The 121,896-nt window shown below is 44.5% G+C and overlaps 1 protein-coding gene across 1 annotated transcript; it reads right to left on the reverse strand.

Annotated features, from left to right (window-relative positions):
• Nucleotides 1–16,655: 16,655 nt before the first annotated feature.
• TGFBRAP1 (transforming growth factor beta receptor associated protein 1) lies at nt 16,656–121,185 on the reverse strand. The gene is given in 12 exon segments (XM_030201455.1): nt 16,656–18,005; nt 18,711–19,144; nt 33,513–33,672; nt 34,256–34,402; nt 50,085–50,228; nt 67,216–67,273; nt 74,419–74,760; nt 83,892–83,974; nt 89,326–89,480; nt 92,184–92,378; nt 120,120–120,848; nt 121,099–121,185. Coding segments are annotated over 11 exon segments (2,598 nt in total). The 5' UTR covers nt 120,811–120,848; nt 121,099–121,185; the 3' UTR covers nt 16,656–17,816.
• Between the last annotated feature and the right edge of the window lie 711 nt (nt 121,186–121,896).

Raw genomic sequence — 121,896 nt, forward strand, 5'->3', positions numbered from 1 at the left:
GAGTAAAACACAAAACCATCTTGCTTGTTTTTTCAACTTGAGCAGCAAGATGGTCACAGTTGGTGTCTCATCTTAACTGCTTTACAGCTGTTTCTAAATACTCCACATTTACACTGACTTTGTTATTTGCCATCTAAGTTGCAGATGATCAAAAACCCTACGCTATTCTGAACAGTGCTCTAAAATTAGCGCCGGAAAAGCGTGGGGCAATAACGCCCCTATGATCAAAGTTAACAGCATGCAAATTCATTCGTGCTATTATCATAGGGGTACGTCTGCAGGAGGATTGTTACTGGCCATGCGCTCAAGGCATAATCCTCCCACAGAAGTTGTTTGACAGGTCTGGGCTGTCAATAAAAAAGCCTGAACCTGTCAAACTTTCCAAAGGGTGGGAGGTCCAGTGGACCTCCAGACCCTCCTCCAGTCCAGCCAGACCCAACCCAATCCAAACCCCCCTTCAATGGAAGATGACCTCACCCCCCACCCCTGACCTTCAGCACTCCCCGGGTAGTCTATTGCCCCCTGAACCCCCCCCCCCCACATATTTTCAAATGATAGAAGAGGGAATAGCACTCCCTTCTCCTTCCAGCAACACCTCCAAAATGACACCCTGCCCAATGCATCCTGGGATACGCTGAGCGGGGCTTCGCTAACATATAAGGGAGAAACTGTTAGACTTCCAGCCCTTCTGTCAGCAGGGTGGGGGGTCAGGTCAGGGTAAAGGGGGCCCTAGACCACCAGATCCTCTGTCCAGGGGGGAGCTGGAGATCCACCGGACCTTCAGCACCCTTGTGTTGGTGTCTGGGGACCTGGAGGGGCACTAGACCACCAGGGCAGGCCTTGGCCATTGGGGGCATGGGGGGGGGGTCTGGGGTCCATTGGACCCCCAGGACTGACGGTGGCAGCCCAGGCTGCCTTGCATGGATGGGGTGAGGAAGAGCTCCTTAACCCTAATGCCAGCTTCAAGCTGGTGCTATTCCACCTGTATGATCAAAGCACAGTGTCTGCAGTATTCCAAGGTACACTCATGCCAGCCCCCTCCAATCATCTCATGCTGGTAAATGCAGGTGCTAGTCCAGCGCTAGTGACCTCTAGCACCTGCATGTAGCTTTGATCAGGAGGCCATCAGGTTTTTAGGAACATTGTGTGTTTTACACTACATCCAACAATTTGGGGATCAAGTTCTTTACGTTTAATGGTCTCCTGATGCAGGCAGCACAGGCCAGTGTTGAGATCTTCAGAAGCTGCTTTTTTGAAATTCTTGCCCCATTTCTAGTAAAGGATTGTTTGTTTTACCTGGTTTCCTTTCTTTTTTAGTCATCCCTACTGGAATTTGTTTTGCTTTACTGAGCCGTTGGGCATTTGTTTTTCTGCTTTCAATATTCAGCACAATTGAGCCAGGCGAGGCCATGAGTTCCAAAGTTACAGTTTCAGCAGGGTTCTAAGATAAACTTGACCTACCTTAGTAGAGCTTCTGTTTCTTATAAGCTTTTGGTAAAAACATATGTTGTAGGGCTGCTTGTCTCTTCCCAGGGCTTCCCTTCAGGTACTGCAACCCACTTGGAGCAATCTTGGATAACTCCTTACCCAGGGGCCTCCTTGACGGACCATGCTTTCTCTGTTCTGCTTTTGCTGAATCATCTGTTTCCTCTTCTGCAATATGTTCCTTAAAATTGGTTCTGTGACTGTGAGGGCGTGCCATTCAGGGGGAGCAGTAACTTCCTGTAGACTCCCTCTGAAGAAGAATGGAGAACTAGACAAGATGGTATTTTGAAGAACCTGTTCTTTTTCTGGTTCGCCTCTTTTTTCCTACTTGGCTATGACCAGTCTCCATTCTGGTTTCTTCCTTTGCTCCACCAAGCTCTCAACCACCAATTTGTTGAGCTGTAGGTTTGTTTTATTTTTCTCCAAGCACAAACAGGATGCCTAATCATGTATGTGGACAACATTGTCTGATGGCAGCATTGCCTAAGTCACATGTGTGGTCATCCTGTTGTCCTTGGAGAAAATCATTACAGTATGCAGCTTTGTTTTGTTTTAACAGCTCACATACATTTTCATGCTTGTCAGCGTGACTTCTTTTTTTTAAGGGGTGGGGGAAGGGTAGGAATGTAGTGTAACAGGATTTAAAATGTGACAGAATAAGATTGTCCTTTGAATACAATATATTCAGTTTGAAATTTGAGTTTTCAACTTTATTTTCATTAAAATTATTACTATCCCACTTGGAGGGGTATTTTCGAAAGAAACGTCCTCCTTGCAAAACGTCCAAATCCAGGGGCATGGAAAACCATATTTTCAAAAAAAGATGGACGTCCATCTTTCGTTTGGAAAACACCGGCAGACACGTCCAAATCCTTACATTTGGATGTCCCTAGACATGGACATTTCTGACTTTCGGTGATTTTTGAAACCAAAGACGTCCATGTCAAAAATGTCCAAATGCAAGCCATTTGGAGGTGGGAGGAGCCAGCATTTGTAGTGCACTGGTCCCCCTCACATACCAGGACACCAACCGGGCACCCTAGGGGGCACTGCAGTGGACTTCATAAAATGCTCCCAGGAATATAACTCCCTTACCTTGTGTGTTGAGCCCCCCAAACCCCACTACCCACAACGGTACACCACTACCATAGCCCTTATGGGTGAAGGGGGGCACCTATGTATCGGTACAGTGGGTTTGTGGTGGGCTTTGGAGAGCTTGCTGTTTTCTCCACAAATGTAACAGGTAAGGGGGGGGGGGGGTATGGGCCTGGTCCGCCTGTCTGAAGTGCACTGCAGTACCCACTAAAACTGCTCCTGGGACCTGCATTCACTGTCATGGACCTGAGTATGATATCTGAAGCTGGCATAGAGGCTGGCATGACATATTTTTAAAGACGTTTTTTGAGAATGCTCGCTTCGGCAGCACATATACTAAAATTGGAAAGATGTTTTTTGAGGGTGGGAGGGGGTTAGTCACCACTGGGGGAGTAACAGGAGATCATCCCTGATTCCCTCTGGGGGTCATCTGGTCATTTTGGGCACCTTTTTGAGCCTTATTCGTAATAAAAACACATCCGGGTGAAAATGTCCAAGTGTTTGTCAGGGACGTCCTTGTTTTTTTCGATTATGGGTCAAAGACGTCCAAGTGTTAGGCACGCCCATGTACCGCCTTCGCTACACCTCCGACATGCCCCCTTGAAATTTGGATGTCCTTGCGACGGACTGCAGTTGGAGACATCCAAAATCAGGTTTCGGTTATACCGATTTGGATGTCTCTGGGAGACCAAAATACCACAGCTAGACTCATATTTGGGAAACCAAAATATGAAAGTGCAAAACCCCTAAGAAAGAAATTACACTGGCTCCCACTTAAAGAACACATCGCATTCAAGATCTGCACGACTGTTCATAAAATCATTTACAGAGAAGCCCTGACATACATGATGGACCTCGTAGATCTACCACCCAGAAATGCTAAGAGAGCTTCCCGCACCTTTCTAAACCTACACTTCCCCAGCTGTAAAGGGCTAAAATACAAACTATCACATGCGACCAGCTTCTCTTATATGAGTACGCAGATATGGAATTCACTTCCAACTCACCTGAGATCGATCAACGAATTAACTAACTTCCGCAAATCCCTGAAGACTTACCTCTTTAACAAAGCTTATCACGAGAACCCTTAACTAACTACAACACAACACCTACCCAACTTACTCAGAATGTATCCTCCTACAATCACTTGACCAAACCCTCTGCCTTCACTGACTTCTTTGTAACACCAATTGTATTATTTAACCTGGAATGGCGATGCCATAACAGGTCTTTGTAAGCCACATTGAGCCTGCAAATAGGTGGGAAAATGTGGGATACAAGTGCAATAAATAAATAAATAAGGAGGTCCATCTTCCGTTTTATGTCGAAAGATGAACGTCATTCTCTTTCGAAAATGAGCCCATTGGTGTAATGCTCTGTATTAATGTGAAATTCTGTGACATCAAATCAAAATTAAGGCCTGATGTACTAAAGCTTGAAGTGACTTTGGAAAGGTATATTTTGTGTGGAAAATAGCACAAAATGCCTGAAAAAACTCACAGAAATGCCAGCATTTTATGTTTAATATTAACCATCTTTTGTCCAAAATCAAAGCAGTAAACAACAAAAATGTATAAAGGCAAAAACAATAGAACTGACAAAAAGCCAAAATAATACACAAATCACCAAACATTTTGTATTATTTTCACACAAGGTGCTCTTTTGGAGTCACCTTTGATGCACAATGTGCTCCATGCAAACATGTATTTTAATGTATTTATTTATTTGTTGCATTTGTACCCCACATTTTCTCACCTATTTGCAGGCTCAATGTGGCTTACATAGTACCGTCAAAGGCATTTGCCCAGTCGATTGATAACAAGTACAAGGTTGAAGAGTGATCGTATGAGGTATATGTGGAGGGTCGGGAGGGGTGAAGATTGCGTGTTGTCCAGTACGGTCAAAGTCATGCAAAACAGCTCATCAGAAATTGTGAAAATTAGCATGCAAAAAAAGCCTTCAGGCCCAGTTTTTGCAAGAATTAGTTCCCAAACCTGATCCTGGAGGCACCCCACCCAGTCAGGTTTTCCAGTAGATGTCCAAGTTGCACTTTGCAGCATTCACTTACTTTGTAGTCTGCATAAATTCAACAGTTATTCCAGTCCAAGAAGTCAGCATAGTTTGTATGTGAAGATTAGCCAGAAGCATAGGCATATTGCTTACACCCTCCAAAATAATGGTGCAAGGTAGATGTAGACTTTCTGTATACATTTTGATGCTTTAAAACATAGTAACATAGTAAATGACAGCAGAACGGTCCATCCAGTCTGCCCAACAAGATAAACTCATTTTACATGGTATGTAATACTTTATATGTATACCCGAGTTAGGGCACAGACCATAAAAGTTTGCCCAGCACTGTTCCTGTACTAAAAGTTCTGAAGCTAACATCAAAGCCCCTTAAAATTTACACTCCAGCCCATCCATATCTATTCAGTCATGATCAGGGCACAGACCGTAGAAGTCCGCTCTGCACCAGTTTTACTCTCCAAATACCAGCGTCGCCACCCAATCTCTGCTAAGACTCCATAGATCCCATTCCTTCTAAACAGGATTCCTTTGTGTTTATCCCACGCACGTTTGAATTCCATTACGGTTTTCATCTCCACCACCTCCTGCGGGAGGGCATTCCACATATCTACCACTCTTTCCGTGAAAAAATGCTTCCTGACATTTTTTCTTGAGTCTGCACCCCTTCAACCTCGATTCATGTCCTCTAGTTCTACTGCCTTCCCATCTCCGGAAAAGGTTAGTTTGCGGATTAATACTTTTCAAATATTTGAACGTCTGTATCATGTCACCCGTTTCTCCTTTCCTTTAAGGTATACATGTTCAGGTCGGCAAGTCTCTCGTACAGTTTGCAACGCAAATCCCATACCATTGTTGTAGCTTTTCTTTGCACCGCTTCCAGTCTTTTTACATCTTTAGCAAGATACAGCCTCCAAAACTGAACACAGTACTCCAAGTGGGGCCTCACTAACGACTTGTAGAGGGGCATCAACACCTCCTTTCTTCTGCTGGTTATACCCCTCTCTATGCAGCCTAGCATCCTTCTGGCCACATCTGTTTTTCTTCCTTTCAATCAAGTTTCACCTTCAGGAAAGTCTCTTTATTGCAACTAAAATATATACATGATGGTAAAACAGCATATGTTTTTAGCTGGTAAAAACTCCACTTCGGATATCTGCAGAAATCCCTGTTTGAACAATGAAGCTCTGACCAACCCTTTGAAAGTGTACTGCACTGTGGGGTCCTTTTACAAAGGCGTGGTAAAAAGTGGCCTGTGGTAGTGTGGGCAGATCTTTTAGGCGAGTGCTGGGTCATTTTCTTTTACCAAGGCCGGAGGTGCTGCCAGTTACTGTCGAGAATGCTCCCCATGGGATTTGGCGTGTGTCAAACTCATTGTTATCATTGGGTGCATGTGCTACCCTGGCAGTAGTGTCGATTGGGCACACACTACCCGCATGATAGACCTGCCATGCTTTTGTAAAAAAAAGGCACTGTGTGCCAAAGCTAATTTTTATGGTACAGTCAAAACTATGGCTTATCTCCATTTGAGTGCACCAGGATTATCCTCTAATGTGCCCACAGGCAGACATCTTTCTTGTAGGCCATTGTTCAAAGTCATTCACTCTTTCCCTCTATCAATCAGCCCATATCCATAAGAAATGGAGCTTGCTGCTGGCCTGCAAGAATGCCTTCTTTCTGCCTTCCTTGAGGATCTTATTTATATTGAGTCTTACAAATATATGTCCAGTTTATTTCAGATCAGTACACTTTTGATCCTCCTCCTACTACTACTTATCATTTCTATAGCGCTACTAGACATACACAGCGCTGTACACTTGAACATGAAGAGACAGTCCCTGCTCGACAGAGCTTTCAATCTAATTAGGACAGACAAACAGGACAAACAAGAGATAAGGGAATATTAAAGTGAGGATGACAAAATAAGGGTTCGGAACAAGTGAATAAGGGTTAGGAGTTAAAAGCAGCATCAAAAAGGTGGGCTTTTAGCTTAGATTTGAAGAAGACCAGAGATGGAGCTTGGTACCGGCTCAGAAATTTCTATTCCAGGCATATGGTGCAGCAAGATAAAAGGAACGGAGTCTGGAATTAGCAGTGGAGGAGAAGGGTGCAGATAAGAGAGATTTACCCAGTGAATGGAGTTCCCACAAGAGTTGAGGGCATATGACTGTAGAAATGAAAAACAGGAGCTGAAAGCAGGATGGTTCAGGAATGCAGACACAGGATGTGTTGGAAGCTTACAAGTCAGTTAAGTAAGAAGCCGGGGGAGTTTGTGTTCTCAAAATCACCTTCACCACAAGTATCCAAAATTCCCCAACAATCCAGCACACCACTTTTCCTATGTGTATTCCGGTACCGTCTACAGACACTGGTATGAAACATCACTTTTACTAACAGATCATTTTTACCCAGATAATCATTTTGACTCTGTTGAAGTGCCTGCGTAGTACCATTAGAAGAATAATTTTCTGTTCCAATACAAAAGGTGCAGTGGATAATGGAATTTATTAAAAATGCACTACTTGAATTGCAAAGCAATTCTAGATAGACAATGCAACCAGTTCATTACCGGAGAGCCCCTTTTAAAGCTCCGTCCTAGCAACATGATTTGGGGTTTTCTCTCTCCTTTTACCATCTTTACTCCTTCACCTTAAGCAGCGTGGCCCAAGAACATCAGAAACCATCTCTGCAATAGTCTTTAAGCAACACCATTTGTGGCTGTCAGAAGTTATTTATTTTGTAGGCTGCTTTCAGAAATCAAACACCATAGCACTATACAATACTAGTAAAAATAATTTAAAAATTAAAAACACCACACGACACAAGTACATAAGGAAGAAAACTGCATACAACAATCGGTACCAGAAAACAAAAACAGATAACAGGGTACAATAATATTGTAGATGGATTGGAGGAGTGGCCGATTCAAATCCCACTACTGCTCCTTGTGATCCTGGGAAAGTCACTTAACCCTCCATTACTTCAGATACAAAATTAGATTGTGAGCCCTCCAGGGACAAATACCCAGGGTCCTGTTTACTAAGCCGCGTTATAGACATGTTAGCGACTTTAATGCACCTTAACCATGTACGCGCCTACACTATCCCAATGGGCGCCTACATGGTTAGCATGCGTGCAAATTGTAGGTGAATTAAAAACGCTAATGCGTCTTAGTAAACAGGGCCCCCCAGTGTACCTAAATGTAACTCACCTTGAGCTACTACTGAGAATGGTGTGAGCAAAATCCAAATAAATAAATAGGAAGGAAAAGAAAGAGTGCCACTGCAAAGAGGTCAATTACTATCAATAATTGTGGGAGGCCAAGAAAGTCAAGACACTATCCAATCAGAGCACAAAGAATAAATGATAAGGGCCTGTAGTAGCAGGTACATAGAAAATGTATCAGTGTTCCTATTTTTGATATTTTTGGGGTAAAATATTATATGTTTTGGGGAGTTCTTTGATGAGCATGTGAAATGGATTGGGCATACCCAGACTTGGGACCTGTACTGTTGTTAAGCTCAGCTTTTCCTCTCTCTCTTTTTTTTACATTATATTTTATTAAAGTCACAAAAGAAAACAATGAAATATGCACAGCGTACAATACAGGAAAAGTAACCAATTTGGGGGGGGGGGGGGAGGAGAACACATTCCCCCCACCCCTGCACCCACCCAAGCCAAAAGCTACTACCATACTCATAGCAGTAGAGGAGTAGCCTAGTGGTTAGAGCCCCAGAATTGACATCCAGAGGTGGCCGGTTCAAATCCCACTGCTGCTCTTTGTGATCTTGGGCAAGTCACTTAACCCTCCATTGCCTCAGCTACAAACTTAGCTTATGAACCCTCCAGGGACAGAGCAATGCCCAGTATAACTGAATGTAACTCACCTTGAGCTACTACTGAAAAAGGTATGAGCAAAATCTAAATACATAAAAAAATAAAATATCTGCACAAATACCATGTCAACCTTGTTATTCCTTTACAATGACCCAAGAGGACTAGACAACATATAAAAAATCCCACCCCCTCAGAAAATATGCTCTAAGTCACAAATTCAATAAAGAAAATGTGGTAAGGATTCTCAGGTGTGTTGAAATTGGCGCCAGGCTCTAGGAGAGCTAAACTTGGCATCCAACCGTCCAGTTTCAACAGATAAAATAGTTAATTCCTCCAGAAAGTCATTGAAGGTGGCTTTTGCAATGAAACAGAAGACATCTCTGGGCCACAAAAATGCTTTAGGTAACAACAGATTAGGCCCCTTGCACAATCCCAGAGAAACAAAGTTTCTCTGGTAAGTGAACACTATTGTGCTTTGGGAACTTAAAGATTAGGGTTTAAAGGAGGAATTGTAGGTTAGTGATAGACAGAATAAAAATATATAAAAAAGTAAATTTTATCAACTAATCTCCATAGTCTTTTCCACTTAGTTTTAAAAACTTGTACCACAGCATTAACAGATAGAATCTAACAGGCACTGCAGGATCTAGTTTAGTCTTCCCACCCCTAGGACAACTCTTCATTTATAGTCAGTTATTGTAATTAGGGTATCAAGCAAGGAATGCTCTTACAGAGTTTAAAATACATTTCATTACCATCTGAAGGAAACAGTAAATAAATCACACAATATACTATCTATATAATAATTTGTACCTCTGCTTCTCTGGATGACTGGCTGTCTGGATTCATAACAGCATGCTGACGTCAGCTCGCCTGCAGCGTTCCCTTCTCTCTGTGTCCCACCATCGCGTAATGACATCAGAGGAGAGCGTGACACTGAGAGGGAAGGCTGGAGGCAACGCAAGCCTAGCCTGCCTGCCGCCGCTGCGACCTCAGGTAAGATGGACGGCCTAAAGGCAGGGCGGCAGGAAGGACAGAGTCACTGGCTATGGAGGGGAGAATTGCTGGACATGGATTGGATGGGAGGGCAGGGCAGAAGCGAATCGCTGGATATCGATGAGATGGGAGGCGAGGGGAGAATCATGGGACACGGATGGGAGGGCAGAGGAGAATCGCTGGACATGGAGGGGAGGCCAAAATCACGGGACACGGAGGAGAGGGCAAGGCAGAGGAGAATCACTGGACATAGATGGGAGGGGAGGGGAGAATCGCTGGACATGGAGGGGAGGGCAGGGGAGAGAGGAGAAGCAGAGGGACACTCCAATGTACTCTACATCACAAGCAATGTGAGGGCAGGGCAGAGACGAATCACACTGTACATCACAAGCGATGGGAGGGCAGGGCTCAGGCGAATGGATATGGATGGGATGGGAGGCGAGGGGAGAATCGCAGGACACAGATGGGAGGGGAGGGGAGGGCAGAGGAGAATTGTGGGACACGGAGGGGAGGCCAGAATCGTGGGACACAGAGGGAAGGACAGGGAAGAGGAGAATCACTGGACATAGATGGCATGGGAGGGGATGCAATGGGAGGGAAGAATCGCTGGACATGGAGGGGAGGGCAGGGGAGAGAGGAAAAGCAGAGGGACACTCCAACGTACTGTACATCACAACCAATGGGAGGGCAGGGCAGAGGCGAATCGCTGGATATGGATGGGATGGGAGGTGGGAGAATCGCGGGACACGGATGGGATGGGAGGGCAGGGCAGAGGAGAATCGGTAGATACAGATGGGATGGGAGGCGAGGGGAGAATCGCAGTTCACTTAAAAAAATAATCGCCATTACATAATAGCTTTGCTAGTGCCTGTTTCATTTTTTTGCGAAATGGGCTTTTTTTGCTTGTATAAACTAAAAGACATTTTTATATTAGGCTAATATCCTTAATACTTTAGCAAGTTTTAAATTATTGAAAAACTCAAAAATACTAAGATGGAGTCAGCAGTCCAGCAGCGAGAGGGGTGCTATTCAGTCTTTTGCACTGAGTGTCACATGTATGATTATCTCCCAGTTGGTGAGATGTCATATGTATGTGCCCGATGCAAAGAGCTCCTAGCTCTCAGAGAACGTGTCCGTTCTCTTGAGGCTACAGAAGCAGACTTAGCAGAGCTGAGGGAGACAGAGAGGTACATAAAGGAGACCTACAGGGATGTTGTAGAGAAGTCCTACTTCCAGTCTGGTAGCCCCTTTGCTACCTTGGAGGTCTCCTAGAAGGAGAGCATCACCCTGGTGAAGTAGGAAGTACTCCTGTAGCCAGGACCTGCCCACCAGGGGATTACTTTCCTCTCGCACTAAGGATATGTCTCCAAGTGCTACCCAGGAGGAGTTAGGACAGCTGTTGTAGTTGGTGATTCGATCATTAGGCATATAGATAGCTGGGTGGCTGGTGGACATGAGGATCGCCTGGTGACTTGCCTGCCTGGTGCGAAGATGGCGGACCTCACACATCACCTAGATAGGATTTTAGATAGTGTTGGGGAGGAGCCGGCTGTCTTGGTACATGTGGGTACCAATGACATAGGAAAATGTGGGAGAGAGGTTCTGGAAGCTAAATTTAGGCTCTTAGGTAGAAAGCTCAAATCCAGAACCTCTAGGGTAGCATTTTCTGAAGTGCTACCCATTCCACGCGCAGGGCCCAAGAGACAGGCAGAGCTCCGGAGTATTCATGAATGGATGAGACGATGGTGCAGGGAGGAGGGTTTCAGATTTGTTAGGAAATGGGCAACAATCTGGGGAAGGGAGAGCCTATTCCAAAAGGATGGGCTCCACCTTAACCAGGGTGGGACCAGGCTGCTGGCATCGGCATTTAAAAAGGAGATAGAGCAGCTTTTAAATTAGAAACTGGGGGAAGGCCGACAGTCGCTCAAAAGCGTATTGTTCAGGATAAGGTATCTTTCAAAGATATCACCAAAAGAGGGAAGATAGGGTATCCCGATAGTGAGGTTGCAAAAGAGACCGTAGTAGATCAGGTGTCAAATAAAAATCAAAAGACTGCAAATTAATACTGTCAAGTACTGAGTATGATGTAAATAGGAACAACAAACAAAGTTTGAAATGTCTATATGCGAATGCCAGAAGCCTAAGAAATAAGATGGGAGATTTAGAATATATTGCACTAAATGAAAAATTAGATATAATAGGAATCTTTGAGACCTGGTGGAAGGAGGATAACCAGTGGGACACTGTTATAACAGGGTACAAATTATATCGTAGTGATAGGGTGGATCGAATTGGTGGAGGGGTAGCATTGTATGTTAAGGAGAGCCTTGAATCAAATAGAGTGAAAATTCTGCAGGAAGCAAAACACATCTTGGAATCCCTATGGATTGAAATTCCATGTGTAAAGGGGAAAAGGATAGTGATAGGAGTGTACTACTGGCCAGGATGAACAGACAGATGTAGAAATGTTATCAGAAATTAGGGAAGCTAGCAAACTGGGCAACACAATAATAATGGGTGATTTCAATTACCCCAATATTGACTGGGTAAATGTAACATCAGGGCATGCTAGGGAGGTAAAATTCCTTGACAAAATCAAGGATTGCTTTATGGAGCAGCTGGTACAGGAACCAACGAGAGAGAAAAATTCTAGACCTAGTCCTTAGTGGATCGCATGATCTGGTGTGGGAGGTAATGGTGATGGGGCCGCTTGATAACAGTTATCATAATATGATCAGATTTGATATAAGCTTTGGAGTAAGTATATACAGGAAATCCAATACATTAGCGTTTAACTTTCAAAAAGGAGACTATGATAAAATGAGAACGGTGAAAAAAAAAACAAAACTTAGAGAAGCGGATTTGAGGGTCAAAAATTTACAACTTCCTGGATGCTGTTCAAAAACACCACCCTGGAAGCCCAGGCCAAATATATTCCACATATTAAAAAAGGAGGACGGAAGACCAAACGACAGCCGGCATTGGTTAAAAAGTGAGGTGAAGGAAGCCATTAGAGCTAAAAGAAAATCCTTCAGAAAATGGAAGAAGGAACTGACTGAAAATAATAAGATTGATGAACTCTAATAGAAACCTTAATTGAAAATCTTAAAAAATACATAGGAAAAATGTGCTTGCTAGTAATATGTGAAAAACAAAATCATATAAATATTTATGTGTTCTGCTCAGTTTTTTGGTGTATTGCAGCAAACTGATGAACTAGTAGTTCAAATATTTGCATGGACCCCCCGTTTACATCATTGCACATCCTACCTCCATCCTAATCAAAGCTCAAGATTGATAAACAATTCTCAAAAAAATGATATTTCTAAATATAATAGGTATTTTATAATAACTACTTAGCTTAAGTGGAGTTTGTGCAAGTCCAAAAAGATCTTCTTTCAGCAAGTTCTTAGTTACTGCAATACTTTTTTTTAATATCAATCCATGCAAAACATTAAAACAGAGGATCACTTGTCCAAAGTTTTAGCTCCCTACATGGGCCATGTTTCGCCGACTGACGGCGTCTTCAGGGGAACTGACTCTTCAGCAAAACCAGGGAGGAACATCACCGGTTTTGAACTAGACAGGAGACTGCTGGAGACTCCACTAACTGACCCACCCAACCTGTCTGAAATTTAGCATGTTCTGCAGATGTCAGATGTGTTTCTTGCAAAAAAGCCACATCAGCTTTAAGGCGCTTTAGAGTTTGCAATACCTTTGATCTTTTAATTGGTGAGGAACCTCCCCACACACACACATTCCACGAAATTAGCTTCTGATCCCAGGATCCCACATTGTGTAACCCCTTAAACAAAGCTTTTACTTTATTATTCCAAAGCTGGGGGGCACAGACAGAAAATCTTATTTTTGGGGTGTGGCATAAAGTCACACAGATCTCAATTTCAGATAACTAAACTATAAATTCAGGATGTGCATTCAGTTCATTAAAAATGTTAGAATATGCAAAGTTAATAAATTATTGTGTGCTGACTCCAGCTGTCATTTCACTGTCTGGTGTACACGACACAGGATCTACAGGAAGGGATGTGTCAAACAATCTGACTGGCTGATCACTCATTAATGCTTTGCACTTGATTACTCTTACAAGAGCACATAAAAAAAAAAATCAAGGGACTGCTTTATAATTACAGGTCAAGTGAAAACACCTTGCTAAAATACCAGTGATAAGGTGGAAAGGAGTTTTTTGTAAACTCACAATGGTGCAAGATCCAGTAATAACAGATTATATACAAGATATGCAACTTTTAAAAAAGCACACAGATTAAGATCACAAACTGAGTTTTAATAAAATCAACATGTTTATATTTGTACATTCCACATACCGCATTACTGGATATGTGCACCAACAATAAAACCAGATCAGAAGTCCAACAGCAGAGTTAAGTATAAAGTTGACCACAAGAAGCAGCAGCAGAATGCAAGGGCTACATAGATTGTAGAACTGGCCCCGTCATCACCCCAAAATGTCACCCTTTCCCTTTTTTCATTGTAGCAGCACACTTATTAGAAAGGTATAACCTCATCCTCTCATTCTGGTCAGAAAAGTTCAACGGCAACAAATGAGTGAAATTTTTTTTTTAAATACATTTGATGTTTTAATCATTTATGGATAGAGCAAAAATTTATGGATAGAGCAAAGTGACCCGACTGTCAAAGAGTGATTCAGTTATTGCCCAAGGGTCATACTGTAGATGAACATAAATCGAAAGACAGCAGACCAGAGCAGTTTCTCTCCCTCACAACAGCGACTACATGGAAATTTGTTTCCTTACTAATAGAAAAGGTTTGCGCTGTGCCATCCCTCATTTTTCAACAGTGGTGCGCCTAGAGAACAGCAAGTCCTCTCTACAGTGTGACCTATCCACTTTCCTAAAAGTCTTCACAGTAAAAGCAGATTAGCCGGACAAAATGGCTGGTTTAAAATCGCCCCTTCCAACCTGATCTCACTTTGGTTCTGAAAAGAAATGTATTTGTATTTATTAACATGCTTCACAAGTGCTTAAATGCCAAGCAGAGAAAGCAGACAAGAAACTTTTAAATGACTGAGCAAGGGTATTATTTCACAATACTGATACTCAATGAAATTTAACAGATGAAAGCTAAGGATTTTTACCTAGAGCTCAAAACAATACCATACTTCTGAAGTTATAATTTACGGCTCAACAAGCCATATAAGGGATAAAATTTTAAATGCATGTATATGCTTCAAAGGGAATGTTAATATTTTCATATGGAGGCTGCAGCTAGACAATGTGCTCTTTGTTGGAGATGGTTAATGTACAAAATACAATGTTTAGCAATTATTTATGATTCCCATAGACAGGCTCTGAATCCACCATATATCCTTCATGCAGAAACAAGATGTTCTTTAAAAGAACAGTTTAAAGTAAAATACACTACAATTATCCCTCAATTCAAAACCCTTCCACAATAATTCATTCTGAAGGGATCTCCCCCGTCATGGTTTTGTACGATTACATACAGCTACTGCCACATCTACTATAGTTCCAAAGGTTATGCTGTCATTTCTTAATACAGACTATTTATTTTTAGTACTTTAGGAAAGTGAAATATATTGAAATAGTAAAACCAAATGCAGAGCTGTTCTAGCACCCTTTTTTTTTTTTTTACTTAGCAGAACAGTAGAACTGCTTCAGGAACATTTGTCTGGTGTGATATTTTGAAGTTGCCTGTAAATGTGTTCTGGAAAACAAAAAAAACAAAGGTAATAAGCATGGAATCGACATTCAAAAAACAGTTAATATTAAGCTGCTGAATGATGAAGTTAACAGGTCGACTCTTGTCAGGATATTCAACTGCAGCAAACCAGCTAAAGAAGCAACTGAGTATCGGGTTACATCTAACCAAACACAAGGATGGCAATTTTATAACACACTGAAAATGGAGCTCCTTTTACTAAGGTACGCTAATGGATTTAGCACGCGCTAAATGCTAAGAAGCCCATAAGAATAAAATTGACTTCTTAGCATTTAGCGTGCACTAAATCCATTAGCGAAACCTTAGTATAAAGAGCCCTTGCTTACTTTATTTTTTTTTTGTCTATTAGATTGTAAGCTCTTTGAGCAGGGACTGTCTTTCTTCTATGTTTGTGCAGCACTGCGTACGCCTTGTAGCGCTATAGAAATGCTAAATAGTAGTAGTAGTAGTAGCCCTATATGCCTTTACACAAATACCCCAGGGAAAGTAGGTGCATTCATTTACACCTGTTACAAGGCAGATGTACATATACATGCACAAGTTCATGCTCTGCCCACGGTTCCGTCTCCGCAAATGTATGTTTCACATGTGGGTGCCTACTTTTTATGTATGTATACCCCTAGGCAATTTTTCAAAGCCCATTTGACCAAGATGTTTTATACGCTCAAATTCCTTGTAAAAATGACCCCTTGGCTTGTGTAGATAGATTTAAGGCAGCCATTTGTTTGCCCACACTTAATACGGCTAATTTAATTCGATGGCTCTGAATGTTGTTAAATTTGAAAATTCTACACCAGGCCCCTTCCCCGGCCTCCTCTTTTGTCTGGCTATATTTCATTAGATTTTAGCCTAACGGCCTGGCAGGAGAGAGGAATTTTTATGTGGTTAGATTTATGCCATTAAAAGCCAATTTTATCTGCACAAAGCTTTTGAATATCAATCCCAAAGGCTAGCCAAAGTCAGTCCTGATTTCTGACAATGTGTGTTCAGTCCCCAATGTTAACACATTTTTGGATGGTCATTAAACTTAAATGTAACCTACATTTGAACAAAACTGAAGTGCTTAGTATTATCTGGTTTATTCCAGAAATTTACGAAGAATCATTTTTGCTTCAATCTATGACAGTAAAAAACAAACAAACAAAAACGTGTACATTCAACATTTAAAGCCAGGTCCTCTTCCCTTTAAATAACATATGTGCAATCTGAGGACATTTTGAAAGCCTAAATATTTGTGAGAGCTAGTGTTGGTGTTCAAAGAATGAGAACTTAAATTGGCATGAATTGTCCCCTCAGTTTAAGCAGTAAAATCAAGGGTATACCAATAAACTGACAACACAGTGGAGGAGTGGCCTAGTGGTTAGGGTGGTGGTGGACTTTGGTCCTGGGGAACTGAGGAACTGAGTTCGATTTCCACTTCAGGCACAGGCAGCTCCTTGTGACTCTGGGCAAGTCACTTAACCCTCCATTGCCCCATGTAAGCCGAATTGAGCCTGCCATGAGACGTGCGGGGTACAAATGTAACAAAAAACAAAAACAAACACTCAGAATATTCTACCTCTTGGTGATGTCAGGAACACCCAGCATCACTGCCTGCAGCTTGAAAACAGTGCACTAGGAATGGCATCCTAATGCTTCTTGCACAGTGCACACAGCGATTTATAAGCAAATAACACGTTTCATCATGTTCTCTATCATCTGCTTAAACTAAGCTTTAAGTTACCAAACTGGCAGTAATACTAATGCGCAGAGGCAGAAACAGATTTTTTTTTAGCATTAGCTATATTAACTTCTTCTGCATAGCATGAGTTTTGTCTTTGACGTTAAGGTTAAAATGAATTTGTGCCATGAATGGAAACTGTTGTGAAGGACTGCTTTAAACACTAAGGTGAGCTTCACAAATACAGAGCTATTTAGCTAAATGAAAGGCATCAGATTTAAAATTCCAAGGAGGAAGATATAAGATCATTAATTTGAAAAAGATCTAATCACTTTATATCAAGATGTACAGAGAGAGGGAGGGAGAGGAGGGGGTTTAAGAGCTGAGGTCTAACAGAAACCATTTCCAAGACCATAAAAGCCAATTCATGATTCGTTCTTTGTACACAAAGTTAAGCTTCAAGTGGGGATGGCTCAAACTCCCGGCTCACTTTAATTGAACTGCATTGTGCTAGTCTGAACATGAAGCATGGCAAAGATCAGAGAAAGCAAACAATGTACACTGAGAAACAGTATCTGCTGAAACATTTGTTGTAGTAGGTCACATTATAATATGCAAAAATCCTCAGTGCAAATGTAGGTTTCTTTCAGAAAAGTAAAAACAAAACGACAATTATTAGGTCCCTTCCAGTCCCATATTTAACACAGTCTGAAGAAAAGGGATGAACTCTCTTTCAGAAGAGAAATGACTTCTCTGTAGCAGAGGAAGTGTAATCTTCACATGTTTTCATTTATCGACATTCACACTGCTGTATGTCTCCCTATAGATATCAATTAAGTGCCTTGTTTTCACATTTAGAGTTCTGCCCCATAAATCACAGATGCAGTCTTCCAGTGATGTTAAAAGGACTTCTTTTCCTCAATAAGCATTCCACTTTCCCAGAAATAACCATCAACAGGCAGTGGCAGATTCCTTTTCAAGTCCTTCTACTGGGACTGGATAGGTGATAGGTTGAGCTAGTGTTTGTATGTCGGCTTGCGGCACAGTGAGTGTGCACGAGGCTGCCGTTTGGGTACCTGACAAACGCAGGCTCGTGGAAAGGGTCCCGGCACACCTGGCAGAGCTTCTTGTCCGACAGCACAATTGGACTTTCCGTGGCTTTTAGCTGCCAAGAAGAAAATAAACAGTCAACAAAAGCAGTGGCCAGTCAGACTAGAACAGAAACACATATCGACTGTAGAGAATTTTTGGATACATAAAGCAGAAAGTAAACTAAGGTGCACACTTTCACCACAATTAACCTAATGTTAGCTTTAAACTGAGAAACAAATGCACACTGACATCTGCAAACGAGGATCGCAAAGTGGCCCTTAATAAATATAATAGGAACATGTTCCATTCCCTTGGCCCCATACAAATAAATTCCACTCACAACCGCTTTGCTATCCCTATCTATTGGCTTCCAGAAGTAACGACCTTGGGCCCAACTGCTCATTTCAAGTTCATGGGGAAATTCTGCACAGATTCTGTGCTGTGCAATTGCAGAATTCCTCCAGAAGTAAGAAACAGATTTTTTTTTTTAATTGCTGCCCTTGTATATTAAGTGCTAAGCTACTACTACTAATCATTTCTATAGCACTACCAGACATACACAGTGCTATACAAATTATATGCAGGTACTTTTTTCTGTCCCTACAGGCTCACAATCTAAGTTTCTGTACCTGGGGAAATGGAGGGTTAAGTGACTTGCCCAGGGTCACAAGGAGCTGCAGTGGGAATCAAACCCATGTTGCCAGGATCAAAGCCCACTGCACTAACCATTAGGCTACTCATCCACTCTCCACTCCAGCTATGAGCGCAATGCACTCACCTTTTCATACTGATAGATGATGTTTTCAGTTTTTGCTAGCCCCAGCATGAGCTGGCTCATTCTCTTCCTATGAACACTCTCCCTCATGGCTCCAACCAGGAACTGGGAAAGCAGCTGTGCAGACCATGTATCGGGAACCTGCCGCAACACTTGAGTGGCATCAAACTCTGCAGCATGATGATTTAAGAGATCCACAGCAGCTGTCAGCAGCGACTCGTCGGGCCTGTCTGAGTGCAGGTATACGGAGAGCAGCTGGTGGAAGAGCCGCTGCTTGTAGCTGGGGTCCTTGCTCTCAGAGTTCCATAGGCAGTAGTTTTCCGCAGCAGGAAAGTCCTTCAGCTGCCAGACCAAGATGTTAAGAGCTTTTTCGTGATCTTCTAATTTTCCATACAATATGGCTTGTTCCAGAAGAAGATCTGAATCTTTGATTTTATCTACAATGCACAAACAAAAAAAACAGAATCACATGAAGATTTGCCTCATGCAAGGTTACTTGGGGTGATTGTCCTACAACTTTATTTTCTTTAAGCAGGTCGTCATTTTAGAAGGCATGCAAAACTGGAGCGTACCAAGACTACAGAATAGAAAACAGAGGGAATAACGTCACTGGGCCCCAAGAAAAACACTACAGTGACATTAAAACCCACAATCATTGAGGCTATTTAATCATTGAGGTTAGTTAAATGTTAATGTTCACACTTGCTCATGGAATACATTTACCCTATTATACTGTACACACATTTGTTTATATGTAAGGATATGTTTTAATGTTCCATGGTACAATGTCTGGTTTGTCTTCCACCTTGAACTTGAAGGTTAAGCGGATTATAAATGTCGACATTAAATTAGATTGAATTTCAGTGAAGACAATATGCGACTGTCTCTCCAATAAAATGTATAATTATGGTACAGCCAGAGACCCCACCGGAATGGTGGCGGGCCCAGTCATAGAGCTCAGGCTGTTACAGACCTTGGCCGAGTCAGAAATCTGATGGCTGGCATCACTGGGAGCTTACTGGAAAAGTATGGCCTAGTTTGTAGCCTGGATTGAGGCCTAAAAGTTAGGTCAATAGATATGGAAACAAAATGGAGGATTTCAGCACAAAATGGAAGCCCGTATCTGTTACAAAGTGGAATTTTCTCTAATGTAAGTTAGAAAAACAAGTTGAGAAATGAGTGAGTCATGCCAGGTGCAGCTGGATGCAGGGTCTTGCTTAAGATTTGTGGTCAAGCGAGCTAGAGACAAAACCATGTTAGCAAGATAGAAGCTACTCATTAGCATGAGCCAATCAGTGACAACCATGACATTAGCATAGATCCAATCAGGTATATCTACTGTCATATTATCCATATCCTGAGGGCACCTATAAAAATCAGGGTATTTCCTGGTTTAAGCTAGAGAGAGAAGGGTTGGCACTCTCTCTCTCCAAGGGAAACCAATGTGTCCAGCAGAATTGACACATTACCTGATTGCTTTCCCTTGTAAAACCTCTAATTGGTAAGAGAAATTATAAAAGATTAGGAACTAATTAACACCTGTTTGCAGCTTATTATATTCCTATAATTAATTGATTGTACGTGCCTGTTGTCCATCACTGATTTGACTTATACCTTGGCAAATAAACTCCTCATTCCAAATGATGATTTGTGGGCTTCACTTAATGTTAAAAGGCTGTAAGTATAAATGCTTTTGCTGTATCAGGCTGTCTTTCACTGCATTGTATAACTTGTAACCTAAATCCAGTTTGTCATAAGGCTGGTATCTATTCCTTGCCAGTGCTGAGAGGCGGACTAATGCGGGTCCCTTAGACCTAACGTCTCTCTCAGGGGCAATTCCTTTTAGAACTTCACAACTCCTTGATTACCCCAGTACTAGTGTTATTTAGAGATGGAGTCAGATTAAGGTCACTCCAGCCTTCTTGGGGGGCTCTGGACCCCTCAATTCACAACAAACCCTAAATAGGTAACCAAAGTTTCAGATCCAAAATGTTGAGAATGGCTGATTTCTCATGTCTTGGGTCCAATAAGCAGTCTGAAAAAGTTACGTTTGAACTTCTGTTAACTGGAGACTTTAGTCCCCTTTTCCCAGAGATAGTCATATATTTAAATGGTTAGAAAAACTTCAAAGATTGATTCTGTCTTGTACAAAACACACATAACACTTATACAATACAAGACAGAATCAATAGAGGAGAACCCCCACCCCACCCTGACTCAGTAATAGCAACCATGTTAAAGTATTTCTGAAAGGTTTGAAAATCCCTGATGCAGCTTCTTGCAAATCGCCTTTAGTATCAGAGAAATGAAGCTGATATAACTGGTCTTGCATGGAACACTTGGATGAGTATTTAGGATACATTTACTATAAATGAAGACCAACCACTTTCAAAATGCACAGATGGCACTTAAAAAAACAATCAAAAAACAAAACAAAACCTTAATTTAGGTTGGTGATTGACAGCGTAGCTATTCGGACAGAAGTATAACATCAAATAAAGTCAGAGGCTATTTTTCCTCTTGTTTAAAAAAGTCACTATTTGAATGCTTAGATCCACAGCACAACCTGTTTGGAGGGGACATGCAATGGGTGTGTTTGAGAGGCCAGCAAAGTAGGTGTATATTTTCAATTTTACAGACAGCAACACAAGCGTACTTTACCATGCAGCTATTGCCTCTTACATTCAACACTAGTAGCCTAGTGGTTAGTGCAGTGGACTTTGATCCTAGGGAACTGAGTTTGATTCCCACTGCAGCTCCTTGTGAATCTGAGCAAGTCATTTAACCCTCCATTGCCCCTGGTACAAAATAAGTACCTGAATATATGTAAACCACTTTGAATGTAGTTGCAAAAACCGGTGGTATATCAAGTCCCATTTCCCCTTGCCAAAGTCTTCAATGACCTGGCCAGATCCAAGGGCCTTTACTCAATCCTCATCTTTTTTGGCACTGTTAATCACCACCTGCTCCTTGGTGCACTATCCTCACTTGGATGTTGTTCTGTCTTGGTTTTCTTCTCATCTCTGGTGTATGCTCTGGTGTATTCCTCTCCCCTGCTATCTCACTGTCAGGAGTACCCAGGGCTCTGTCTTCAGACCACTCCCTTTCTCTATATAACTTATCCCTTTGGTGCTCTGATTTCCTCCCATTGTTTTCAGTATCATCTTTATGCTGATGACTCTCGGATCTACTTCTCCACACCAGAAATTTCGGCAGGAATCTAGGCCCAAGTCTCAGCCTACTTATGTGACATTGCTGCCTGAAATGTCTCAACGCCATCTGAAACTAAACATGGCTGACTGGATTTCTTATTTTCCCCTCTAAATCCACCTCTGCTCTTCCCTATTCTTTTTCTGTTGATAGCACTCTTATCTTACCCGTCTCCTCTGCTCAGTCTCTCTTTATCTGCACGTATCCAACAGACTGCTAAAGTTTGTCATTCCTCTCTCTATAACATCATCAAAATTAATCCTATCCTTTCTGGGCACACTACCAAAAACCTCATCCATACTCTCATTTCATGCTTAGATTACTGCAACTTGCTTCTCACAGGTCTCCCAATAAACCATCTCTCCCCCCTTCAATCTGTTCAAAATTCTGCTGCACGACTTATCTTCTGCCATTGTCGCTCATATAACCTTCTCTTCAAGTCACTTCATTGGCTTCCCTATCCATTTCATATACAGTTCAAACTCCACTTGCTAACTTACAAGTACGTTTATTCTTCAGCTCCTCGGTATCTCTCGTCCCTTATCTCTTCCTAGACCCCTATCCGGGAATTCTATTCATCTGGTAAGTCACTCATCTGTATCCTTCTCCTTCACGGTCAATTCCAGACTCTGTTCCTTTTATCTTGCTGTACCTTATGCCTGGAATAGACTTCCTGAGTTGGTACGTCAAACTTCATCTCTGGCACTATTCAAATCTAGTCTAAAACCCCGTTCAGAAGCTATTTAAATTATTGGGTTGTGGCTAGATGCCGCGGCCATCTATTCTTCCTACGAGGAGTATGTGTGTGATGCAGTTGCAAGTACTTCTGGATCCTATACTTTAGTTTTTTGTAGGGGGGAATTAGAAAATATGAAGTTTTTATAGTTCTTAATAGATAAATTATCATTTGAATATGTTTGTTGTTTAGAGAACCACTTCCCTGAGGAAGCTTTTCGATACTGGCCAAGTCGGCGGAGGTTCTCGCTGGTTGAAAGTTCGCTGCCAACTTAAGGTGTGGGATGGATTAAGTTATAAATGAGACTGAATACTAGTAATGCAATGTACTGTAGCTGAAAAAAAACAAAAACCCAGTGGATCAATGAGGATTTGCACCGCTACCACTGTTTCTAAAAGAACGTAATGTTCTTATGGGTGTGTTGCAGTAGTCTGAAGATCCCTCGGTATACATACAGTATTTTCAAAACAAATTGAATGATAAATTGGGTTGGATCCAGATTGTTATAAGGACGAAGACTTGCAATGCTAAATTATATTCTCGATATACCGCTTTTCTACAGTTTTTGCAACCACATCCAAAGCGATTTATCTGGGGCGACGGAAGGTTTAAGTGACTTTACCCATTGTCACAAGGAGCTGCAGCGGGAATCGATCCCAGTTTCCCCATGACCAAAGTCCGCAGCATTAACCGCTAGGCTACTCCTCCACTCCATTCCTGAAGATTGATTATCCCTTTAAACAAATGTTTGTTTGGGACATTATACTATTTGACAGAATAAGAAGTGGCACTATGCAACTGGTAGAGCCTGGCAGTATATAAAATGTTAATAAAAGTATTTGTGAGAGATGAAGGATTTTCTCACTCCATTGAACAAGTGAAGATTAGAAAAGATAAGACTGTGATTTGTTAGAACATAAGAATAGCCATACTGGGTCACACCAATGGTCCATCTAGCCCGGTATCCTGTTTCCAGCAGTGGCCAAGCCAGGTCACAAGTACCTGGCAGAAACCCAAATCGTAGCAACATTCCATGCTACAAATCCCAGGACAAGCAGTTACTTCCCCGTATCCGGCTCAATAGCGGAATATAGACTTTTCCTCCAGGAACTTGTCCCAAACCTTTTTTTAACCCAGATACGCTGGACTGCTGTGTACCACATCCTCCGGCAAAGAGTTCCAGAGCTTAACTATTCATTGAGTGAAAAAAATATTTCCTCATATTTGTTTTAAAAGTATTTCCGTGTAACTTCCTTGCGTGTCCCTTAGTTTTTGTACTTTTGGAACGAGTAAAAAATCAATTACTACTACTTGTTCTGCACCACTCAGGATTTATACCCTCCATCATATTCGTCTTTCCAGATGGCATGCATCCAAAGGTACTGAAAGAATTCAAACATGAAATTGCTGATTTGCTGTTAGCAATCTGTAACCTGTCGTTAAAGTTATCCATAGTACCAAGGGGTGGTCAATGCGATGCCGATTTTTAAAAAGGATTCAGGTGATGGGGGTGGGGGGGGGGGGGGGGGGGGGGGTAAAAACATTCAAAGTTCAATGATAACATGAGATATATGCGCTTCACTAGACACGGTACAGGTTTAAATTTTATGGGTATCTCCCTGGGGAATGTGCTGAATTTGAACTGTTTTTTTCATTAAAAGTGAGGGGGGGAAACAACATTCAGACAAGGGGATGGGGATAAAAATGATAAAAGTTGGATGATGGTTTAAAATACTTAGCCTTACTGGATACAGTTTATGTTTGACTTGTGTGTACTCAATGGTGAAGATGCCAAATTTGCACGGTTTTCAATAAAAATGTTGAAATATAAAAGCAGAGGGGAAGGAGGGAGGGTTAGGGGGGGGGAACGGGAGAAATTGTTAAAAAGTTTGATGATGGACTTTTTTCATTGTATTTCTATTTTGAAAGTTTGATGGTGGCATTTATGTTTATACCAGATATTGGATGTAGTTATTTTTGTCTTCATCAATAAAAATGTTGAAATATAAAAAGGATTCCAGGGGTGATCCTGGAAATTACAGACTGGTAAGCCTCACGTCTGTGCCAGGCAAAGTAGTGGAAACTATTATAAAGAATAAAATTATAGACCACATTGACAAACATGGTTTAATGGGACAGAGTCAGCATGGATTCAGTCAAAACTTGCCTCACCAATTTACTTCATTTCTTTAAAGGTGTGAATAAACATGGATAAAGGTGAGCTGGTTGATGTAGTGTATCTAGATTTTCAGAAAGCTTTTGATAAAGTTCCTCATGAGAGACTTCTGAGAAAATTAAAGATTCATGGGATAAGAGTCAATGTTCTGTTGTGGACTAGGAACTGGTTACTGGACAGAAAACAGAGGGCAGAGATAAATGGCCATTTTCCTCAATGGATGAAGGTGAATTGTGTAGTGCTACAGTGATCTGTACTGGGACTGGTGCTGTTCTGCCCCCATTTGCATGGAGGCAGGTTGTTTGTTGTTTATGTGACTACGTTGAGAACTGTCTGAATCAGATTACAGTGCCCGTAGCTTTAAAATGGATAAGACTACAAATTCCTGTAATCCTTTAATTCCCTATAATAGACTCTTAAAAAGCATGTCCAAGATCCCTGTGTCTTGTGTGACTCTTTCTATTGGCTTGCCTGATTCTCTGAGCATTTATGAAAGACCTTTGAAATACAAAGTATACTTTAAAAAAATGTTGGTTTACCGTGTTCAGCTGGACATAAAGAGGGTAATTTTATAACATGGCGTCTACATTAATTGGGTAGGAAATTGCAACCGCACTGATGGCATGACATCATGCCTTTGAGAGCAGGCTATAAGTTAATGGATAAATCATGGCTCCACCCACACTTTGCCCAAACTCCTCCCTGAGTTTGGGCAAAGTGTGTGTCTACTCGCACTGCACATACTTACAGTTGTGACCAAATTTACAAGGAGTGTTTTAACATTATAAATTGCCCTCCAAAAGTAAAAGAACAGCTAAAAGGGCAAATATACAAACATTTTACCTAGTCTAAATTCATTTTTTCACAGACTACATCAAGTATTAAAATATAACGCATGCTCTGTGTCATTACAAATGATGTGACTCCGGCTTGTACGGTCTATGTTCCGTATATGGCAATCCAGTTTAGGATTGGCTGGAGTGGGCTTCGACAGCAACTTCAGTGGCTGGAACCTAAGGACAGTGCTGGACAGACCTTTAAGGTCTGTGCTCATAAATGGAAAAGACAGATAGGCTGGAGTGGGCTTCGACAGTAACTCCAGTAACTGGAAGGTAAGGACAGGGCCAGGCAGACTTATATGGTCTATGTCCCAGAAACACAAAAGAAAGACCATAATCAAGTTTACATCACATTCAGTGTTGATTTCATCATGAACTGATAATGAATGTGACAGTTGGACAGACCGGATGGACCGTTCGGGTCTTTATCTACCATCACTTACTAGGTTACTATGTCTTGATAACACTACCCAACATGTATTTCAAGCCATACCTAGATCGGCCACCAACATTTCTAAAATTACCAGGTAGTTTTGCCTGCAGTACTTTCATACTGAGGGAGAAACGAGAGACTCTATGATAAGAAATGTTGCCTTCATTTAAGTTTGGGAACCCAAGAGGAGTATGTTTTTGGCCAAGAAATTGACCAACAGATGGGTAATTGCAGTATTATCTGTTATTAAATCATCCGAAGGACCCCACAAATCCAGGATAAAAACGAGGACCAGACTCCGTGCACACCAATCAAGCCAAACGGGTGCCCTGTGATGATAACCATAGTAGAAACTTATGTCTCCCAAACACCATAGTATTATAGTGCGCTGGTGAATCAGTCCATTCAGGGCCGTGCCTAGGGTCTGTGGCCCCCCTGCAGACTATCAGTTGGCGCCCCCCCCCCGTGAAAATGATCACGCCCCCCCCCCCCCCGGTGAAAATGATCGCTCACCACTTGCCACACTGACAGGAATTGTCAGCAATATTCTTAGAAACAAATTGCTATACATTGCAAAATAAGATAGCAGATGTAAATTCTCAAAGTGGACATATTCCAAACGCTAAAATGAAAATAAAATGATTTTTTTCTACCTTTGTTGTCTGGTGACTTTCTTTTTCCGATCATGCTGGCCCAGTATCTGAGTCTGCTGCTATCTGTCCTCTTAACTCCATTTCCAGGGCTTCCTTTCCATTTATTTCTTTACTTTCCTCCTTTCTTCTTCATTTCTTGCTCTATATCCATTTCCAGCAATTTCTTCTCTCTCCTGGGTCCTGCCCTCCCATCCATGTCCATTCTTGTCCCTCTCTGCCCTTCCCTCCTCCATCCATAGCCAGCAATCCCTCTCTCCCCCCTCCATTTCCAGCAAATTGCTCTCCCTGGGCCCCCATGTCCATCCTTGTCCCTCTCTGCCCTTCCCTGCTGCATCCATAGCTAGCAATCCTCCTCTCTCCCCTCCCCTTCCAGCAATTTGTCCTCTCCCTGGGCCCTGCTGCTGCCCTCCCATCCATGCCTCTCTGCCTCCCATCCATGCCTGTCTCTCTGCCCATCCATGCCTGCCATAGGCGGTCGGTGGCCCAACTGTTTGGGGAGGCTAAAGGGGGGGGGGTTAGGGGTGGAGCTTACCTCCATAAGTGTTTGACAACACACAGAAAAAAAATAAGTAAAAATAAAAGTCACAGTTAATACCTTTTATTAAATTTAGATATTAGATATGTATCATATGTCAAAGAATAAAGTGGTTGCTCAAAGCATATACTAAACACAATCGCTCAACTGCAAAACACTATGCACAACTTTGTGCAAAAACACACTCAGAACCTTACTGTACCATAAATATTACACTGGGAAGACCCTAATACACCAATATACCACCATACGGAACATGCAGACAGTCAACAATATGAAACAAGGGATCATAATATCATGATACGTGTAGAGCCAAAAAACACCCTTTTAGGGTGGCTAGTGTTCACAATGAGCTCCTTTTATTAACGACCATATGTAGATCCTTCAAGAGGTAGTGTGTCATGATTTACGCTGTACACCCTTTCTGGTGTTTTGGTGCCACTCAGTAAGGCCAACACACAATCTCTCCACTGCAAAACACTATATACAAACTTGTGCAAAACACACTCATAGCCTTACCAAACCATAACAGCACTAATTCCAAGGACAGGACGAGCTACAACCTTTATGTGTGGAAAGGCAGCACTATAATTACACCGGGCTCTAAAACACCAGTACACAACCTAGTGAAACCAAAAAAAACAAAAAGGGCTGCAAATACTTCACGCTAGCAGAATACTGCATCTTGATCACACATGAAAAACACATGGCTTAACAGATATGAAGGCAAAATACAAGAAGTCAGACTCAGCATGCAGCAATACTAGAAACATTGAAACTTACATGCAAAATATCACAGATGTACATTTCCAAAAGCTGACATATTCCAATTAATAAATTTTGAATAAAAAATGTTTTCTACCTTTGCTGTCAGAGCATTTAGTTTTTCTATTAGCTTTGGTCCCAGTGTCTTCTTTCCATTTGATATTTTTTCTCTCACCATGTCCACCATCTTTCTGTGTCCTTATGCGTCCTGTCTACCACCCTATCCTTTCTCCAGTTTCAACATCTGCCCTCAAAGTGTTCCAATCCAGCCTTTAAATTCAGCAATTTCCCCTCCATCCATATAAAGCATTTCTCCTCACTCCCCTCCCCTCCATCCATGTGCATCTACAACCTTTGTCTTCTTCCCCTCCATCCATGTCCAGCATTTCTCCTCTCTCCCTTCCACTCCATCCGTGTGCATCTCCTTCCTTTATCTTTCCTTCCCCCCATCCTTGTCCAACATTTCTCCTCTCTTCCCTGCCCTCCCCTCCATCCATGTCCAGCATTTCTCTCTTCCCTCCCCTCCATCCATGTGCATCTCCTTCCTGACGTCCCTCCCCTCCATCCATCCATGTCCAACAACTCTCCATTCTCCCCTTCCCTCTCCTCCATCCATCCACCCATATCCTGCAAATTTCCTCTCTCCCCTGTCCCCATCCATGTCCAGAATTCTCCTCTCTCCCTTGCCCTCCCCTCCATCCATCCATCCATGTCCAGGAACTCTCCGTTCTCCCCTGCCCTCTCCTCCATCCATCTCCAGAAAATTTCCTCGCTCCCCTGTCCCCATTCATCCATCCATAGTAACATAGTAGATGACGGCAGAAAAAGACCTGCATGGTCCATCTAGTCTGCCCAAGATATGAGTTTATCTTGAATTTGTACCTGTCTTTTTCAGGGCACAGACCGTATAAGTCTGCCCAGCAGTATTTCCCGCCTCCCAACCACCAGTCCCGTCTCCCATCACCGGCTCTGGTACAGACCGTATAAGTCTGCCCTCCCCTATCCTAGCCTCCCAACCACCAACCCCTCTTCCCCCCACCTGCTCCGCCACCCAATTTCAGCTAAGCTTCTGAGGATCCATTCCTGGCACAGGATTCCTTTATGCATATCCCACGCATGTTTGAATTCCGTTACCGTTTTCATCTCCACCACCTCCCCGGGAGGGCATTCCAAGCATCCACCACCCTCTCCGTGAAAAAATACTTCCTGACATCTTTTTTGAGTCTGCCCCCCTTCAATCTCATTTCATGTCCTCTTGTTCTACCGCCTTCCCATCTCCCATCATCATGTCCAGAATTCTCCTCTCTCCTTGCCCCCCTCCATCCATCCATCCATGTCCAGGAACTCTCCGTTCTCCCCTGCCCTCTCCTCCATCTATCTCCAGATAATTTCCTCTCTCCCCTGTCCCCTCGATCTATGCCCAGCAATTCTCCTCTCTCCCCTCCCCTCCATCCATGTCAGCAATTCTCTCCCTGCTCTGCCCCTCCCCTCCTGTCCAGTGATTTCTTCTCTCTCCCTGCCCTGCATCCATACATGGCCAACAATTCTCTCCCCTGCCCTCCCCCCTACATGTGGCAGGCTGCAGCGTTTTTGCGAGGCAGCTCTGGCTCTCCTCCTTCCTTCCTTGGTTCCCGCTCTGGCTCCCCGATCAGCAGCCCCCCCCCCCGCGTGTTTTAACCTTTACTCTCCGACGTGGCAGCGATGTCAATCAATGAAGAACGTACAACAGACTCGCTTCCAGCTTCTCTCTTCACACAGTGTCCGCCCTCGCGGGAACAGGAAATGCATCATCGCTGACGCTGAAGGCGGGACACTGTGTGAAGAGAGAAGCTGGAAACGAGTCTGTTGTGCGTTCTTCATTGATTGACATCGCTGCCACGTCGGAGAGTAAAGGTTAAAACACGCGGGGGGGGGGCTGCTGATCGGGGAGCCAGAGCGGGAACCAAGGAAGGAAGGAGGGAGAGCCCGAGCTGCCTCGCAAAAGCGCTACGCTTGTGAGGGCAGCAGGGAAGTCGAAGTCCACGATTGGGCTGGGGCGCCGGGGCGAGGGTAAGCACCGCGGCGGCGCCCTCCAGAGGTGGGCGCCCCCTGCGGCGCTTACCTCGCTTACCGCATCGGCACGGGCCCTGAGTCCATTTAATGTATACTGCAACACTGCTCCCAGTTCTCGGAGCACTTGATCCAATTGTGTGTGTAGAGAAAGGATCTAGAGATTCAAATGCTTAAACTTATGGGAATTTCCCCTCAGAGCAAAGTCTTTCATGCTTCCCAGAACAGCCCCAGGGAGGAGAACAATTGTTAAACTGAGGTAACTGCAGACCGGTGGGAACATGCAAATTTTCTAAGGAAATCTCCACGGGATTTTCCCTTTCAAAATTCAGGGAAGCATGGGTAACTTTGCAAAGTAATCATGCAGATTTCATAATGAAATATCTTCAAATACTTTGTTGACCCCATCTCTTTTCATTGTGGCTAGTGCACATACTGTCCCATAACATGTACACACAAAAAACACTTTGTGAAAATCGTCTACAAGAGCAAACCGGGTTTTATTCATGTAAAATGTCTTAAAATATCCATGTTGTCTCTTTGCTGTGCTTTTCAGTGGCATAGCCAGACAGCCAATTTTGGATGGGCTTGAGCCCAAAGTGGGTGGGGTACATTTCCTCTGCCCCACCCTACCCCCACTGCAAAATATAAATGCATTAGCTAATGAGGATCCCCAAACTCTGTCAGCTGAAGACTTTCTCTGAAGGTGGCCAGAACTCCCTTTTACCAAGCTTGGCAGGCAGCAGCAATGTCCCTAAGCACTGATGCCAGCACCCCATGCATGCTTAGCTGTCGGTAACTCAAGGATGCTGTTGCCGACTGCAGAGCTTGGTAGTTCTGGCCTTCTTTGGAGGAGGCCCTCTGGGGAGGCTTGGGATCCCTACCAGTTATTCAGCAAGGGTCAGAACTAGTGTTAGACATGCTAGGGCCCAGGTCAGAAAAGGAGGGGCCCCCCTCCCTGATCCCCTCTCCTCCATGCCTTCCCTCCAATTTCCCCACCTGCCATTACTATCACATTGACAGACCCTCACCAAATACAGAACAAGGGATCACAAATAAGAAATAAAAATATATAGACAAAATTTGAACTGGGAACCCCAATATATTCCATTTAAAACATTCAAAATAAAATGTTTTTTTATACCTTTGTGGTCTGGACATTGTATTGGTTCCAATTTTTCTTTTCTCCTTTCCTGTCATCTGCTGATTCCCTTTCAAGCAGCTGCTGTCCATTTGTCTTTTTTTATCCTCACTACACCTGCCTCTGACATATTGATCATTCTTTATTAGCTTTTCTCTTTTTTTTTTTCTTTCTGCCTCTGTCAATTCAAATTTCACCCTCTCTCACCCTTCTCCTCCTTTTTACTTTACAGCTACATATCAAACTTCCATCTTTTTCTCTCACCCACTAGCTTTTCCATTCCCCATCTCACTCCTTACCCAGCACTCCATTCCCTTTCATTACCATATTTCTATCCTCTGTAATCACTATCCTTTCATTCATTTCTTTGCCATCCTCTTCCTCCCTCTCCTGGCCTCTCCCACATGGCTCCATCATTCCCAGCATCTACCTCCCTCTACCCTTCTAGCCCACCATCTGAGCTCTTTTTCCCCTCCCCACTTTTGTAGTCTTATATCTCCCTGTCCCTTCTCTCTTCCCCTCTCCTCCATAGTCCAACATTTCTCCCTCTCTTCCCCTGTCTGGCATCTCTCCATCACTCTCCTCTGCTCCTGGATCAACATCTCCTTCTTTCTCCCCTCTCCATCTCCTGTGTATCTCTCCCTCACTCTCATCCATCCCCAGGTCCAACATCCCTCTCTCCCATTGTCCACCATTTCTCTCTCCCTCTGTACCACGGGTCCACACTTCTCTTCCCCCTCCCCCCATGCAGCATTCTCTCCCTTCCTCTGCCAACAATGCTGTCTCACTTCCATTTTCCACCATGCCTCTCTCCCCTCCCTTGGGCCTCGTTCAATATCTCACTCCCCCCCCCCCCCCCACACAGCATCTCTCTCCCCTCCTTACCACCACCTCTATGTCCAACATTTCACCATCTCTCCCTCCTCACCACCACCCCTATGTCCAACATTTCCCCTTCTCTCCCTCTTCACTACCACCCCTATGTCCAACATTTCCCATCTCTCCCTCCTCACCACCACCCTTATGGCCAACATTTCCCATCTCTCCCTCCTCACCACCACCCCTATGGCCAATATTTCCCCATCTCCCCGTCCTCACCACCACCTCTATGGCCAACATTTCACCATCTCTCCCTCCTCACCACCACCTCATGTCCAACATTTCACCATCTCTCCCTCCTCACCACCACATGTCCAACATTTAGCATCTCTTCCTCCCCACTACCCCTATATCCAACATTTTTCTCTCTCCATGAAGCATGTCCCCCTCCACCCTGCAAGATTCTTCCCTTTCTTGCCCATCGCCACTCCTTTACTGCGTCTCTTTCCCTTCTTCCCCCCTCCACCCTGTCCAACAATTCTCAATTTCTCTCTCACTCCTCTCCCACTTCGTTCCCCCTCCTCATGCAGCATCTTACTTCTACTACTACTTATCATTTCTATAGCACTACCAGATGTACGCAGCTCTGTACAGTCCCTGCTCGATACAGCTTACAATCTAATTAGGACAAACATGACAAATAAGAGATAAGGGAATTACTAAGGAGACCTTCCCTCCCAACTCTCCCTCTCACTTCAATGAGGCAGCATCCTCTCCTTCTCTCTCAGCGGTAGTGATTCTCACATGCTGCATACCGCTAAACTGGAAGCCTCTCCTCGGCCGTGGCCCACCCCCCATGTCACAACTTCCTGTTTCTGCTGGGGACAGGTCCCAAGATGCAGCAGAGAAGAGGCTACTGGGTTAGCGGTAGACATTGTGTAGGAATCGCTGCTGATACCGCTAACGCTGAGAGAAGGCGGCAGATGCAGGATTGTGAGAGCTCAGCCTGCTCCCTCCGCTGCCGGTGCTGTTAAGGGTGCTCCACTGCTGGGTGGGCCTGAGCCCACTCAGGCCCAGCCCCAGCCGCTCATATTTTTATTTATGGTTCTGCAGGCATTTTCTTATTAAAAAAAAAAAAAAAAAAAAAGAAAATAGGTTTTTACAGAACCTGCCTAGGTAGTAGTGTTAGCAGAGATCCTCAGTAGTGTTAATGCCTCCTGAAGAAAAACAGAAAAGTAGCACTTTCTCTCCTGTACACTAACAAAAACAAAAACAAATGTGCACTAACAAAAAAAATGTTTCATCCAGGCACATATATTCAGAATAAAAAGTACTACAGTTCCTGGCCACCACTTATTATCTTCTATTTAAAGCTGAATTCTGGCATTTAATAAGTGTGATCTAAAATGCAGCACAATCTTTTGTTAGGTCTTGTAAAGGACACCTTACCTAACAGGAGGTGAACACGATAAAGGTCAGACTGTTGAAGCAGATGTTGGAACTTCTTCTGTAATTCAGCCAGTTCCATGCAGTCCCCCTTGACCACAACTTTTAGCCGAAGGACCTCTTCCAGGTACAACACAGCTAAATGTGTATGATATTTTTCTTTCTACAGTCAAGAAAAACAAGAACCAAACTGCATTTAGTTGCAAAATGAAAAGAAAAAATGATGAAAAAATTCGCAAAGTGTGCTTGCTTTAAAAACACTTTCCAAGACTGTGATGAAATGGGGCACATTGGGCAATTTTCTCCAGAGGTGATAAGCAAAAACTCCTCTTGCCATCAGCATCTTTAATTCTAAGAGGCAGGTCTTGATAATTCTCAAGTGTCACAGATCTTCCAGTCAGTACAGCCAATATGAACATCTAAAAAAATACTTTTGCTTTATTTAAAGCTGATTGCAATAGGAAGAGAATCTGGTATTGTGAAGTGATGATTTCTAGCTACTTGGCAGCCTAAGTGTTAGTCAGACACTCAAGATCCAAGCAGGATCCTTTAGTGCTCATTTTGGAAGAGTATTCTCTTGCCATTGTTTGCCCAAATCTGCAAATGGTGAAAAAAAAAAAATCTATGCTTCATTTACCAAGATTTATTACAAATACAATCCAAATTATTATTCCTAGCTCTCTCTTATTTGCTTTCTCACTCTTCCATGATTATACTGTACTATTCCATTACTCTGAAAGATTTACCTGGAGCCCATGATCAAGGACTATATATTCCAGATATTGAAACAACGCTTTGGGGTATCTGTGAAGACATCTGATGACATCATCGGGGTGAAAGTTGTTTTTCTGCTGCTCTTCCAAAGGCCTTTTAATAAAAATATGAACCCCAACCTAAGACAAAAAGCACTATATTTTAGAACCAATCTTCCCCAATGCCACAAGCAGTAACTTCTTTTAGCCAATATGTATATAATTTACTTTAAGCAGGGGCTATATACATTTTCTTACAGCTATGCCTGAATGAATGGTTAACTAAATACTGGTTTCAGGGGGTGAGATACCCACGTTTGCAAACATGCACAGTTTAATATCTGGGGTTCTCTTGATAAAAAATAAACACACTGATAGTTATTGGAGAAAAAGCCTTGAGAAGCTCCTAGACTTTAAAAGTTGTCTTCAAGGAGTAGGACTTCCTCATCAGTAGCAAAAACCTCCGTCTAGCTATTATCTTAATAGAGAACTTAGCTTTGTGAAAGCTTAGCTTAATAATAGACTTAGCTTCAGTGATTCGGTCTCTGTGTTCTTCCTTGTGTCTCAGCCGTGATCAACGGTAGCCAACATTTCGAATCTCTCCTTCAGGATCACGGACCAAGGGGGTTTCCGTTCAGATCGCCTCCCTTCGGGCCCTCCCTCACTGTGCCCCGCCCTCGATCTGCCGCTTTCACATGGAGGTGAGGCGTTGCCAATTTGAATTCAGAGGGCCCGGTCACGGACGGAGGGGGGCTATCGACGGAGCCGAGGGCGGGCAGGTGAGACCGGGGACTGCAGCGCCGGCGGCCTGGGAGCAGGACAGCGACCCCGGTGTCGGGCCCCCCTTGGAGGCCCAGGCCCGGGGAATTTTGTCCCCCCCTGCCCCCCCCCTCTCGGCGGCCCTGCTGGAAAGTCATGAGCTTTAAAAATAAAATTATCCAGGGGCTCAATTTTCAGAAAATGCTGAGCTCTTGACTTAATGCTCCTAAGTTAGGCCCACAGGGAACACAATTATTTTCAGCCAAACTTAGGAGCATAAGTTTTCAGCTGAAAATTCATCTTAATTTAGGAGCTTAAGAGTCATGCTCATAAATTTAAGCCAGCCATTCACTTGCCTGGATTTATGAGCCTAGTGCTTTTATGCTAACATGTCTTTTCCCACCAAAAATTTGCCCTTGTTACCATCAAAATTTAAAAATGAAATTTTGAGTAAAGATGTAAAGGAAGGAACTGTGCGCAGGAAGACCCCTGCCTCCAAAAAGTGGAAAAAGGGATCCCAACAAGAGAGTGTGAAGCTCTGAAACCCTATGTGCGATGCAACAGCCACCAAGAACTTTGTCTTTAGCATAAGATTTTTCAAGATTTCTGCCAAGATCAGCGAACTAAAGGTTCCACTCGGCATATGAAAGGGATGCAAACAGCCCACTCCCCGCAAGAACTGAAGAATATCTGGGTGAGCCGCAAGAGTCGGTTGGGCCGCTGGACGAAAATGGTGTTAAAGGGGCGATCAAGGAGGACAAAGCCGTAGCGGAGAAATTAAATGAATTCTTTGCTTCGGTCTTCACCGAGGAGGATTTGGGGGGGACACCGGTGCCGGAAAGAATATTTGAAGCGGGGGAGTCGGAGAAACTAAACAAATTCTCTGTAACCTTGGAGGATGTAATGGGTCAGTTCAGCAAGCTGAAGAGTAGTAAATCACCGGGACCTGATGGTATTCATCCCAGAGTATTAATAGAACTAAAAAATGAACTTGCGGAGCTACTGTTAGAAATATGCAATCTGTCCCTAAAATCGAGTGTAGTACCGGAAGACTGGAGGGTAGCCAATGTTACTCCGATTTTTAAGAAGGGTTCCAGAGGAGATCTGGGAAATTATAGACCGGTGAGTCTGACGTCGGTGCCGGGCAAGATGGTGGAGGCTATTATTAAGAATAAAATTGCAGAGCATATACAAAAACATGGACTGATGAGACAAAGTCAGCACGGATTTAGTGAAGGGAAGTCTTGCCTCACCAATCTAATGCATTTTTTGAGGGGGTAAGCAAACATGTGGACAATGGGGAGCCGGTTGATATTGTATATCTGGATTTTCAGAAGGCGTTTGACAAAGTGCCGCACGAAAGACTCCTGAAGAAATTGCAGAGTCATGGAATCGGAGGTAGGGTATTATTATGGATTAAGAACTGGTTGAAAGATAGGAAGCAGAGAGTAGGATTGCGTGGCCAGTATTCTCAGTGGAGGAGGGTAGTTAGTGGGGTCCCGCAGGGGTCTGTGCTGGGTCCGTTGCTTTTTAATGTATTTATAAATGACCTAGAGATGGGAATAACTAGTGAGGTAATTAAATTCGCCGATGACACAAAATTATTCAGGGTCGTCAAGTCGCAGGAGGAATGTGAACGATTACAGGAGGACCTTGCGAGACTGGGAGAATGGGCGTGCAAGTGGCAGATGAAGTTCAATGTTGACAAGTGCAAAGTGATGCATGTGGGTAACAGGAACCCGAATTATAGCTACGTCTTGCAAGGTTCCGCGTTAGGAGTTACGGATCAAGAAAGGGATCTGGGTGTCGTCGTCGATGATACGCTGAAACCTTCTGCTCAGTGTGCTGCTGCGGCTAGGAAAGCGAATAGAATGTTGGGTGTTATTAGGAAGGGTATGGAGTCCAGGTGTGCGGATGTTATAATGCCGTTGTATCGCTCCATGGTGCGACCGCACCTGGAGTATTGTGTTCAGTACTGGTCTCCGTATCTCAAAAAAGATATAGTAGAATTGGAAAAGGTACAGCGAAGGGCGACGAAAATGATAGTGGGGATGGGACGACTTTCCTATGAAGAGAGGCTGAGAAGGCTAGGGCTTTTCAGCTTGGAGAAGAGACGGCTGAGGGGAGATATGATAGAAGTGTATAAAATAATGAGTGGAATGGATCGGGTGGATGTGAAGCGACTGTTCACGCTATCCAAAATACTAGGACTAGAGGGCATGAGTTGAAGCTACAGTGTGGTAAATTTAAAACGAATCGGAGAAAATTTTTCTTCACCCAACGTGTAATTAGACTCTGGAATTCATTGCCGGAGAACGTGGTACGGGCGGTTAGCTTGACGGAGTTTAAAAAGGGGTTAGATAGATTCCTAAAGGACAAGTCCATAGACCGCTATTAAATGGACTTGGAAAAATTCCGCATTTTTAGGTATAACTTGTCTGGAATGTTTTTACGTTTGGGGAGCGTGCCAGGTGCCCTTGACCTGGATTGGCCACTGTCGGTGACAGGATGCTGGGCTAGATGGACCTTTGGTCTTTCCCAGTATGGCACTACTTATGTACTTATGTACTTATGTACTTCTGTAGTCTGCCCCTAAAACAGGCCAAAGTCGCAAACTGAACTTTTTAGAGAACTCAATGCCAATCCTTTCTGAAAGCCTGCCTGGAGAAACACTAGGATGTGCGCAATCTGAGCAGAGAAGGGAGAAGTACTGCGCTCAGAACATCAGCCCTTGAACATCCTCCACATCTTCACATATGCCATGGATGTAGAGCTTTTTCTGAGCCTGAGGCAAGGTCAATGACTAAATCAGAATAACCTTTTCATCTCAACCGAGCCCTTGATCATTGAAAGTCTAAGTCCAAAGGGCACAGAGCCTCCATGAGCACCGGACCTTGCTTCAGTAGGCTGTGTACCTGCGGATGACAGAGAGAATCACCATCCAGCAGTCGAATCAGGTCCATTTACCTTGGCCTCTGTGGCCAATCAGGGGCTAAGAGAATTATTCAACCCTGGCGTAATGCGATCCTTTTCAACATGCGGCGCACCATAGACTAAGGAAGGAGGACAGACATACAGCAAATGTGTCTCTGGCCAGGCTGCAGTAAGGCACAGATCCCCATCAAGCCCGGTTCTTTTGAACGGCTGAATAACTTGGGCACTTTGGAATTCCATTTCATTGCCATCAAGTCCAGAAAGTGGAGAACCCCAACAGTTCACTATCTGCTGAAAACCCTGGCAGGATAGTTCCCATTCTCCTGGGTTCAAGGAGTGCCTACTGAGAAAGTCCACTTCCAAATTCAAGAACTCAGCAATGTGAGCTGCCAACAAAGAAGATTCTTTTCTCCATCCAACTCGTGAGGGAGACCTCCTCCATCACTATTGGATGGCTGCAGGTTCCGCCTTGCTTGTTGATATAAGCCACCACCATCGCACTGTCAGAGAAACTCAGACCGGGGCCCCCACCAGAAGGGAGTGCACAAGGCATTCCACACAACCTTGAGCTCCAAGCGATTTATCAAGCACAGACTACTGTTCTGTCAAAGTGCCCTATATGCCAGATGGAACTTGTAATGAGCTCCCCAACCTGACTTGCTGGGTCCATTGTCACACCATCCCCAGTGTTTTATCGAAAAAGGAGATCCAATGGTTAAATTCTTGGGTGACAACTACCACTGCATATCCCATCTGGTAACCAGCATCCAAGGAAAATGAAGGTCGTATGTCTGTGACAGCAAAGACCAGCGGCTGAGAAGAGACTCTTGTAAAGGCTGCATTCAAGCCCTTACCCATGGCACCACTTCCATCGCTGCTGTCATCACTGACCCCAGAACTTGGCCTGCCATGACTGAGAAGACAAATCCTGTTGAATCATCTTCGACCCCCGAGTTCCATGAGAAAGATCCTCTCCCTTGCTGTGTCGAATAGAATGCCCAGATTCTCCAGCGTCTGTGAGGAGTCAGTGTGCTCTTCTCGAAATTCAGCAACCAACCCAACAACTGAAAATGGACAACTGTCTGTTGCCGCCACACTGGCCAAATAAGATGAGCCAGTCATCAAGATGCAGGTAAACTCCGATTCCCTGCCGCCAAAGGAAGGCAGTCCTCACAACCTTGGCTAAACATTCTTGGTGCCATGGTGAGACTGTAGGGGTGTTTCCCTGGATCTCACCCTTGGTACGCCTGAGGCCTAAATACAACATGAACCATCTTTTCTGAAGCAGTAGGGATTCTGCAGCCTGAAGCCTGGCTACATTATGAACCATCTTTTTGGATACAAAATGGATTCTGCAGTTCTTCCTGGCAGTATTGTGCTGGTGGCATCTTTCAAAGACTTGCTTTGGCCCTTCTGGGAAGCTGTGTAGGAGAGAACTTCACAAAGACAGTGTCTCCAGTATCTTGTGAGAAACTTGTGTAGGAGACTTTTGCATTACAAGATATGAACAAGGTAGTGCTAGTTACCACGTTAGCGAGTCTACTAATGAAGCCCAAGGCCTCATATGTTGATGTATGTAACACTAGGTAGATGGACAGACTGCTCGTGATTAGTCCCATTATGGTCATCTGGGACCTGGAAGACAGGTCCATCCTGGGACGAGAGAGGGAGAGAGAAAGAAAAACAAAGAAGAAGAGAAGAATTCATGGTGTATGCATTTCTCTAGGAGAAGGGAGACTGAATTTCTTAAATACCTGTGAACTGTATCTCTGTGCTAAGGGCAGCCCAAGGCCAAACTCAGAAGCTGATGCAGGTTTCCTACAGACTGAGTAACCAATGGCTTTGTAGAACAAGGACCTCAAACTAAAACCTGACACAGAGGGTGGTCGCAGAGGGGAATTCTGCTAGAGCCTGAAGAGGAACAGTTCATCACCAACTGGACTCGGAAGCTATGGACCGCCAGGGTGAGAGAAGGGATTTTTCTCTTATGGTTCAGGGTTTAGCCAGCTTTGGTCTTTGCCTGTGAAGGACAGGTTTTGCAGGCTCGGTGAACTAGCCTAATTTAGTTGCTAAGTTGGTATTTTCTTCTCAGGATATATTATAGTTATGTAATCACATGATATATACATATGTGTAAATCAGTATTTTGTGTACAGTATATTACTTGAAATATTGCTAGTGGTTATGGTGGTGGACTCTAGTCCTGGGGAACTGAGTTTGATTCCACTTCAGGCACAGGCAGCTCCTTGTGACTCTGGGCAAGTCACTTAACCCTCCATTGCCCCATGTAAGCTGCATTGAGCCTGCCATGAGTGGGAAAGCGCGGGGTACAAATGAAAATAAAATAAAATAAATATATATTTCTACTCTGGCATTATTCCTTCTTGGGGACAGGCTAGCTAGAACCTAAGGCCAAAATTATAGGTACTCTCATACCGTTAGCCAAATGTGTCCAAAGTTAATTGCTATATGAGTGATTACCTGTCTCTAGTAGTGCCTACAAGAATGAAGGGCAAAGCCCCTGAACTGGAAATGACGGCACAGCATTGCAAAATGTAGAAACTTCTGCTGAGGTGGCCATATGTGTATATGCAAATACGCCTCCTTGAAATCAAGGGCGGTGAGAAATTCCCCCGCTTGAATAGAGGCTATGACTGCTCTTAGTGTTTCCACATGAAAGAGGCAGCGGTTTAGACCTTTGAGATCTAAGACTGGACGAAAGGTGCCTTCCTTCTTTGGGACAATGAAGTAGACGTAATATCTGCCTTGTCCCCGTTCAGCTGGAGAACTGGAACAAAGGCCTGGAGTGCCAGCAAGCAATCTAAGGTGGCCTGAACCTCGAGCACCTTGATTCTCTTTCGACAAGGAGATTGCAAGAAGAGAGGAGTGACGGGGCAGAAGAACTCCAACTTGTAACCTTCTGTAAGAATATCCAGAACCATTGGCCCTGACATGATGTTGAAACAGAAGGCTCCTCAATGGGAAGCACTGCCAGTGCCTCTGAAATAAAGAGTACTGAGATCCTCTTTATAAAACCACCTCAGTACTTCAGGTCATCAACCTTCCTCAGGGGGGAGCTCTCACTCTTCTAATGGCTCCTTCAACTTAGAGTGTGCACCCACCTGGGACAGAGAAATATCCAGTGTACCTGAATGTAACTCACCTTGAGCTACTACTGAAAAAGGTGTGAGCAAAAGCAATAAATAAATAAATGATGACTCTTCTGAATAGACCGAGGCCACATCAGATAAGGAGGGAGAGGGAGAAGCAGAGATAGACTCATCTGCCCACTCCTAGAGATCTGGATGAGATCTCCTACGAGCACAGGAGCAAGAAACGAAGCAGCTTGCAACAACTACAACTCTCCCTGCATCAGTCAATAGGCCTGGTGTAAGAGCAACATGAACTCCTGATGCAGCTGAATGATCTGTCTGGCCCTAAGGTTGTAAAATGGTGGATATGCTCCACACATGATTAGACAGAAGCTGCTCCTCATTGCCAGTCAGCCCAACAGTTTACTCTGTTTCTCCTTATAAGAAATGGTAAAATTATGTATCATACCTGATAATTTTCTTTCCATTAATCATAGCTGATCAATCCATAGACTGGTGGGTTGTGTCCATCTACCAGCAGGCTGAGATAGAGAGCAAAGCTTTTGCCTCCCTATATGTGGTCATGTGCTGCCGGAAACTCCTCAGTATGTCGATATCAAAGCTCCATCCGCAGGACTCAGCACTTAGAGAATTACACCCACAAAGGGACACTCTGCCAGCTCACCACCGCCGAAACGGGGAGGGGAATTAACCCAGCTCATCCCCACACAAGTGGGGGAGGGGATCCGTCCAGCTCATCCCGCGGAGCGGGGGAGGGACACCACCCCGCAATGCAGGGGGATCTGGCTTATCCTGCAACCGCAACCGCGGGAGGAGCTGACTGACCCTAACACCGCCTAAGCGGGAGGGGTACAAAGCTGCCCTACAGCCGCACGAAGCGGGAGGGAGCGCCGGCAGATTTATGTCTCAATCCAGCCCGTAAAACGGAGGGGAGAGGAATGCAGCAGCTCACTGTAACACAAACTCGTCTCAACTCTTGAAGAATCCAATTGAAAAAACTTGAACACGAAGTCCTCCTGAACAGGAACTGAAGACTAAACTTGAACCTGAAATGCAACCAGAATATAAACAGTACAGATATCTGGGAGGGGCTATGGATTGATCAGCTATGATTAATGGAAAGAAAATTATCAGGTATGATACATAATTTTACCTTCCATATCATCATGCTGCTCAATCCATAGACTGGTGGGATGTACTGAAGCAGTACTCACCCAGGGCGGGACATTGAAATCCCTGACCGCAACACTGAAGCTCCAAACCGGGCCTCCGCTCCGAGCAGCCACAGTCAAGCGGAAATGCTTGGAGAAGGTATGGGCCGATGCCCAAGTTGCCGCCTTGCATATCTCTTCCAAGGAGACGGACCCGGCCTCTGCCATCGTGGCCGCCTGAGCTCTAGTGGAGTGAGCCTTCAGCTGAATAGGCGGCACCTTCCCCGCGGTCACATAAGCCGCTGCAATGGCTTCCTTGACCCATCTTGCCACTGTAGGCTTAGCAGCCTGCAGACCCTTACGAGGACCTGCAAACAGGACAAACAGATGATCCGATTTCCAGAAATCATTGGTCACTTCCAAGTATCTGATGATGACTCGTCTCACATCCAGATATTTGAGAGCACTATTTGAGAGCACAGTATTCCTCTGGGTAGTCCTCCTACGAAAGGAAGGGAGACCGAGCTGCTGATTCATATGGAAGCGAGAAACAATCTTGGGCAGGAAGGAGGCACTGTGCGAATAGTCACTCCTGCCTCAGTGAACTGCAGAAAAGGCTCTCGACATGAGAGTGCCTGGAGCTCGGAAACTCTTCTGGCTGAAGTGATAGCCACCAAAAAGACTGCTTTCAACGTCAGGTCTTTCAGAGATGCCCTCGACAAGGGTTCAAAAGGCGGGCTTCTGCAAGGCTCTTAGCACCAGGTTGAGATTCCACGCAGGCACCACTGAGTGCAGAGAAGGGCGCAGGTGATTAACTCCCTTGAGAAAACGTACCACATCTGACTGCGAAGCCAGGGAAGCACCCTTCAGGCGGCCCCTGAAGCAAGCCAAAGCCGCCACCTGGACTTTAAGGGAAATGAGCGACAGGCCCTTCTCCAGACCTTCTTGCAGGAACGCCAGCACTGAAGAAATGGAGCAGTGAAGGGAGAAAGTGAGCCTGCTTCACACCACGCTGCAAAGGTACGCCAAACCCTGGCGTAAGCAGTAGAAGTAGAGCGCTTCCTCGCTCTCAGCATAGTGGCGATGACCTTGTCTGAGAAGCCCTTCTTCCTCAGACGCTGCTGCTCAATAGCCAGGCCCGTAAGACCAAAGGGGGAGGGATCCTCCATCACCACGGGACCCTGATGCAACAGGCCCTGCTCCACTGGCAGCCGCAGAGGGTCGTCCACTGATAGCCTTATCAAGTCCGCATACCAGGGACGTCTGGGCCAGTCCGGACCCCACCAGGATTATTCGGCCCGGATGCTTTGCCACCCGGTCTAGTACCCTGCCCAACATGGGCCAGGGCGGGAACACATAGAGAAGCTCCTGTGTCGGCCACTGTTGGAGAAGAGCATCTACTCCCAGAGATCGAGGGTCCCGTCCTCTGCTGAAAAAGCGCGGCACTGGCAACTGGCCGATGACCGCCATCAGATCTAGGCTCGGCTGGCCCCAGCGCTTCGTGATGTCCAAGAACGCCTGAGCGATAACTGCCACTCTCCAGGATCCAAGGTATGGCGACTGAGAAAGTCCGCCTTGACATTCATGACTCCGGCAATGTGGGCCGCTGACAGCTGTTCCAGGTTCGCTTCCGCCCACTGGCATAGATTCATGGCTCATTGGCTAGAGGGGCGCTCTTGGTACCTCCCTGGCGGTTGACATAGGCCACAGCCGTGGCATTGTCCGACAGGACCCGTACTGGCTTCAACGCCAGTACCGGGAGGAACTCCAAAAGCGCCAACCGAATGGCTCTGAGTTCCAGGAGGTTGATAGACCACTTTGCCTCTGCAGGAGACCAGAGCCCCTGCGCTGCCCTTCCCAAGCAGTGGACTCCCCAGCCCGTCAAAGAGGCGTCCGTCGTGACGACAATCCACTCCGGGGTCACAAGAGGCATCCCTGCAGACAACTTGTCTGTCTTCAGCCACCAGCTCAGCGCCTTGCGCACTGCTGGGTCCAAGGGAAGGCGCACAGCATAATCCTCCGACACCGGAGTCCAGCGCTGCAGCAGAGAGTGTTGTAGTGGTCTCATATGAGCCCTGGCCCAGGGCACTACTTCCATCGTGGCGTCATAGAGCCCAACAGCTGCACATAGTCCCAAGCCCGAAGAGGAGAGGCTACTAGGAACTGGTCCACCTGAGCCTGAAGTTGACAATCCGATTGTCCGGCAGGAACACTTTGCCCACTTGGTGTCGAATCGAACTCCCAGATACTCCAGGGACTGAGTCGGGCGCAGCTGGCTTTTCTCCCAGTTGATGATCCACCCCAGGGAGCTCAAAAGAGCAATCACCCGGTCCACAGCTTTGCCGCACTCTGCATAAGAGGGGGCTCGGATCAACCAGTCGTCCAGATAAGGATGGACTGTACTCCTTCCTTCGCAGGAAGGCCGCGATGACCACCATTACTTTGGAGAAGGTCCGCGGAGCAGTAGCCAACCCGAACGGGAGGGCTCTGAACTGGAAGTGTCGGCCCAGGACTGCAAACGCAGAAAGCGTTGATGAGGAGGCCAGATGGGAATATGCAAGTACGCTTCCTTGATGTCCAAGGATGCCAGGAACTCCCCTGCCTTCACTGCCGCTATAACAGAACTTTCAAGGCCCGATTGACCCCTTTGAGGTCGAGGATAGGCCGTACAGAACCTCCTTTCTTTGGTACCACAAAGTAAATGGAGTAACGTCCCTTGCCAAGCTGATTTTCTGGCACCGGAACGACCGCACCCAGGCGGATCAGATTGTCCAAGGTCTGCTGCACTGCCACAGCTTTGACCGGAGACTTGCAGGAAGAGAGTACAAACCCGTCTCTTAAGGGTCGGCAGAACTCTAGCTTGTAGCCGTCTCTGATGACTTCCAGCACCCAAGCGTCTGAAGTACCCTGGTCCACTCGCCCAGAAACGAGGACAGGCGTCCTCCAATCTGCACTGGGCCATGGACCAGGACCCCGTCATTGGGTACGAGACCCCTGGGGGAGGACCGGAGGGCGCACCTCCGGGACGGCGGTCTCTGCGAAAGGAATGCTGCTTGGGGGAGAAGTTCCTCTTGGAAGGAGAGGGGGCAGAGGAGCCCGACTTGCCCGGGCTGGTACCGACGGGCTTCCTGAAACCGTCCTCTGGAGATACCGGGGCGAGCACTGGCCCGAGCCCTGACCTCTGGTAACCTCTTGCCCTTAGACGTGCCGAGATCGGTCACAATTTTTGTCCAGCTCGACCCCAAAGAGCAGCTTGCCTTTAAAAGGCAACTTAGCCAGGCGGGACTTAGAGGCGTGGTCCGCAGACCAATGTTTCAGCCAAAGCCACCGCCGCGCAGAGACTGTCTGAGCCATACCTTTAGCCGAGGCTCTCAAGACATCATACAGTAAGTCTGCCAAATAAGCCAAGCCCGATTCCAGGGCCGGCCAATCAGCCCTCAAGGAAGGATCCAAGGGGGAAGCCCGCTGCACAATCGTCAGGCACGCCCTGGCCACATAGGAGCCGCAAACTGAGGCCTGCAAACTTAAGGCAGCCGCCTCGAAGGACGACCTTAAGGCCGCCTCCAATCTTCTGTCTTGGGCGTCCTTTAGGGCCATGCCACCTTCCACCGGCAACGCCGTTTTCTTAGTCACCGCAGTGATTAAGAATCCACGGTAGGCCAAAGAAAGGCCTCCCGTTCACTTTCAAGCAAAGGATAGAGGCAGGACATAGCCCTAGCCACTTTGAGGCTCGCTTCCGGGACATCCCATTGAGCCGAAATTAAGGTGTGCATGGCATCATGCACGTGGAAGGTTCTAGGCGGGCGCTTCGTCCCCAGCATAATGGCGGAGCCAACAGGGGCTGAGGGAGAGACGTCCTCCGGAGAGGAAATCTTCAAAATGCTCATGGCCTGCACTAACAGGTTGGGCAAATCCTCTGAGCGAAAGATCCGCGCTGCAGAGGGGTAATCCGCTCCATCCGAGCGGGAATCCGTCTCCTCCATGGAATCCCCAAAGGACCGTTGGGAGAACTCAGATACGCTGCCCTCATCTACATCAGAGGAAACAGAGTCCTCTAAGGCCTGGGAATCCACCCGAGGGCGTTTACTTCCGGGGGCCTCAACCCCTTTATCGGACAAGGGAGAAGGGGCAGCGTTTTGCATAAGGAAGGCCTGATGCAGCAGCAAAATAAACTCGGGGGAGAAACCCCCCAGACTGTGCACTTCAGCAGCCTGGGCCACAGCCCCAGACGCACCCTCAACCGGCGCTCGCAAGAGCGGGGGAGAAACATGCTGTGCATCCAAGATGGCGTCCGGCGCGGACACTCCGCGAAGGAGCCGCGCGGGAAGAACGGCACTTAACTTTAGTCGCTTTTTTTGCCGTCACCCAAATCAAGGGCGGCCATGGCATTAACTTCTCCCAGCTCAAGGGCGGCCCAAGAAGAAGCCGTCCGAGCAGAGTGGCCCGGCCAAGATGGCGGAGGCGAGCAGCGGGGATGGGCGTTTATGGCGGGAAAAACCGCCGCACCGGAGGAAGACCAGGGACACTGACCGGCCTCCGAACTGACACCCAACAAGGGCGAATCAGACTTTAAGACCCCCCGCATCCCCGCTAGAAGCGCACACGCGGTCCGGGGAGCGATTCTTCGTGCCCTCGCCCTCCGACGCCATAGGCCACGTGGAGATGATCGGGGAACCCCCTGCCCGCTATAAAAAGGTAAAAATTACCTGCTTCTCGCTCCGAGCTGTAACGACCTGGTGTCCCAGTGAGTAGCTGCAATAAACGTTTAAATAAACGTCGAAATAAACGCCCTTTAAGGACGTCCAAAATTTTTTATTTTTTTTAACGGAGCCAGCGGGAGGGGGAGAAAAGGAGGGACCTGTCGCCACCAGGTTTGCACTTGCTCAAGAAGAGCCCTCAACCCCAGGTACTCAACAAAACCTAAAAATTAGGCTTGGAGACCTAGCCAGAGCTGCTGCTGTGTGTGACCACCACCTGCTGAGATAGAGAACATACTGAGGAGTTTCCGGCAGCACATGACCACATATAGGGAGGCAAAAGCTTGTTCTCTATCTCCACCTGCTGGTAGATGGACACAACCCACCAGTCCTATGGATTGATCAGCATGATGATATGGAAGTATTGGTTAACATGGGGTGGAAGTTGGAATCAGTTAGCTTTCCATGGACATCTCAGATGACACTAGCATCCTGTAAAGACCTAGGAGCAAGGCTAGGACTGGATGTAACAGCTTTTATTTCTTATTTCTGGGGCACAGAATCTAGGTTTTACCTGATATTTGTCGTTACACAAGAAAACATAGAAAAATGATGGCAAATAAAGATCATATGGCCTATCCAGTCTGCCCATCCATGCCATTTACTCTCCCTTTAACGCCCTTAGAGATCCTATGCACTTATCCCAAGCTTTCAGAAACAGTTTTTTTTTCCACCACCTCCACCGGGATGCCAATTCTACAAATTCACTACTCTTTCAGTAAAGAAGCATTTCCTCAGGTACTTATGAGCACTGTTTCTTGGCACCGGTACCGGCACCTTTTTTTCTGAGGACCGGCAGCGCCCCTACATTCCCGCTCTGCCCCCTGCAAATATTCTATTTACTGAAGTCTCAACGGCGAACCGGTGGGCGGCAGCAGTAAAGGCAGCAAGCAGGCAGGTTCGCCTTCACTTCCCTGCCCTCTCAGCATCCCACCTTCCTCTGATGTCATTTCCTTTCCATGAGGGCGGGTCACTGAGAGAGCAGGGAAGCAAAGGACGAGGCGAGCCTGCCTGCTTACTGCCTTTACTGCTGCCACCAGTTGGTTCGCCGCTGCTTCTTCTGTAAATAGAGTGGAAGTGAGCCTATCTAGTCCACTGTAAGTAAGAAAGACATTTGATTAATCTCTGTTTCCACTCCCCCGCGCAGCCGTCGCCGTTCACTCAAAACACAGCAAGCAAACCTGTGAGCTGCTGCATCCACATTGTCGTTCTTTATTGTCAGTCCATCTGTAACATTGTTTTTGTTGGATAGGCAGTGCCTTATAACGTGGAGGAGAAAAAACATAATTGAATATCACTAAAACAACTTCAAAAATTATTGTACCTAGTAGAAACAGCAATTATAAATGCTGTAATTTGTGCTCATTTTTCTTCACTGTGCTTCTATACAATTCAGATGGCCAGATGTCAGTGATAATATTCTGTTTCCTGATGGGTTCATCTCAATGGTTGTAATCTTTCATTTTAGTGTTTGGAATATGTCCAATCTGAGTATTTACATCCGCTGTCTTATTTTACACTGGGTATACTGGAGCTGTAACAGCTTACAAAAATGATTTATAATGAAAAAAATCACGTTATTTTTTTTCTCCTGTACTAGTATAATACTTTCAATGATGTCTGTTTATATGCACCATGGCTGGTATAAGGGGTGTGGCTAATGTGGTGTGGCTATCATAGGGGTGGAGCCATATGTGGTGACCCTGCCCATAATGAGTACCGGCACCTTTTTTTCTACAAAAAAGCACTGCTTATGAGTCTATCCTCTTTCACCTTCATCCTATGCCCCCTGATACTAGAGTTTCTTTTCAATTGAAAGAGACTCTCCTCCTGTGCACTTATGCCATGTAGGTATTTAAATGTCTCTATCCTATCTCCCCTCTCCTGCCTTTCTTCAAAAGTATACATATTCCAGTTGACATTCAAGCTATTTAACCATCCAGAAATGGCTGCTGACCAATTGAACTGCTTGTTTGCGGCTAACTGCAAATATTTAGTAGGACTTAACCCATTATCTCTGCTGAATATTCGCCGTTAGCGTCTACCACGAAACTGGCTAACTCGGGAGTCACTGATAATCAGCGCCCAACTGCATAAAATAACCGGTTAAATCGGGATGCACAAATAGAATTCCCATCTTTTACTGGTTTAACTTAAGCAGTCAGGTGCTGAATATTGCCTTAACCGGTTAAGTTCTAGCAGCCAAAAATAAAATCGGATATTCCCCGGCCCCAAATATCGGTGTTTAACACCAGTGGCAATCATTAAAAGCACTGCTCGCCACCGGCTGCATATCAGGTGGATTGAGATCTTTAAGTCTGTCCCCAGATGCTTTATGATAAAGACCACTGGCCATTTTAGGTGCTGCCCTCTGGACTGACTCCATCCGGTTTATATATTTTTGAAAGTGCAGCCTCCAGAATTGCACACAATAATCTAAATGAAGTCTCACCAGAGTCTTAAACAGGGGCATCACCACTTCCTTTTCTAGTCTGCCAAATGCTCTCCCTATACAGCCAAGCACCTTCTAAGCTTTCACTGTCACCTTTCCTACCTGTTCGGCCACCTTAAGATCATCACATACGAAAAAACATTTCTTTTGGTGCTCCACAAGGTTAATTTTCTCTAGGCACTCATTTTTTAATATTAAGTTATGATAACAGATTCATATTCTATAAACCCAGTAAACTTTTTCTTAAATTTTCAATGTCTTCTGAGGAGCAGGAGATTACTATAGCCTCCAAATGATTCAGTTATCATCATAGGTAGGGTCAGATGTCTTATACAGAGAGTTGTTATCTGCTTATATTTTAATAGAAGCTGTTTTTGGGATTTTATTTTCTTCTTGTTAGTATTTCCTTTTGCTGAAATAACTCCAATTTCTAAACTGGAAATCCTCAACTTTGGGGGCTAAACAGCAAAAATATTTTTCTTCTCTGTATTTAGGTAATAGTTTTGGGGAGTTTTTTTTTTGCTTGATGTTATGTGCCTATCATGTCTAGTTTAAATTGTCCTTGACACAAACTTCAAAATTCTTTTATTAAACAGATGGGGGAACAAAAACCCTCCTAGCACCGACTTCATAGAATATTTTTTTAAAAGCACAAACCTGTTCATTTTTCTGCAAAACCCAGTCAGCATACTTCCACACCAGCTCCTGATCTGTGCAGAAAGTCAGGAAATCCACTAAGTACTCAAAGAGGTCAGGACGGGTGGTTGTCTTCAAGCTCTCCATTTACTATTTTCGCCATAACTGGAAAAATATAGATTTAATCTTGTGAAGAGAAAAACTTAGCCACAACAATTTTGTTAATATAGACTGGTAGATGGTATTTCAAAATTAACAAAAAATAAATAAAAAAAATCCAAGATCATTCATTAAAGGTAAACTGCAAACATCTGAAGCCACGTTGCATAGCAATGTTTTAAACAGCACTGCTATCAGAAGGATTACAGCACCAACTTTACAACAAGTCTATACAGGAAAAATAAAACTGCACTTCACATAATACTAGACTTTTGACAGGCTAAACAGCTCCCCAGGCTAGGAAGACAGTCTACTGCAACAAGCCTAGGTTGAGGGGGAGGAGAGAGGGAAGAAAGAAAGAATGAGAAGCAGAGGTTGCAGCTTGTGCTGTAGCTAACCTGAGTTTGCTCCCCACTAATTATGAGGGCTAGGGCAGCTAGACCCCTCTAATGATATACCATAGCACGGCATTCTTGTGCCCTAGAACAGGCTCCGGTCTTGTTTGCCTTTTCCAATGGCCCTGCAGAATGCGAACATCTCATGGAATTAGTCAGAGTGTTGAGGAGGAGAAGTCAGAGTGTGTGACCTGAAGATCTCTTTATGGGCGGAGGTGGGGGGGGGGGGGGGGGCTTTTACAAGAAGGTGCAATAGAAATGCTAAATAGTAGTAGTAGTAGTAATATATGAAGCTGGCTTAGAGCAGCGGTTAAATCAGCCCAATCCTCAGGACACATTTAGACAGTCAAGTTTTCAGGATACCCTAAATTTATATGCATGAGATAGGTTTGCATATAATGGAGACAGTGCATGCAAATTCACCTGAAATCTGACTGGCTGGGTGTTTTCCCGAGGACTGGGTTGAGACCTCTTGATTTAGAGGGAAGGGATATGCTCTACAGCAGTGTTTCCCCAAGTCCAGTCCTGGAGTACCTTTTGCCAGTCAGGTTTTCAGGACATCATCAATGAATATGCATGAACTTCATCTGCATGCACTGCCTCCATTATATGCAAGTCTTTCATGCATATTCATTTGTGAATTTCCTGAAAACCTGACTGGCAAAGAGTATTCTAGGACTGGACTTGGGAAACACTGGTTTAGATTATGAATTTTTATAATTCTTGACAGTTCAGGTTATGATTTGCCTTCTGTTCACATTTCTTATGGTTATATAGTATTTAAATAAGTTTCCTATGTATCTTTTTGAGGATTTGCTTGTTTTTAAGTTCATAATGAGCCTTCATATATTCCTCTTTTGCTTTGTGCTATACATCATGGAATTTAATTTGATTTAGCTATGTTTACCTTTTGAATTGTTTGTTTTAGACATTTCTTATGTTTGTATATTTATTAATATATATTAATATGTATTTATTATATTTTCTTATTTGTATGTGATCATACGTTATTTATTGTTTATGGATATTTTTCAGATGCCCGATGAAGGCCTCATGGCTGAAACACGACTCGTGTTGTGTCAATTTGCCAACTAATAAAAGATGTGATTGACATATGATATATTTTGCAGGTTGCAAGTTCATCGCCTATGCTGTGTTTGGTATTTTTCACATTGTGTGGAGGATTGTTCTTCTTGAGTTTTTTTCCGGTTAGAGGGAAGGAAGGCATAATAATCTTATTTTGCACGTATTTTGACACAACATGGTCTCAAGTTGCAATCCTGACCAAAGCAATATCCTACAGTACTGACAAAGAAATAACATTATTTGGAATGGGTACTATCACCTTCTTTATATGTTCTCCCACAAGCACAGAATGAACAAATGTAATTAAAACTGTGTGTAACAAAACACCTAGCCACCTGCCTAGGGTTACCCCGCAGTCACTCAGAAAGTCTATCCCCAGCACAGCTCAGGTCTGCCTCCACCTGCCACTTGTGTTCTACACTAGCACCCTCCTCCTACCAACTGGGTCCCAACCGCCTCTGAGCGAGTCTCCTACTTTCAAGGTGTTCCCCAGTGATTTTTAGGTTACTGGGGCCACACTCCCAGTGGTCCCACAGTTCCAAAACACAAACCACCAGGATTCTTAGTCAGTTCAGACAAGCAGAGGGAATAAACTAAAAATATTTATTGTCATAAAAATACTGAACAGTGAACCATAAAACAGATAGAACAAAACAGCACATAACAGGTAACTAAATATGGATAAAACTATCTAAACATTTGTTCACTATCAGAATAGTGCCTGGAGAGTACAGGTAATATAGCTGCTCACAAGTTATCTAATATAACTGTTCACAGGGCTTAAGCAAAGAGATATTTCTCTCTTCCTTCCCAATCTGAGACTGGAGAAAAATCCAGTTTTTCCTAGATGAATTTGAGCTCCTAGGCCACTCAGAGCCCAGAAGAAGTTTTAAAAATAGCTGGCTACATCACTGAAGGTTACCTCTTCAGCGAATGCTACATACCTGTAGAAGGTATTCTCCGAGGACAGCAGGCTGATTGTTCTCACTGATGGGTGACGTCCTCGGCAGCCCCTCCAATCGGAATCTTCCTAGCAAAGTCCTTTGCTAGCTCTCGTGCGCCCGCGCGCACCGCGCATGCGCGGCCATCTTCCCGCCCGAAACCGGCTCGAGCCGGCCAGTCCAGTATGTAGCAAGACAATACACTTCAAGGGAAGACACAACTCCAAAGGGGAGGCGGGCGGGTTTGTGAGAACAATCAGCCTGCTGTCCTCGGAGATACCTTCTACAGGTATGTAGCATTCGCTTTCTCCGAGGACAAGCAGGCTGCTTGTTCTCACTGATGGGGTATCCCTAGCCCCCAGGCTCACTCAAAACAACAACCATGGTCAATTGGGCCTCGCAACGGCGAGGACATAACTGAGATTGACCTAAAAAATTTACCAACTAACTGACGAGTGCAGCCTGGAACAGAACAAACAGGGCCCTCGGGGGTGGAGTTGGATCCTAAAGCCCAAACAGGTTCTGAAGAACTGACTGCCCGAACCGACTGTCGCGTCGGGTATCCTGCTGCAGGCAGTAATGAGATGTGAATGTGTGGACAGATGACCACGTTGCAGCTTTGCAAATTTCTTCAATGGAGGCTGACTTCAAGTGGGCTACCGACGCAGCCATGGCTCTGACATTATGAGCCGTGACATGACCCTCAAGAGCCAGCCCCGCCTGGGCGTAAGTGAAGGAAATGCAATCTGCTAGCCAATTGGATATGGTGCGTTTCCCTACAGCCACTCCCCTCCTATTGGGGTCAAAAGAAACAAACAATTGGGCGGACTGTCTGTGGGGCTGTGTCCGCTCCAGGTAGAAGGCCAATGCTCTCTTGCAGTCCAATGTGTGCAGCTGACGTTCAGCAGGGCAGGAATGAGGACGGGGGAAAGAATGTTGGCAAGACAATTGACTGGTTCAGATGGAACTCCGACACAACCTTTGGCAAGAACTTAGGGTGAGTGCGGAGGACTACTCTGTTATGATGAAATTTGGTGTAAGGGGCCTGGGCTACCAGGGCCTGAAGCTCACTGACTCTACGAGCTGAAGTAACTGCCACCAAGAAATGACCTTCCAGGTCAAGTACTTCAGATGGCAGGAGTTCAGTGGCTCAAAAGGAGGTTTCATCAGCTGGGTGAGAACGACATTGAGATCCCATGACACTGTAGGAGGCTTGACAGGGGGCTTTGACAAAAGCAAACCTCTCATGAAGCGAACAACTAAAGGCTGTCCTGAGATCGGCTTACCTTCCACATGGTAATGGTATGCACTGATTGCGCTAAGGTGAACTCTTACAGAGTTGGTCTTGAGACCAGACTCAGACAAGTGCAGAAGGTATTCAAGCAGGGTCTGTGTAGGACAAGAACGAGGAGCTAGGGCCTTGCTGTCACACCAGACGGCCAAACCTCCTCCACAGAAAGAAGTAACTCCTCTTAGTGGAATCTTTCCTGAAGCAAGCAAGACGCGGGAGACACTCTCTGACAGACCCAAAGAGGCAAAGTCTACGCTCTCAACATCCAGGCCGTGAGAGCCAGGGACCGGAGGCTGGGATGCAGAAGAGCCCCTTCGTCCTGCATGATGAGGGTCGGAAAACACTTTAATCTCCACGGTTCTTCGGAGGATAACTCCAGAAGAAGAGGGAACCAGATTTGACGCGGCCAAAAAGGAGCAATCAGAATCATGGTGCCTCGGTCTTGCTTGAGTTTCAACAAAGTCTTCCCCACCAGAGGAATGGGAGGATAAGCATACAGCAGGCCCTCCCCCCAATCCAGGAGGAAGGCATCCGATGCCAGTCTGCCGTGGGCCTGAAGCCTGGAACAGAACTGAGGGACTTTGTGGTTCACTCGAGATGCGAAGAGATCCACCAAGGGGGTGCCCCACGCTTGGAAGATCTGGCGCACCACTCTGGAGTTGAGCGACCACTCGTGAGGTTGCATAATCCTGCTCAGTCTGTCGGCCAGACTGTTGTTTACGCCTGCCAGATATGTGGCTTGGAGCACCATGCCGAGACGGCGAGCCCAGAGCCACATGCTGACGGCTTCCTGACACAGGGGGCGGGATCCGGTGCCCCCCTGCTTGTTGATGTAGTACATGGCAACCTGGTTGTCTGTCTGAATTTGGATAATTTGATGGGACAGCCGATCTCTGAAAGCCTTCAGAGCGTTCCAGATCGCTCGCAACTCCAGGAGATTGATCTGTAGACCGCGTTCCTGGAGGGACCAGCTTCCTTGGGTGTGAAACCCATCGACATGAGCTCCCCATCCCAGGAGAGACGCATCCGTTGTCAGCACTTTTGTGGCTGAGGAATTTGGAAAGGACGTCCCAGAGTCAAATTGGACCAGATTGTCCACCAATAGAGGGATTCGAGAAAACTCGTGGACAGGTGGATCACGTCTTCTAGACCCCCAGCAGCCTGATACCACTGGGAGGCTAGGGTCCATTGAGCAGATCTCATGTGAAGGCGGGCCATGGGAGTCACATGAACTGTGGAGGCCATGTGGCCCAGCAATCTCAACATCTGCCGAGCTGTGATCTGCTGGGACGCTCGCACCCGCGAGACGAGGGACAACAAGTTGGTGGCCCTCGCCTCTGGGAGATAGGCGCGAGCCGTCCGAGAATCCAGCAGAGCTCCTATGAATTCGAGTTTCTGCACTGGGAGAAGATGGGACTTTGGATAATTTATCACAAACCCCAGTAGCTCCAGGAGGCGAATAGTCATCTGCATGGACTGCAGGGCTCCTGCCTCGGATGTGTTCTTCACCAGCCAATCGTCGAGATATGGGAACACATGCACTCCCAGCCTGCGAAGTGCCGCTGCTACTACAGCTAGGCACTTTGTGAACACCCTGGGCGCAGAGGCGAGCCCAAAGGGTAGCACACAGTACTGGAAGTGGCGTGTGCCCAACTGAAATCGCAGATACTGTCTGTGAGCTGGCAGTATCGGGATGTGTGTGTAGGCATCCTTCAAGTCCAGAGAGCATAGCCAATCGTTTTGCTGAATCATGGGGAGAAGGGTGCCCAGGGAAAGCATCCTGAACTTTTCTTTTACGAGATATTTGTTCAGGGCCCTTAGGTCTAGGATGGGACGCATCCCCCCTGTTTTCTTTTCCACAAGGAAGTACCTGGAATAGAATCCCAGCCCTTCTTGCCCGGATGGCACGGGCTCGACCGCATTGGCGCTGAGAAGGGCGGAGAGTTCCTCTGCAAGTACCTGCTTGTGCTGGAAGCTGTAAGACTGAGCTCCCGGCGGACAATTTGGAGGTTTGGAGGCCAAATTGAGGGTGTATCCTTGCCGGACTATTTGCAGAACCCACTGATCGGAGGTTATGAGAGGCCACCTTTGGTGAAAAGCTTTTAACCTCCCTCCGACTGGCAGGTCGCCCGGCACTGACACTTGGATGTCGGCTATGCTCTGCTGGAGCCAGTCAAAAGCTCGCCCCTTGCTTTTGCTGGGGAGCCGCGGGGCCTTGCTGAGTCGCACGCTGCTGACGAGAGCGAGCGCGCTGGGGCTTAGCCTGGGCCGCAGGCTGTCGGGAAGGAGGATTGTACCTACGCTTACCAGAAGTATAGGGAACAGTCTTCCTTCCCCCGAAAAATCGTCTACCTGTAGAGGTAGAAGCTGAAGGCTGCCGGCGGGAGAACTTGTCGAATGCGGTGTCCCGCTGGTGGAGAGACTCTACCACCTGTTCGACTTTCTCTCCAAAAATATTGTCCGCACGGCAAGGCGAGTCCGCAATCCGCTGCTGGAGTCTATTCTCCAGGTCGGCGGCACGCAGCCATGAGAGCCTGCGCATCACCACACCTTGAGCAGCGGCCCTGGACGCAACATCAAAAGTGTCATACACTCCTCTGGCCAGGAATTTTCTGCACGCCTTCAGCTGCCTGACCACCTCCTGAAAAGGCTTGGCTTGCTCGGGGGGAAGAGCATCAACCAAGCCCGCCAACTGCCGCACATTATTCCGCATGTGTATGCTCGTGTAGAGCTGGTAAGACTGAATCTTGGCCACGAGCATAGAAGAATGGTAGGCCTTCCTCCCAAAGGAGTCTAAGGTTCTAGAGTCTTTGCCCGGGGGCGCCGAAGCATGCTCCCTAGAACTCTTAGCCTTCTTTAGGGCCAGATCCACAACTCCAGAGTCGTGAGGCAACTGGGTGCGCATCAGCTCTGGGTCCCCATGGATCCGGTACTGGGACTCGATCTTCTTGGGGATGTGGGGATTACTTAGTGGCTTGGTCCAGTTCGCAAGCAATGTCTTTTTCAGGACATGGTGCAAGGGAACAGTGGACGCTTCCTTAGGTGGAGAAGGATAGTCCAGGAGCTCAAACATTTCAGCCCTGGGCTCGTCCTCCACAACCACCGGGAAGGGGATGGCCATAGACATCTCCCGGACAAAGGAAGCAAAAGACAGACTCTCGGGAGGAGAAAGCTGTCTTTCAGGAGAGGGAGTGGGATCAGAAGGAAGACCCTCAGACTCCTCGTCAGAGAATATCTGGGGTCTTCTTCTTCTTCCCACGAGGCCTCACCCTCGGTGTCAGACACAAGTTCACGGACCTGCGTCTGCAACCGCGCCCCGGCTCGACTCTGTGGAGCCACGTCCACGATGGGGGCGTCGAGAGGTAGACTCCCTCGCCCGCATCGGCGAAGCTCCCTCCGCGACGTAGTCGGGGAGCCCTCCTGGAGGTGGCCGCAGTCGGCACCAGCACGCGGTACCGACGTCGGGGACCTCACCCCGGGCGATGGGCCAGCCGGCGCCACGCTCGACGGTACCGGAGGCGCAAGCACCGCCGGTACCGGAGGGGTAGGGCGCAACAGCTCTCCAGAATCTCTGGGAGAACGGCCCGGAGGCTCTCGTTCAGAGCGGCTGCAGAGAAAGGCATGGAGGTCGATGCAGGCGTCGACGTCAGAACCTGTTCCGAGCGTGGAGGCTGTTCCGGGCTGTCCAGAGTGGAGCGCATCGACACCTCCTGAACAGAGGGTGAGCGGTCCTCTCGGTGCCGATGCCTGCTGGGTGCCGCCTCCCTCGGCGACCCAGAGCTCTCGGTGCCGACACGGGGAGGGGGACGGTGTCGATGCTTCTTCGACTTCTTCCGAAGCATGTCACCGGAGCTCCCCGGCACCGATGAGGAGGACGTAGAATCCATCCGTCGCTTCCTCGGGGCTGAGACCGAAGAGGGTCGATCCCGGGGGGGCTGTACCGCAGGAGCCCTCAGGGTAGGAGGAGACCCACCCGAGGGCTCACCGCCACCAGCAGGGGAATGGACAGCCCTCACCTGCACTCCACTCGATGCACCACCGTCCGACGACATCAGGAGACGAGGTCCCGGTACCACCGACGTCGATGCAGCTATCCGATGTCTCGGCGCCGATGCAGAGGGCCGATGCCTCGATGCACTCGATGCACTGGCAGCCAAGGATGAAGGTCTGGACGCTGATGACGTCGATGCACACGATGACCCCGGTGCCGATGCCGACGAAGAGCCCGAGAAAAAACGTTCCACTGGGCTAATCTCGCTACTTGAGTCCGCCTTTGTAACAGGGAACACAGACTGCAGTTCTGGGGACGGTGCTCGGCCCCCAGACACTGAAGACACGAAGAGTGCCTATCAGTGAGCGAGATTACCCGGGCGCACTGGGTGCACTTCTTGAAGCCGCTGGAAGGCTTCGATGTCATGGGCGGAAAAATCGAGCCGGCGAAGTCAAAATCCGAAATGACGAATTTGGAGCACCAAAACTTTAAGGGAGAAAAATCTCGACCGAGGCCGAAAGAAGGCCTACCCTGACGACGAAAGAAAACTTACCGGGGCAAAAACTGGAAATACGGGAAGGGAAAACGAGACCCAAGGGGGTTTTCGGAGCACTTCCCGACAAATTTAAAGAACTTTTCCGAAGAAAAACACGTCAATATAAAACGGACGCGCGAGGTCGACTCTCCGGGGCTCGACACGACAAAATACACAGCCGTACCGAGTGCGGACGAAAGAAGACTGGCCGGCTCGAGCCGGTTTCGGGCGGGAAGACGGCCGCGCATGCGCGGTGCGCGCGGGCGCGCGAGAGCTAGCAAAGGACTTTGCTAGGAAGATTCCGATTGGAGGGGCTGCCGAGGACGTCACCCATCAGTGAGAACAAGCAGCCTGCTTGTCCTCGGAGAATCTGTGTTAACTAAAGAGGGAACAGTCATTCCTCTGTAACAAGTTTAAAGTAAGGAAACACCATCTGCTAGCCAATAGGAGAAATACAATTCAAGAATTAAGGCAGTTTTACAGGCTTAAAAACCCACTGTTGCAATTTCATGAAATCTGGCATGTAGCAAGCTACAATCCACAAACAAATGGGCTAAAACTCAAGAGACTACTCCAGAAAAGAAACTGCTCTAGTTTGCTGCCTCAGAACAAAAATGGCAGTGAACCTTTTGTAGCCAAACAAAAAAACTTCAAAACATATAAACGGTTTGAGGAAACACACACAGACAGTCAAGAAATTAACACCATAATGCTGCCATTGAAAAAAATCAACACTGACTAAGCATGAACTAAGCAGTGTCTGGGGAATGATTTTCTCCTCCTCGAATTCTTAAAACAAAAATGCTATTCATAGTTTGTATCTTTAATTAGAGCTTTGTAACATTTTTTTGCCAGAGGTGAGGTCTCATCTCATTAGATCCCAGTGGTACCAACACACATTTCTGTCTAGATGCAGAAAGAACTATTCTTGTTAACTCTGGTTATGTACCTATATATGGTATATAAATATCCTTATGGCATTGACAATTATAAGAAACAATGTTTTAGATAATTCAGTTAAAGTCACAAAGATCTATGAGCGGCTTGGGGTTGGGGCAGGGACCTGGCACCACCAGGTGTACACCAAGCCTAAAGGCTAGAAGCCAGAAATTTATCCCCCAGCTCAAGTGTGTCTAGAAAACTAAGCCAGAAGCGTGTGTCATATTTAATTCCAGAGCTGCACAGGTTAGCCTGTATCTCCAGTATGTGGTACAGACTAACCTGTGCAGCTCTGGAACTAAATACTAACTGGAAGCAGCTGCACAGTAACCTTTACAGCAGAGCTCTGTTCTTTTCTCTATCCCCACCTGCTGGTAGATAGGCATAACCCACAAGTTCTGGATTGATCTGTAGAATAAAGATTTTTTTAATTTTATTTGTTAAGCTTTGCCTGCTTCGATTCATAGTGGTGAAATCAAAGGGTGTGATGTGTTGACCTTTATCTGAAATTCATGCAGGCATATCAATACAGCTAAAAGAGCAGCATTCAAGGAAGGAGAGTTTTAGCATGTGATGTGGCCGTAATAAAAGATGCATACAATTGAGTTAATGTACCAATTTAAAAATATATATTAGAAATAGAAGGAGAGAGAAAGGAAGAGCCCCAAGGTGAAAAAATGTTCATAAATAGGCAGGTTAGCATTCTGTGGTCGGCCACATACAGCAGCTCCAAACTTTCCACATAAGAGAAAAAAAATGGCACAACACAAAAAGGTTTTCCTTAACCATCCTGTAACTTAGCAATGGTCTTTACAAACCACCACATTAACATGACACCTAGTAGAAGGCAGAAGTACTGCTCAGTCAATCTTCATGACAGATAACTCTGTTCAGTCAATCTTCATGCCGGATAACTCTGCTATCTACAATGTGGCCATTCCTAACCTAAATTAGATCACAAACATAGTACAAGATGTGTGAACAGACTCTCTGAAGATGAAAACACGTGTGTTCAATAAATTAAAAAAGCAGCTACTCTAAGTGTATCAGCCATGATGCATTTTTCACACTGTGTTCCCTTGAAAACTCCCAGCAAGAAGGCTAAACTCCACCAGCAGATACCTACAGAAAAGGGACACTAATTTTGGAATGCAGTAACAATCTCTGCTTTTACCATAACCACCAACTTTCTGTAAAATGTTTAAAACTTTTTTTGTTCCTCTAGTAAAGCAAAGATACTTACCTGTAGCAGGTATTTTCCGAGGACAGCAGGCTTCATATTCTCACAAGTGGGTGACACCGATCCTCATCGCCCGGTCTGGTATTTACCATAGTAAAAGAGAGAGCTTTGTGGAACTCGAGCCATGCTGCACCGTGCATGCATGAGTGCCTTCTTGCCTATTACATGAACACGGTCTCCTCAGTTTAATACTAAAGCAAAAATAAAGTACAATAACCAAGGAGACAACTTCAAGGGGAGGAGGGAAGGAATGTGAGAATATGAAGCCTGATAGAGGTAAGTATCTTCGCTTTTTCCGAGGACAAGAAGGCTTCTATCTTCTCACGTTGGGAATCCCTAGCATTCAGGCTCATTGAAAACAACAAACATTGGTTAATTGGGCCATGCAACGGCGAGGCTATAACACAGATTAACCTGAAACTATGTACAATCTGAATGAGAGTGCAGACTGGAATAGAATAAAACGGGCCTAGGAGGGCAGAGTTGAATTGTAGGCCCCAAACAGATTCTGCAACACTGACTGCCCAAACCAACTGTCACGTCGGGTATCCTGCTCAAGACAGTATAGGAATGTGTGGCCTTGCAAATTTCTTCAATGGAGGCTAACCTCAAGTGGGCTACCGACGCGGCCAGGGCTCTAACAGTATGAGCCATGACATGACCCTCTCCAAGACCAGCCCAGCCTGGGCATAAGTGAAGGAAATGCAATCTGCTAGCCAAACAGAAATGGTGCGCTTCCTGATGGTGACCCCCATCATGTTGGGATCAAAAGAAACAAAAAGCTGGGCGGACTGTCTATGGGGCCTTGTCCGCTCCATGTAGTAGGTCAATGCTGACTTGCAATCCAAAGTGTGCAAGCTGCTTTTGCCAGGATGGGCATAAGGTCAGGGAAAGAATGTTGGCACAACAATCGACTGGTTCAGATGGAACTCCGACACCACCTTTGTAAGAAACTTAGGGTGCATGCGGAGGTCTACTCTGTTGTTTAGAAACTTAGTATAATGTGCATCCACTACTAAGGCCTGAAGCTCATTGACTATACGAGCTGAAATAACAGCCACCAAGAAAACGACCTTCCAGGTTAAGTACTTCAAATGGCAGGAGCTTTCATCAGCTGGGTGAGAACGACGATGAGATCCCAAGACACTGGTGGAAGATTGACTGGGGGTTTTGACAAAAGCAAACCTCTCATGAAGTGAACTAAAGAGAGTCCAGAGATGGGCTTACCTTCTACACGTTGATGATAAGCACTAATTGCACTAAGGTGAACCCTTGTGGAGTTGGTCTTGAGACCAGACTCTGATAAGTGTTCAAGCAGGGTCTGTGTAGGGCAAGTAAGGAGATCTAAGGCCTTGCTCTCACACCAGATGGCAAACCTCCTCCATTTAAAAGAATAACACCTCTTAGTCGAATCTCTCCTAGAAGCCAGCAAGAAACGGGAGACACCCTCCAAAAGACCTAAGGAAGCAAATTCTAGGCTCTCAACATCCAAGCTGTGAGAGCCAGAGACTGGAGGATGGGATGTAGAAGTGACCCCTCGTTCTGAGTAATGAGGGTTGGAAAATAATCCAATCTCCACAGTTCTTCGGAGGATAATTTTAGCCTCCCCCTAACATGCAAGTCATCCAGGACGGACACTTTTACTGTGGCTATGCTCTGCTGGAGCCAGTCAAAATCTCACTCCTTGTTTTGCCTGGGGAGAAGCAGGGGCCTTAGGTGCACGCCGTTGACGTAAACGAGCGTGCTGGGGCTAAGCTATAGTATGCTGGCGAGCTGAAGGGTTGTACCTACGCCTAGTATAGTTATAAGTGCTCCTCCTTGGCTTGCCAAAAGTCCTCCCAGCTGAGAAGCTGATGCAGTAGGCACCCGGTGGGAGAGAGAAGAGATTGTATCAGTGTGTTTCTTGATTTGGTCAGCGAACTCCTCAACATTCTCTCCAAAAAGGTTATCCCCCTGGCAAGGGGCATTTGCCAACCGCTGCTGAACAGAATGTTCCAAGTCAGAAATACGCAGTCACGAGAGTCTGCGCATTACTATGAGCAGAGATCCTGGATTCCACATCAAATGTGTAATAAGTGCTTGTGACTAAGAACTTTCGATACGCCTTCTGCTGCTTGACCAACTAGCAAAAAGGCTCAGCGTGCTCCAGAGGGAGCGTGTCAATCAAGTCTGACAGCTGTCACACCAAGTTTTGCAAATATTTAATATTTTAATTTGGATTTTGCTCACACCTTTTCAGTAGTAGCTCAAGGTGAGTTACATTCAAGTACATTGGATATTTCTCTGTCCCAGGAGGGCTCACAATCTAAGTTTGTACCTAAGGCAATGGAGGGTTAAGTGACTTGCCCAAGATCACAAGGAGCAGCAGTGGGATTTGAACCGGCCACCTCTGGATTTCAAGACCGGTGCTCTAATCACTAGGCCACTCCTCCACTAGATGATTGTAAAAAGCTGGCATGATTGTATGCGGGAGATAAGCATTGAAGCCTGGTACAACTTCCTCCCAAAAGAATCCGGGGTTCTAGCTTCTCTGCCTGGGGGTGCCGAGACATAGTCCCTGGAACTCCCGGCAGTTTTGAGAGCAGATTTCACCATGGAATTGTGAGGCAACTGAAGCCTATCAAAACCAGATGTACCATGGATCTGATACTGGGTGCCAATCTTCTTGGGCATAACAGGGACCGACAGAGGGAACCCCCAGTTGCTGATGAAGACTTCCTTGAGTACCTTATGGAAGGTGCAGTCACAGCCTCCTTAGGAGGAGATGTATAGACCAAGACCTCAAGCATCTTGGCCCTGGACTCATTCTCCACTTCCAAAGGAAATGGAATGGCCTCAGCCATTTCCTTTACAAAAGATGGAAATGAAAGGCTCTCCGGCAGAGACCCTCTCCTTTCAAGTGAAGGGGAGGGTTCAGAAGGAATCCCATAAGAATCAACTGAGGAAAAGTATCTGGGATCCTCCTCTGAATCCCATGAGTCCTCCTCTTTGGTGTCGGACAGTATCTCCCTATGGGACTGCCGAGTCTAAAACTGCTCGGTGCAGAGGAACCATGTCCTCGAGAGTGGCATCAAGAAGTTGACTCCCGCTTTCAGCATTGGCGAAGCTTTCTCCACTGACATCAAGGGGGTGCCAGCTTGGGTGGCAGTCGACAACAGAGCTGTAAAGTGGTGCCGGCAGCTGCACCGTAGGCTGAGGGTCAGGCGGGGCCACAGTGGCAGGTATGGCAGGCACAAGACGGTACATCACTGCATGAGAACAGCCAGCAGCTCAGGGAACAAGGCCCGATGAGCTCATCGAGGGCCGACATTGGGAAAACCTGTGGCGTCGGCTGAGGCACAGGTTGCAGAACCGCTGGGGCTGATACAGGAGCAGGATCTTGGCTGCTTGGAGACAATCGCATCGGCACCGCCTGGATGGAGGGAGAACGGTCCTCCCAGCACCAACTCTTCTCAGGTGCCATGTCCCTCGGTGCCCTGCAGGTCCTGGCACCATGCATCGAGGGTGACCAATGACAATGCTCCTTGGCCCTTGCCCGAAGTATGTCACCAAGGCTCCCCGGTGCCGACAAGGACAATGTTGAATCCTCACATCGCCTCGGGGTCAGGTCCGACAATGGGGGGCCTGCACAGCAGGAGACCTCGAGAGAGGTGAAAACCCACTTGATCCTTCTCTGCTCCCACTGTCATAAGGGTCTAGAAGCAGCCACGCTTACCGATGATCTCAATACCGGTGCGATGCTCAATGTCGATGCAGATGCCTCCAACCTCGATTCCAAAGATCCAGACGGCTCCATAAATCCTCTCTCATTGAGCCTCTCGGGAAACCTGGGTCCTCTTCTTCATGCAAGACAGAGAACACAGTTAGCAGGGCTATGGTCCGGCCCAAGACACTGCAGACACCAAGAATGGGTGTCTTTTCCCAAGATAATCTGATTGCACCGAGTACAGCACTTGAAGCCACTAGGAATCTTTATAGACATGGACGGAAAAACTTTGTTGGCTAAATTAAACGACTTGATGGTGCCTGAAAAAGGGGCAAGGCATAGAGAAAAACAAAGGGAAAGACCCGACCGGTCAGGGTCTAAAAGCAGCCCAATAACGACGGAAAAATACTAAAACTTAAAACCAGACAAAACAATTTTAAAGAAATTAAAGGATTGGTTAAAAAAAAAAAAAAAAAGTCCCAAAAACAGCCAAAGAGAGGATGATACAAAAATAGCAGGAAGACACAAAATACCTCTCAAAAACCGAGTGAGTGAGGAGAGGACAACCCCCCCCCCCCCCAAAACAGCACCCTCTCCTCACACGGAAAAAAGAGAACTGAGGAGACCACGTTCGCACGATGAGCGAGAAGGAACTCGCACATGCGCTGTGGAACGCTCTACAAAGATCTCTTTTTTATTATGGCAAATGCCAGACCGGGAGATGTGGATTGGCGTCACCCACTTATGAGAAGATAGAAGCCTGCTTGTCCATGGAGAAAGTAAGATACAGGGCAGGCATTAGAGAATTTCTGTTGTGTGTTGTTTTTTTCATGTGGAGAGGTTCTGAGTTTTGTTATTTTATGATTGCTTTATAATTTCATCATTTTTATTGCATTGATGTTTATTGTTTACCACTTTGGGGCTGTCCATAAGTAAACCTAAATAAATAAAAAATTTCTTGCTAAGAATTCTTGAGATAGAGAATTTTAAACTATTTCTATGCCATGGCTCAAAATGGCTGGAAAGTTCTAGAATTACATAAAGCTACTGTTTCAGCCCCTTCAGCAAAAAAAACAGGACAAACCTTTGTATCACATCTGCTTATTTACCATGTGTTATTTTACCTAATGTCTTGGAAAGACTCATTGTATCTAACAAATTTTTTCCCATTCTTTATATTATAGTTTCCTTCAGCTCAATCTGAACAGTTTCTATAATAACTCAAGGAGGTAATTCTAAAAGGAGCAGCCTAGATTTAGGCAGTGTACATACCAGTATTCTAGTCATCTGTGTGTGTATGTGAACAGAAATGTATGTAAATGACAATCGACCACATGCTATTCTGTAAGTATATGCCAGTTTTCTAACAGTACATAATTCTTTGCAGGTAGGCATTCACATGGAATCTGAGTGAAGTGCACTTTTAAAGGCATAAATTAAAGATTATAATAATTTATGAGCTTATACAATTTATGAGCTTATGTGCATACTTCCCCAAGCTAGGTGCTGGCATTTACACCACCTCTGTGGCTGGCTTAAGGGCTTGTGCATATTTGACTGTTATGCTAGTACTCTATAAAGAAAAGTAGGTTCACTCCACCACCCCCCCCCCCCCCCGATTCTATAAAAGTCACATAAACCGAGTGCAAATTTGGGTGTGCATGCAATTTAACTGAATAATGAGCCAATAAGCACCAATTGGCTTTTTATCAAGCAATTACTGGCGCTAACTGAAATCAATTAACATGTACATGCATAAATTTAGGCACATAATCAGCACCTAAATTTTACGTACGTCCAAGAAAAGGGGGTGCAGAAATGGGAGGGTCATGGGCATTTTGGGGCAGAGCATGGGCATGGATTCCAGTTACACACACAATTATAGAAGAAGTGGTTTCCACACACAAATTTAGGCGGGGGCATTTTCACCACGTTTTCATTGGTGCAAATGGACGTGCCTAAATCTACGCTTAAGCACTATTCTATAAATTGCATCTAACTTTACAGAACAGAACTTAAGTGGAGTTTTTTCGGCGCAAGTTATAGAATTCACCCCCATATGCCTTCACTCACAACTACGCAGGGATTTCTTATTTTATAATCCCCTCTTCACCTCCTCAACCCCCAACAGCTTCAACATTGTAGTGACATTTCTTGGCCAAGAGACATGTGCACCCCGAGTCTGGCCTCTAGATGCTGGGCAATGATGGACTCCTTACCCCAAAGCTATGCATATTGCCTCTGCTCTGCCATATAGAACAGTGAAAGGTGAAAAATAAAGTCACTTGAAATATATTATTTTCATTGCAATCAACAGAAGTCTTAAAGGAATGACTCTCCCTTGCAAGAAACACTTTCCCAGTGTGCTGCCAACCTATGTGATGGGTCCCTCCCCCCTCACGGGTAGTTTGCACATATAGTATTTAGTATTATTTAACATTACTGATTTCTAGGGCTCTTTATTCTTAAGTACTTATAAATTTCGGTATTTATTTAGGAATTATTGGAGAGTACAAAAAAAAAATCTGTTTTTCCAATGTTTTCGTGGCACGGGTGTCATTGATGGGTTTGTTTTCTAGCAGAATCAAATACATACTTTTCTACAGTTGAGTCATCATCAACATTGAAAAAAAACCACAAAACCAGAGTGGAGAAGTCAAGGTAGGGGTGAAATCTGCATTTATCCAACACTTAGTTTACTTTTTTGCACCAGGGGTACTTTATCGGTATTTTCTTGTTAAGCCTAAAATCAGCAGCCCTCTTATTTCTTGTACTAGCTAAAAGGCAAAGCACCAGAGCACAGTATCTATAATGAAGTCCCGAAATTACATTTTACTACCAAATGATAGGGAGACAAGGCAAAACTCACCTGTAGTGCAGGAGCATCTTGGCCATGGTAGCGATACAAAAGCCCAAGTGCAAAATACCTAAACCACAAGAAATAAAAAAACATACAGAAGGCAATTACTCATGCCTGCTGACACAGATTTTTGTAGAATTTAGCTTTTGCATGCTTATGGGATCATCATGTAACTCTGTATTTACCAGCATGTGAAAGAATGTGTCATCTGTGGCTGAACACTGTAAGACCAATTACAAAATCCCATATCTCTGCTGACAGAATCATTGGCAGAACAGTTTGCAGACAGTGCCAACAATCTTCTAATGGAAAATAACCCCCCCCCCCCAAAAAAAAAAAAAAAAAAAAACCACACCTTACAGCAGCTTTGTTTCTTATTCGTATTCATCACTGTATCATAACAGAAAAACTATACTTTGTTAAGCTCATTAAATCCATTTCTGATAGCAAAATGTTGAAGACAGATCACCTTGTCTTCATCCTAATCTTCATCCCTATCTAAAATTAGAAAATATGTGACTGTCTCTGGGAAAAGGTAACTAAAGTCTCAGATCCAAAACGCTGAGAATGGCCAATTTTTCATGTTATGAGGCCATAAGCAATCTGCAAAAGTTACATGTTTGAACTTCTGTAACTTTTTTTATTTTTTCACATAAAAGGATGGAGTTTGGACTGTTGTATTACAAATTGTTTGATCAAACAGAATTCATTAAAACGTCATTGGTTGTTTCTGGTGACTTTAAGCACCTTTTCTCAGAGATGGTCATATATATTCCCAAGATCTTTTATAAAATCGAGCTGAAGTTTCATTGTACAAAACCAGCACATTAAGGTGGTTTTGCAATGGTGATCCCCTTGGCTGACCTTTTTACACTAGATAAGGTCTGCAATGTAACAGTAGTCTCCAGTTCAGCTAGCAACGTAACCAAAACATACATCACATGCAGTTCATGTAAAATGAGTCTCTCTTATAAAAGGCATGCTGTCTTATGAGAACACTTACAATATTCTCAAGCAGATTATGTTGCTCTGTTGATTTTCAGAATTTTTCTTGCTGTTCTACATATGACTTCCAATTATTTTAAATATCTTGTTCTGTTCCACTCCCACCCCAGCATCCATCAGGAGCTGCTTATAGTTGCAAAGAATCCAACCAATGGCTCCTGCCTGCTGCAGTCTTGTGCTGAATCTCAGCCTTCCAATCAATGGCATTACCGCCTTGTCCATTCCTGCCTCAAGTTTTGTTTGCTGGTCTGCAGAGCAGGACTGCGTGTGCCACCTACTTTTCATTGACTTTAAGAGGAGTAAAAAACTAGCAACAGGCGTTTTAAGTGTCTCCCAGCACTTCCTGAGGCCAGGAGATGGAGCATCTGAGGAAGAACCCAAGAATTGCCAGTCAGAATGACTGGAGTTAACAGATGTCACTGCCTTTTAACTAAGGGCCCATCTAAAAAGTCCTCACTGCCTGAGAACTTTTGAACAATCATGTCTGAGAAGCACAAAAATACCTCCAGAGAAAGAAAATAGGTCATGATTGCTGACAAGAATGCAACCTGTCTAAATTGTATGAACATAATCTTAAAAAAAAAAACACAACAAAACAGATGTTGCTGATCAGGTAGGAACTGATCAGGTAGGAACTAAGGATACTGGCGAGTCTGCCTTACACTCATGATACTGTGCCCTAAGTAGCTCTAGATCCTTAAATTCCTGGAAGGCCAGATAAGTTTACAGACTCGCCATAACACTAGAATAAATCTCAAGAGACAGTTATGATCATTTTCTCTTCAGAGGCCTCTGCAATCATTCCTACTCAGAAAGCCCATTTTCCATGTGGTCCTTCCCTAGAAAATTCTGACTTGGAAACAAAACAGAACAGTCAAATTGGATTGACTGACTTTTTGGCGATAACAATATTACGTTTCCATATCAAGTGCACAGCACTAGCTCTACAATTAAAATTTTCTTACAGGTAGCTTACTGGGCATACTTCCTATTCATTCTAAAAAAATGTAGCACCAACATTTTTCTGAATTTATTAGACTTTAACCCCCCCCCCCCCCCCCCACACACACACACAACCTTCTAATAGGTTCAGTTCCCCCAGGTACATTCAGATACTGACAGTCCTTCCAAATGTACCACTACATCTGTTGCGGCTTCTAATCTAAAAGATTCCATTGATCTCAAAAATGAGATCTCAAAAATGAGAAATGCATTTATTTCATATACTGGCTAAATAATTGACCAGTTATCAGCTGCCTGCTCATCCACAGTTAGATTCACAATGTGGAAAAAGGAAATTGAATATGTCTCCCTTGACTCACAATTTGTATTACCAACCTTATTAATAGGGAGGACATTAAGGACACCATTGCTTTACCTTCCCCTTCATATCCTTGTTTACGCAGCATGTGAGGACAGCAGTGTAGTGCTTCAGGCCATATTTCCACCCCCACCCCACCTTTTCTATCTGGGCCAGTGTGTTCTACTTTGAACCATACAGGATAGTCTGGGTCAGCAGAAAGAAAAAAAAAAAGCAGCCTGAGGTGCAGAACCGTTGCTGTTATCATCCTTAGAAGATGGATGAACTGCAGGATGAGAAAAAAAAGTGAATTCCACTCACACATTCAGGAAGCATTACAGGATAAATTCTGTTATCAATACAAGTCTTTTCACAGGTCAGGTACCTCACACATTTGGAAGTCAGCAGTAGTTTATCCTCTCCTTAAGAAACAGTCTCTTGATCCATCAGTGTCAGCACATTATCGCCCAGTGTCCAACTTGTGCTTCCTGTCAAAACTTCCTGAGAAAGTTGTTTTTGTCCAACTGTCAGACTTTGTGGACAAAACCAAGGCACTCCACCCCAAGCAATCCGGCTTCAGATCTCATTTTAGTACAGAAACAGTTTTAGCAGCGCTTTTAAGTGAAGTCTACTCTCATTTTGATAAACATAAAACCGTACTTGCTATCTCTTTAGACCTCTCTGTCGCCTTTGATCTGGTAAATCACATATTCTTGTTGTCACAACTTACTGCTTTAGGGAATCTGGGCCAGTTCTAGCCTGGTTCACTTCTTTTCTTACAGATCAATCCTCTTCGGTCTCTTCATCTCGCCCCTTATCTCGTGGTGTTCCCCAGGATTCCATCCTCTCTCCCTTTACTTTATACTTGTGTCCTCTTGCTGCTCTGATTCAGTCTGTGGGTATCTCTTGTCACTTGTATGCCGATGACATCCTATTGATTTTTCCTACAAACCCTTATTCTCCTGATACCACAGCTCTCCAAGACCGTCTTGAAACTATCTCCCATTGGCTTGCTTCACATCACTTGGTTCTGAACACAGAAAAAATAGTTGCTTGCTCCCAGAGCCTAAACCTTGCTCTCAACCTTTTCGGGACAACTATTCAATTTGTTAATTCTTTTTGCTATTTGGGGGTTACTTTGGATTCCAAACTGAGTTTCACACTACAGATCTCCGTAGTTTGCAAAGCTGGTTTCCACATTCTCAAGAAATTACGCTCAGTTAGATGCAACATTGACCACGACACCTTCCACTCTCTTTTATTCTTTCTTTGCTTATTCCCAGGTTAGATTATTGTAATATCGTGTATCTTGGTTGTCCCCATTTTCGTATAAAGAAGTTGCAAACACTCCAAAACACTGCTATGAGGATTTCTATGTCATGCCCGTCACTCTGATCACATCTCTCCTCTTCTTCAAAGTCACCACTAACTTCCAGTGGAACAATGCATCATTTATAAATCATTATGCCTCACTTTTAAAGTGCTTCGGGTAGGTTTACCTGAATATTTATCTTCTTTAACGATCCCCTATTCTCCATCTCATGTTCTTCGATCCCTAAATGATCATAGCCTGGTACTCCCAGGCTCAAAACAGGCTATTCTTGAAATCCACCAGGAACAGAGCTTTCTTTTGCACTTTACCATTTTCTTGGAACACAATGGTTCTAGCTATACATGCAGAATCATCCCTGAAACAAAGTTAAGATTGTTTTGAAACCTGCCTTTTTACCCTTGCTTTTGGCTCTGCATAGAGGAGTGTCGTCTATCTGTCAGGGTTTGCTCTTTTTCACTTGTTCCCCTTATTTTCCTTCCCCTCTCTGTCAATGACGACCCACTTACCTACCTACCTCCCATCCAATTTTCCTTATAACTTAACTTTGTCCGAGTATATCAGTTTTCTTTTCTAGCCAAATTGTAATTCCTTTCCTATTATATATTTGTAATTTTTTAGTCTGTATACTGCCCTAATCTGCCAGTTAGTAAGGGCGGTATAGAAAGTGAAATAAAATGAAATGAAATACAGTCTTCTATAACAGCCACAGTAAATTCCAGAAAGAGAATTTTGCAATAGGTACACAACCCGCCTTTTTAACATACTAATTTTGTAGGTCCAACAATGCATACAGTGACAGGAATGCAACTGAACTAGACATTTCTCTTATCATCAATTCTTGTTCTGTCAACTCCCACAACATCCCTCACATCTTTATAAATCTATTTCTTTTCTCACCACTATCATTAGAAGGCATTGTTGGTGAGAAATGGCATATACTTCAAAGGCTTACAGCGTCTACCATTTTTTTTCTTTTTTATGCAATAAAATGTCCTAAGCTGGGAAAGATCTCAGAGGTGACAACAGTGGTAACCTTGCTGGGAGGCTCAGATTTCAACTCAACACTGCAACAGGAAGGAGTATTGGGCAGAGATGTGCATTCAACAATAGGATATGTTGTTGTTGAGATCTACTCCATGTCATTTTATATCATTTTAAAAACAAAATTGATAGAAAAGACAGAGATTTCATGCCTTTTCTCATGCTCTCAACAGTGCACACACTACTGGTATCACTCTAAACCATTTTTTTTTAATAAATACAAATGGCTTAGCTCTGAAATGACAAGGAAAAATATTTTTTTTTGCCTGCATATCCCTAATTGTTGATAAATCAATTTCATAAGTCTATAATTCCACAGTAGGGGTAATGGTCAAATCAATTATAAACCCAGCACGCAAATGCAGTGGATATACTTTTCCTTGACCTCAGCAGTGACTCTTTTCACACTGGGTCCTTCAGCTGATTAATATTCTGCTGATAAAGCTAAGTAGCTTTTTAAAAAATATTTAAAAGTTTTTGTAATATATTAAAGGGATGAGTTATAATTGGACTGATGACGATTTCAGCGAATCACTAAGCTCTGTCTTTGTGAAAAGAGTCACTGCTGGGATCAAGGAAAAGTACATCCTCTGCATTTATGAGATACTAGTAAAAAAGGCCCGTTTCTGAGACAAATGAAACGGGCGCTAGCAAGGTTTTCCTCGGAGTGTGTATATTTGAGAGAGAGACAGAGTGAATGTGCGAGTGTGTGTGTGTGACATAGAGTGAGACTGTCTGTGTGCGAGTGAGAATGAGAGTGTGTGCAAGTGTGAATGAGAGTGTGCTGCAGGGGCCCCCCTCCCACCTGTCTTCCTTCCCCAACCCCCCTTCCTTCCCCAGCCCCTTCCAGCTTCCGGGTCGTTGCCCCCCCCTCCCTCCCTCTCTCTCACGTTCAGGGGTCCCTCCCTCCCTCTCTCTGGGAGTCTGTCATGCAAATCTCAGCCAGTACTCCAATCTGTTGGATCTATTTTTCTAAGCGTCTCGCGCCCCCTCCCCTTCCTCAATGAGAAAGAATGGTCAATGGTTCAGTACTCTCAGATGGGGAACTGGAAATCGCCAATGGGTCAAATCTACTTGTACCGTAAAACCGCAGAACCCGGTGCGCTAGTGCAAGTGCTGAGAAGTAGAAGGCTGAGCCAGAGCCCAAACCCTTCAATCCCTTGTGCAGAACCAGGAGGCGTTGTCGCAATCCACCAATTGGGTGTGAGAGTTCAGCGGTTTGCGGAAGCCGCCCTCCGCTAATGGTCCTCCTCGCGTTGAGCCATGCTGTTCTCTTGCATTGCACGGTGCCGGCCTGTGCTGCTCCACAGCCGCTTTCTGAGATCCTTTCGCAGTGCTACCGCTGCCCGCACCATGTCTCTGCTCATCTCTCTGCCCCAGTACGCCTGGCTGAAGGAGCTGGGGTTGCGAGAGGAGAATGACGACATGTACAACGGGAGTTGGGGTGGCTGCAGCGAGGTAAGCGGATCTCCTGGGCCGGTGTTTAAAAACGGGCTCATTGCGCCGGGGAGAGAGGTTGTTTGATTGCATAGTCACCCTGGCAGTGTGACAACTGCAGCTTTCACATTTGCCCCAATTGTTTGCGGTTTTGTGTGGGGCGTCTGGGCTGGTGACGTCATCCGAGACTTCACCCGGTCGCGGGTTTGTGTGTGGCATCTGGGCTGGCGACGTCATCTGAGGCTTTTTACCCAAGGCACAGCCAATCAGAAACGCGACACGGTCGGTGTCATTGCTCCGCCCTCTACGTCACCACGTCTGACGCGTGGGCGGGGCAGACACTCATAGACAAAAATCGATCTCAGCCACCTCACTTTTAGAACGTTGGGAAAGTGAGGCTTCATTAGAACGTTGGAGGTGCGTTTTATATAGAGAAATTTGGGTGCTGGGTTTACAATTGATTGATTATCCCTAATTGTTGGCAAGACTCTGTGGGAAATGACAGAACAAAAATCAATGAGACAATCCCAAATGTTTAACAATCTATGAAATTTTGAATAATCGAGACATCAGTTATCAAGATGCAACACTCCCAGACATGTAGTGTAGTAGTTTTATAATCAGGATTGTACAGTCAAGCTTTGTGAAGAGATTCCTACCCAACCCAATGGCTTTTAGAACATCAATATTGTGCCACACTTCAATCTACACAGGGCTTCAAAAATCTCATTTAAAGAACTATTTGGAAGGGATTTCTACTAAATCTTTTTTCTTGCTCAGACAACAGAAGTGCAAAAGCAGCAACTTAACCTTCAAATAATCTCGCTTAGCTTTCTCTACAGGATGGGTACTGTCTTTTGTGATACATATACCTCAGGCGATGAAGCTTGGGGTCTCTGGTCCTGAAAAACCTGAATAAAAAGAAACCGCAGATTGGCCAGCTCTTTCAGAGACTTCAACTATGCATTTTGGCTTTATGGGACAAGTACATAAAAGTTTAAGGAAGAGAAAGGGGTAGTTGATGGTATGGATGGGCTGACTGGATCGGACATATGGTCTTTATCTGCCATCATTTTCTATGTTTCATACTACTTACTTTTTGTGTTTCTCCAGCCACGTGGCACTGTCTGCTACAATGCAGGAATTCTCAGAGACCAGAAGATCCAGCAGGCTTTCATGGCTTGCTTCCGCATATAGCTTCAGCAGAGCAGTGTCAATGTCTTCCTTATAGCCATTTGCCACTTCAGTGCTGCGAATTTCATTCAAGTAACTCATCAGGAAGCGTTTGCATCGGGTCATCTTTTCCTGGTCCCCCTGTGTCAGGTGGTTCAAGTCTGCATACTCGTGGAGAGGCGGGTGCGCTCGGGTGAATGTGGCCGACGAAGGCATAAGGAAAGGGTAGAGGGAGATCAGCTCCCGGACATCCAGTCGGCCGCTTCTGCAATTACAGTGTCAAACTAAATGAAGCAAAAAAAAAGAGAAAGTATACATAGGCACACAGCAAAGCAAAGGCAGAGAGAGCATTTGTGGGAATGTTTACCATTACCAGGCCACTGCCAGGATCATAGTATTTTAGCAGGTGCTGTGCAAATAAAAGTCCACAGACTATATTTTATGGTCAACATCTTTGTCCATTTACACCAGTGGTTCCCAAACCTGGTCCTGGAGGCACCCCAACCAGTCAGGTTTTCAGGATAGCCACAATGAACATTCATGAGAGAGATTTGAATGCACTGCCTCCACTGCATGCAAATCTCTCATGAATGTTCATTGTGGCTATCCTGAAAACCTGACTGGCTGGGGTGCCTCCAGGACCAGGTTTGGGAACCACTGATTTACACAATGAACCAGAAAAGGTTTTATGGGTAACAGGGATGTACATTCATTAGTGCACATTTGGTTCATTAACACACCTTAAGTTCAATGGAGACAAAATGAATTTAACACAAATTTACCTATTAATCAGTGTAAGCAAAGCTAATTATCACAATACATTTTTTTATTATTTAAAAACACTTTTGAAAAGAACCTAGAAAGAGTCCAAAATGGGCCAATAAACCCCCCAAATAATTCCATGCACATTTCTAGAAGGTACAGAACCCATCAACACTGAGGATCTTCCATGATACCACCCACAGAAACTGTACTTCCTCCCAAGTGTGGCCCTGAGAAGCCACAGACACTTAGCACTTAAAACATATGCAAATATTCAGGCACCACCCTGAAAACAATCAGAAACTTCATCTTCGGTTCAGCAAGAGCTGATGGAGAGAACAAGCAGAAGCATATCAGTTTCTTGTGGCCTATTAATGACTCACACCAGTGGTCGTAATAAAATGCCATGGGAGAGGAGACAGCTTGGGCAGTGCTTGAGGAAAACATTTCATCCATGTCCACCCCTCTGCCCATCTCCAGCCTGGTTGACAAGAGGAAAGGACGACACAGAGCATAAAAAAGGAAAGGGGATGATCTAAGATGGAAAAGAGAGCAAATGGGAAAGGAAGGAGAGAGAGTACAAACGATCGGGCAGAGCTGAAATTCTGCAGCACCATGGGCAGAAGGGCAAGTAGACGATGTAGATAAAAGAAGCTGTGGAAGGCAATAAGGTAGTAGGGGTTAAGAGGAAACTGCTGAAAGGGAAACCCACATATTCTCTATTTTCAAGGACACACTTGTGTGCCAATGCTCCAAGCTTACAGTGGTTATAGAGAGTCTACACTCCCTTCAACACTATTCCCATGCAGTTGTGTCAATGCTTCACCACACTTATGTTCATTTAAAATGAGTTTTTTCCACTCATCAATCCACCATACTCCATACCTTTTAAGAAAGAGTACATTCCCAAACATAACTCAAAACTGAAATGCAAAAACTGAACAAATTCCACATTCCTGACTCAATACTTGGTGCAAAAAAACTTTAACTGCAGGGAGGAGCACATTTAGATATCTCCCCTGTTTTTTTGATAGATTGAAGATTAATTCCCTTGAAAAAGCTTTGAAGTGAAACGTGGCTCCACGTTGGGGATTATTATGGAGTCGGAGATTTTTAATCACAAAGCACTAGTTTTATGGAGTCTGGAGGTGCTACAGTCAGCGCACATCGCCAATTAAGATAAGTTTCATTCTCCTACAAGTCTTTACATTATATAACATTCAGAGTTAACTCGCATTGTAAATGGAAGGAAGGAAGGGCATGTGCGATGATGTTTGGTGACTGTGTACCCTTTCCAGTGTTTGATTTGGTATAATGGGCACGAGAGTGTGACTGAGCCCAGCATAAACATTTACATAAAAATATTAGAGATTTTGATTCTGGTGACATTAAGAATTGCAAAAAAACTTTTGCCAGCTTTGGGTTGAGAAATAGATGGGTTGGGAGTTATAAGGGGGGGGGGGGGGGGGGAATGTGACAGTTGAACCCAGCCAATTGTGCCCAGTCCTTTGGACCCTGCTGACTGGGCCCACCCATTAGTGCCCTGCCAATTGGGTGTCATTGGTTGGATGCCCGTGACATTTTGGCGCAACTCCAGCTGGAAAGTTGGTCTCTCCTCCACCTCTCTCGGTGCCGCCCCAAGAGCCTCAGCAGGAACTGCGAGAGTCCTGGCAGGAGCTCTCCCCCACCGACTTGCCTCTCTGCCGTGCCTCCCCAACAACAGAAGCAGGTGCTCAGGGAGGCGGAGAAGGAAAGGAGAAAATGCTGCCATGACGAGGCGAGTCAGCGAGGCAAGTTGGCAGGGGAGAGCTCCTGCCGGGGCTCTTGGGGAAGCACTAAAGTAGGCAGTGAACAGCCCAGATGACCAGCAAGACTTTTAGGTCTTTGGGTGCCCAAACGTCCAGCACTTATATGTATAGGTGCCTCATTGGCAGTGCCCAAATGGAGGTGTCCAAACAGCCGCACCCAAAAGTCCTGCTCCCATTTTAAAGTTGTTTTATGTACTTTCTGTATAATGTTATGATCGTCAATAACTGTGATTCTCTCTTTGAAAGCCTGTTGTGACATGTCTCCACCAACTCTGCTCACCTAGATTTGTAAATATGAGACAATTCTTTATGAAACTGTTCAAGATCTATCAAGTTCCTTGTGGAGCATTTATGTACAGCAATCTTCAAATCATAACACAAATTCTCAACAGGAATGAGGTCAGGGCTCTGACCGGGCCATTCTAGGACATTTATCTTTTTGTTCCATAGCCATTGCACTGTAGCTCTGGCTGTATGCTTTGGGTCGCTGTCATGCTGAAAGGTGATTTTCTGTCCCACTTTCAGATTTCTTGCAAAGGGCAAGAGGACTTTTCTTAATGTTCTGTATTCACTAACCTTTCTGTCCTGAGAAATGCCCAAACTTTGCCAGTGAGAAACATTCAAATAATATGATGCTGCTGGCGCCACCATGCTTCCAAGTAGGGACTGTGTTTTCTGGGTAATATGTTGGGTTTGCAGCAAAGGTAACATTGTGCATTCTGGCCAAAAAGTTCTACTTAGGTTCTGATAGACCACAATACCTTCAGCCACACAGCTACTTTATACCCTGAGTGTTCCTTTGCATACTTCAGATGAGTTCCAAGGTGAGCTTTGAGTAATGGCTTTCTTTTTCATCAAGCACTGCCATTTCCTCCCCTCCCCCTCCCCACTGACAGTTTGAACTTCGTGGGTGTGGCTTGGATCTCTTTCAGGGAGAGAAAACTAACAACTTATAGCAGCAGCTTCAGAGAGCATTTTCCATCTCACAGATAGGCTGCAGAGAATACCTTCTCCTGCTTTAGACTTAATCCCGCCCACACTACCCCTCTACCCACCCACCCCTAGAGTAACATGTCTTATATAACCTCCCTATCAACCCACTCATTACTTTACCTCACCCATTTCTATTCTTCTATCACCTTCTCCCACCACTCCAACCAGAGTTACACCTAATCACACTGACCACCCTTCAACATCTTCAGTCCTTCTGTGACTGTTCTCTTGTGCTTGACTGCTTAAATATTTTAAATTTAAATGCTTTACTTTTTGTCTATTAGATTGTAAGCTCTTTGAACAGGGACTGTCTTTCTTCTGTGTTTGTACAGCGCTGCGTACACTTTGTAGCGCTCTAGAAATGTTAAATAGTAGTAGTAGTACCATAGAGGCTAGGTTCATGGAATGGTGCTTGGAATGTTACTACATGCACATTTTGATCAGTCTTGGCCACAGAAGCCTATAGCTTGTTTTAAAGTTGCCACTGGCCTCTTGGTTGCCTACCTGATTACTCTTCCTTGGTCACCTGTATTGGCGTGATGGCCTGATGTATGCAGGGTCTCGGTGGGTGCCATACATCTTTCACTTCTTAATCATCCTGAGCATGCCCAAAGAATATTTTAAGGGACTCTGTAACAATCCTGTGATCTGTGCCTTTTCACAACTTGGTCCCAGCTCCTTGGTGCTCATGGTTGTGCTACCCAGCAGAGGGAACCAATAAGAAATGCAGAACTCATCCTGTCATCATCGGGGCCAATTCACTTGTTATGTGCTTCTGAAGGAAGTGCTATAGGAGTACAAGGGGGTGAACATTTAACCCCAAACTATTCCATTCTTTTTTCTACTTCATTTTCTAAGGATTTCTGGAATATATTTTCCACTTGGTTATTTAGGGATAGGACATGTGACTACATGGAACAAAACACTGTTTTGGTACATTTTACTTCCACACTATACAGCAACCAAAGGTGAACATGCTGGAAGGGATTTAGACTTTCTACAGACACTGTACCATAACAAAGTGGGACTCCTCCTATTTTCATCTTAATCTGTGGGATATCAGATTTACCAGAAAACTATGACTTTCCTCCCATGCCCCTCTCCTCAACAACCTCAGCATAAGCCAAACTTGAAAAATGTCCCAATTTTTTTCCAAATTCTCTGACTTCATATGCTAAACATTTGGCGAGTATAAATGTTCTTTTGGCTAATGCAGACATGGGTATTTCTCAAAGGTTCGCCAAAAGTTAGGCACCAGGCTGATCCATTCTATTCAGGCAATTATTTGCATGATTGCTGTTATAGAATATCAGCTTAAGTTCGCAGTTGCATGCCTAACTTTAGACTGAGCACTTACACCAGTTCAACGGCTGGTGTAAATGCTTGTGCCTAACTTTTGACAGTTAACTGTGTAATTGCTAGTATTCTAGAATCCATGTGCCTAAGTGCAAGACCCGCCCCTAACCCACCCACACCCCCTTGCAGTTGTGCACTATGGATTTTGTACAACAATTTGCAGAATATTAACTAAAGGCAGTTATATTTGTAACTGCAAATTAGTGCCAATTAGTACCATTTGCCAATTATTATACATAGTAACATAGTAGATGACGACAGAAAAAGACTTGCACGGTCCATCCAGTCTGCCCAACAAGATAAACTCATATGTGCTACTTTTTGTGTATACCTTACCTTGATTTGTACCTGCCATTTTCAGGGCACAGACCATAGAAATCTTGCCCAGCACTAGCCCCGCCTCTCACTACCGGCTCTGCCACCCAATCTTGGCTAAGCTTCTGAGGATCCACTTCTTCTGAACAGGATTCCTTCATGTTTATCCCACGCATTTTTGAATTCCGTTACCGTTTTCATCTCCACCACCTCCCGCGGGAGGGCATTCTAAGCATCCACCACTCTCTCCGTGAAAAAATACTTCCTGACATTTTTCTTGAGTCTGCCCCCCTTCAATCTCATTTCATGTCCTCTAGTTCTACCGCCTTCCCATCTATGGAAAAGGTTCATTTGCGGATTAATACCTTTCAAATATTTGAATGTCTGTATCATATCACCCCTGTTTCTCCTTTCCTCCAGGGTATACATGTTCAGGTCAGCAAGTCTCTCCTCATATGTCTTGTAACGCAAATCCCATACCATTCTCGTAGCTTTTCTTTGCACCGTGTCAATTCTTTTTACATCCTTAGCAAGATACGGCCTCCAAAACTGAACACAATACTCCAGGTGGGGCCTCACCAATGACTTATACAGGGGCATTAAACCCTCTTTTCTTCTGCTGGTCACACCTCTCTCTATACAGCCTAGCAACCTTCTAGCTACGGCCACCGCCTTGTCACACTATTTCGTCACCTTCAGATCCTCAGATACTATCACCCCAAGATCCCTCTCCCCGTCCGTACATATAAGACTCTCACCGCCTAACACATACATCTCCTGTGGATTTCTACACCCTAAGTGCATCACTTTGCATTTCTTCACATGTACATACCCCCGGATTCTATGTACTGAGCCAAGATTTCCGCACAGAAATCGAAGCGTATTCCATAAAAATATGCATAACCTAATTGGTTAACAAGACAATCAGAGCTGATAATTGACAACGGACACTAATTTGCATTAATTAGAATTTACATGCAGAACTGTCCAGGCATTTTCTATAAAGTGCTGCACGTCAATTCTAAGTCGTATAGAGGCCATGGGTGTGGAATGGGCGGGTTGTGGGTGTTTCTAAAATCTATACGCATTGTTATAGAATACACCCGGTCTGTGCCTAATTTAGGTGTCGGCATTTACATCAGGTTTTACTTGGTGTAACTGCCTGCAACTCAATTTAGTGGTGTGTATGGGTGCTCAACGTATTCTATAAACCTGCACTGAAATTTAGGCGTACTTTATAGAATGCACTTAGGCAAAATACCCAGTGTACCTGAATGCAACTCACCTTCAGCAGCTACTGAAAAAGGTGCTAGTAAAATCCAAATTAATAATAATTTCAGCACGAAAGTTTTAAGCATAATATATAGAATCTAGTCCCATAACTGACATTCTATAACTTGATTGCACAACTTTGCACGCTAAGTGCAAAATCGTGCACCCAAATTTATAAAAAAAAATATGGGGGGGGCGGGGGGGTAGAGTTCACAATTTCCTGCCCTAGTCTAGAGGAAGCTACAGTGGGGGAAATAAGTATTTGATCCCTTGCTGATTTTGTAAGTTTGCCCACTGACAAAGACATGAGCAGCCCATAATTGAAGGGTAGGTTATTGGTAACAGTGAGAGATAGCACATCACAAATTAAATCCGGAAAATCACATTGTGGAAAGTATATGAATTTATTTGCATTCTGCAGAGGGAAATAAGTATTTGATCCCCCACCAACCAGTAAGAGATCTGGCCCCTACAGACCAGGTAGATGCTCCAAATCAACTCGTTACCTGCATGACAGACAGCTGTCGGCAATGGTCACCTGTATGAAAGACACCTGTCCACAGACTCAGTGAATCAGTCAGACTCTAACCTCTACAAAATGGCCAAGAGCAAGGAGCTGTCTAAGGATGTCAGGGACAAGATCATACACCTGCACAAGGCTGGAATGGGCTACAAAACCATCAGTAAGACGCTGGGCGAGAAGGAGACAACTGTTGGTGCCATAGTAAGAAAATGGAAGAAGTACAAAATGACTGTCAATCGACAAAGATCTGGGGCTCCACGCAAAATCTCACCTCGTGGGGTATCCTTGATCATGAGGAAGGTTAGAAATCAGCCTACAACTACAAGGGGGGAACTTGTCAATGATCTCAAGGCAGCTGGGACCACTGTCACCACGAAAACCATTGGTAACACATTACGACATAACGGATTGCAATCCTGCAGTGCCCGCAAGGTCCCCCTGCTCCGGAAGGCACATGTGATGGCCCGTCTGAAGTTTGCCAGTGAACACCTGGATGATGCCGAGAGTGATTGGGAGAAGGTGCTGTGGTCAGATGAGACAAAAATTGAGCTCTTTGGCATGAACTCAACTCGCCGTGTTTGGAGGAAGAGAAATGCTGCCTATGACCCAAAGAACACCGTCCCCACTGTCAAGCATGGAGGTGGAAATGTTATGTTTTGGGGGTGTTTCTCTGCTAAGGGCACAGGACTACTTCACCGCATCAATGGGAGAATGGATGGGGCCATGTACCGTACAATTCTGAGTGACAACCTCCTTCCCTCCGCCAGGGCCTTAAAAATGGGTCGTGGCTGGGTCTTCCAGCACGACAATGACCCAAAACATACAGCCAAGGCAACAAAGGAGTGGCTCAGGAAGAAGCACATTAGGGTCATGGAGTGGCCTAGCCAGTCACCAGACCTTAATCCCATTGAAAACTTATGGAGGGAGCTGAAGCTGCGAGTTGCCAAGCGACAGCCCAGAACTCTTAATGATTTAGAGATGATCTGCAAAGAGGAGTGGACCAAAATTCCTCCTGACATGTGTGCAAACCTCATCATCAACTACAGAAGACGTCTGACCGCTGTGCTTGCCAACAAGGGTTTTGCCACCAAGTATTAGGTCTTGTTTGCCAGAGGGATTAAATACTTATTTCCCTCTGCAGAATGCAAATAAATTCATATACTTTCCACAATGTGATTTTCCGGATTTAATTTGTGATGTGCTATCTCTCACTGTTACCAATAACCTACCCTTCAATTATGGGCTGCTCATGTCTTTGTCAGTGGGCAAACTTACAAAATCAGCAAGGGATCAAATACTTATTTCCCCCACTGTATACATACTATAATCAGAAGCAGCCAACTGTGGACTCAGCAATAGCAATTCACAGTTAAAATTAGAGGACAACTGAAACCGCTAACGTCCCCCTCCTGCAGAAAATGGATTGCACTGTCACCCTTCCCACATCCCCACCCCCGACAGAAACTTGGGCCCCCCCTGGGATGTGAAACCATCCTGTAGGCCCTCCCTTATCGTTTATCATTTATTCATTTACTAGACCATCACTTATTACAAAGGCAGGAATGGAGCCTATTTACTCCTGCCTGCTGCCGGGGGGGGGAGGTGGAAGTGGCACGAACCATATTCTGCATGGTGGGGGTGAGGGAACAACAGTGAGCATTTCCTGCCAGGAGAAGGGCAGGCGGGGAGGGTAAGTCTTTTTTTGTTTTGGTTTCGGCCGAAACAGAGTGATATTTTTCAGCTGCGGATTTGGGCGGAACCAAAACCGCTGGCTTTGGTCAGCCTCTAGTTATAAAAAAAAAAAACGTGTCCTCTCTTTGTGATTTGACTGTGCACTGCACAGAACTGGACTGTCTCTTATATGTATCTCTCCAGTAGTGCTACAGAAACAATAGTAGCAGGGTCGCCCTTCCTCCAAGTAGTAGAAAAACCAGGAGTTCATTGTGATGTAACCATAAGAGCTGTTAGCAGTAGAGGGGGAAATCCATAGGAGCCGGCCAAAATATGAAAGCCTTAACATTCAGAATTAAAACTTCAGAATTAAAAAGCTATATTCTGCCAGCATTTTCCAGGAGGATTAATGCCACTACACAGCTCAGTGTCAGACACTAACAATCAAGCCTGATCCAAGCCTAGCTCCTCAGAAACCTGTGTTGGAAGGATGAAGCTGTTTGGTTACTCCTCATACAATGTCCCAAATCAAAAATACCTTAGCCCCTCTCAAGTGAATGCGAGCAATTTCCATCTGAAGCATAACAAAATACAGCATGGTTCATTTTCAACACAAGGGCAAAATGGTTTTGCACAAAAAGCTTGTAAACTTATCTGTGCGTAAGATGGGTTTGAAGGAATCTTCCAGGCAATTACCTGAAGAGTTCTTTAGCTTCTGGAAAGCGAAGCTGTGCAAAGTGTATAAATCCTGCCTGTTGCAGGATTCTTCTGTACATTACCTGCAAGAGAAAAAGATATATTTAGACAGAGAAATAGATGCTACACCCCTTGCAAAAACTGCACCTTATTAGCCACCCATCACAGCATACAAAAAAGGTAGCTTCAGATTCCAGCTCACAAAAGCCCGAGGTTTTAGGACATCTTTCATTACGGATCACATACTATAGTTATTTCTGCTTTTCATTAGCAATTTTGATAGTCTCCAAGCCTCTGCACTTCCCAGCACTATATATATCTAAATATCTATCTATCTATCTATCTATCTATATCTCTCTATATATATTCTCAACTCAAAAGGGTACAATGAGCATACAGTGATGTTATCAGATTAAGGCAGTGGTTTCCCAAATCTGTCCTTCAGAGACCTACAAACCAGTCAGGTTTTCAGGATATTCACAATGAAATGCCTGAGATATAGCTTCAAGTACTCCTTCCACTGCGGAAACGCTAAAAATCTAACCTGCTGAGGTTCCCCTGAGGACAGGTTTGGAAATCCAGGTCTAAGAAATTAAGGCAAAACATTAACCAGCCCTAAATTACAGGCAGAACATTACAAGATGTCTACCAAGCAGAAGGCAGAGATGAGTAGGTGAGCTATACTGCTTTGGCTCCTATTCCTTTATCTAATGGAGCTCCAGGCGCGACTCAGAAAATTGCAGACTGACCATGAACTTGCCTTGCTCCATATATTGTTGTCAAAGCATTTTAACTGAAAAGTACAACAGAAAAAGTTATATCCCTTCATTCCACCTCACAACTGTGCATTACATCTGTGCAGTGGCATATGTAGTCTACAAAATGCCCAGAAACAATCCTTCTAAGTCATCTTTTCCAGTTTGACATTGCTTCTACTCTATGGAGTTGATTTCAGTCTCATCTTGAGAGTCGGGGTGCACAGGTTAGAACTGTGATTAATACCTCGTCCTTGTATCTCATGAATATGGCCATCCTACATGGATTTACTCTTGCTGCCATGTTATGTAATATTTTACTGCCAATTTAAAAGCTTTTATCAGAGTTGGAAATTATTGTACAAGTACATTAGTATTGCCATACTGGGAAAGACCAAAGGTCCATCGAGCCCAGCATCCTGCTTCCAACAGTGGCCAATCCAGGTCACAAATACCCGGCAAGATCCCAAAAATGTACAAAACATTTTATACTGCTTATCCCAGAAATAGTGGATTTTCCCCAAGTCCATTTTATAATGGTCTATGGACTTTTCCTTTAGGAAGCTATCCAAACCTTTTTTAAACTCCGCTAAGCTAACCGCCTTTACCACATTCTCTGGCAACAAATTCCAGAGTTTAATTACACGTTGAGTGAAGAAACATTTTCTCTGATTCGTTTTAAATTTACTACATTGTAGCTTCATCGTATGCCCCCTAAGTCCTAGTATTTTTGGAAAGCGTGAACAGACGCTTCACATCTACCCGTTCAACTCCACTCATTATTTTATAGACCTCTATCATATCTCCCCTCAGCCGCCTTTTCTCCAAGCTGAAGAGCCCCAGCCACTTTAGCCTTTCCTCATAGGGAAGTCGTCCCATCCCCTTTATCATTTTTGTTGCCCTTCTCTGCACCTTTTCTAATTCCACTATATCTTTTTAAAGATGCGGTGACCATCTGCTGATGATACTCAAATTTTTGTAGCTATGGTCTCTACTCTTCGTGAATTATCACATCAAGATGGTTAGAGTCAGTTGAGCAGGATTAAGTTGGCTCTTTATGTAACTAAAACTGTGGCAATGACTTTCACAAAATTGTGGAGTAATTTTAATTACACCTTGTCATTGTGTTCTCTGGTAAACATGGTGGTCAAAAATGCTTTTGAAATGCTTTGATAAGAAGAAAAGGCATTTTTAATGTCCGGATAGTTTCTGTACAATTTTTACTGTAATTCAATTACTGTAATTGCCTTATTCTTTGATCATTCAAATTCCTATTTAGATTTCAGGAAAAATGTGAAGACCTTGCTATTTATGTTTCAACAATTTTTTATTGATGACTCAGCACAGTGAACAGTCGCCACATTCAGTTTACAAGTAAAACGAAACAACCTTGTTAACAAAACCATCTGAGTGCCAACCCAATAGTGGTTACATCATCAAGTAATTTTTGAACTGTTAACCCCTCCCCAACTCTGTAACCCCACCCGCCCTTTTTTTTGTTAATAAATGGTTTTTATTGTAACTTCAACGCTTTACATTATCACCTACAAAACCCGTTTTTTATCCCCACCTCCTTCCCCCCCTAGCATTCCCTCTCCCCCTCCCCCGCCCTTTCTTCTGCAATCCCCTTACGAAGACCTTGCTATTTAACAGATATTTTCAATGTTAATTTTAGATTAAGTGTATTGTTTTTGTATTTAGTACTGTAATGGCACTTTTTATATAGCTTGTATTCTAATTGTAATTCCCAAATGATTATCTTGGTTTTCTTTTCTACTTGTAAACTGCTTAGAACCTTGTTGTATTAGCAGTATATAAATAAATGTTAATAATTCAGTATATTTAGGTCTAATTAACACACTGGTTAGTATGTGCAAACAAGCGAAATACCACAAGAAGTATAAGAGACAAAGGGCTTACCACCTTCCAGCTGGAGACTGAGAATAATAGATCTTACTATAGATAGCCAGGGATCTTATTGTCTCTCACGAGAGTCAGAATTCTCAGTCTCCACCTGCTGGAAGGAGTGCACAACCCATCAGTATCTTTCTGGGCTGGGCTGGAGGGACACTAAGGAACAGGAAGTTGCATCAGAGGTGCGAGACCGATGCAAAGGAAAGGCACCAGGTTGGCCCAGCAATTTGCTATGACTGCCATTGCTGGTGAAGAGGAGAGGGTTGACTGCCAGGGAAGGGGGCTGACCAAGAAGAGGTGTTGGAGGAGTCACGGAGGGCAGGCGGTTAGAAGAGGGTGAGGTTCTGGATCCGCCACGCGAGAGAAGGGGAAAAAAGGGAACGTGGAGAGATACAATGCTACCAAAACAACAACAACAACAAAAACTGCACAGCTTTGTGTGTTCACGACACACCAGTTGAGAAACACTGGTCTAGACCATGTACTAGGTCAAAATGCAAAAAATGTTTGTTTCTAGGGGCAAAACTGATAGAGAATTTATTATCACAGGTTACTCACAATTTAACATTTGAGTCACTTAAACCTGACATTATGTTTTCCCAAATGGAATTCCTTAGTTTTTGGAGTTTTAGATTCTTTTGCATCTCTGGTAGAAAACCTTTTCCTTGGTATACTTCCCATTTACAAGAATTGAATCAAATCTGTTTTCAACTGCAGTATGCATGACTAAAGTCTGGTGATCTTACTAACAATCAATCATTGAAACAGCATATGAAATCTTACAAACAGGAAGTTGCTGTAGCCAAACTGATGGGAGTTTCCCATCCCGATCAGAAAGCTATTTCTAAACTGGAAAAAATTTAACTTTTTTGTCTAGTGAAATACTGTTACCAAATTATAGAAAGTGTTTGGCTTCAATTATTGCTGCTAAAGGTGGTGCAGCCAGTTACTAAGTTTAAGGAACAATTATTTTTCACAGGGGTGATATTGTTGTTGAGGACAACTTTGGTCCTTACAAAAAAAGAGTAGCAACTTAAGAACTGAATTGTTAATTCAGGTTTCCTTTGTCTAATATTATATTTTGTGTAAGAATCAGAAACCATTTATGCAATAATATGGCAAATCGGGGGTGGGGGGGGGTGGGGACACACACACTATTGCACTACATTTCATCAGCTTAATCAAACCACATAAAGGTGAAAAATCATGTTTCAACCAAAATTGAAATTATTTAATAAATCCACACAAGATCATCAAAAACTAATATAAATTTTCACGAAAAAAAACGTTTTCAGTCCAGCTCTTTCTGAATCATGAAACGTGAGTCAGACAAATAAACTACTAATCAGGATTTGCCATCGTACAAAGCTTGTTTATGCCACCTTAATCTTACATTGTTTGTCTCAGAATATTTTTTTTGTGTATCGCATAAAACATATCACCTTTTGAGTTCATATTTAACATAAAAGTCACCATGCCAAGAAGATGAAAGCTCCTTGCTCATTGTTGCCAATTTTCACATACTTTTGCCGATTTACAATTTATAATTCTTGGTCAATTTAATCCTCCCCTCGTGCAGGAGAGTTTGTTACAATGTGATCTACAAATTCAAAACTGTTTTTCCCAATGATTTGAATGGCCAGTTTTGTAGTTTGAATTACTGTTGCCTCTATGTGACTGGCTGTTTAAGGATGACGTCAGAAAGTCGGCGTGGTTTTCAAGTTTTAACAGAGAGCAATGAAGATGGTGGTGCTAGCAGAATCAACTGAAATCTATCAATGTTTGGTTTTGCTTAGATGAACCGTTTGTACTGCCTTTCTCAAAAAGAACGACCGTATAGGGTTCAATTCATATCTGCAGACTTCTGGAAAGCAAGCTCATATAGAATAGAGCAGTGGTTCCCAAACCTGGTCCTGGAGGCACCCCAGCCAGTCAGGTTTTCAGGATACCCACAATGAATATTCATGAGAGAGATTTACATGCACTGCCTTCACTGCATGCAAATCTCTCTCATGAATATTCATTGTGGATATCTTGAAAACCTGACTGGCTGGGGTGCCTCCAGGACCAGGTTTGGGAATCACTGGAACAGAGTAGTGATCAATCTGTTAATAGAAGTTCTGAAGTATTTGTTGCCTTAGTTGCTAGTTGAAAGATAATTAATGGACTGAAATATTTTGAGGAATATCACTACTTCCATAGCAAGCAGCATGGAGTGAAACTATATAATATGAATGGCGATATATTTTTATGGCCTGGAGTTTATTTTATGCCTCGAGTCACTTTAAAGATTTGGAGATAGCTGAATTTACACATTTTTTTTTCATAAAATTTCATATGAATTTTTGCTATCCTAGTGGGGACTTCTTTCATACTTTTGATTTCACTAGCTTATATCAAAGCAGTTTACAATTTAAAAAAATAAGGTACAGGGAGACAGAATAAAGAGAACAGGTGGGGCAGTTATATGTAAAAAGTCCAGTAGCGAGAACACAGGGAGGAGAAAATGCTGCACTGGATCCCAAATATTCTGTTGTATCCTGCTCAGAATGGCAGTTCGTGCAGGCTAGAAATGTTTTAGATCAGATAAATTTTTATTTATAAGCACATAAGCACTGCCACGCTGGGAAAAGACCAAAGGTCCATCAAGCCCAGCACTCTGTCTCCGACAGCGGCCAATCCAGGCCCCAAGAACTCACATAGCTACTGTACTTTCATGTCTGGCCTTTGAATACCTTGATTAAATAAACAATTGTATAACAGACCTGAAATTTCTCTTTTGGAATGTTCCTTCGCGCTCCCTTCGCCAAGACTAAAGCTTCTTCCACTCTGTGACTGCTTAGAAGGTCTTGAATCTGTTTTTCCAAAGGTAATGGAGTCAAGATGTACACTCCATTACTGGTAGCTACAATTACTCTTCCTATATAAAAGACAACACTTATGAAAATCGATATATTCGGTAACAAAAGTACACTTTTTACATATGTCTTAGTTTCTGAAATGCGTGCATCACCTTCAGAAAAGTCTTTACCATTCATCCTCTACTGCTAGGACAGAGCTAGAAAACTAAGCAGTCTGTTTACTAAGGTGACCTAGTGGATTTAGAGCACACTAAGGGGCTCTTTTACTAAACGGTTGCCACGTGTCAACCCAGAACTACCGCTGGCCCAATGCGGGTGCTGGTGGACAGTAGTTCCACTCCCAGCATGCGTCATTTCCAGCGCTAGCGGAAATATTTTAAAAATATTTCCACAAGGAGTTACCCAGCGGTAATCGGGAAGCATTGCGTGCTGCCCGGTTACCACCAGTTTAGCACGGGAACTCTTACTGCCACCTCAATGAGTGAGATAAGTGCTCCACCCCCCCCCAAAAAAAAGGCAATGCGGCAAGTACGAACTTACTGTACGGCCATTTCGTTTTTCAGACTTTTTACTTGCAGCGGGAAAAGGGGCACTGGTGTGCGGCAAAAACAGACATTGCCACTAGCGCAGGGCCCCTTTTACTGCAGCTTAGTAAAAGGGCCCTTAAATGCCACGCAGCCCACTGAATACCTATGGGCTGCATAGCAGTTAGTTCTTGATAAATCTGTTAGCGCGCCTTAGTAAACGGTATGTAGTTTTGAAGGGTGGGGGGGGGGGGGAACCTCCGATTCCAACTAAATTTGAGAGAGTTAGGGAATATTTGGGGGGGGGGGGGGTTCAAATGGCAGTTTTTGTTTAATCTCTATTTCTTTATTTTACTTTTCTTTGCTCTTCCCCTACCTTTAGCCTCTTCTCAATAGGGTCCCACAGCACAGTACTCTCCTGGGCTTCAGTGGAAGTAGCAGTAACTCTTCCCTGTGTGCTGCCAAGAGCTTCAGCCTGAGTGGGACTGAAGCTCCACTATGTAACTGTATTAGAGGAAGCTGCTGTACATACCAAGTAAAAACAGACTGTCACTCTCTAGCACAGTGATTCCCAAACTGTGCTTCCCTCTCTTCAGGGATTCCGCGTCAGTTGGGGAAGGAGTGATCCCCCGTCGCTCCTGCTCATGCCAGCTCCACTGATAAAATGGCTGCCATGACTTCCCGCAGCAGTATTGCAAAGACTGCCATAGGAGGTTCCAGCAGCCATTTTGAGACTGGAGCCAACATGAGTAGGACCACAGCAGATCGCTCTTGCCCATGCTGGCTCTAATCTCAAAATGACTGCCGCGATATCCAGCAGCAGTCTCATGAGACTGATGCGGGAAGTCCCAGCAGCTATTTTGTCAGTGGAGACGGTATGAATAGGAGCGACTGGGAGATCACTCCTGCCCCCTCTAGACCACCTCCAATAATGGAAGGCCAAGGGGGTGGGGTTCCTCAGTGTATGAAAAATATTTTATGGGTTCTGCCATAGCACCTAAGCACATTTATTTCATGCCTACAGCAGAGGAAAATTATGTGGTTGGTACTTCTATCTTTTATTGGGTGTGTGGGTACATGGTGAAGGTCTGGCTATTTCCTCCTCTTCTTTTGGGCTGCCAGTTCAATTGGAACCCAGAGTGGAGGAGTGGCCTAGTGGTTAGGGTGGTGGACTTTGGTCCTGGGGAACTGAGGAACTGAGTTCGATTCCCACTTCAGGCACAGGCAGCTCCTTGTGACTCTGGGCAAGTCACTTAACCCTCCATTGCCCCATGTAAGCCGCATTGAGCCTGCCATGAGTGGGAAAAGCGCGGGGTACAAATGTAACAAAAAAAAAAAAAAACTAGGATCCATCATCATCATAAACCTTTATTTACAGCTACTCAGAGATTATTCCCAATTTTACATAAGGTACCAGGCCCAATCATCACATCAACAGACATTGGCTGGGGGCCCACACGTCAACCCTTCAATCCTAGGCCCTAGTTTGGCCCCTAGTTTTTACCACTATGTAGTAACTGGGACTTCCTCCTCCCTGTGCTGTAAACATTGCCTCTGTAGCATTCCTAGCAGGAGCCAGTTTGAGGAGTAGAAGACCTTCGTGGGAACTGAATCCAGGCCATCCTCATTATTAGTGAACATTACTGCCACTAAACAAGCCTCAGAAATTCGTCTTTTTAAGGAAGAGACAAGTAAGTTATCAGTGCTCCTGCTGCTAGGAATCAGTTGGACAGACTTAGGAGCTAAGAAGCACTGGGTGTCTGGAAAGGAAGACACTACTCGTCATAAAGATAAGAAAGTTGTCCTTCAACATTTTCCATTATCTTAACTCATTTCCATCTATCTATGCACTTCTCCACTCCCTCTCTCACCAGCTCAGTGCAGTCCCTCATTCACTTTTTGTTTACACCATCCATGAAATGCTCTTTCCCCAATCTGTCAACCTCAAAAGAATGCATTTTCAAATCAAAACCTTCAACCTACATTTATTCTTCAATCATCTTTTTCTTTCTACATCAGAACCAGTTTATACACTTCGCCCATGCCCCATTTTCAAACAGCTCTTCTCTACAAGTGACTCAGTTTGTCCTGTTCTGAAGCATGACTACAGAATTGGCAAAAAATGGTAGACATAATACAAGCTGCATCAAATCGATCTGACATATTATTCCACATGTGATTTTTAAGTAACCAGTGACCAAAATTAAGACTTCTATGATTGAATTGCATTGCTGGTACCTTCAAAGTCCTGCAAGATGTGGCCATCTTTAAAAGGTAGTGTCTGTTTTTGCTGCTGGTCCAACATGCTGTGTACGGTAATAAACTCTGCATCTAGTGCTACGACATAAGGGAAACAAACAGCGGCTCCAATCACATTCTCTGACCAGTGAACAGGAGCACGCTGGGAAATCCCTGCCACTGTTGCAAACATACCTGTAACGAAAAGTACAAGAGAAATTGAAGAGAGCTGCAATGTGCAAATATGTTACATGTTCCAACTCCTTGCCTACAAAAAGAGAAATCTGCCTTTTTTTATTTTTTTTAACAAAAACGAATAGAGCTTTCTCACAAAAAGGGTCATTGGTAAAGCTTCATGAAGCAACAAGGGATTATATATCATCTCAGAAGAAAAACCAAATCTAATTAACACAAATTCCAATCTTATTTCTCATCTAGAAGCTTGAACTGTAAACTGTCCTCCTGAAAGGGTAACCCAAGGCGGTGAACAATAAAAAAAAGCAAAACAAAAAAAGCAATACAAAAACAAATACAAATGATTTCAAAGCAAAAGGCAACAAAGTTTCTCCCAAAGAGGGAAAATCCATCAAAATACAATAAAAACAAACCCAAAATAAATGCAAATAACCAAGCAGTAAACAAGAGAGGTAAGGAGAAGTTAAGTCTTACCTGATAATTTTCTTTCTATTAATCCTTCCCACTATTCAAAACCCTGTGGAGATAATTGTGTCTATCAACCAGAAAGTGAAGACAGAGAACTGAAAACTGAGCTGTCCAGCTCCTCAGTATTTATGTAGACAAGCAGTAAGGATAAACTTGGAATAACCACAATAACCTTAAACAACTTGCTAACCAATCACTAACCAGACAAGCAAACATGTGGACCTCTCTCATCTCTGGACAACTTGTAGAGAACAAGAGATATGCAGGAAGCACCATGCAAGGTGACAGTCGTTATCTGATCCATTACTTTGCACCAACTAAATAACTCAGAAATCATGGGCGGGCCTCTGGAATAGCAGGAAGGACTAATGGAAAGCAAATTATCAGATAAGACCTAATTTCTCCTTCCATTACATAGCTTCCCACTATTCCAGAACCTGTGGGATGTTCAAAAGCAATCCCTAGAGTGGGTGGGATTCTGGCGCTGCTGCCCTGAGGACCAAACCCCAAAACTGGTTTCTGAGCACATCACAATGTCCACCCTGTAGTGCTTGGGAAAGGTATGCAGTGTAGTCTATGTTGCTGCCTTGCAAATATCTGCCGGAGACAGTAAGGTAATCTCCACCCAGGATATCACTGTATGCCTTGTAGAATCAGTCTACAATGCCTGAGGAGCCTGCTTCCCTGCAAGCAAATAAGGTAACACGATAGTCTCCTTCAGCCACTTAGCAATTGTGGGCTTGGAAACCACGAGGCCAAGCCTCTGCCTACCAAAAAGCACAATCTGTCTGATTTGTGAAACTCATTCATCACTTCCAAATATATATACAGTGGGGGAAATAAGTATTTGATCCCTTGCTGATTTTGTAAGTTTGCCCACTGACAAAGACATGAGCAGCCCATAATTGAAGGGTAGGTTATTGGTAACAGTGAGAGATAGCACATCACAAATTAAATCCGGAAAATCACATTGTGGAAAGTATATGAATTTATTTGCATTCTGCAGAGGGAAATAAGTATTTAATCCCTCTGGCAAACAAGACCTAATACTTGGTGGCAAAACCCTTGTTGGCAAGCACAGCGGTCAGACGTCTTCTGTAGTTGATGATGAGGTTTGCACACATGTCAGGAGGAATTTTGGTCCACTCCTCTTTGCAGATCATCTCTAAATCATTAAGAGTTCTGGGCTGTCGCTTGGCAACTCGCAGCTTCAGCTCCCTCCATAAGTTTTCAATGGGATTAAGGTCTGGTGACTGGCTAGGCCACTCCATGACCCTAATGTGCTTCTTCCTGAGCCACTCCTTTGTTGCCTTGGCTGTATGTTTTGGGTCATTGTCGTGCTGGAAGACCCAGCCACGACCCATTTTTAAGGCCCTGGCGGAGGGAAGGAGGTTGTCACTCAGAATTGTACGGTACATGGCCCCATCCATTCTCCCATTGATGCGGTGAAGTAGTCCTGTGCCCTTAGCAGAGAAACACCCCCAAAACATAACATTTCCACCTCCATGCTTGACAGTGGGGACGGTGTTCTTTGGGTCATAGGCAGCATTTCTCTTCCTCCAAACACGGCGAGTTGAGTTCATGCCAAAGAGCTCAATTTTTGTCTCATCTGACCACAGCACCTTCTCCCAATCACTCTCGGCATCATCCAGGTGTTCACTGGCAAACTTCAGACGGGCCGTTACATGTGCCTTCCGGAGCAGGGGGACCTTGCGGGCACTGCAGGATTGCAATCCGTTATGTCGTAATGTGTTACCAATGGTTTTCGTGGTGACAGTGGTCCCAGCTGCCTTGAGATCATTGACAAGTTCCCCCCTTGTAGTTGTAGGCTGATTTCTAACCTTCCTCATGATCAAGGATACCCCACGAGGTGAGATTTTGCGTGGAGCCCCAGATCTTTGTCGATTGACAGTCATTTTGTACTTCTTCCATTTTCTTACTATGGCATCAACAGTTGTCTCCTTCTCGCCCAGCGTCTTACTGATGGTTTTGTAGCCCATTCCAGCCTTGTGCAGGTGTATGATCTTGTCCCTGACATCCTTAGACAGCTCCTTGCTCTTGGCCATTTTGTAGAGGTTAGAGTCTGACTGATTCACTGAGTCTGTGGACAGGTGTCTTTCATACAGGTGACCATTGCCGACAGCTGTCTGTCATGCAGGTAACGAGTTGATTTGGAGCATCTACCTGGTCTGTAGGGGCCAGATCTCTTACTGGTTGGTGGGGGATCAAATACTTATTTCCCTCTGCAGAATGCAAATAAATTCATATACTTTCCACAATGTGATTTTCCGGATTTAATTTGTGATGTGCTATCTCTCACTGTTACCAATAACCTACCCTTCAATTATGGGCTGCTCATGTCTTTGTCAGTGGGCAAACTTACAAAATCAGCAAGGGATCAAATACTTATTTCCCCCACTGTATAATGAGGACTCTATGCACATTGAGAAGCATCAAGAAAGAATACTGAGCTTCTTTGTCCTTTCTACAAAAGGATGGAAGCTCCATAGATTGGTTGAGATGAAATGCTGATATCACGTTCAAAAGAAAGGAAAGAACCATGCAGAGGAAGACCCCTCCCCCGGCCTCTGAAAAGCAGAGAAAGGGATCCTGACAAGAGAGCCTGAAGCTCCACAATCGTATATTTCGACACAACAGCCACCAAGAATGCTGCCTTTACTGTAATATCTTTTGAAAAGCCTTCCAGAGCAGCTAAAAGGAGGCTTCTGATGAGCCTAAAGGACTAAATTAAAGTTCCACTCTGGACATGGTATACCAAAGAAAGGCTGAAAACAATATCTAGGTGAGCCGCATGGGACATCTTCTGTAGTTGGCCCCTGAAACGGGCCAAAGCCGCAACCTGAACTTTCAGAGAACCCAATGCCAATCCTTTCTCAAGACCTGCCTGAAGAAACACTAGGATGTGCATGATCTAAGCAAAGAAGGGAGAAAAGTCCACGCTCGGGAACACCAGCCCTCTAACATCCTTCACCATCCTCAGATACGCTATGGGTGTAGCGTGTTTCCAAGGTAGCAATGACCAAATCACAATAACTTTTTTGTCTCAACCGAGCCCTTTCAACAACCAAGCCATAAGACCAAAGGGGCACAGATCCTCCATGAGCAACGGACCTTGATTCAGTATGCCATGTACCTGCGGAAGATGGAGAGGATTCCCATCCAGCAGTCGAATCAGGACTGTATACCCCAGCCTCTGCGACAAATCTGAGGCTACGAGAATTATTTGACTCTGGTGCAATGCAATCCTTTTCAACACACGGCCCACCACGAGCCAAGGAGGGAAGACATACTATAGACGTGTTTCTAGCCAGGGCTGCAGCAGGGCATCGATCCTCATTGAGACTGGTTCTTTCCAACAGTTGAAAACTTGGGCACCTTGGCATTCCTCTTCGTCATCATCAAGTCAAGAAGCGGAGAACTTCATTGGTCCACTATCAGCTGAAACCCCTGGTTGGATAGTTCCCATTCTCCTGGGTCCAAGGAGTGCCTGCTGAGAAAGTCCACCTCCACATTCAAGGACCCAACAATGTGAGCTGCCGACATGTAGAGAAGATGTTTCTCCATCCAACTCATGAGGGAGGCCGCCTCCACCTCCATCGGACGGCTGCAGGTCCCACCTTGCCCATTGATACACGCCACCGTCATCGTACTGTTGGAAAAAACTAGGACCGGGGCCCCCGCCAGAAAAGGGATTGAAGTTGTGTAAAGCATTCCGCATTGCCCCAAGCTCTAAGCAATTTATCGACCACTAAGACTCCTGTGCTGTCCTTGTGCCCTGAGCCAGATGTAACTTGTAATGACCTCCCCAATATGACTTGCTGGCATCCATTGTCAGTATCTCCCATTGCTTTATCAGAAAGGGAGCTCTGACAGTCAAATTCCTGGGTGACATCCACCACAGCATACTCCGTCTGGCAACCAGTGTCCAAGGAAGATAAAGGTTGTACTGTGACACTGGAGACCAGTGGCTGAGAAGAGACTCCTGTAATGGCCATATATTAGCCCTTGCCCATGGCACCACTTCTATCGCCACTGTCACTGACCCCAGAACCTGGACGAAGTCCCAGACTCTAGGCCTACCTTGACTGAGAAGACGAATCTGTTAAACCAGCTTTGACCTGAATTCCATGAGGAAGATCGTCTCCCTTGCTGTGCCAAATAGAACGCGCAGATACTCCAGCAACTGCTATGGAGTCAGTATTCTCTTCTCAAAATTGACCACCCAACCCAACAACTGCAAAAAACTGACAGATTTGTCTGTTGCTGTCACGCTGTCCGAATAAGACTACACACGAATAAGCCAGTCATCAAGATACAGGTGAACTCTGACTTCCTGTGCCAAAGGAAGGCCACCACCATCACCATAACCTTGGTTAACGTTCCTGGTGCCATGGCTAGACTAAAAGGCAAACCCTTGAACTGGAAGTGCTGGCCCAGCATCACAAAACGTAGAAACCTCTGATGCAGCAGCCATATGGGTATATGCAAGTAATCCTCATTGAGATCAAGGGTGGAGAAACATTCTCCAGCCTGAACCAAGGGTACGACTGGCCTTAGTATTTCCACTCGAAAATGGGACACTCAAGAGGCAGCGGTTTAGACCTATGAGATCTAAGATCAGACGAAAGGTGCCTTTCTTAATTGGGACAACGAAATAGACGAGTACCTGCTTGAACTGTCCCTGTTCAGCCTGGGGAACTAAAACAATGGCCCAGAGCGCCAGTAAGGAATCTACCGTGGCCTGAGCCTTGACCGCCTTGGTTCCCTTTCAACAAGGAGACTTCAAGAAGAGAGGAGCGACTGGGCTGGAGAACTCCAGCTTGTAACCTTCTGTAAGAATATCCAGAACCCACCGGTCTGACCTGATTTTGGCCCACACCTCCCAAAACTCCTGAAGACATTCTCCAACCAGAGGAAGAGATGAGTGGACCAGCCTTGCATCATTGTGAAGCTCTGCAGGCATTGGGCACTCTAGCTGACTGACAGGAAGACTTACTGACCACACAAAAGGAAGACTGACATGCCTGAAAGCAGGACTTGTGACCATATTGCTGACGACCAGGCTGATACTGTCTGCAGTCTTGAAATCAAGATAAAGAGCCCCCTGAAGGTGGACAGCCAGAGACTTTCAGCTTATCCTCCAGCCACCGCTGTGTCCTAGATTCCCTCCAGTTCCCCCCACCCCATTACTGAGATTTCTCCAAAACAGCCACCTGCCTCAAAAGAGCAGTTTAGCTAGATGCAACTTTGAAACTGCATTCACTGCCCAGTGCCATAACCAGAGTTGCCAACATACTATGTCAGCCAAAAACATACTGTAGGCCATAACCCCTAACATGCCACCAAGTAGACCAACCCAGCTTCCAGCTGGGTTTTATGGTGCCTGTCTTGTATTGCAAACTGCTGATGCCACTTCAGGCATGCTCTAGCCATGAACGAGATGCACACTGTTGCTTAAATACCCAAAGAGGCCACCTCAAAGGCTTGATTCAGCAAGCCTTCTAGCTTCCTATTCTGTAGTTCATTTAGGGCAATGCCCCCTTCCAATGGCAAGGTGGTCTTTTTAGTCACCGCCATAACACAAAAAAAAATAAAAAATAAATAAATAGAGTCCACCCTGGGAAGCTGCAATTTCTCTTTCTCCTCTGGAACCAATGGGTAGAGGTGAGCCATGGCTCTTCCCACTCTCACCCCATGTCTGGTGAGACCCATTCCGCGCTAATCAGGTCTTGAAAGTCTGGATGCATCGGGAAGGCCTTAGGAGGACCTCTAAGCCTACTCATGATCGATGAAGATGGAACTAAAGCCTACTCATGATCAACGAAGATAGAACTCCTGACACCGAAGCAGAAGGATCCTCAATGGAAAGTACTGCCAATGCCTCAGAAATAAGAGTACTGAGCTCCTCTTTATGATACAACCTCAGAACTTTCAGATCATCTCTGTCCTCAGTAGGGAGCTCTCCCTCCTCCAACAGCTCCTTCAATGATGACTCCTCTGAATACACCAAAGCCACATCAGATAAGGAGGGAGAAGCAGAGACACACCTCCAGAAGCAGACAGATGAGGCTAAAAATTAGATCTCTTAGGAGACGGAGAGGCAGTAGGGCAAGAAACTGAAGCACCCTGCAGGAACTCTGACTGTCCCTACTTCAGTAAATAGGCCGCATGTAAGAGCAATATAAACTCCAGAGAAAACAAAGATCCCAATGCAGCTGAATGCTCTGTCGGATGCTGAGGTTGTAAAATGGCGGCTGTACTCCGTGCAACATCAGACAGAGGCTATTCCTCACTGCCAGTCAGCCCAGACAAAATGTTGCCAGTTAGCCCAGACAAAATGGTGCCTGCTCCTATGCTCTCCTGCATAAAACTGCAGATCGGCCCTGCCAGAGAGCCTGAAGTCACCAGCATATTCGGATGCTGCACCAAATCCAAAGACATGCTGCCACCTAGCATTTCCCCATGTCCCACAGGATTAGCGGCCTGCACGCACTGCAACTCCCCAATGCTGGCCAGTGGGTCCCACAGAGGGAAACCACTTAACTGCCTCTGCGGGAGTCGCTATTCACCCCAACTGCCACAAGCGCAGCACAACACAGTCCAATGCAGTGAGTCACGATCCCTCCCCTGCACCAAGTAGAACCTTGCAGCCCTCCAAGCAGTTCTGAGTCAAACTTTAGTAAGACTTACCACTGCTGGCTACTCCCCCCAAGCTCATAGTTACCACAGATGAGACAGAATCAGGACGGATACTCTATCCCACACTCTCAGTAAACCTTTCCTTCTCCTTTTTTTTTTTTTTAATTATTTTATTTTATAGTTGTTGTGCTGGAAAAGGAGAGCTCCAAAGGAGAGAGGGAGAGGTGAAGGAAGGAAAGAAGTAAATTTGCAGGGTACCAGAGACAGGGATCTGAAGACCTCCAGATATGATTCTGCAGACTCAAGCTATCCGAAAAGCTCAACTGAGGGCCAGCTGACCAACTGGACCAGGAGCAAGTCACTCAGAACAAGAGGCTGAAAAGTGTGTTCATCCAGCTGCTGAATGGACTGGATGCCAAGAGAGGTATGTCTCATAGTAACACAATAAATGACGGCAGATAAAGACCTGAACGGTCCACCCAGTCTGCCCAACAAGATAAACTCATTTTACATGGTATGTGATACATGTATACCCGAGTTTGATTTGTCCCTGCCTTTCTCAGGACACAGACCGTAAAGGTCTGCCCAGAACTTTTCCTGTACTAAATGTTCTGAAGCTAACGTCAAAGCCCCTTAAAAGTTACACTCCAGCCCATCCATATCTATTCAGCCACAATCAGGGCGCAGACCGTAAAAGTCCGCCCAGCATTGGTTTTACTCCCCAATTACCGACCTCGCAACCCAATCTCTGCTAAAATTCAGCTGTTTTCAGTTACCTCCACCTGCTCGTTGATAGACACAACTATCTCCAAAGGTTCTGGAACAGTGAGAAGCTAAATAATAGAAATTAAAGATATTAACAACACAGTGGTTCCAATCTCCTTAGGAAAAGGCCCAGACCCTCTCGTAAAACAGCAAATAGTAACCTTCTGTTTAAAACTGGCCAAGAGTTTGCTCCAGACTTAGGGGCCACAACAGGAAAACCCCTATTCTAATTTTAGTTTTCCTTACAGTTTGGCTGTATCATTTAGCATTTGAAAATTAGACCCCAATAACAGTTAGCATTCGTTCTTATGAATTTCAAGTATTACTCTACAGTTCTTGGTTTATATCCTCTGTTGGATTACCAGGTCCATGTCATAAATGGAATTCACTTTATACAAAACTGTGATATCATTTGTGACTGCCAAGACAATAGACAAATATTCATGTTATCTGTAACTCTAGCCAATGCAGCTGCTGCACACGCAGAAAAGCTGTGATGGAGCAACTAGAGAAATTAAAAAAAAATAGCAAATATAAATTCAATGTTGTCATGTTAACATGGAAATTACTTTCTATACATTTTCATAAGGGAAAGGGAATTAGACTTGATACCGCCTTTCTGTAATTTTTTGCAACTACATTCAAAGCGGTTTACATATTATATACAACTTTTACCTGGGGCAATGGAGGGTTAAGTAACTTGCCCAGAGTAGAGACTTGCACAGGAATGGGGTTCGCAGGAATCCCCCGGGATTCCCGCAGGGACAGAAGCAGGTCCTGCGGGGATCCCGTGGGAACGGAAGCAGTTCCTGCGGGGTTTCCGTGGGAGTGTATGCTGCACTTGCGCCAGCCTCTCACCTACCGAGTACCAAGTTCTTTGAGTTCTGTCTCCTCCTCCTCCTTGCTTTAACAGCACAGATGTGGAAAGTCTCCATTAAGAAGTTGGTAGAGATACAAATGGTGATGAAATTCAAAAAGGCATGGGATAAACATAGAGGATCTCTAATTAGAAAATAGAAATTATAAAAAAAACTAAAGTTAAATGGCTGAATGTGTGTGGAAGTGTCGAATGACACTTAGATTTATTTATTTATTTATTTGCTGCATTTGTACCCCACATTTTCCCACCTACAGTATATGCAGGCTCAATGTGGCTTTATTAGTTGGTTTAGATATAGAATGGAATCAAGTCATTAAGGAGGATTTTTATTGTAAGTCTCTTCGAACAGATGGCGACTCTGGCTGTGATGAACTAGGGCCGATACCGGGAGACCTGTATGGTGTCTCTCATATATGGCAATCTGGTTTAAGATGGGTTGGAAAGGGCTTAGACAGCAACTTTAGTGGCTGGAACATGAGGACAGTCTTCTACGGTCTGTGTCCAGCAAATGAGAAGATAAATAGCCTCGAGTGGACTTCAAGAGCAACTCCAGCAGTTGGAACATAAGGATAGGGCCAGGCGGACTTCTATGGTCTATGTCCCAGAAATGCCACAGAAAGACCATAATCAAGTATATAAATATCACATTCATTGCTGACTTAATCATGAATTGATAATGATTATGTCTATTGGCCAGACTGGATGGACCGTTCCGGTTTTTATCTGCTGTCATTTACTATGTTACTATTAATCCTCTCTGCTCTCGGGCTGATGCGCAGACCTCAGCTCTGACATAGGCATGAGCATCAGATATCACCTGACCTACTGGCGTGTGCATTTGGTGATCTCCTAGCACACAGTGCCAGTGAATTAGAGAAGTCTTACATGTGCGCACCAGAGTGTTCCAACTTCCCTTCCTTACTCACCTGCAGTGCTGCGGCTCAAACCCAGAGAGCAAACATGAAATTTTTTTTTTTAATGTACCATTAAATTCTTGCGGGGTTAGATTCCCCACGAGGACGGGTGGGGATGGGTTAAATTCCCTACGGGGATGGACGGGGACGGGTTAGATTCCCTATGGGGACAGATGAGGACGGGTTAGATTCCAGTGGGGATGGGTGGGGACAGGTTGGATTTCTGTCCCAGTGCAACTCTCTAGCCCAGAGTCACAAGGAGCTGCAGTGGGAATTGAAAAAGAATGCAAACACTATAAAATAAGGAATGGGGCGATTTAAAAAAGTTACAGACCATATGCTCTCTACAAATCCAAAAAAAATACAGAATAATCTTTTTCTATAATGATTGCTTTATTAGTACTTAAGACCCAAGCATGCTATTCTTAGCTAGTATGATGAAAGTGAAGATGTAGGTAGAAGAAAGGAGGTGTCAGGATCTGTACATGGTGGCAAGAAAGAGTATTAAGCAATGTCAAGATGTTCCAGTAAGAGAACAGAATGTGATGGGGCAAGGGAAAGAAACATCAGTCTTTGTATCTGTCACCAGAAAAAAAAAACAAAAAACCTCAGAAGACAAAGTTTTATGATGACCCATAAACATGTCAAGGCTTGAGTTCTGATAACACAGGAAAAGGAAGCAGTGTGAAAAAGGAAAATAAAGTATATACAAGCAAAAACAAAAACAGAGGAAGGAAAGAAAGGTTTCATAGGGCACGACTTTGGTTCACTTAAGTGTTATCTGAACAAAGTCTGCAGAATTTGTATTTTTTCCCCCAGGAGTAAACACATCAGAATAGGTTTGCAGATGAGACAGAGGTAAAGGTCTTAGAGAAAACTGGATACTATGCGAGCAGCTGTACCTTTAATTAGCCCAAGATGACAATCAGCATTGATGCACATGGCCTTTCACAACCATAAAGACTGTTGGGGGGGGGGGGGGGGGGGGTTATGATTTTAAGTTTAAATATGTTTTGATTGTTTTGAAACTGCTACGTGTCTCTTTCTCTAAGGAGAGAGAAAACCTACTACCAAGATAGTCTGTTGATTTAACATTCATATTTTTGCATTTTGTAACTTGTTGCAAGCCACCTAGAGAGATCTGTCGTCTTTGACTACGCGGAATGTAAATATAATAGAAGAGAACATAAGTGAATTCAAAACATGTCCAGGCTCCAGTTTCCAGCCATCTTATGCAGAGAGATCCATTTCTGGGGATTCCCCAAAGTGTTGTAACACAAAGCTGCATCTTACTGCTCGATACTAAAGTCTCTTAGGGGATGGACTTTCTGCATTGCCCTCGCAACAAAGAATGCTGCTTATTCCAGTACAGAACCTAGTACAATCCACTGTACTCACACATGCAGATTACTGCAACAGTGTTTTTTTAGGTTGTAAGTCCCTAGTATTGAAAAAGCTCCAGACATAGGCGCCCCTTATAAGAGGCTTGGGGAGGCTAAGCCTCCCCAGCCCAGCTGTGACCTTCCCCGCGGCCCCGCCTACCTCCTTCTCTAAATGCAGACTGAGACGACTCCCGAGTTCAAATCTTCTGCTGCCGCCGCTTCTGTTGAGCAGCGCAGCGGCAGCCAGGAACAAGACGTACAGCCAGCATAAAAGAAGAAGAAAAAGAAGCGCGGGGCCGCAGCAGCGTTCAGACATGCGCTGTTGGCTCTGCCGGTCTCTGCCCCGTGACGTCAATTTCCCGTTCCGGGGGGCAGAGGACCGTCAGAGCCGACAGCGCATGTCTAAACGCTGCTGCGGCCCCGCGCTTCTTTTTCTTCTTATGTCAGCGCTGCAGCAAAGAGGCCCGGGCCGGAGGGTGAGAAGAGAACGTGGTCACTGGCGGGAAATGGTAGGAGGAGAGAGACAGAGGGAGAGCCAGGGGGCATGGATAAGAGCAGTCGAGAGCCAGAAAGAGATGGGGAGAGAAAGAGGGGCCATGGAAAAGAGCAGAAGAGAGCCAGGGACATGGAATAAAGCAGGAGAGAGCCAGAAAGAGATGGGGAGCGAAAGAGGGGACATGGGCAGGAGAGAGAGAAGCTGCTGGGGAGAAACTGGGGGAGACCCTAGCTGTCAGACTGAGAAATGCTGGCTGGATGAAAGGAGGGAGAAAGAGGAAAAATGCTGGAAGGAGGGAAGAAACTGGTAGGGAGGGAAAGAGGAAAGACACTGGAAGGATGGGGTGAGAGAGGACATGCTGAATGGAAAAGGGTCAAGAGAGAGAACTGTCTAGAAGGAAGGGGATATAGAGGGAGACAATGGACGGAAGGATTGGGAGAGGGTAGTGGGTGGAAGGATGGAGAGAGAAAGAGGGATGACACTGGATGGAAGGGTAGGAGAGAAAGAAGGAAGGTGCTGGACATGGATGGAGGGAAGGGAAGTATATGCACATGGATGGAGGGGAGTGAGGAGAAATGCTGGATATGGATGGAGGAGAAACTGATGAATTTAAGAGCTGGATCAGGATACTGAAGGATAGGGACAGGGCTACATATGGTAGACAGGACGCATAAGGACACAGGAGGATGGTGGACATGGTGAGAGAAAAAAATATCAAATGGAAAGAAGACGCTGCATAAAACAGAAGACACTGGGACCAAAGCGAATAGAAAAACTAAATGATCAGACAACAAAGGTAGAAAAAAGTATTTTATTCAGAATTTATTAACTGGAATATGTCAGCTTTTGGAAATTTGCATCTGTGATGTTTTGCATGTAAGTTTCAATTTTTCTAGTATTGCTGCATGCTGAGTCTGACTTCTTGAGGTAACTTTCCAGTTTAGTATTTTGTCTTCATATCTGTTTAAAAACATATGTGTTTTTCATGTGATCAAGGTGCAGTATTCTGCTAGCGTGTAGTATTTTCAGCCCCTTTTGGGGGTTTTTTGTTTCACTAGGTTGTGCACTGCTGTTTTAGAGCCCGGTGTAATTACAGTGCTGCCTTTCCATGCATAAGGTTGTAGCTTGTCCTGTCCTTGGAATTAGTACTGTTATGGTTTGGTAAGGTTATGAGTGTGCTTTTGCACAAGTTTGTGTATAGTGTTTTGCAGTGGAGAGATTGTGTATTGGCCTTACTGAGGTGGCACCAAATCATCAGAAAGGGTTTTAGAGCCAAAATCATGACACACTACCTCTTGAAGGATCTACTTATAGTCATTCATAAAAGGAGCTAATTGTGAGCACTTTCCACCCTAAAAGGATGTTTTGTGGCTCTACATGAGAATTGTGATAGTATGATCCCTTGTTTCATATTGTTGATGGTCTGCATTTTCCGTATGGGTGGTATATTGGTTTATTAGGGTCTGCCCAGTGTTATGGTACAGTAAGGTTTCTGAGTGTGTTTTTGCACAAATTTGTGCATTGTGTTTTGCAGTTGAGCAATTGTGGTTAGTACATGCTTTGAGCAACCACTTTATTTTTTGACATACAATACATATTTAATATCTAAATTTAATAAAAGGTATTAATTGTGACTTATTTTTTACTTTTTTTTTCTATGTTGTCAGACAATTATGAATGCAAGCCCCGCCCCTGGCCCCACCCCTAACCCCGCCCCCTTTAGCCTCCCCAAACAGTTGGGCCACCGACCGCCTATGGCTCCAGACTTCCCAAAACACGGCAGCCAGACTTATTTTTGGCAAGTCAAGATTCGATAGTGCAACACCTCTTCGAGAGAAGCTTCACTGGCTCCCCATCAGAGAAAGAATTAACTTTAAAATCCACACAATGATCTACAAGATATTGCACTGAGAAGCCCCCACCTAAATGAATCAGCTTATTGATCTCCCAACCACGAATAGTTTGATGTCTTCCCATACTTACCTTAATTTACACCTCCCCAACTGCAAAATTATTAAGTACAAACCCTTCTATATGCATCCAATTTTTCCTTTACAGATAGCCAGCTTTGGAATGCTCTACCAAGACCCATCCATACCATTAACGGCCTATTGCCCTTCAGAAAACCACTGAAGACTCATCTCTTCAAGATAGCCTACCCTAACGATCCAACTTAACCAAAGCCTGCCCACATGATTCTTTGACGATTATTATACACTGACCATGTTTCCCATTATCCTTATTGCTGCCCCATATCCATTCCTTTCCATCTTCCTATGCCTGCCTCCCTATGCTCATTTCCTTCTGCACCTAATTCCTCCCATAAGTACATAAGTAATGCCATACTGGGAAAAGACCAAGAGTCCATCGAGTCCAGCATCTTGTCCACGACAGCGGCCAATCCAGGCCAAGGGCACCTGGCAAGCTTCCCAAACGTACAAACATTCTATACATGTTATTCCTGGCATTTTGGATTTTTCCAAGTCCGTTTAGTAGCGGTTTATGGACTTGTCCTTTAGGAAACCGTCCAACCCCTTTTTAAACTCTGCTAAGCTAACCGCCTTCACCACATTTTCCGGCAATGAATTCCAGAGTTTAATTACACGTTGGGTGAAGAAACATTTTCTCCGATTTGTTTTAAATTTACTACACTGTAGTTTAATCGCATGCCCCCTAGTCCTAGTATTTTTGGAAAGCGTGAACAGACGCTTCACATCCACCTGTTCCACTCCACTCATTATTTTATATACCTCTCATGTCTCCCCTCAGCCGTCTCTTCTCCAAGCTGAAAAGCCCTAGCCTCCTTAGTCTTTCTTCATAGGGAAGTCGTCCCATCCCCGCTATCATTTTAGTCGTCGCCCTTCGCTGCACCTTTTCCAATTCTACTATATCTTTCTTGAGATGCGGCGACCAGAATTGAACACAATACTCAAGGTGCGGTCGCACCATGGAGCGATACAACGGCATTATAACATCCTCACACCTGTTTTCCATACCTTTCCTAATAATACCCAACATTCTATTCGCTTTCCTAGCCGCAGCAGCACACTGAGCAGAAGGTTTCAGTGTGTTATCGACGACGACACCCAGATCCCTTTCTTGGTCCGTAACTCCTAACGTGGAACCTTGCATGACGTAGCTATAATTCGGGTTCTTTTTTCCCACATGCATCACCTTGCACTTGCTCACATTAAACGTCATCTGCCATTTAGCCGCCCAGTCTCCCAGTCTCGTAAGGTCCTCTTGTAATTTTTCACAATCCTGTCGCGAGTTAACGACTTTGAATAACTTTGTGTCATCAGCAAATGTAATTACCTCGCTAGTTACTCCCATCTCTAAATCATTTATAAATATATTAAAAAGCAGCGGTCCTAGCACAGACCCCTGAGGAACCCCACTAACTACCCTTCTCCATTGTGAATACTGCCCATTTAACCCCACTCTCTGTTTCCTATCCTTCAACCAGTTTTTAATCCACAATAGGACATTTCCTCCTATCCCATGACCCTCCAATTTCCTCTGTAGCCTTTCATGAGGTACCTTGTCAAACGCCTTTTGAAAATCCAGATACACAATATCAACCGGCTCCCCTTTGTCCACATGTTTGTTTACTCCTTCAAAGAATTGAAGTAAATTGGTCAGGCAAGATTTCCCCACACAAAAGCCGTGCTGACTCGGTCTCAGTAATCCATGTCCTCGGATGTGCTCTGTAATTTTGTTTTTAATAATAGCCTCTACCATTTTCCCCGGCACCGACGTCAGACTCACCAGTCTATAATTTCACGGATCTCCCCTGGAGCCTTTTTTAAAAATGGGCGTTACATTGGCCACCCTCCAATCTTCTGGTACCACGCTCAATTTTAAGGATAAGTTGCATATCACTAGCAGTAGCTCCGCAAGCTCATTTTTCAGTTCTATCAGTACTCTAGGATGAATACCATCCGGTCCAGGAGATTTGCTACTCTTCAGTTTGCCGAACTGCCCCATTACGTCCTCCAGGTTTAACGTGAAGTCAGTAAGTTTCTCCAACTCGTCCGCTTGAAATACCATTTCCGACACTGGTATCCCACCCAAATCCTCCTCGGTGAAGACCGAAGCAAAGAATTCATTCAGTCTCTCCGCTACGTCTTTGTCTTCCTTGATCGCCCCTTTTACCCCTCGGTCATCCAGCGGCCCAACTGATTCTTTTGCCGGCTTCCTGCTTTTAATATACCGAAAAAAAATTTTACTATGTTTTTTTGCCTCTAATGCTATCTTTTCTTCATAATCCCTCTTGGCCTTCTTTATCTGCGCCTTGCATTTGCTTTGACACTCCTTATGCTGCTTCTTGTTATTTTCAGATGGTTCCTTCTTCCATTTTCTGACGGCGTTTCTTTTAGCCCTAATAGCTTCCTTCACCTCACTTTTCAACCAGGCCGGCTGTCTTTTGGAGTTCCGTCTTTCTTTTCTAATTCGCGGAATATGTATGGCCTAGGCCTCCAGGATGGTATTTTTGAACAGCGTCCACGCCTGTTGTACAGTTTTTACTCTCTCAGTTGCCCCCCTAAGTTTTTTTTTTACCGTTCTTCTCATTTTATCATAGTCTCCTTTTTTAAAGTTAAACGCGAACGTATTTGACTTTCTGTGTACAGTTACTTCAAGGTCGATATCAAAACTGATCATATTATGGTCACTGTTATCAAGCGGCCCCAGTACCATAACGTCCCTCACCAGATCATGCGCTCCACTAAGGACCAAGTCTAGAATTTTTCCTTCTCTCGTTGGCTCCTGCACCAGTTGCTCCATAAAGCTGTCCTTTTTTTCATCAAGGAATTGTATCTCTGTAGCGTGTCCCGATGTTACATTTACCCAGTCTATATTTGGATAATTGAAGTCACCCATTATTATCACATTGCCCATTTTGTTTGCGTCTCTGATTTCTTTTATCATTTCTGTGTCTACCTGCTCATCCTGGCAAGGCGGAAGGTAGTACACTCCTATCACCCATGCTCAATTTACTTATCCGTTAACCCCATTAATATTGAGTTCACTACAAATTGTACATTCTTCTTAAGACTTTGTAATTCTTTATATTGTTATTATGTAAGCCACATTGAGCCTGCCATGTGTGGGAAAGTGTGGGGTACATATGTAATAAATAAATAAATACAATTCCAGATACATATCCTTTAGACAGATCTTCCACCAAGGCTAAGCCGTCCTCTAATTCCACAAACTGAAAATCCTTGATATCCAGTTCAAAGATAAGAGCAAATGGCAAGGCCCATCTATGGTTCACATTCTTATCCTGGTGGATTTGTCTCAAGGGACAGAAATGCACCCCCCCCCCCACCCTCCCTGCTTCACACTGAATAAAGAGACCAGAGAACATCTGGAACTTATGCCCTCTGAAAGCAATAGAAGGCTCCCCTCTAAAACTGTACATTAGTGCCCTTTTGTTCTCAAAATAATGGCAATAGACCACAATTGGCTTAGGTAAATTTGCCTTTTTATGTGTAAATCATTTAAATTAAGCGTGTTAACAGAAGAATAAAAATTCCAATCAACAGTTCAGAATACTGCTCCTTGCAGGAAAAGTCACAGTAGACCAAAAAGGTTCCTAGGTGGCCTGAAACCAAACTCCCACCGGTGAGTCCAGGCTCCCCACCCACCGCAGCTCCATATTAAGAACATGTATCATGGCTGCTTGCCATGACTGCTCCGAGGGGGCAGGCTCTGAAAGCCAGGAAGAAAGAAGTACCTCTAATATAGTCAGGGTTGCCCAGCACAGAAAACTGCAAGTATCTTGTTTGTGTGGAACAATAGCAGGAACACCACCAAATAGAAGACTTGGCTGCACCGGGATTGAGAGGGACCAGATTCTGGAGCTAAAAGCCATAACTCGTTGCCAAAGGAATTGTACAGATGGACACTTCCACAACACATAACCCAATGAGGCATTCAACTGACCATATTTAAGGCAGGCTGAGGAGGAGCAGCTTTTTTCATTTTAGCAAGCTCATTTAGAACTTTATATTGTAATTCCCAATAAGGGACATGGTCCCTAAGGCTCTTAACAGCCTTCAGCCCTGACAACAGGTAACCCTCTGAAATGGGGCAGCTCAGGCTCTCAGCCCAGGCCTTCTTCAACTGAGCAAAGCAAGGTGGCACTGCAAAGTCCTTTAAATGATGGTGATGGAATGTCAAGGGCACCTTACTCTGAGATTCCAGGGTTAATACCTCATCAAAAGTCTTATATTTATCTATTACATTTATATCCAGCATTAGACTGAGTAGAACTCAGGTTCAATGTGGCTTACATAACATGTTCAAAATATATTAACAGAAAGTAAAATACATCATATAATGTTAGACCAGTAAAACTTGAGTTAGGAACAGATGTAATTAAATACTTAGGAACAGATGTAATTAAATACTTAGTGATTTAAGATAGATAATTGAAATATGTAGGAAAAGGGTAAAGGGCTAGTATTAACTGGGACACACAGGAGTAGTGGGAGGTGGGATGAGGTAAAAATTAATGCCATGAGTTTATTTGAAAAGAGTGCTTACTTCCTTAAAGACTAGACTGAAGTTTTCAATACACTTCAGAATACGTGTAATAATCTTTGGTGCATTTGATGATTTTAGGTAAGGCGTTCCAAATGTTAGTGCCTTGATATGAAAAGTTAGAAGTATGGATTGTTTTTTAGGTTGCTTTCTTACAATTTGGGAAATGTAGGATAAGATGTTCTTTAGATGATTTAGAGGCATTACATGAGGGTAATTCAATGAGGTTGTTCATGTATATTGGGGACGAACCATACAAAATTTTCTGAAGATACATAGCTTGAATGATATTCTATCTTTTATTGGCAGCCAATGCAAATCGTTCAGAATGTGGGGGGGGGGGGGGTGCTTTGGTAAAGCGTGGTAGTCTGAATATGAGATGTGTGGCAGTGTTTTGAGATGTTTGTAGTTTTTTTAGGAGATCCCCTTTAAGTCCTGCGTAAATAGAGTTGCAGTAATCAAATTTTGTTAGGACTAGGGATTGCACTAGGGTACAGAAGCCTATTTTTGCGAAGAATGGTCTTAGTCTTGATTTCCATAATGAACTGGAGACATTCAAGACCACTTTAAAAATTTGGTTATCTAGAGTGCGGAATTGGTCAATTGTGACTCTTAAGATTTTCATAGTTGAGTCAAGGGGATATGTGATGTTCTCAATGGTAAATGATTTAAGATTTATAGCGTGATGAGGATTAGTAACTATTAAGAATTTAGTTTTATTGGTGTTGAATTTTAATTTGAAATTGGATGCCCAATATTCCATTAGAGAGATACCTAATCTGATGATATGAGTAATTTTATTTATTTATTAATGAATGGAATGTAGATGGTAACATCGTCTGCATAAATGAATAATGGGAGACCATTTTTCTCCATAAATTGCCTAATTGAATCAACATGATGTTAAACAGGATGGGGGACAATGGAGAGCCATGGGGCACTCCACAAACAGGGGACCATGCTGACAAAATTGTATCCAATTGTTTCACCTGGTACGATCTAGACCTTAGGAAGCCTGAGAACCATTTTAACACAGCTCCACAGATGTTTAGGATATTATGATCAACACTGTAAAAGGCACTGGACATATCAAATTAGAGTATTAATATTTTATTACCAAAACGTTTTCATCTAAATTTAGCTAGAAAGGTGGTGAGAACAGTTTCAGTACTGTGAGAAGGTCTAAAACTGGATTGTGAGCTATATAAAATGGAGTGAAGTACATAAGTAATGCCACACTGGGAAAAGACCAAGGGTCCATCGAGCCCAGCATCCTGTCCACGACAGCGGCCAATCCAGGCCAAGGGCACCTGGCAAGCTTCCCAAACGTACAAACATTCTATACATGTTATTCCTGGAATTGTGGATTTTTCACAAGTCCATTTAGTAGTGGTTTATGGACTTGTCCTTTAGGAAACCGTCTAACCCCTTTTTAAACTGTTAAGCTAACCACCTTCACCACGTTCTCCGGCAACGAATTCCAGAGTTTCCTATGCATTGGGTGAAGAAATATTTTCTCCGATTTGTTTTAAATTTACTACACTGTAGTTTCATCGCATGCCCTCTAGTCCTAGTATTTTTGGAAAGCGTGAACAGAATCTTCACATCCACCTGTTCCACTCCACTCATTATTTTATATACCTCTATCATGTCTCCCCTCAGCCGTCTCTTCTCCAAGCTGAAAAGCCCTAGCCTCCTTAGTCTTTCTTCATAGGGAAGTCGTCCCATCCCCGCTATCATTTTAGTTGCCCTTCGCTGCACCTTTTCCAATTCTGATATATCGTTCTTGAGATGCGGCGACCAGAATTGAAAACAATACTCAAGGTGCGGTGCCACCATGGAGCGATATAATGGCATTATGACATCCTCACACCTGTTTTCCATACCTTTCCTAATAATACCCAACATTCTATTCGATTTCCTAGCTGCAGCAGCACACTGAGCAGAAGATTTCAGTGTATTATCGACGACACCCAGATCCCTTTCTTGGTCCGTAACTCCTAACGTGGAACCTTGCATCCATTAGTCAGTGCATGTGTAACCCCCTAACCCCTCCATTAACTTTACCAATAATGGGATTCAAGCCACTGGTCTGTAGTTAGAGACTACACTTTGGTTGGTTTGGGTATTCTTCAGTATGGGAGTCAAAATAATGTTGCCATTTTGAGAGGAGAATAGGCCCTGAGATATAATTAAAGTTACGTTTGAGTGCAAACAGCTGATGAGTACATTAGAGGCTGATTTGAGAAGGTACTTAGGACAGTTATCAAGCAGGCATTGTTGATTTAGCATATTTGTGAACTCCATTTGACTTGATCAGTTGTAAGTGGGTGAAAGGTCAATCAGATTCTGTCTGCTTAGAAGCATAGTGGTGAAAGATCATATAGATTATGAAAATTATCTATTGATATTAAGGAGTTACTTAGTTCTAGTCTGATTTGTTATTTTATGCTCGAAATATGACACCAATTGATCAGATGTTGGAGTGGGCTCGTTTGTAGTAAATACAGGTTGAGTATTCAATAGCTCATTGCTAGTGTGTAAAGTTTTTGTGGATTAACTGTTTTTTTCACCTATAAGTTTTAAATAATAAGTGGTTTTTGCTTTCATAATCGTGCTCTTGTATTATTTTAGGAGTTTTTTCCCATTAATCCATTGTTCCTTGGATTTGTTTTTGATCCACATTCTTGTCTTCTACATTTACGTTTCATTTGTAGACGGTCTTTGTTAAACCATGGAAATAACTTCTTTTTTGGTTGGGATTTGTTTTTAATTGGTGTAAGTTTGTCTAGAATAGTTTTGCAAGTGTCATTCCATTGTTGGATGAAATTAGTAGATGGATTAGAAGAAAGTAAGTTACCAAGTTGTTTGTTTGACCAAAATTTTGAGGGGCCAATTTTACCTCTGGTTTTGAAGGTATAAGATGTGTTAGTATGCTTAGATGAATGGGTGGATTCTTTCCAGTTTAAGCTTGAAAGAAAGGCTACTATGATCTTACCAAGGCATCGGGGACCATTGTGGTTCAGATATGTGAAAGTTAACAGGGTCTGCAAATTTGGTTGCTAATAAATCTAGCTGATGTCCTTTGATGTGGAAGGATATTCCACTGAATAATGAGAATTGCCAGACATTAAGGAAATCAAGGAATTGTTTAGTAGCATTTTCAAGATGTAAGTTATCACCAATCATAATGATATTGTCATTATTGACACTTATGTGGATACTAGTAAATAAGGCCCGTTTCTGACAGAAATGAAACGGACGCTAGGAAGGTTTTCCTCGGAGTGTGTATGTTTGAGAGAGAGTATGTGTGAGAGTGACTGTGTGTGAGAGAGAGAGAGTCAATGTGCGAGTGTGTGACAGACAGTGAGTCTGGGTGTGAGAGTGTCTGTGAGAGAGTGTGTGTATGAGAATGAGAGTGTGTGCGAGTGCGTATGTGAAAAAGAGTGTGTTTCACACAGATACACTATCCAGCTTATAATTGAAAAAGAAAAACGCCTATATTGCGACCCAAATCGGGAGATAGACGTTTATCTCACAAAAACGAATAAAGCGGTATAATCGAAAGCCGAATTTGGACGTTTTCAACTGCACTCCATCGCGGATGCGGACAAAGTTGATGGGGGCGTGCCAAAGGCGTGGTGAAGGCGGAACTGGGGTGTGGTTATCGGCCGATCAGAGATAGGCGCCTTTCGTCGATAATGGAAAAAAATATGCGTTTTTAGCGAGAATTTAGGGCACTTTTCCTGGACCCTGTTTTTCCACGAATAGGGCCCCAAAAAGTGCCCTAAATGACCAGATGACCACTGGAGGGAGTCGGGGATGACCTCCCCTGACTCCCCCAGTGGTCACAAACCCCCTCCCACCACAAAAATATGCAGTTTCACAACTTTTTATGTTCACCCTCAAATGTCATATCCACCTCCCTGGCAGCAGTATGCAGGTCACTGGAGCAGTTATTAGGGGGTGCAGTGGACGTCAGGCAGGTAGACCCAGGCCCATCCCCCCCTTACCTGTTACACTTGTGCTGGTAAATGGGAACCCACTGTACCCACATGTAGGTGCCCCCCTTCACCCCTTAGGGCTATAGTAATGGTGTAGACTTGTGGGTGGTGGGTTTTGAGGGGGATTTGGGGGGCTCAACACCCAAGGGAAGGGTGCTATGCACCTGGGAGCTCTTTTACATTTTTTTTTTTTTTGTAAAAGTGCCCCCTAGGGTGCCCGGTTGGTGTCCTGGCATGTGAGGGGGACCAGTGCACTACGACTCCTGGCCCCTCCCACGAACAAATGCCTTGGATTTATTCGTTTTTGAGCTGGGCGCTTTCATTTTCCATTATCGCTGAAAAACAAAAACGCCCAGCTCACAATTGTCGAATAAAACATGGACGTCTATTTTTTCCCAAAATACGGTTCGGTCCGCCCCTTCACGGACCCGTTCTCTGAGATAAACGCCCATGGAGATAGACGTTTTCGTTCGATTATGCCCCTCCATGTGTGAGAGAGTGTGTGAGATACACACATTGTCTGTGAGACCGAGAGAGTGTATGAGACCGAGAGTGTGTGAGAGTGACTGTGACACATAGAGAGTGAATGTGTTACAGTGTGAGACATAGAGGCATATTTTCAAAGCACTTAGCCTTCCAAAGTTCCATAGAAACCTATGGAACTTTGGAAGGCTAAGTGCTTTGAAAATATGCCTCATAGTGTGAGAGACTGTGTGAAAGTGAGAGAGAGAGAGAGAGAGAGAGAGAGAGAGAGAGAGAAAGACACTGACTGTGAGTGTGTGTGTGTGTGTGAGAGAGAGAGTGTATGTGTCACAGAGTTACCTCCCCCTCCCTCTGTGGTATGAGGACCCCCCCCCCCTCGTCTGAGAATCCCCTTCCCCTCCCCTCTGGTCTCAGGACCCCCTGCCTGTCCCCCCCTCTGCGTGGTTTGCAGGACCGTGCGAGTGTGTGTGCATGACAGAGAGAGTGAGACTGGGTGCGAGGGTGTCTGTGAGAGTGTGTGTGATTGTCCTGTCCCCTGCCCCCCTCCAGCCACCCAGCGATTCTCCTCTCTGCCCTGGCCCCCCCCCCCCAGCCACCCAGCGATTCTCCTGTCTCCTGCCTCCCCCTCCAGCCAGCCATCGATTCTTCTCTCTCCCCTGCCCCCCCTCAGGCACCCAGCGATTGTCCTCTGTCCCCTGCCCCGCCTCCAGCACCCAGCGATTGTTCTCTGTCCCCTGCCCCCCCTCCAGCCACCCAGCGATTCTTGTCTCCCCTGCCCCCCTCCAGCCACCCAGCTATTCTCCTGTCCCCTGCCCTCCAGCCACCCAGTGATTGTCCTGCACCCCCTGCCCCCCCCCAGCCATCCAATGAGCCCCCCCTCCAGCCACCCAGCTATTCTCCTGTGTTCCCTGTCCCCCCTCGATTGTCCTGTATCCCATGCCCCCGTCATTGAAAGTCCTGGCCGTCTCAAGTTCATTCCCTTAGTTCTGCCTTCTGATTACCCGCCCTTGACGTCATCGCGTTTTGACACAAGGGCGCAGCAGAGAGAGATGTGACACCGTTATGAACCCTTCAGTGAAGCCACGGAGTCAGCTTCAGAATGTTGGAGTAGCGTTTTATTATAGTAGATGCGATCGGCCTCAGTCAGGTTCCAGCTATTGGGAGGACGATATGGTAATAGGAGGCAGATAGATTTGGATAGGGAACCAGCTTTTATAGAGTAATTTCTCAGTCAGGGGATTGCAATTCGTTAACAGTTTTTACCTGAAGGAATGATTTATAAATAAGAGCTAAGCCACCTCTTCTTTTTGGCTCTGGGGCAATGAAGAATAGAGTATCCAGATGGCCATATATCTAGGATTGCTGGATTATCTTTTGCATGTAGCCACGTTTTGAAGATAAGGGCACGACCAAATTGAGCTTCGGTTATCCAATCTTTAATGGGGGGGGGGGGGGGGGGGTTCCCCTCAAACTTTTATACCGAGCAAGCATTGGTATAACCTATGAGTAGGGACAGAAAGGCATGCTTATCAGCAACTGACAATGGGACTTTAATGAGTATGCATTTGTTGTATGAGGTTTTAAGTTTTTTCTTATGATACTTACTTGGAAATGTGAAGTGTGGAGCATTATAAACCAGGTACTGTATTGAGGTTTTTTTTTTTTAATTTAACGTTTTATTAAAGATCAATAAACATACAGCATCATAGTTCAGCATATCAACAATCCTCTGAACACATCCCCCCATCCCTTTTCTCCCTTGGAGTCTTTGCCCAGTTTCAATACACTTCCTCCCCTCCCCTCACTTATAACATCTAGTTAAATCCTTAATTGTCAGCAGGGCCTCTGGAGTCACCCCTCAGGAAATTTGTTTGCCATACTTGATATTTGTCCCGAGTCTTATGAAAAGAGTCTAACTGTCCATTCTTAATGGCTGTCAGTTCCACCATAAGATGAAGATAATCCAGTTTCTTGAAACAGGTGGATTTAGAGGGAAGCAATGCGCTCTTCCATACAGTAGCCAAAGCCAAGAGGGCTGCCGTGAACAATTATATAGCCCAACTATGATGTTCTTTTTATACCAAAGGGTCTATGGTGTAATAAGCAATGTTCTGCTTGCAAGGGATAAGGCCTCCCAAGCACCTGCTGTGTAAGGGAATGAATATCTTGCCAGTACTTTTTCACAGCAGGACACGTCCACCATATATGATATATTTTTCCTGGCAATTCACATTGTCTCCAACATAATCCCGTTCCTGCCTGATACATATGAAACAATTGTTATGGGATATAATACTATCGGCACAACATTTTATGTCCATTTTCTATTAGTGTACTACTAATAGAGGATTTAAGCAGATATCTAAAGCCCATCTCCCATTTCTTCTCCTCTATTACCTTACCCAAATTTTGTTCCCATCATTGCATATAGGGGCCTATGAACAAGTAAAACAAGAGTAAAGCCTGATACATTCGTGACACGCATCCCTTACCTCCACCTGCTCATTCTAAAACTGTCTCAGTTAGTTTCCACTCTAGCTTTACGTAATATATAATCTCTAATTTATCTATAGTGAAAATTATGGTGCAATGGGATACCATACTCCTCTTGCAAGTCTGGGTATGAGTGTAGCTCACCCTCTTCCAAAATTTGCTCTAAAGTAGCCAGTCCTTTTGCCTCCCACTGCTCATAGACCCTGTCCTCTTGCCCTGCATTAAAGCCTGGGGCATAACGAATCATAGCAAGGAGAAAACAGGATCTAGTGGGAAAACTTTTCTTTTTGATTAGATGCTAAATATTAAGTGGGCCTCCACCCCCAAGGGTACTTGCCTCATTCAGCCCAAAAACTCGGTCTTAGGTAGCCAGGGTATCGCTCTCAATAGTACCGGGTTTAGCTACTTCTGCTCCATGTGGACCCACACCCTCTTTGAACTAACCACCCATTCTGCCAGAATACGAAGTTGAGAAGCTTGACAAAATAACAAGAAATCTGGTAGTGCCATGCCTCCTAGCTTTTTAGGATGACACATTGCCCGAGCTTGAACTCTCGGAAGGCGCTTGCTCCAGATATAGTGGAAAACCCTTCTTTTGAGCCATTAAAAAAAAAAAAAAAAAACATGATATTTGAAGGGTCAAGGCCATGAACAGATGTAATAATTTGGGTAGTAGGTTTCCCATTTTAAAAGGTAAATGTTACTGCAGTTCTTTTCCTCGATGCTCTACCTCCAATGATTACGTCAAATTTGACTACATTATCATCACTATTGCAAAATAGCCCCATCTCTGCTATACCTTGCACCAGGTCCTGCATTTTTGTGAAGACAAGTTCTTAAACTTCTCCTCTCACTGGTTCCAAAACTGATTACTCCATGAAACAGCAATTTAATGACATCTACAAACCTTACCTCCTATCATCCTAATCATTTACCCAAACCAATACAGGGATAACTGAGATTTATCAATATTGTGATACCAATTGTATTTGCTTTTCTATTTCTGTTAGTATTTCATGACTACTTCCTCGCCCTGGTCAGGTGGACAATAATATACCTTCACTACTATACTCATCTCTATCACACATTGAATTCCTCTCCATAAAGATTCTATATTGTATACTAAAGGACTTCTAAGCTGACTGTGCCATCTTTAACATAAGGTGCCCCCCTCCCCCCATTTATAAATTTGGTATAATTTATACCTGATATCACAGTGTCACACTAATTATCTTCATCTCACCATGTCTCCGAGATCCCTATTACGTCACTAAACAGCACACCCATTTTATGCAATGGGCTATGCAACAAACATGCAAAAACAATACTGGCTACCAGTACCTTACAGAGCTAAATTTTAAAATCTATGGGGCTCATTTTCAAAGCACTCAGACTCCACAGGTTACTATGCAACTTTGTAAATCTAAGTGCTTTGAAAATACGCCTCTATGTGTGATTTTCAAGGTCCTCGAGACAAAATGGGCCACAGTACTTAAAGAATAATTTAGCTCTTTACACACCTTTTGAGACCTCTAAGTTCCTCTCAAGGAGAATCACTATCTGTACCCTCATCAAAAGAAACTGTACAACATGATACCTGCGAGCCTTCTCAGGAGTACCTCCCATGATCTGGAATTTACTCCCAGAGGGGCTACTTTAAACTCAAGCCTACCTCTACTTCAGGAAGCCGGTGAAAACCTGGCTCTTCTCACAAGCCTTTAATACATAGTGTGACTAATTACACACCACTCTGCACCTGAACTAAACTTGCTATACATACTGTAACTTAGACCAGTTCCTTATATCTTGTTTAACTGTACAAAGAACTTGCCTAGAGTTTAGCTACCCATTTATTTATCCCAACTGACTCTGTAACACCCATTTTGTCCCCATTTATATATCTGCACTTGGCCCCTTGGCTACATGGTAAGCTGTGTTGCAGAAAAGCATTAACATTATGTCAATGTTATTTAAATATTCTAATGCATTCATAGATGTTTCATTAGTATTACGCTGACATCGTATTATATCTCTGTTATTTGAATTTCAGTACTGATAATTGTGTATATTTTTATACTGTTTCATGGTAGTCCTATTATTAGGTTTTAATTTACTGCTCTCAACTTTACCTCATTTGCCGCCTCTTTTAAAAAACCACATGGTAATGCTGACACAATCTATTCACTTTGAATGGGCTGCGTCAGCATTGCCGTGCAGCTTTGTAAAAGGGGGGTTATTGTATTCATGTTTATATTTGACAATTTTTACTATTGTTATGCTGTTAACAAAATTATAAGTTTTATGTTAAACTATACGTGCTGTATACCGCCTTGGGTGAATCTTTTCATAAAGGTGGTTAAAAAATCTCAATAAATAAAATGTGATATGGCATTAGCTCATGCTGTTAGAATGTATGGAACTATGAAGTTCATTTCTTAACTCTCCAATCTTAGTTTAAATTTACTTTTTATTTAATTATAGATCAATATAACAGGCTGCAAGGTGATACCCTTAACTTCTGAGACCTGATGAAAGAAGTTAGACACAAAAATGTTATGTCAGCCCAACAAAATGTATCACTTATCATTTCTATATGCAGCAAACATTCCACAAAGCTCTGTTTAAATCAGAGTAAATATATATTTACCTAAGCCTCCAGGCCCTGCCAGCAGGAACTCTTGCCTGCCTATGCGTTTGACGATGGGCCGCTTCTCCTCACTACTGTAGGGGAACAGATCCTGCGAGGCACCTGTGTTGTAGTTTAAAATAATATACTGAGTTGTGAGTGCCAGACAGAGAAAGTGGCCATCAATGGCTACAGCAAAAGGCTGTTCTGGGGTTGAAACCTCCTTCAGGATCTGCACACGATCTTCATAGACATGAAAGAGCTGAATGGTGCGGCGCTTCACAGACACAATGCACACTTCCACACAGAAGGGGTCTCCACTGAGGGGGTTCTCATTCAGAGTGAATGTGACAGCACCTTTGATACGGGCCCCGCTGGGCACAGGCTCCAAGTTCTGCATATGCACCAAGGAGATTATACCATCACACAGCACCAGCAACCGATTCAGTGCCGAGGCAGCCCGCAACTCATTCACTGGCTTCTTGGCTCCCACTTGACGTTGAAGCTGGCGGGAGGCAGAAAAAGTACAGTGGCCTGGCATGACCCCACTGCGCTCTTCCAGCAGCAGATGGTGGATAAAGCCATCACTGGTACCCAGGTAGAGATTATGGCCACAGCATTCCAGGCACTCAATGCGGGCTGCAGCCTTGTCCACCTGTGGCAACAGCTCTCGGTCCACAGCACACACCAACCGGAAAGCTTGCACACTCATGGTGAGCAACTGGAGACGGCAATGTACTCTCTGCCACCCTATCAAAAACAGAAAAAGAAAGCATGCTTCAGAACAAGGAACAATCTCACCACCAGGCCCAGCTACAATACTTCTCAAATACCAAGTCACACCTATTGTACTGTACTCAACACTCTCACACGCATTCGCGGATCGGTCTCCCCTCCACATAATCTGCCATCTCTCCCTCTATCTTCCACTCTCCTCCTTGTCCGCGATACGACACCTCTCCCTCAAACACCCTCCACCCACCCCCGATCAAACTCATACCTGACCTGAGATCGCCTACTAACAATCCCACAGACAGCTTTCCTTCTCCGATGCCCCGTCCCCTACGATATACACATCGCAACTTCACTCCCTACATCCCGCCTTGTCGGAAACAGGAAGTTGCGTCAGAGGAGAGCGCAGCATGTCCGAAAGAGCTTTTTCCCTGTGATAAATTAAGCGCAACCGCACTTGCTTTCTGCTGGGGCTGATACAGCGAAGCTTATACCAAGAAGATTTATGAAGTCCACGGTAAGCAAGGAAGCCAATTAGGTTAATCTCTGTTTCCACTCCCCCCGCGCAGCCGTCATCATCATCTCTACTTCACGCAAAACAAAAGCAAGCAAAGTAGCAAACCTAAGAGCTGCTGCATCCACGTTGTTCTTTATTGTTGGTCAATCTGTAACAAGTCTAAAGCTGTTTGAATTAGATAGGCAGTGCCGTAAAAGGTGGAGGACAAAAGATTTTTTTAACTTTTTAATTTATATGAAAGCTTCCCATATGTAGATATAAATAAAATGAAATAACTTGTTGAATATCCTTAAAACAGCTTAAAATTGTTATAGCTGGTATAATAAAAGCAATTTTAAACTCTGTATTTTGTGCTTGTTTTTTTACACTAAAATCTAAATAAATAGATACACTGTATACAGTACAGATGGCCACATTTCAGTGAGGATATCCTGTTTCCTGATGGGTTCATTTTAACTGTTGTTGTAATCTGCCTTGGGAAGCCTGGTGTTATAAAGATGGTGGAATATATTGAAATTAAATGGAAATAAAATTAAACTTTCCTTTCAC

This window comes from Microcaecilia unicolor, chromosome 4 (assembly GCF_901765095.1).
Source record: "Microcaecilia unicolor chromosome 4, aMicUni1.1, whole genome shotgun sequence".
NCBI classification, from domain to species: domain Eukaryota; kingdom Metazoa; phylum Chordata; class Amphibia; order Gymnophiona; family Siphonopidae; genus Microcaecilia; species Microcaecilia unicolor.